The 144,179-nt window shown below is 35.0% G+C and overlaps 12 protein-coding genes, 1 long non-coding RNA gene, 3 other non-coding genes and 5 pseudogenes across 20 annotated transcripts; 11 read left to right on the top strand and 10 right to left on the bottom strand.

Annotated features, from left to right (window-relative positions):
- Positions 1–673: 673 nt before the first annotated feature.
- LOC120123079 lies at positions 674–1,232 on the bottom strand. Its single transcript, XM_039142074.1, has 2 exons — positions 1,167–1,232; positions 674–1,024 (listed from the first exon to the last, which is right to left on the bottom strand). Exons 1-2 carry the CDS (start codon positions 1,230–1,232, stop codon positions 674–676), a joined length of 417 nt encoding a protein of 138 aa, XP_038998005.1.
- Positions 1,233–3,175: 1,943 nt separating this feature from the next.
- LOC120123078 lies at positions 3,176–4,042 on the bottom strand. The gene has a single exon (XM_039142073.1). The coding sequence runs from the start codon at positions 4,040–4,042 to the stop codon at positions 3,176–3,178; it is 867 nt and encodes a 288-aa protein (XP_038998004.1).
- Positions 4,043–5,220: 1,178 nt separating this feature from the next.
- On the top strand, positions 5,221–6,899 carry LOC120122998 (acyl-coenzyme A thioesterase 13-like). The gene is made up of 3 exons (XM_039142020.1): positions 5,221–5,470; positions 5,568–5,711; positions 6,676–6,899. The coding sequence occupies exons 1-3, from the start codon at positions 5,306–5,308 to the stop codon at positions 6,817–6,819; spliced, it is 453 nt and encodes a 150-aa protein (XP_038997951.1). The 5' UTR covers positions 5,221–5,305; the 3' UTR covers positions 6,820–6,899.
- Positions 6,900–19,157: 12,258 nt separating this feature from the next.
- Positions 19,158–21,968, top strand: LOC120122960 (annotated as a pseudogene).
- A 7,015-nt stretch (positions 21,969–28,983) lies between these two features.
- Positions 28,984–29,811, top strand: LOC120123077. The gene is made up of 2 exons (XM_039142071.1): positions 28,984–29,332; positions 29,528–29,811. Exons 1-2 carry the CDS (start codon positions 28,984–28,986, stop codon positions 29,809–29,811), a joined length of 633 nt encoding a protein of 210 aa, XP_038998002.1.
- Positions 29,812–31,599: 1,788 nt separating this feature from the next.
- LOC120123076 lies at positions 31,600–31,959 on the top strand. Its single transcript, XM_039142070.1, has one exon. It carries the CDS (start codon positions 31,600–31,602, stop codon positions 31,957–31,959), a length of 360 nt encoding a protein of 119 aa, XP_038998001.1.
- A 10,155-nt stretch (positions 31,960–42,114) lies between these two features.
- On the bottom strand, positions 42,115–43,276 carry LOC120122938. Its single transcript, XR_005516137.1, has 3 exons — positions 43,042–43,276; positions 42,827–42,952; positions 42,115–42,740 (listed from the first exon to the last, which is right to left on the bottom strand). It is a non-coding gene; the product is annotated as an uncharacterized LOC120122938 (long non-coding RNA).
- Positions 43,277–45,990: 2,714 nt separating this feature from the next.
- LOC120122896 lies at positions 45,991–81,015 on the bottom strand (annotated as a pseudogene).
- LOC120122891 (cysteine protease ATG4-like) lies at positions 60,754–66,842 on the top strand. Its single transcript, XM_039141936.1, has 9 exons — positions 60,754–60,843; positions 61,215–61,828; positions 61,897–61,982; positions 62,119–62,169; positions 62,290–62,669; positions 64,880–65,018; positions 66,164–66,219; positions 66,302–66,372; positions 66,477–66,842. Exons 2-9 carry the CDS (start codon positions 61,354–61,356, stop codon positions 66,680–66,682), a joined length of 1,464 nt encoding a protein of 487 aa, XP_038997867.1. The 5' UTR covers positions 60,754–60,843; positions 61,215–61,353; the 3' UTR covers positions 66,683–66,842.
- On the bottom strand, positions 69,901–71,233 carry LOC120122895 (probable xyloglucan endotransglucosylase/hydrolase protein B). The gene is made up of 5 exons (XM_039141939.1): positions 71,193–71,233; positions 70,914–71,104; positions 70,732–70,832; positions 70,455–70,648; positions 69,901–70,372 (listed from the first exon to the last, which is right to left on the bottom strand). Exons 2-5 carry the CDS (start codon positions 71,098–71,100, stop codon positions 69,973–69,975), a joined length of 882 nt encoding a protein of 293 aa, XP_038997870.1. The 5' UTR covers positions 71,101–71,104; positions 71,193–71,233; the 3' UTR covers positions 69,901–69,972.
- On the top strand, positions 75,092–78,609 carry LOC120122894 (probable xyloglucan endotransglucosylase/hydrolase protein B). The gene is made up of 6 exons (XM_039141938.1): positions 75,092–75,107; positions 75,197–75,387; positions 75,484–75,584; positions 75,669–75,862; positions 75,945–76,347; positions 78,590–78,609. Exons 2-5 carry the CDS (start codon positions 75,201–75,203, stop codon positions 76,342–76,344), a joined length of 882 nt encoding a protein of 293 aa, XP_038997869.1. The 5' UTR covers positions 75,092–75,107; positions 75,197–75,200; the 3' UTR covers positions 76,345–76,347; positions 78,590–78,609.
- A 2,947-nt stretch (positions 81,016–83,962) lies between the features above and the next one.
- On the top strand, positions 83,963–87,841 carry LOC120122890 (phosphoenolpyruvate carboxylase, housekeeping isozyme-like). Its single transcript, XM_039141935.1, has 10 exons — positions 83,963–84,163; positions 84,242–84,633; positions 84,719–84,803; positions 84,908–85,130; positions 85,213–85,316; positions 85,414–85,501; positions 85,608–85,762; positions 85,873–86,871; positions 86,982–87,368; positions 87,437–87,841. The coding sequence occupies exons 1-10, from the start codon at positions 83,996–83,998 to the stop codon at positions 87,725–87,727; spliced, it is 2,892 nt and encodes a 963-aa protein (XP_038997866.1). The 5' UTR covers positions 83,963–83,995; the 3' UTR covers positions 87,728–87,841.
- Positions 87,842–88,727: 886 nt separating this feature from the next.
- Positions 88,728–92,565, bottom strand: LOC120122893 (protein CONSERVED ONLY IN THE GREEN LINEAGE 160, chloroplastic-like). Its single transcript, XM_039141937.1, has 9 exons — positions 92,152–92,565; positions 91,911–91,960; positions 91,720–91,800; positions 91,516–91,609; positions 91,211–91,291; positions 90,996–91,087; positions 90,356–90,448; positions 89,882–89,943; positions 88,728–89,040 (listed from the first exon to the last, which is right to left on the bottom strand). Exons 1-9 carry the CDS (start codon positions 92,473–92,475, stop codon positions 88,880–88,882), a joined length of 1,038 nt encoding a protein of 345 aa, XP_038997868.1. The 5' UTR covers positions 92,476–92,565; the 3' UTR covers positions 88,728–88,879.
- A 6,838-nt stretch (positions 92,566–99,403) lies between these two features.
- LOC120123119 lies at positions 99,404–99,514 on the top strand. The gene has a single exon (XR_005516160.1). It is a non-coding gene; the product is annotated as a small nucleolar RNA snoR100 (small nucleolar RNA).
- An 817-nt stretch (positions 99,515–100,331) lies between these two features.
- On the top strand, positions 100,332–100,442 carry LOC120123118. Its single transcript, XR_005516159.1, has one exon. It is a non-coding gene; the product is annotated as a small nucleolar RNA snoR100 (small nucleolar RNA).
- Positions 100,443–104,997: 4,555 nt separating this feature from the next.
- LOC120122888 (ribosome biogenesis protein BOP1 homolog) lies at positions 104,998–126,525 on the bottom strand. Of its 4 annotated transcripts, none has more exons than XM_039141933.1 (19): positions 126,521–126,525; positions 114,521–114,620; positions 114,362–114,415; positions 114,129–114,245; positions 113,900–114,054; positions 108,593–108,710; positions 108,384–108,485; positions 108,106–108,262; positions 107,911–108,019; positions 107,683–107,785; positions 107,420–107,570; positions 107,181–107,313; positions 106,938–107,041; positions 106,778–106,848; positions 106,589–106,649; positions 106,033–106,260; positions 105,788–105,872; positions 105,357–105,535; positions 104,998–105,264 (listed from the first exon to the last, which is right to left on the bottom strand). In XM_039141933.1, the coding sequence occupies exons 2-19, from the start codon at positions 114,596–114,598 to the stop codon at positions 105,179–105,181; spliced, it is 2,091 nt and encodes a 696-aa protein (XP_038997864.1). In that variant the 5' UTR covers positions 114,599–114,620; positions 126,521–126,525; the 3' UTR covers positions 104,998–105,178. The 4 variants fall into 4 exon arrangements, with proteins under 4 accessions (XP_038997864.1, XP_038997862.1, XP_038997865.1 ...); XM_039141931.1 differs by lacking the exon at positions 126,521–126,525 and adding an exon at positions 115,727–115,909; XM_039141934.1 differs by lacking the exon at positions 114,362–114,415.
- LOC120123075 lies at positions 118,302–119,910 on the bottom strand (annotated as a pseudogene).
- Positions 120,570–122,438, bottom strand: LOC120122889 (annotated as a pseudogene).
- LOC120123073 lies at positions 125,915–132,114 on the top strand (annotated as a pseudogene).
- A 1,115-nt stretch (positions 132,115–133,229) lies between these two features.
- LOC120122932 (protein sym-1-like) lies at positions 133,230–134,913 on the top strand. 2 transcript variants are annotated; one of them, XM_039141970.1, is made up of 5 exons: positions 133,230–133,532; positions 134,000–134,155; positions 134,249–134,379; positions 134,469–134,510; positions 134,798–134,913. In XM_039141970.1, exons 1-5 carry the CDS (start codon positions 133,275–133,277, stop codon positions 134,883–134,885), a joined length of 675 nt encoding a protein of 224 aa, XP_038997901.1. In that variant the 5' UTR covers positions 133,230–133,274; the 3' UTR covers positions 134,886–134,913. The 2 variants fall into 2 exon arrangements, with proteins under 2 accessions (XP_038997901.1, XP_038997900.1); XM_039141969.1 differs by having other exon boundaries at positions 133,232–133,532; positions 134,249–134,382; positions 134,471–134,510.
- Positions 134,914–136,483: 1,570 nt separating this feature from the next.
- Positions 136,484–136,704, bottom strand: LOC120123126. The gene has a single exon (XR_005516166.1). It is a non-coding gene; the product is annotated as a small nucleolar RNA U3 (small nucleolar RNA).
- Positions 136,705–144,179: the final 7,475 nt, after the last annotated feature.

Raw genomic sequence — 144,179 nt, 5'->3', positions numbered from 1 at the left:
GTATATACCGTGTGATAATCAAATAGTTAAAACTTAACAAAGTGTTCCAATATCTTCAATGCGAATCCGGACAGCTCAGGTATTCGTAGAACAAATCTCATAAATCTTGAGTTCTTGTTTGACAAATGATTCAGCTGTTAAATTTGGTAAAACTAACTGTAAACCTCTAGTGTTAGCAATAATGTGAATGTTAAAAGTAAATACTTTTTGGATTAAGATGAATCGATGGTCATTCTTGAAAGCTAAGAAAAGGCAGAATCTGTGGAAAGAAGACTGTATAATTATTATTTTTCAAAACAATTCTATACATGTAAGGTATACTTTATGTACAATTAGATTTCAACAGTTGAGGATGATTGAGAACAGTGACTCTAGCTGACTCTAGCTTTGATCAATCTCCTGAAGAGGCTTTCAAGACCTTCATCAAGATCTTGGATGCACATCTCTGAGTTTTCCAGCTCATTTTGCACATTCTCAACATGCTTCATGCTTCCAGATTTAATCAAGGAACAGAATGTAGCTTCCGCATTTGCAATTTCATTTTTTTTGTTCTTCCTTGCAAGTTACTTTTTTCTGGTGCATATATATATATATATATATATATCTTTGAAAATAGTGACCACGAGCTCGATTTTGATTCAGCCTCTGGCCCTGAAATAAATGACAACAAGGATTATATAACGCTGATGGTTACTGCTGCTACTTGTTTCAAGGTGCTAATCACGGCTTCTGTCTCACCATCTTTGCTAAGTTTATTCTCCATATGCTTCAAGTTCTTCAAGGCCTTGCAGATTGCCTTTCTCACTGCCTTCCTAGAGGCTAAGTATTTACTAACCTCATTAGCAAGCCCCCCAACTCCTCTTCTTCGATGCAAAACCGATTGAAGATAATGTGTGCAGTCCTTTGTTTGGGACAAGGCATCTCTAGCAGTCCCGCATACATCGAGGAGCATGAGAGATCCATCCAAAAGTTGTTCAACCAATTTCCTTTGCTGCTCTTGAGCTAGAGCTTGTTGATCGAGGGGCTATTGAAGCAACATATCAACAGAGTCATACAAATCTTGAAGGCAGTTGAGTTGATTTCCTAACGATAACGATGTAGAGGCCAACTGAGACTCCCTCAATTGGATCAGATTTTCATCTTTTTGAGAAGTGATGGGGTGTTGCCTTGAAGGCAAACTGTTTGAAGCGAGCATGGAAAGAAGGCTGGACATTCAAAGAAGATGTAGCCATTGTCTTTTTTGTCGAGAAGGAAAAGGCCTTTCAATTGTGTTTCAACTAAATCTATTTGCTGTCTTCTCCAATTACCATCTGCTGAATATATATATATCCCAGGCTGAGGGGAGACGAGGAATCTCATCAAGTTTAAATATCAATTATAAGTAACGTGGAGTTGAAATAGACCTACATGGTTATCACGAAAACGTTCATGTTTTGTCTGCTCTCCACAATCAGAACAACTTATCACCCTTATCTTAATTGATAAAGTAATACACACGATGGTGCTGAGACAGAATGCAGGATTATGACGTTATTGTTGAATTTGCTCTGTAAAAGGGACGCAAGATCTGCTTTCTTGACTTGTATGATATAATCTTAGCAGGAAAGCGTGTACTCGTCTGCATTTGTCTTTAATGATCTGAATCAACCATGTTGAATGACAATTGATTTTGGCCATACAAAAGTTAAACTGTTGACATTTTATAATCGAAATAAGGCAAAGGCAAAGGCAACAAATAAATATTTGCATGAGTGCTGCAACACATACTACTCGTTTCTATCTGATACTGGCACGAAACGGTGATCATTTGAAATTGGAATATAATATATTCAATTTTCACTCTAAAAAAGGTGCATATATACATGTATAAATAAAATTCATGTCTTTATACTTGACAATTAATGCTCGAATTTAAGCACATTTAGCTTTATTCTAGGAAATTGCATTAGCATATCTAGTTAGTTTTCGATAGCATTTAAGAGCGTGGAGTTGTGTTTATTTCTTGTAACATTTTGCTTTTAATTACCTGTGGAAAGGAGTTGTGTGTAAATGATGGGCATGCTAGAGTCGAAGAAAAAGAGCAAAGGCGTGCAAGCTGACTGTGTTTCCAACCTTCAAAAGAGGTCTGGTCGAGCCAGCTGAGCCGATCGATATCATTGGTGAAGACGAGCAACAAGAGCTGAAAAACCATGTTTACAATCAGATTTCTTCCTTAGCAATTTGTTTCATTTTCAGTTCTGACACTGATCATCGTGAAAATGTTGATGAAACTCTTGAACTTTATTTTGTTTAGTCTTGGGATTAATGTGGATGATACTTGATTTGGTTTCTTTACTTGTTATATTTGCAATCTTTACTTCTTGAACTCCAATTACCAGCATTTCATATATTATTATTCTCACTTTACTTTAATTTCAATTGTTCAATACTTCATTACTCTAGAACCCAACTGTAATAACCTAAGCCAATTTCTACCCATCCAATTTCTGTGGAGACAAACATAAAGAATCTCACCCTTTCAAGTTGCAGTCATGTGGTAACATGGACTTGATGACACCTATTTCAACTATCTCAGCACGGTTCAAGCAATGTCTCCCTCCTAATCAGCCCGACAACTCATAACAATATTCGTTTAATCGGTGAGCTCATAATGTATCTCAATTCGTGAGATAATACTATAATGAACTATATGCATTTACATGAAAATGTATATACATTTATTATGATTGAGTTTACAAGTTTTTTAATGTGATAATGTCCTGAATCTCTTGTCATGCAGGAGGCAGGCAAGATTCGCTTAACGATTGTAAGATTTATATCTACCATGTGATGCTCAAAGTGTTCCAATATCTTCAACGGGACAACAGGAATCTCGACAGCTCAGGTATTCATACAAAAAATCTCATAAATCTTGAATCTTTTTTAACAAATATAATAATAGTGGTTCTATAATTCATCTCTCAAGTTAAGATGTGTAGCATTTGGTAAAACTAGCAGTAAACCTCTAGTGTTAGTAATAATGTGAATGTCAAAAGTAAACTATTTTTGGCTTAAGATGCATCCATGGCCATTCTTGAAAACTAAGAAAGGGAAGAATTTGTGGAAAGAAGACTGTATAATTATTGTCTTTTAAACAATTCTATACATGTAAGTTATACTTTTGTGCAATTAGATTTCAACAGTTGATGATGTTGAGAACAGTGACTCTAGCTTTGATCAACCTCCTGAAGAAGCTTTCAAGACCTTCATCAAGATCTTGGATGCACATCTCTGAGTTTTCCAGCTCATTTTGTACATTCTCAACATTCTTCATGCTTCCAGATTTAATCAAGGAACGCAATGTCGCTTCAACATCTGCAATTTCATTTGTTTTTTGTTCTTCTTCCTCGCAAGTTACTTTTCTCTGGTGCATTAACTTAGATAATAGTGACCATGAGCTTGATTTTGATTCAGCCGCTGGCCCCGAAATAGAGGACAGCAAGGATTCTAGAACGCTGATGGTCACTGCTTCTACTTGTTTCAAGGTGCTAATCACGGCTCCTGTCTCACCATCTTCGCTAAGTTTATTCTCCATATGCTTCAAGTTCTTCAAGGCCTTGCAGATTGCCTTTCTCGCTGCCTTCCTAGTGGTTAAGTATTTCCTAACCTCATTAGCAAGCCCCTCGACTCCTCTTCTTCGACGCAAAACTGATTGTAGATCTTTTGTGCATTCCTTTGTTTGGGACAAGGCATCTCTAGCGGTCCCGCATACATCGAGGAGCATTAGAGATCCATCCAGAAGTTGTTCAACGAATTTCCTTTGCTGCTCTTGAGCTAGAGCTTGTTGAGCAAGGGGCAATTGAAGCAACATATCAACAAAGTCATACAAATCTTGAAGGCAGTTGAGTTGATTTCCTAATGATGACGATGTAGAGGCCGACTGAGACTCCCTCAATCGGTTCAGATTTTCATCAATTTGAGAAGTGATGGGGTGTTGCCTTGAAGGCAAACTGTTTGAGCGAGCATGGAAAGAAGGCTGGACATTCAAAGGAGAGGTAGCCATTGTCTTTGTTTTAGAGAAGGAAAAGGCCTTTCTATTGTGTTCAACTAACTCAAGCTATTTTCCGTCTTCTTCCATTGCCATCTGCTGAATATATATATATATATATATGTAACAGGCTGAGAGGAGACAAGAGGAATCTCATCCTCTTTAAATATCAATTATAAGTAACGTGGAATTGATCTGAATCCACACGAGTGTAGCAGATGTTCCATTTTTGTCTCCTTTCCATAATCAACAAACAACTCGTATCAATAAATAATCGCTTTCAACTTGTCTGTTATTGTTGAATTTGTTCTGAGAAAGGGAGGCAAGATCCGCATGCTTGACTTGTATAATATAATTCAAAAATGTCAGCATTGTTTATACAATGTCTTCCCTCACATATTATTGTTGAATTGGGATCTGGATCTAAAACACACTGTCAGCATTGTTTATGTAATGTCTTCCCTCAACCAGCTCAGTACTTTTAAATGAAGACATCATCCAAGTTAGCAATTTTATTTATTAATTTATTATCATAACTTTTTAAATATTAATTATGATTAAAAGAATATATGATATATTTACTCTTTTAATCTACCCATTTATTTTTTAAATTTTGTAAAAAAATTATATAAATTTTATGAATTTAAAATTTAATAAAAATATATATAAATTGAAAACAATACAAAAATATATTTTCTATGAATTTTTATATAAATATTTTCATTTGAATATTTGGAATTCAACTTGTTAAAAAAATATCATAATGACAGTAAAATATGCATTACAATAATCTTTTAATCTTTTAACCAAACACTGTAATCATACATTCATATCAAACAAACAAAATAAAATAATGTAACATTCCCAGTAATGTATAAGGTAATGTAATATTCTGATAATCTTATTTCAAAAAATAATATTATATTCTATGAACGAAACGCTCAACATTTTGATATTCATGTATGTTTAAAAAATATTAAAAGAAATAAATAGGAAATAGTACATAATAACATTAACATACTCGATGCTAAAGTAAACTAATATGTTGGATGAACCAGACTTCCCTGAAGCTAACACAAACACACGTGCTAGATGCGGTCCAAAATGTGTCTGTCATCCATGTAAATGACCACGTCTGTCATGTTAGTAGCAGCCCTTTGTCTGTTTTTGGCCGGAAAAGCTCTGTTAGAAACAAAAAGAAAAAAATTGGATGAAGAAGTAGTAGAGTGACAAAGTGAGCGGATTTGGTGAGGTCGTTCGTAGACGGGCTAAAGAGGGATGGAAGTGGAAAAAGTGAAGAGATACTTGGAGAATCCGGCCACCATCGAAGGAGATAAGCTGCCTTTGAGATTCTTCGAACGCCTAATTATGCACGGTCTCCGCGTTGATCTCATCGAAACCAATCGCGTCGTTTGCTCTTTTAAGGTCAACCCTCGTCTCTTGGTAATTGACTCCTTCTATTCATGAATCTTCAATTTGGGTTAAGATTTTAGATTATTGATGATAAACAGAATTCGTGTTTTACATTTATTGTGCAAAGAACGATAAAAATTGCTTGCATAGCGGAGCCACAGCTATATTAGTGGACTTGGTTACCTCGGCAGCAGTATACACTGCTGGAGCTACCTTCACTGGAACTTCAGTTGAGATCAGTATCGCTTTCATGGATGCTGCTTATGCTGATGTAAGTATTTTTCTTCTGATTTTATTTTAAAAGTGTCAATCTGAACCAGGTCTGCAATATTTTTGTAGAAAGTGTCTTATAATTGCTAATTGTTGCTCAACATGTTCTGTTTCTGATAGATTATTGGTTTTGTTAACACCATGCTTGAAACTTTTAAATTTCTGCTCCAAATTTCCCCTTGATTTGTTGAGATTTTTTTTCCAGTTTCCACCAGTTTTTGAGTTTCAGTCAGTTTCTTAGTAGACATTCTTGAATGAACAAACTCAGTACTGGAAATCTAGTATACGTGAATTTGTGGATTTACTATTGTGTTATCATAGATGAGCATTTGATCGAGCCAAATCAAGTCTAGTTAAAAAAAATCCTCATCCTTTTGCCTAGCATAGGGGTTTATATACTGATTTCATGTGTGAACTGGTGCCAACTTAGGATCATGATTGTTATTCATAGACAGGCAAAATAAATGAATGCAGTCATAATCCAATAGATTTAATCTTAACAAATCTCTTAAATTTACCGATAATCTTGTCGAGAGATAATGACCGACTTAAAGATATCAAGTTCTAAAGGCTTTGATTTATGAAATAACGAATCCAGAAGTTCAATTAGAAGGTTATATTAGACGATAGAGTCGTAGTTTGTGGAGGAATAACTCATGATAAATATGAATTAAAATTTATTGTGGTGATAGCCCCTTGAGTTTCAATGTTCTGAACAAGACGGAAATACTAATTCAGGTACCTTTTCTTTATGCATACACTAATCTCTAGGATATAGCCTTCCTTTTCTGCTAATTGTCTAAATTTATTAGTTTTCCTCCCAAGTTACTAAACAGGAGACAAAGAAGATTTATGACCACTGACTATAAACACCAGAAAGTTGTATTTCCTGACTTCTTTTTTGCCTTTAATTGTTACTCTTCTGGCGCTTAAAATATAACCCATTTATCGTTTGCATAATGTAGGAGGAAATTGAGATAGAAGCAAAGGCTTTGCACGTTGGTAAGGCTGTTGCTGTTTTGAGTATTGAGTTTAGGAAGAAGAGTACTGGGAAAATTATGGCTCAAGGTCGTCATACTAAGTATCTCCATCTACCAAGTAAAATATAGACGACATTCTCACGAGTAATCGTCCTCGTAATAAAATGTATTATTTTACTAGTTGAATTCACGTAAAATTACTTCTTGCACTTTCTATATATATATATTCACATATTCAGCGAACATATTATCAGGAATTCAAATAGCATTTGGATAATGAACAGTGGTCGTTATATTATGATAGCAACGACGGTCCAAACTGTTATTATGGAAAATAGCGGTGCAAAACGGAATCACACCAATAACAGTATATCGTGATCATCATTTAGTGAATGGTGACCAATTGTGACAATAGCAGACCTCTATTCTCACTATTGTCCTGCTATTAATTTTTTTTAAAACATCTTCATTTTAGAAAACAATTAACTCCTATAAAAAAAATTTACATTGTAATATCAGTAATGACCGCAATAACGTTAATTATATTCGCAATTACGATAAATACAACACGGACACAACAATAATTTAAAGAGAGAATCGCCTCAGTGACCAAAAAAAAGTTATAATATACGATTTTAACCAACTTTTTTTGGATTTGCCAAAATGACCAACAAAATCGCAACGCGAAATAAAAATCGCAACGCGATCCCCAGAATCGCAAATCAGTTTCCAAAATCGCAACGCGATTCTTGAAAATCGCGATGCGATAGTACAAATTCGCATTGCGATTTTCCATAATCGCAACGCGAATATGAAAATCGCAACGCGAACACATAAATCGCAACGCGTATCCGTAAATCGCAACGTGTATCCGTAAATCGCAACGCGTATGGGTAAATCGCAATGCGTATCCGTATATCGCAACGCGTATCCGTAAATCGCAACGCGTATCCGTAAACTGCAACGTGTATCCGTAAATCGCAACGCGTATCCGTAAATCGCAATGCGTATCCGTAAATCGCAACGCGTATCCGTAAATCGCAACGATAATCCGTAAATCGCAACGCGTATCCGTAAATCGCAACGATAATCCGTAAATCGCAACGAGAATCTGTAAATCGCAACGATAATCCGTAAATCGCAACGAGAATCTGTAAATCACAACACTTAAATTTTGGGTATATAACACTGAAATCATAAACTAAATCCCTAAATCGCAACTCATTCCATCTCCATCTATCACTCTCTCCGGCGACATCCGTTCCTATATCCAACGACATCCTTCCCAATCCGGCAACAGGTTTTAGTTTCGCAGCTCGTCTGTTTAGTAAATTAATTTACAACCATGAAATCATCTAATGTTGATCATGTTTGGATAGATTTGTGTTTTGGAGGGTCATGGGATAATGTTCATGGTGTTTTACAATATATGCCTTTACCCATGAATCTTCAACTAAAATTGTCTTTACAAAAGTTAACTTATGAAACTCTAATGCTACGTGTTTCAAATAAATTGAATTTAGAGCCCCTAAGTGGATTTAGGCTATCTTATCAGAGAAATGGTAAAGTTTATTTGTTAACCGACAATGAAGATGTTGAACGATTCATTGCTTACATTAGTGTTTCACAAGATGATGTTACATTGTATGTTGTTGAACCTAGAAGTAGTATTGTTGGGTCAGTAGCGGGTAGTAATCAACTAAGTTTTTCTCAAAACCCACAACCTTTCTCTAATCCAAATCCCAATCAACTTTCAGCACCAAATTCCGGTTTTCGTATTGACCAGTTAGACGATGATGAGCCAACAGAAAAAATTGTGAGTACTAGTCAGTATTCGAAATTTGGTCTTGGTCAATATCCGGACTTTGATATTGGTCAATACACGGATTTTGATGATGTTTCAGAAGAAGAAACAGACCATGCGTGTAATGATATTGATATTGGTCAATACCCGAATTTTGATGATGAAACAGCCGTTGCCGAAGAATGTAATGTTGATGATAATGAGGAGGAAGTTACGACTGTGAATGAACATGTTGAACATCCATTCTGTAATTCATATAATCCTGAAGAAGAAAAAGAAGAAGAAAAAGTCCCGAAGAAAAGAAAATGCCACGGGCGTATAACTGGAATATGCCAGAATTACTTCAGATACCGGAAGAAGAGTTGATAAAGAAAGCAGTTGATTGTTACACAAAAGTTATTCGTATCAAGAAAGATGATTGTTTTGATACAAAGGAAGACTTGAAGATAGCTTTATATACGAAATGTGTGGAAGATGGCTATCAACTAAAAGTTAACAAATCAAGCAAAGATCGTTTCGAAACAAGGTGTATGATTGACAAAAACTGTACGTGGCGTATGATTGCAAAGAGAATAAAAGATTGCAAAATGTTTCAAGTTAGGACTTTTATTGATAAACATACATGTTCAAGAACCCAAGTTTTTCCTCACCATAGACAGGCAAACAAAAAGGTGTTGGGTGGTTTTCTGGCTGAGTTAATGTTTTTGAATGGCAGGGTATATCGGGGACATGAAATTATGACTGACATGAATGCTCGGTTCAAGATTAGTATATCATATTCTCAAGCTTGGAGAGCCAAATGTTATGCCTTGGAATTGTTGAGGGGGTCGCCAGAAGCATCGTTTGCCCAACTGCCGGCTTATTGTCACAATTTAAAGCTGAAAAATCCTGGGTCGGTAACTCATATCAAACAGATAGAGATGGACGCTTTGAGTTGCTGTTTATCGCCATTGGTGCTACGGTTAGTAAATCAATATAATTTTGTTGACTCATTTTTGTTAGTTACATGCATTTCACATTTAAATGATTATATTTCTTGTGTATATTATTTGTAGATTCGTTCGTTTATTACTTGCATGCGCCCAGTTATTATAGTTGACGGAGCACATTTGAAAGGTCGATACCTTGGAGTAAACTTATTAGCAGTAGCCATGGATGCTAACAATGGGATATTGCCAATAGCTTACGGGGTTGGCAAATCTGAAACCTCTGATTCATGGACATGGTTTATGGGGCATCTTAGGGATTGCATAGGTCCTATTAGCAATCTGACAATCATATCCGATAGGGCAAACTCAATTGACAACGCTGTTAGAAGGTGTTTCCCAGATGCTTTTCATGGACTTGTGGTGTTCATTTGTATAGAAATCTAAAATCAAGGTCTGCTGGTATAAAAAAGCACAAATGGACATACTGGAAGGCTGTAAAAGCTTATCGGGAAGTGGATTTCAATAAGCATATAAATTGTTTAAGACGTGTTTTGCCTCAGTGTGCTCAAACACTAGAAGATGTCGGGTTTGAAAGATGGTCAAGAGTACATCAACTTGGAGCAAGATATGGTTTCATGACGTCTAATAGTGCAGAATCAATCAACGCTCTAAGTCGTCATTCCCGGAAATTACCCATTACTATGTTAATGGAGTTTTTTCGAGCCTCTATTCAACAGTGGTACTACAAGAAAAGAAACCATGCAGGTATTATTTCTTTGAATTCGTAACTTATCATATTTATATATTTTACTAAGTATTGTTTATTTAAATTTACAGGAACATTGGAACATCGTGTTACACCATGGACTGAAAAAAAGATAACGAAACGTGTTGTGAAGTCAACGTCATGGAGAGTTGAACCATGTTCAAACACTTTGTTTCAAGTACTGGATAATAACTTAAATGGGCTAGTCGATCTAAATGCAAAGACGTGTAGTTGTATGAAATGGCAAACATCTGGTTATCCGTGTGGCCATGTTATAAAAGTTGCTCTTCATTTAAACCAAGATGATTCAAGCGCATACGCTATGGATTGCTACACTACAGAAGTTTATCGACAGACTTATGCCGAGATTGTCTACCCTATTCCACATCCTTCTGAGTGGGACATACCAGATGACTTACAAACAGTTTTGCCACCAGCCATGGACAGAAGGCTACCTGGCCGACCAAAAAGTCACGATCGTATACCGTCTAAGGGTGAAGAGAAGAAGAGATCGACATGTAGTCGGTGCAAGGAAAGTGGTCATACAAGGTTGACATGTGGATCACCAGTGCCATCAAAATCATCTTTTCCTCTACCAAAATATGGATCCTCATCAAAATCCAAAGCTCATATGGTGTCAAGCAAAAGGCAATCATCTTTAAAATCCCAATCACGATTGGCTTCACCTTTTGAGACTGTTAACTTAGGTGATTTTAAATGCAAACGTTGTATTATGTGGATTTTATGTGTGAACTTTTAACATTTTCAGTTGAATTAATGACTCAGGCCAACCATTTTGACTTAACCAACTCTTGTTATTCAGTTGTTATCACTATTAGGCATGCATTTGACTATCGCAACACGGAAAATACAATCGCAACGCGAAATGAAAATCCCAACATGAAAATCGCAATGCGGAAATGAAAATCGCAACGAGAGAATCGCAATGCGAAATGAAAATCGCAATGCGAAATGAAAATCGCAACGACAGAATCGCAATGCGAAATTAAAATCGCAATGCGAAATGAAAATCGCAATGCGAAATGAAAATCGCAATGCGAAATGAAAATCGCAATGCGAAATGAAAATCGCAACGAAAGAATCGCAATGCGAAATGAAAATCGCAATGCGAAATGAAAATCGCAACGAGATAATCGCAATGCGAAATTATAAACGCATTGCGATTTTCATTTCCGCATTGCGATTTTCATTTCGCATTGCGATTCTCTCGTTGCGATTTTCATTTCGCATTGCGATTTTCATTTCGCATTGCGATAGTCATTTTTGCCTTCAACATAATGCAGATTGAAATCAACAAAATCAACCATTACATTTCAATCAATTAAACAAGCACAAATAAGAATTATGTTCGCATCAATTACACAAATCAACTTTTACAAATCATCTTTTACAAATCAATTAAACAATCAAAAAATAAGCAATAATTCTTATTTCCGATCATCTACTATTGAATCAACTTTTACAAATCAATTAAACAATCAAAAAACAATCATTAAACTATTGAATCAACTTTTGCAGCTCGACATCATTTTCACGCAGTTCACTTCTGAGATTAACCTGCAGAAACCAAACATTTGTTCAAACAACACTTTCTACGCAAATTATTGAATTCTAGTTAATTAACCAAACATTTTCATTTATAAGTATATAAACTTACCAATTGTTTATGGACATTTTTATAACGCGGATGCAGGTAGGCAGCGTCTCGTATATATCGATTTAGCCATATAATGCCGAAACCACAAGCCTACTGCAGCTTTATCTCTATCGGTGGGAGGTAGATACTTGATGCTTCCCGTCGTCAAACGCTCCAACGCCAAGCATACGAGAGGACCACAATCTCCTCTGGCTCCGCTCGTTTGTTGTGGCGCGGTCTCGTCTCTAATAACTGTAATATTGAGCTTCTTTGGCTTCTTGTTTCCAGAACGAGTCCAATAATTGATCGCATCCAAGAATTTAGCCAAATGAGAGCTCCATCCCTTAATAACATCTCTTAAATCAGCCAATGATATGTAATTTATCATGCTGTCATACACTATTGTCTTAAGGGATGGGAGCTGAAGCTCGACGAGAATCCAATGTTTACGTTCCAAAACAGGGATAAACACCTGCAATCATAAGTAATAATTCATTCATTTGCGCACTTATTTCATAAAACCTTTAAACTCAATCTAAAATAAATACTAACCTTATCGACCTCCCACCATGCAGGATAAAGTTTAGCTTGTCCATTGCCCAAATCAAATGATTCATCTCGTGCATTCTTCAAGTGAACGGCGTGAAAAGACGTCGGCATTATTGTATATCGTATATTTTTATTTTTCTTAAGTTTTCTATTATTAGAAGACGTGTCACCCACGCATCGATATGCTGTTTTACAAAAAAAGACATATATTAGTGACTTACATAAATTTAAAAAAAAAATTAATCAAATTGAAATATAAGAAAAATATAAGACTTACCCCCCATCGAAATAGCCATTGTCTTCGACCCCTAATAATACGCCCCACCAAGGCCGTTCAAGCAACAAAAAGATATCATCGGTGAGCTTGCATATGTCAGTGAAACACCCCTTGCTCCGCTCATGTAGATAAAAATCAACTGCGGTCTTAGCCCAAAGGGTGTTATCCAAAATTGTGTCCGGTAGTTGTTCCCTCTCCTCTTCAGATACCGGTATGGTACTGGCCGGTAACTCATACGAGAGCCAACTTGAATCCATCATGTCCGGCACGACAGAGGGTTTCTCAAGAAGCCTACATATGACGCCATGTGAATCGGGCTCTTGAATGGTGGGAGGGACCTCTTCAATGATGACAGTGGCCTCTTGAACGGTGGGAGGGGACTCTCGAGGAATGATATGGGGGGCCTCTTCAACGATAGGAGTGGACTCTTGAGGGATGACAGGCGAGTCGGGCTTCTTCTTGCGGTGTCTTCGCACTATTGGGGTATACGGAGACTTAATAGCACGTGCACGCTGTCTGATGCGTGAACTCCGTCGTGCAAGCATAACCCGACGTAAAGCATCCACTCTATCGGGCCGCTAAATAATTAAATACAAAAATCAGTAAATAAACAGACATGATATTTAAACAGTGAAAACAAAGACAAATATGTTTCAAACTTGCATTGTATTCACCCAAGTCATTATTCTATCATAGTTCACAAAATGCATCAGATAACAAAGAAAAATATGTTTCAAACTAATACCCTGAAGTTAGTATTTGTCTTTGTTTTGTCTATTGGTTGAAGTAATGCAATCCATTCAAGTTTCAATTTGCAGAAGAAGAAATAGTTTACTTTCGCAACACGAAACTTAAAATCGCAACGCGAAACCAAAATCGCAACGCGAAATGAAAATCGCAACGACAGAATCGCAATGCGAAATGAAAATCGCAACGAAAGAATCGCAACGCGAAATGAAAATCGCAATGCGATTTTGGTTTCGCGTTGCGATCTTGTCGTTGCGATTTTGGTTTCGCGTTGCGATTCTGTCGTTGCGATTTTCATTTCGCGTTGCGATTTTGGTTTCGCGTTGCGATTTTAAGTTTCGTGTTGCGAAAGTAAACTATTTCTTCTTCTGCAAATTGAAACTTGAATAGATAAATTTACTTTCAACCAAAAGACAAAACAAAGACAAATACTATTTCACAGTGTTAAAGAATACACAGTTTAGCAGAATTGGCAGCAACCGAACAAATTTACTTTCAACCAAAAGACAAAACAAAGACAAATACTATTTCACAGTGTTAAAGAATACACAGTTTAGCAGAATTGGCAGCAACCGAACAAATTTACTTTCAACCAAAGACAAAACAAAGACAAATATATTTCACAGTGTTAAAGAATATACAGTTTAGCAGAATTGGCAGCAACCGAACAAATTTACTTTCAACCAAAAGACAAAACAAAGACAAATACTATTTCACAGTGTTAAAGAATACACAGTTTAGCAGAATTGGCAGCAACCGAATAAATTTACTAAGCAATCTAAGTGAAATGGCTAATCTAAGTGAAATTACGAGTAAATTTATCATTAAGTTAAATATGGAAAATCTTAAACTTACCTCGTTGCGTAGAGTATGAACCTCATTCTGCAACGATACTATCATCTCACGTAGAGCGGCAACCTCACCACGTAAAGTTGACACCTCCACACGCCATGCACCATCGTTATCGCGTAGAGTATCGATCTCCTCACGCAAGGCATTGACCTCATCACGTAACTCCCTTGACTCATCCCGTTGAGGTGGAGGTGGAGAACAGGGAGATAGGAGTCGTGGCATCTTTGCCGGTCGCCTATCATGAGGTGATGGTGGAGAAGAGGCTCGATGATGTGACGGGATAGGTGATGGCTCTCGTTCTAGAGATGTATAGTCGGGTCGATCGGGTGATGGCTCTAGGTGAGGTGATGGCTCTCGAATTGGAGGAAGTGGATGCTGCTCATCATCCGTGCCATCAAAAAATTCTGACTAGCTTGCCACCAATCAGTGGCAAGCTCTTCCTCCGTGGGTGTCAGTCTTTGTAATGGAATGTTGGCCTCCTAAAATATAAAAACTCAAACAAAGTTAAACGTCTACTATTAATAACTTGTTTATATATTATATGAAAGTATTTGTGTTAACTTACATTATTTATTGTGGCATATGGTATTAAGTCTTCCCAATCCAACAGAGTTTTCCTCTTCCAGGAAATAGCCCTGGGAATATCATTTGACGTTTTTATTGCATATGTACGCATGCTGGGGAAAGCCTCGAATATCCAAATCTACAAACAATATAATAACAAAATTAGTAATTGTTAAATAATTAATTATAATTTTAGAAACATTATATAGAAATTCTTACCTTAAAGGCCCAAACAAAGCCTGACAAAGTGTATTTGGACCCATCGCCCCGCAAACTTTTGCGGTCATCAAAGGCAGACGACAACTTAGTCCAGGTAGCTTTCCATATATACGAACCCCACGGAAACAGATTCCATGCATTCAGGTCCTCTACCAATATTATTAGCTCCCGATGAATAGGTTGTCTGGCCTCTCTGCCTAAAAAGCCGGCATACACAAGTAGTAGAAGGCATACTCGGACAACATCGACGTCTTCCATCCGAGTGAAACCAGCTTTCTTATTAAATAATTTCTTCAGGTCGTCGACATGTAGGTTCGGCTTCTCCATTGACTCATCCGGAAAAACCCGGGATAACCATGATGGGCGGGCGATATGACGAGTGTACCGGCCTACATCATCGTGTCCGAATCGTAGACCAGTGATTAAGCAGAACTCCTTCCGCCCAAAGCAAGTATACGCTGGTGGAAAATGAAACCATATCTCTTCCTCACCACGTTGTATACTGTCGGGTAGATTTGATGTCATGGTCTGAAGCCACAAATGGGTCAAATTAGCATCTCCACCCGGATGCTGTACTCTCAGCCATGGCCCGAAGCAGGTTTCCTCAAACAATTGTCTTTGAGCAGGTGAAAGCTTCTTTGCAATTGTAGTGGCCAGGCTGACTTTATTTCTCAAGGTCAATTGAGCCGAAAAAAATTTCTACAAAAACAATAAACATACCAAGTTAGATATACCAAAAACTACACTGTGAAGATATACCAAAACAATAAACATAAAAAGTAGTAGTTTATTCTTGAAACTAAAATTTGCAACACTGTTTTGTCTTTTGGTTGAAATGAAAATCGCAACGAGAGAATCGCAACGCGAGATGACAATCGCAACGAGAGAATCGCAACGCGAAATGAAAATCGCAACGAGAGAATCGCAACGCGAAATGAAAATCGCAATGCGATTTTGGTTTCGCGTTGCGATTATCTCGTTGCGATTTTCATTTCGCGTTGCGATTCTCTCGTTGCGACAGTCATTCTCTCGTTGCGATTTTCATTTATCTCGTTGCGACTCTTCTGCAAATTGAAACTTGAATGGATTGCATTACTTCAACCAAAAGACAGAACAAAGACAAAGACAAATACTAACTTGAAAATCGCAACGAGAGAATAGCAACGCGAAATGAAAATCGCAACGACAGAATCGTAACGCGAAATGAAATCTAAGTGAAATGGTTAATCTATTATTGAAATGACCAGTAAACTTATCATCAGTTTCAATATGAAAAACCTACAATAATGCAAACATTTCAAAATAAAAATAATTAAAAAAACTAACCCTCGGAGGTTGATTTTCCATTTCTGAATATTGTGAGGGATTTCTGACCGTGAATGGTTGTGAGGGATTTCGCCGGAGATGGGGACGGAAATCTTCGGAGATGGGGACGGATTTCTTCGCCGTAGAGAGTGAGAGATGGAGATGGGACTGAGTTGTGATTTTAGGTTTTAGGTTATGAGTTGCGATTACGGGATTTTGTCTTAATATTCTTTTTGTAATTTGAAAATAAAATACGCGTAGCGATTATAATGGCGCTTTAAATATCGCGTTGCGATTTACGGATACGCGTTGCGATTTTATGTATTATCGTTGCGATTTACGGATACGCGTTGCGATATACGGATACGCATTGCGATTTACCCATACGCGTTGCGATTTACGGATACACGTTGCGATTTACGGATACGCGTTGCGATTTATGTGTTCGCGTTGCGATTTTCATATTCGCGTTGCGATTATGGAAAATCGCAATGCGAATTTGTACTATCGCATCGCGATTTTCAAGAATCGCGTTGCGATTTTGGAAACTGATTTGCGATTCTGGAAACTGATTTGCGATTCTGGGGATCGCGTTGCGATTTTTATTTCGCGTTGCGATTTTGTTGGTCATTTTGGCAAATCCAAAAAAAGTTGGTTAAAATCGTATATTATAACTTTTTTTTGGTCACTGAGGCGATTTTCTCTAATTTAAATCCCTTACGATACACTAGCCAAAAAAATGAAAATATTAAACTGGAAGATGAAACAAGTCTGGGATGATTTCTGATGCAGCCTCTCTTTCTGTGATTTATTCTTCTATTTCTACTTTTGTCATTAAATTATTTTAAAAAAAATTATATTTAATATTATATTTTATTTATATTTTGATACTCATCATTAATATTATATTAACGACAATGTTAGGAGCTTGCGTGTCAACTTTTTTTTTTGTTAAAAAATGACGTTATCTATTTTTTATATTTATTATTTAACTCTTAGTTAAGTTAGTATTATAGGTTAGTATACATGTTAATTCAATTAAGTAATAAATAAATATGTTTTAATTAATTTATAATATTATTAAAAATTGAATTAAATTTAATATAAATTTTATAAAATGAATAAATAATTATCTAATTAACTTCTTTATTTTCAAATAAAGCGAAAAAATAATTTGATTTACATGAACCAAGTTACCTCAGTGGTTAAATGGATAGTTGTCATCCTTAGATGTCTCAGGTTAAAGCACCAGATATTATAGGGTGTTTGAGTTTAGTGTTTATACATTGTTTAATAAAAAAAATAGTTCATACATCGTGTCGGAAATCTTAGATTTAAATCATCTTTTTTTTTCTAGCCATATAGCTTTACTTTCTGACTATATATTTTATATTAGGAATGAACGAATAAAATTATAAAGAACGATGAAATTATAAAATTATATATAGATTAAAATAGATTTTCAATAAAAATATAAAAAAATATATTTAAAATGTATAAAAATTTAAAATTTTAAAAGAAGCTACTGCCTCTATCCACTCTCCTCAATCATCCAGGCTTAACTTAATTCGATGATTAAAAATAATATCATTTTTAAATAATTAATAATTAAAACAAAAAAGATAAAATATGTATTTAGTACTTAAATTATAAGTTTTGATTCGTTTTAATAAATAAATTTTTAATTTTTTAAATCATACCTGACGTTTATTTTTTGTTTCATTTTAGTACCCGTCGTTAAAAACATAACGGACGAGCTCACCGACCACTGCATCTACAGTCGTCGACCGTTGCATCCCTCAGCCGATGAAACCCAAATTTTCCAACTCGCACCTTTTCGAACCCTTGAATGCGATTTCGACCTCTGTTTCACCGAAAAATGCCTCAATCTCCCTTAAATTGACAATGAACTCTTCGATTTTTTGTCTTCCGATCTCTATGGTCTACCGTTTGATGGGCTTAAAACTGGACTATGTTGATTGACTCATATTCTCTCGTGTTTTACAGTTCGGATTGATCGTCCATCCATCGAAATTATGCCACATCAGCCCCGTTTGTTAAGTAATTAACGAAAAAATATTAAAATAAAACAAAAATTAAACGTTAAATATAATTTTAATAAAAAAATTAAAATTGATATATTAAAACATATCAAAAATAATAATTTAAGTATTAAACACATAATTTATTATTTACTCAAAAAAACACACATAAATAACATAAATGTTAAATAGTTAGCTAAAAGAAATACTTTTTAAAAACCCTTTTCACCATCTTCCTACCGAAATCAATACTAATATAACCCTGGATTCTGAAAGCAGATCTACAGCTACAACCGAATAACTTTTACAATAAGCAAATATATCTGCCTTGTATATGCATGTTTGTTTCAATTTGTACAAATAAACAGAACATATCTTCCTTTTCCCCCTACTGTTCTCTGTGTTTGATCTTTAGGTAAACATTATCTGAGAAACAGGGAGAAAAGAAAACTATGGCACTGCCAGCAGCAGCAGCGGCGGGCGGAGGTGGGAGAGAAACAGAGCAGCCGCGACAGCAGCAGAAACAAAATGGATTTGGACAAATGATAACTGGAATCATTAGGATTGCCGTATTTTGGTACTTTGCATCCAAATTCTTTTCACCAAAAAAGTCTGCCGAACCCTCTGCCCTCATCAACAATCTATTTCAGAAAGGTGAACCCCTGGTATGTCGGTTTCATCAAAATTCACTAAATTAACTAACCCGAACTGATAGTTTACTGTTTCTTCTAATGATATCGTTGGTCTATTTTTAGGATGTGGTTTTATCTTTCTGAGCACGAAAAGTTCAATGACTTTGGAAACGAAGCTTCTCTGTGTGGCATGAAACTAATATTCCTTATGCCACTTGGGGCCCTGAAAGCACCCGTTCTCTTTCTATGAAGTACTATCCTTCTCAGGTAAGGTGTTTGAAAATGCATCCTTTTGCTCGCTTGCTTGCAATTTAGTCGTTGCTCTCTTAGAATTGGATAATAAGTAGTTGATGTTTTAATCTTGCAGGTCTTGAAAAACAATGGCAGTCTCTATGCTCACGTTTTCTTTGCACGCTCGGGTTACCCTCCGGATCCAAATGACCCTGAATACCAGCCTCAAGCTGCCTTTGGAAGGACTCACTGTGAGTTTCTCTGTCTTTCAAAAGATTTTTTTCCCAATTGCGGAGATTAATGGTGATCAAGTAACCTCGTTTTAATTCATTTCAGCTGTTGTGGCGTATTTACGCAAGTCAAGAGCAGATAAAAAGAAAAGTCTTCTTGGGAACACCAAAGATGGTGAAGGAGTTGAATCCGTGGCTATGGTTTGTTCTTTACTAGTAAAACTCATTTCATTGAAAGATGTTCTAACTTTTAAGAAGTTTGGGCTATTGTAGCAGACACCTAATCTTTTTAAAAGTGTGAACTTCTATTTTGTTTGATATTCCTCACAATAGCTTCTAACGCTTTTGTATTCTCATATGTGCTTTGAATTCCCTTAAATTTTGCAGCAATATAATGATCTTTGTGTTGAAGTATGTTGATTCAGGTGGCTGATGATGCTGAAACTGAATCTAAAGATGATGGCCCTGAAGAGTGGACGGCTTACTGGAAACCAAATATCACCATTAACTTGGTTGAAGATTTTACGCGGTATGTTTCTATAATGTTTTGTAAAAACGCAGTTTGATGATGTTTATTTTGATTGTTTGGCAGGATTTTATGCCAGTGTTTTTTGGAAAATAAATAAACTTATTGCCGTATTTCTTTTCCAGATACGGGCACAATGCTGTACCACCAAATATTGCTCCTTGTATCCTCACTTCCCTTACGATTTTGTCATTTCTTTTCCATGTCCTGATCTTTTAAGAAATTCTGTGCTTTTTAGTTTGTGTTAGAGCTGCAGTATGTTTGTTAGAGCTACATATGGACAACTTTGAGTTTCTTGACTTCAGATTTGCAGAGTTAAATATTGACCCTAGTACAGGAAACTACAACCCAACCATCTTCTTCAATGAATTTTGGTTACTTAGAGATAAGTTGATTGCAATTAACGAGTCAGTCTCAGAATTACCACTTAATTTGGAGGTCGGCCCCATAAGCATGATGAAGTGGCAACTTTTCCTGCAAATTGACCAATCATTCCAAATTCATCGTAGTTATGGAAGCATGCTTGAAGGTGAGGCTGATGAATTGAAGGTAATTCTTATCTGTTATTGTTGTGAAAGATTGAGATATATCAGAAATGATTACGATCTACAAAAATTAAAAATAAGTTCATATAATGACTTTTGATTTCGAAGTGGCATTTTAAGGATTTAGAAACTAAAAGGTAATCTCATTTTTCATACGAAAGCAAATAACCCTAAACCTTAAACACTACCTTCAAGTTGTGATTCGTTTTATCCCCTTTTGATTTCTTGAATAATAACTATTTGCTTGTGAATTTCTGTAGAGGGTCTTCTTGGAAGGAAATCCTTACTTGCTAGCAATCACAATGGTTGTTTCGTTGCTTCACTCTGTGTTTGACTTCTTGGCTTTCAAGAATGGTAAAAATAATTCTGTATTTTTGGGGGGGAAATTATCCATACATGGATGGTTTTTGATAATTTTTTTATACTCTAGAAACATAGGTTTAGGATGTTTGTTTTCTTCTCTGCAGATATCCAATTTTGGAACAAAAATAAGTCTATGGAAGGACTGTCTGCAAAGTCTGTTGTTGTGAGCTTTCTGTGTCAGCTCATTGTTTTCCTTTATCTACTTGATAATGAGACCTCATGGATGATACTGGCAAGTTCAGGAATCGGATGTTGCATCGAGTTTTGGAAAATAGGGAAAGCAATGCACATAGAGGTATGAGCTCAAATCTGCAATTGTTTTCCTCCCAAGAAGGGGGGGGGGAAATCGCTTTTAGATGCATTTATACTGAGAATATACCATTATTTTGAGGATTGCAAATATATTTGAGTATACCATTTATTTGAGACTCAATTTTTAGTACTTGATGGTGTCATCTAGGCCAAATTTGGTTATATTATTTGCCAGCTTCTAGTTAACTTATTGCAAGAGTATGAAAATCTGTAAAATTTCTTTTCATCTTCAGATTGATAGAAGTGGAAGGATACCCATGTTGAGGTTCCGAGATCGTGATTCGTATGCAAGCAATAAAACTAAGGAATATGATGATATTGCAATGAAATATCTATCCTATGTGCTCTTCTTCCTTGTTATATGCTTTTCTATCTACTCCCTCATGTATGAGCGTCATAAGAGCTGGTATTCTTGGATTCTCTCCTCTCTCACAAGCTGTGTATACATGTTTGGTAAGCCATATCTCCTTTCATGTTTCTTTCTTCGATGCTACCGTTGACCTTCAACTACAACTTATTAACACGGTGAAAGTCTGATGTTGCTCCCCTGTGCTCTTGGCAGGTTTTATCATGATGTGCCCTCAACTTTTCATAAACTATAAGCTCAAGTCTGTGGCTCATTTACCCTGGAGGCAAATGACCTACAAGTTCCTCAACACCATTATCGACGATCTCTTTGCATTTGTCATAAAAATGCCAACACTCCATCGGCTCAGTCTTCCGTGATGGTAAGCAGGAACTTGTAAACGTGTTGTTTTCCTTTGCATATAATTATGAGTCTGATTGTGTTCTGAATTTTTATTTTTAATCTACCTATACCAGAGGTGGATATATCCTGTGGATAAGAAACGCGTAAATGAATTTGGTTTTGGTGGTGAGGACGATAATGATCAGACGGCTGCCATTGCCAGTGAAGTTGACAAGAAAACAAACTGATGTTAGCCGATCTTTAGTGCAAAAAGAACAAAAGATGTAAAAGATTGTTATAACGTTATTGTAGTATGCCATGTGAATTTTAGAATTTTGGGTGGTCGAAAAATTTTGGTTAATAGCAGGTGCAGTAGCAGGACAATAACCTTTGGATTTTGTTGGATATGTAAAGCTTGAGTTACCCGACTAGAGATGGCCAGGTCGTTTGATTCAAGCCCAACGGTTTTGACTTGATTCAACTTTATAAATTTAGTATTTTTTTAAAAATAAAAATCGAGTTTGGGTAGGTTTCTTTAAGGATAAAGTCTGGTCGAATCAAATTTGAATTTAGGAGGAAGGAAAGTCGATTTGACCAAGAAATAATAGTATATTTGACTTTTTTATATTTAAGAATGAACTTAATATAAAAAAAAATCAAAAATATACTTCTCTTGTCATTTAGTTATTTAAAAAAATTTTGTCAAATGTTTTCGACATTATCATTTTAAGTGTTTAGTACACGAATATTAAAAAATCTATTAATACATGTGCTTTTTTCTTTTTGAAAATTTTATTTTTTAAAAAAAACTTAAAATTATTATTATTTAAAATTTTTAATTTATTTTAAAATTTCAAAATGAAACTGAAAAACTTCAAAATATTAAAATTTCTAATTTTAATCCTCTTTACTTCTGTCGGCCATTTTCAGTTGCCCATCCATAGTAATCCACCTATTGGTGGATCATAACTTTTATTATCATCTCAAATTCCTAAATTCTTAAATCCAACTAAAATCCCAAAATCAATAATCCTTGACTGCCAACAAACATTTGGATGGAAACAGTGGCCACTTGCCTATACATTCATTTGTGGTGTTTGGTTCGTTAGAATGTTTATGAGGGAATTGGAATCTGTGAAGGAATTGGAATCTGTCAGGAATTGAAATTCAATTTCATATTCTGTTTAGTTGGCAGGAAATTAAATTGGAATCCAATTTCATATTCTGTTTGGTTCGCAGACATGTTAGATGAATTTGATTTCAATAATGTAAAATGACAGGATTGCCCTTCTTATTTTTTTTTGCTTAATTTTAGTTTGTTTTATAAATTGCATGTAGTAATATATTATAAAAAATTTAAAAAAAATTAAATTTTAATTTTATTGATTGATTATTCATTTCAATAAATTATAAAAATCATGCTAATAAACATCATAAGTTAAAATCATCCCACTTAGGGATGGTCATGGGTCGGGTTGGGTCAGGTTTTTGGTCCACCAGACCCGACCCGAGAACAAGGGAACCTCCATCCGAGACCCGACCCGACCAAAATAAAGTTTCACCCGACCTGACCCGAATATATGAATTAGAAACCCGGCCCGAAATAATAAAAAATTATTTTTATTCAATAAAACAGTGACTTAATTGGAAAAATATATATATAGGGGTATTATTGTAATTATTCCTAAATATATAAGGTAAAATTATATATATTTTGGGTCGGGCAGGTATTTTTCACCCAAAACCCGACCCCGACCCGAATATCACATTTAAAAAAACCAACCCGACCAAAAATAAAGTTTAACCTGACCCGACCCGAATATATGAATTAGAAATCCGACTCGACCGACCCGAAATAATAAAAAAATATTTTTATTCAATAAAAACAGTGACTTAATTGAAAAAAATTATATATAGAGGGGTATTATTGTAATTATTCCTAAATATATAAGGTAAAATTATATATATTTTCGAGTCGGGTATTTTTCACCCTAAACCCGAACTCGACCCGACCCGAATATCACACTTAAAAAACCGACCCAACCCAAAATAATAAAAAATATTTTTATTCAATATATGAATAAGTTACCAAAAGATTGATGAGGGTAGTATGGTCAAATTTCAATTCCTTCCAACAAGGGAATTGAATTCATCCATTCTTGGATAGAATTCACTTTCCCTCATTTGATGGAAAATTGAAGCCATGAGGGATTCCAATTCCCTTGGAAAACTTGAACCAAACATAAGAAAGTAGTGGAATTGGATTTCAATTCCCCCTAATTCCAAGGGATTCATGCCAACCAAACGACACCTTAGAGATTTGGGATGCTTTCAAGATTTTAGAAGGAAATTAGAAATTTTTAAATAATAATATTTTAATATTTTTTAAAGTAAATTTTTTAACAAACTATAAAAGCGAATTTTGTGAAATAACGACTTTTCATATCGTCTGTTAAGACTGAGACACTTAAAATGATAATGTTGGTAACATTAGACAACTATAGGAAACATTTAGGCACCTAATTAAAAAAAGACAACGTTTAGACATTTTTATATTAAACCTTAAATAATTATTATAATATCTTCGTTATCTATATAGTTTTTCAATTAAACTTCTGTTTTATTTAATAATATGTCGGGTCAAATGTGAGTATTTATTTTAAGGGTAAATTATGCATTTAATACTTAAATTATTAGTTTTGATCTGTTTTAGTATCTAAACTTTTAATTTTATCAAAAACATACCTAACGTTTAGTTTTTGTTTCATTTTAGCATCTTACCGTTAAAATCTTAACGGGTGATTTGCATGTGGCATCTTTCTATGAGTAAATTGCATAATTCATCACTCAACTATCTTCTCACTCCTATTTTGATCACTAAAGTTTAATTTTTCAAACTTAATTACTTAACTTTCTAACTACTCCTAATTTAATCCCTCTAACTTTCAAATTTTTTTTATTTTTAATTATATATTAATAAATAATAATAATAAATGTCATGTCATAAAAATTATTAATAAAATAAATTAGAGTGATTAAAATAGGAGCAATTTGAAAGTCGAGTAGTTAAATTGAATTTTTTTAAACTTTAGTACCAAAATAAGAGTGAGAAGATAGTTGAGTGATGAATGATGTAATTTACCCATTGAAAATGCAATGAGGCACTAAAACGAAACAAAAACTAAATGTTATGTCTGGTTTTGAAAAAATTGAAAGTTTAGGTACTAAAACGGACAAAAACTGACAGTTTAGGTATTAAACGCCTAATTTCTTGTAACATCCTCAATATCGGGTTAGTGACAAAATTGTAAAATTTCAGAATTTGGTTATTTAAAGTGGAATAGTTGAATAATTCAATGATTTATTTAGAAATATTTTCTGAAAGTTATTAGTAATTATCAAAGGAATTAAAGGGCAAAAAGGTCATTTGACAAGAAAGATATTTTTCCCCTTTATATGAATGAATCACGTGGGTGGGGAAGAGAGTTATCTTCTTCCTCTTGCTTTCTTCTTCTCCACAGTGAACCAAGGGAGCAAAGGTGAGTTTTCTGATTTCTTGATTGTTTGTTGATTTTAAGTATGAGTTTCGATCCTTAGGTGATACTTAAACTTAAGGAAAGCTTAAGTTGTCTTAAAATCAAAAGATGAAGAAGTTATGAAATATTAAAGAGAATTAGGTTTTAAGTAAATTTCTGGAAAAGAGTTGATAAGTTGAATTTGAAACTAAATTTGACTTGTCATCAACTTAATTAAGAGATATGAAGTGATAGAATTGGATTTAGAGTATCTTGAAAATTTGGTATGATTTTTGACTTCCATATAAAAGATGGAATTTTGAGGTTAAGGATGTATTGAATGAGTAAAAATTAGCATAAATATATGTACTTATGTTAATAACAAAAAAGGGAATGAAACATGAAGAATTTAAGCTGAAAATGATGAATTTTCGGATGAAAAAGTATGTTTTGGGCAGAGTGTATCGGTACCCTATGTATGTGTACCAATACCCTCTTGAACGGAAAATTTCAGAATGTAATAAGGGTATCGATACCTTAGGGAGGGTATCGATACCCCCTAAAGGAAAAAAATGAATATGAGTCTGTTAAATTCGTTTAAGTTATTAACATCAAGTTGTAAGGTTTAGGCTTCTAATAATCGTCTCGGAAATTATGCTTATGTAGATATTGTGCCTAAACGAGTTTCAGAACAATTGAAGAATTAGAATCAAATCAAAGCAAGCAAGGCTAAGGTGAGTGCATTTTAGTTTATAGGATTATAAGGAATTGGACTTGTGATAAGTCTATTTCCAATAGTTATAGTGTATGAAGTATTGATTATAAGGATGTGAATGACATGAAATGTATGTATACTTGATTATATGAACCGATATGTTCTTGTATCTGCTATGTGATTTATGTGATATGTAATATGTGATAATAAAATATGAACTATAGGAAATGATTTATATGAGTTATGTGAAAAATATGATTCAAAGTATATGTGATATATATATGAACATATGTGGACAAGATATGACATATGTACATGAATAAATGAGATAGATGTTTACACATACATGTGGTATGTGACAGAAGAAAAGAAATATGTGATCATAAGAGCAATGATATGAACTATTATAAATGATAATGCCCATGTTATGTGATATGAGAGCTAGTGGTATAGTTGGCATGCCAAGAGTCGAGGGTTCTACGCAATCCTTCAGGACAAATACATAGGTCCTTCGGGACAAATTTCATATGCCACTCAATGGGACTTATACGAGCTGTGGTGACAGCATAAGTGCACAACCTCAATGTACTCGAATACCTTAAGTTCTCAGTAATGTACATGGGCTTATAAAAGATATCAAAAGTATACATGGGTTAATACATGGTCTTTAAAGAGAATAAATAAATCAATTAATATGATACTATGTGTGCTCTGTGGTGAAATGATACATGTGTTCCATGATATGTATAGAAATGTTCAGTATATGCTTATATGATAAAAAGGAATTAGTGATAGTAATATAAGTATTGATAAGCATGTTAATGGATTATAGGATGCTTTGTGTGTTACATGATGTACAGAAATAAGAATGTGAATTATAAATATATGTGTAGGTGGATAATTGTTGCATGACATAATATATGTTGTTGTGTGTGTATTGTTTAATTAAGAATGACTAAGAGATATAAATGATAATAGAATGAGGTAAGGATGGTATATATGTAGGATGCATTCTGTTATAAGAAATGTTCTATGATTTTATTATATGTTTTATATGACTCACTAAGTCAACGACTTAGCGTATGATTGTTTCACATGTAGGGTTCGAGAAGAGGAAGATTGATAAAAGTTACGCAAGACATGTCAGTTTCTCCTTTCCAAAGATCAGATCAGAAAAGAATTGAATCGATTGTATTTTGTAATATTGATTGAGGTTAGCATGTAAATAAAGATTTGAATCCGATATATATATACTAATCGGTTTTGTAAAATCATATGATTGAGTTTTGTAATGTTTTAAACGTATATATGTAAATGGTAAATGTATAATGATGAACGTTTTAAATTTTATGAGTTTTTAATAAGTGGACGGAATTACTGTAGCAAGGGTATCGGTACACTGTAGCAGGGTATCGATACCCTTGCAACATTCTGGAAAATTTTTAGAACCGGTATTGTTCATGGTACTGTTCATACAGTATAATACTATTCATGTCATATAGTACTGCTAATTGAAAACATATTTTTTTCAAATTTGTTATAATGAAATATAATTCAACAATATATGATCGTATTCTCTTAATATAAGTCCAAATGTTTGGTTATTTTGTAAGGAAATTGTTTTAAAGAGTCAATGTGACATCTCGGACTCGTTTCCGGGTCGGGTACGGGTTGGAGTGTTACATTTCTCTTATTTTAAAAATTGGTTTAGATGTAAAAAAAATTAAACCGGATAAAATAACGGGTGAAAAAAATATTATATTCTAATTAAAAACACTCCATATGAAGCCGTATACACAACGTAAATCACGTTATAAAAACAATGTTTTGCATGACCAAACACTTGATCAAAAGAGTTTACCAAAGGCCGTCCATGGTATGGGAATTGGGGTTATGAATTTGGTGCTGGTAGTTTTGCCCTGACATTTGATGCCTATAAACCAGCTGTCGAAACGCATAATCTCCTTTTACCTGTCTGTATCAAAGGAGCTTGTAAATATGAGGGACCTCTTTTGTGTTTTTTTATGAGGTTGATCCTTGATGCTCACAAATCCAAGGTTGGGGATGCTACCTGCACGAAGCCATGTACTTCTTCTGGAGTTTTATCATGGAGTAGAGCTACAAACATTCAACCATCAGGCTGTCTTCTCAAGAAGAAAAAACTGTGCAGATAGCACAGTACACCCTTTATATCATACAAGTCAGGCATGCGGATCTTGCCTTCCTTTGGCACAACAAAATTCAACAATAACGCCATAACCTGCAGAGTATTTATTAATATAAGGGAAGAACAGAAACGAGAAAATGGCCATTGCCTGTATACTGTCTTAGCACCATCATGTGGATTAGTATATTATTATTGTATTATTTAAGATAAGGGTACCGAGTTGTTTTGATTGTGGAGAGCGCACAAAATATGAACATTTCCGATAATCGTGTGGATCTTAACCGAGTCCACGTTACATGTATAGTCCATTGTATAGTATTCTCTCAGGAATCAATATACATTATGAGTTCACTAATTAAAAGAGTTTTGTTATAAGTTATAGGGACACATTGCTTGAACCATGCTACTTCGGATATGGGTGATGAGTTGTTTTGATTATGGAAAGGAGACAAAAACACGAACATCTACTACACTCCTGTAAATCCACACCGATTCCACGTTACTTATAATTGATATTTAAAGAGGATGAGATTCCTCTTGTCTCCCCTCAGCCTGTTATATATATATTCAGCAGATGGTAATGGGAGAAAACAGCAAATTAGCTTGAGTTAGTTGAAACGCAATTGAAAGGCCTTCTTTCTTCTCTAAACCAAAGCAAATGGCTACCTCTCCTTTGAATGTCCAGCCTTCTTTCCATGCTCGCTCAAACAGTTTACCTTCAAGGCAACACCCCGTCACTTCTCAAATCGATGAAAGTCTGAACCGACTGAGGGCATCTCAGTCGGCCTCTACATCGTCATCAATAGGACATCAACTCAACTGCCTTCAAGATTTGTACGACTCTGTTGACAAGTTGCTTCAATTGCCCCTTGCTCAACAAAGTCTAGCTAAAGAGCAGCAAACGGAATTGATCGAACAACTTTTGGATGGATCTCTCATGCTCCTCGATGTATGTGGGACCGCTAGAGATGCCTTGTTTCAAACAAAGGAATGCAGATCTTCAATCGGTTTTGCGCCGAAGACGAGGAGTGGAGGGGCTTGCTAATGAGGTTAGGAAATACTTAACATCTAGGAAGGCAGTGAGAAAGTCAATCTGCAAGGCCTTGAAGAACTTGAAGCATATGGAGAATAAAAATCGAGCCCATGGTCAGTAGAAGCAGTGACCATCAGCGTTCTAGAATCCTTGATGTCCTTTATTTCAGGGCCAGATGCTGAATCAAAATCGAGTCCATGGTCAGTAGTTTCAAAGTTAATGCACCAGAAAAAAGTGATTTGCAAGGAAGAACAAAAAACAAATGAAATTGCAAATGCTGAAGCTACAATGCGTTCCTTGATTAAATCTGGAAGCATGAAGAATGTTGTGAATGTGCAAAATGCTCTGGAAAACTCAGAGATGTGCATCCAAGATCTTGATGAAGGTCTCGAAAGCTTTTTCAGGAGGTTGATCAAAGATAGAGTCACTATTCTCAACATCCTCAATTGTTGAAATCTAATTGTACATAAAGTATAACTTACATGTATAGAATTGTTTAAAAAATAATAATTATACAGTCTTCTTTCCACAGATTCTGCCTTTTCTTGGCTTTCAAGAATGGCCATCGATGCATATTAAGCCAAAAATTGTTTTTGTTTTGACATTCACATTATTACTAGCACTAGAGGTTTACTGTTAGTTTTACCAAATGCTAACCATCTTAACTTAGGAGATGAATTATAGAGCCACTATTATTATATTTATCAAACAAGGATTCAAGATCTATGAGATTTTTTCTATGAATAACTGAGCTGTGGAGATTCCTGATGTCCCGTTGAAGATATTGGAACACTTTGATCATCACATGGTAGATACAAATCTCACACTCTTTAAGCAAATCTTGCCTGACTCCATCACGACAAGAGATTCAGGACATTATTATATTAGAAAACTTGATAAACCCAACCGTAATAACTGCACATACATTTTCAAAATGATCAAACAATAATGACTGCTTAAATAACGGAGGCCAATGATAATAAAACTAGCCACCGTTTGTGTAAGCAACTTGAAAACCACTCGTAAACATAGTATAGTATTATCTCAGGAATCGAGATGCATTATGAGTTTAGTGAGTAAAAGAATATTGTTATGAGTTGTCGGGGTGGTTAGGGGGGAGATATTGCTTGAACCATGTTGAGATAGTTGTTGAGATAGGATTCAAGTCCATGCTGCTTCATGACTGCAACTTGAAAGGGTGAGATTCTTCATGTCTGTCTCCACCGTCATAGAATATATATATTGGTTACATGAAGGGAGGAAGGAGAATGACCAGATTGAATTGAGATAACAACTTTCGAGTTTTCATTCCGGAAGAGATAACGGCTACCAGTTACCACACTCGTTCTAATAGTTGTTTTCTTCACTTCTTTCCAAGTAAATACATCATTTCTAGAAACCAGCATAGGTGAAACTAGGTTGGTTTTAACCAACTTTAATAATAAAAAATGGGTCCTTGGTTATAAACTTTCACTCATTTATATAAAATCTTTAAACTACAAGACAGAAATTAGATAATACCCTTTATTCATTGTAGAATGAAAGCTACAAATATTTATTGTATTCCAACTTCCAAGGAGTACCGTTCCTTGCCAGTATCGGATAGAAACTAGTAGTATATGTTGCAGCACTCGTGCAAATATTTATTTGTTTCCTTTGCTTTATTTCTATTATAAAATGTCAACAGTTAAGTTGTGCATGGCCAAAATCAATTGTCATTCAACATGGTTGATTCAGATCATACACGAGTTGCATTATACAAAATTGTTTAGCTGGATTTCAGTTGGTGGACAATTGAATCTTCAATAAATGTTCCATCTTCTTCCCATCATTAAAGACAAATGCAGACAAGTACAAAGTCTCCTGTTATGATTATATTATATACAAGTCAAGCAAGCAGATCTTGCCTCTCTTCTGCACAACAAATTCAACAATAACGTGATTATCCTGCATACTGTCTTAGCACGATCATGTGTATTATTATATTATTTAAGATAAGGAAGATGAGTTGTTCTGATTGTGGAGAGCAGACAAAACATGAAGGTGTTTGTGATAATCGTGTTGATCTATTTCAACTCCACGTTACTTGTAATTGATATTTAAAGAGGATGCGATTCCTCTTGTCTCCCCTCAGCCTGTTATATATTTATTCAGTAGATGGTAATGGGAGAAGACAGCAAATTAGCTTGAGTTAGTTGAAACACAATTGAACGGCCTTCTTTCTTCTTTAAAACAAAGGCAATGGCCTCTCCTTTGAATGTCCAGCCTTCTTTCCATGCTCGCTCAAACAGTTTGCCTTCAAGGCAACACCCCATCACTTCTCAAATCGATGAAAATCTGAACCGACTGAGGGAGTCTCAATCGGCCTCTACATCATCATCGTTAGGAAATCAACTCAACTGCCTTCAAGATTTGTATGGCTCTGTTGATATGTTTCTTCAATTGCCCCTCGCTCAACAAGCTCTGGCTCAAGAACAGCAAAGGAAATTGGTTGAACAACTTCTGGATGGATCTCTCATGCTCCTCAATGTATGCGGGACTGCTAAAGATGCCTTATCGCAAACAAAGGAATGCACACTGTTAGATTTGTCTAGAAATTAAGTTGACAAGTTAGAAATTTCATCTTGGTTGGTGGCCAACTTATTGGAAATTTCATCTTGGTTGGTGGCCAAACTTTGAACATGTGAATTTCATATTTGGTGGCTAACTTGTACACATTGGAAAATTCTTTGGTAGGTGGCCAAACTTTGAACATATTGTTCTTGAAACTCAACTATAAATAGGCCTAAGTATTTCCATTAGAAATTATCCCAAAAACAAGTTCTCTCTTCCTCTTGTATTCTTCATTCTCCCACTTTGGGAATTCCAAAGAATTCCATTTGTTGTAATATTGGCGATATAGTGAAGTTATCATCCGGTGTGGTGCCCGAGGAGTAGACGATATTCTCGTCGAACCTCGTAAATTTGGTGTGTTCTCTCCTTTATTGTTTTTTATTCGGTTCTTTTCCATTGTGTTTCAATATTCAATAGTTTGACAGGTTTATCCGCAGTGCAACCTTTGGTGGTTTTAATTTTGATATTTTAGGTCAATTTTAAAACTACATTCGTGTGGGAAATAACTCGTTTTCCCCAACAATTGGTATCAGAGCTTCGGTTGAGGTTATCCTGGTGGTTCCGTTACTGAAAAGATACAGTTCGTGATATTGAATATTGTTCGTTAGAATTAAAATGTCAAAATACGGATCAGTTGAGACATCAAGCTCTTCACCTGGACCGGTGAGGAGGGGTGATGTCAAATACAAATTTCTCGGTGGAGTTGTTCGATGGATCCGGTCATTTTGGCATGTGGCAAGGCGAGGTGTTAGACGTTTTATTCCAACAAGGTTTAGACATCACCATTGAGGAAGAAAATCCCGAATATATGGAGGAGAAAGAATGGGGAACAATTAATCGTTTGGCGTGCAGCACGATTCGATCTTGTCTTTCCAGGGAGCAGAAGTATGGCTACAAGAACGAGACTTCTGCAAGTAAGATGTGGAAAGCTTTGGAGGAAAAATTCCTTAAAAAAATCTCTCAGAATCGTCTCCACATGAAGAAAAGATTGTTCAGATTTGATTATCAACCATGGACTAGTATGAATGAACACATCACTGCGTTCAATGAGCTAGTGGAAGACTTATTGGGCATGGATGAAACCTTTAAAGATGAAGATTTGGCTTTGATGTTGTTGTCATCTCTTCCAGATGAATTTGAGCACCTTGAGACAACGTTAGTTCATGGTAAGGATAATGTTACCCTTAAAGATGTAACTGATGCTTTGTATAGTTATGAACTCAGGAAGAAAATCAAGAATGAGAGCAAGTACGAAGCAGCGGAGGCCATGGTGGCAAGAGGTCGCTCGAAAAGTCAAAAGCCAAAGTGGAGAGGGAGAGGGAGATCAAAGTCGAAGTCCAGACTGGGAAAAGATGAATGTGCCTTTTGTCATGAGAAAGGCCATTGGAAGAAAGATTGTCCGAAGCTGAAGAAGAAAGGAAAAGCTGCTCCAGATGCATGTGTTGCAGAGCATGATGCACATGACTCTGACATATCATTGGTTGCTTCATCAACAACATTCCATTCCGATGAGTGGATATTAGATTCGGGTTGCACCTATCATATGTCCCCTAATCGGGAGTGGTTCTCCGATTTAGTGGAACTAAATGCAGGAGTTATTTATATGGGCAATGACAATGCCTGTAAAACTGTTGGGATAGGTTCAATTCGATTGAAGAATCAAGATGGATCAACCAGAGTTCTGACGGATGTCCGATACATTCCCAGTTTGAAGAAAAATCTCATCTCGTTGGGAGCCTTAGAATCCAAAGGCTCAGTAGTCACTATGAGAGATGGAGTTTTAAAAGTCACATATGGCGCACTTGTGATGATGAAGGGCATCAGGAAAAATAATTTGTATTACTACCAAGGTAGTACAATTATTGGAGCAGTTGCAGCAGCTTCCGGAGGTGATGATTTGGACGTAGCCCAGTTGTGGCATATGCGGTTGGAATATGCTGGAGAGAAATCCTTGCAAATTCTGGAAAAGAAAGGATTGTTGAAAGGTGCAAAGGCTTGCAAATTGAACTTTTGCGAGCATTGTGTTCTGGGAAAGCAGAAGAGAGTGAAGTTTGGCACCACTATACATAATACAAAAGGTATTGTAGATTATATTCACTTAGATGTATGGGGTCCTTCAAAGACATCGTCTTTGGGAGGAAACCATTATTTTGTAACTTTTGTAGATGACTTTTCCAGAAGAGTTTGGGTGTATCCGATGAAGTCTAAAGATGAAGTGCTTCAAATTTTCCTGAAATGGAAAAATATGATCGAGAAACAGACTGGTAGAAAGATCAAACGTCTTAGGACGACAATGGAAGGGAATATAAAAGTGACCCATTCTTTGACGTTTGCCATGAGTATGGTATTGTTCCACACTTCACTGTTAGACATACACCACAACAGAATGGGGTGGCAGAGCGTATGAATCGAACACTATTGGAGAAAGTTCGATGTATGTTGTCTAATGCTGGGTTAGGCAAGGCATTTTAGGCTGAGGCTGTGACATATGCTGACCATCTCATTAATCGTCTGCCGTCATCAGCGATAGGAGGAAAAACACCATTGGAGGTATGGTCTGGAAAACCTGCTACTGATTATGATTCCTTACATGTATTTGGATCCACTGCTTATTATCATGTGAAGGAATCCAAGCTTGATCCGAGAGCAAAGAAGGCTCTCTTTATGGGAATCACCCATGGAGTGAAGGGATTCCGCCTTTGGTGTTTAGACACCAAGAAGGTAATTTGTAGCAGAGATGTTACCTTTGATGAATCTGCCCTAGTAAAAAAGGTAACAAGTGAAGCTGTCCAGACAAGTAGTACTCCACAGCAGGTGGAGCATACTCCAAAACAGGTGGAGTTTCAGCAGACGATGATCCCAGAAGTTGATGCAGCTGATTCTTCAACTCCAATAGAAGAATCAGAAGATGAAGAGGTTCAAACCCAAGAACCATTGGAGACACCAGAAACACTTGCAGTTACAAGGCCAAGGAGAGAAATTTGTAGACCTGCTCGATTTGTTGATATGGTGGCCTATGCTCTTCCAGTTGTTGATGATGATATCCCTATCACTTACCAAGAAGCAATACAAAGCTTGGAAAGTGATAAGTGGAAAAGTGCCATGGATGAAGAAATGCAATCTCTCCAAAAGAACGACACTTGGAAACTGGCACAATTACCGAAAGGTAAAAGAGCCATTGGATGCAAGTAAGTATTTGTAAAGAAATATGGATCTCATAACAAGAAAGATGTTCGCTACAAGGCACGGTTGGTAGCTAAAGGCTACGCTCAAAAGGAGGGAATCGACTACAATGAAGTATTTTCCCCTGTTGTGAAGCATTCCTCCATTAGAATATTATTGGCCTTGGTAGCACAGTTGAATTTGGAGCTAGCTCAACTTGATGTAAAGTCGGCTTTCTTGCACGGTGATTTAGAAGAGGAGATCTATATGACACAGCCAGAAGGATACAAAGATGGTGGTTGTGAGAAATGGGTTTGTAAGCTGAACAAATCGCTATATGGATTGAAGCAATCTCCGAGGCAGTGGTACAAGCGATTTGATAGCTTTATGAGGAGGCAAAAGTATACTAAAAGCAAATATGATCATTGTGTGTATTTCCAAAAGCTCAAATATGGATCTTTCATTTATCTTCTCTTGTACATTGACGATATGTTGATCGCTTCGAAGAGTCAAAATGAGATAGACAAATTAAAGGCTCAGTTGAATCAAGAGTTTGAGATGAAAGATCTAGGTGAGGCCAAGAAGATTTTTGGTATGGAGATAAGCAGAGATAGACAGAGAGGAAAGCTTTGTTTATAAAAGAAGCAGTATCTAAGAAAGGTATTACAATGTTTTGGCATGAATGAAAATACCAAACATGTAAGTATCTCATTGGCTTCTCATTTGAAACTTAGTTCTCGATTATCTCCTAAAAATAATGAAGAACGAGTGTATATGGCAAAAGTTCCATATGCTAATGCAGTTAGGAGCTTGATGTATGCAATGGTGTGTACGCGTCCTGACATTTCACAAGCAGTTGGAGTTGTGAGCAGGTACATGCATGATCCTGGAGAAGGACATTGGCAAGCTGTGAAATGGATTCTACGGTATCTCCAACAAACCGTGGATGTTGGTTTAGTTTTTGAACAGGATGAAGCACTTGGTCAGTGTATGGTTGGATATGTTGATTCCAATTATGCTGGTGATTTGGATAAGCATCGATCAACTACTGGGTATTTGTTTACTCTTGCTAAAGCCCCAGTAAGTTGGAAGTCTACATTGCAATCTACGGTGGCCTTGTCTACTACAGAGGCAGAATACATGGCAGTTTCAGAGGCTGTAAAGGAAGCAATTTGGCTTAACGGGTTGATGGAAGACTTGTGAGTTGTTCAAAGTATCATTAGTCTCTATTGTGACAGTCAGAGCGCTATTCACTTAGCGAAAAATCAAGTCTACCATTCAAGGACTAAGCATATCGACGTGAGGTATCACTTTGTGCGGGAGATCTTTGAAGAATGAAAGATTCTACTTCAGAAAATTGCGACATCAGAAAATCCTGCAGATATGATGACCAAGGTGGTAACAGTAATCAAGTTCAATCATTGTTTGAACTTGATTAACATCCTGAAAGTATGAACACCTTCGGGTGTGTGGCGCTTGTGAGCGCAATTAGAGGCACTACAAATTTGGGGAGTTGAAGAAGTTGAGTAGGCTTGGTAATTTCAAGCCAAGGTGGAGATTTGTTAGATTTGTCTAGAAATTAAGTTGACAAGTTGGAAATTTCATCTTGGTTGGTGGCCAACTTATTGGAAATTTCATCTTGGTTGGTGGCCAAACTTTGAACATGTGAATTTCATATTTGGTGGCTAACTTGTACACATTGGAAAATTCTTTGGTAGGTGGCCAAACTTTGAACATATTGTTCTTGAAACTCAACTATAAATAGACCTAAGTATTTCCATTAGAAATTATCCCAAAAACAAATTCTCTCTTCCTCTTGTATTCTTCATTCTCCCACTTTGGGAATTCCAAAGAATTCCATTTGTTGTAATATTGGCGATATAGTGAAGTTATCATCCGGTGTGGTGCCCGAGGAGTAGACGATATTCTCGTCGAACCTCGTAAATTTGGTATGTTCTCTCCTTTATTGTTTTTTATTCGGTTCTTTTCCATTGTGTTTCAATATTCAATAGTTTGACAGGTTTATCCGCTGTGCAACCTTTGGTGGTTTTAATTTTGACATTTTAGGTCAATTTTAAAACTACGTTCGTGTGGGAAATAACCCGTTTTCCCCAACACACACAAGATCTTCAATCGATTTTGCGCCTAAGACGAAGAGTCGAGGGGCTTGCTAATGAGGTTAGGAAATACTTAACCTCTAGGAAGGCAGTGAGAAAGTCAATCTGCAAGGCCTTGAAGAACTTGAAGCATATGGAGAATAAACTTAGCAAAGATGGTGAGACCGGAGCCGTGATTAGCACCTTGAAACAAGCAGAAGCAGTAACCGTCAGCGTTCTAGAATCCTTGTTGTCCTTTATTTCAGGGCCAGATGCTGAATCAAAATCGAGCTCATGCTCATGTGCAAATAAGCTCGAAAACTCAGAGATGTGCATCCAAGATCTTGATGGTCTTGAAAGCTTCTTCAGGAGGTTGATCAAAGCTAAAGTCGCTGTTCTCAACATCCTCAACTGTTGAAATCTAATTGTACATAAAGTATAACTTATATGTATAGAATTGTTAAAAAAATCATAACTATACAGTCTTCTTTCCACAGATTCTGTCTTTTCTTAGCTTTCAAGAATGCCTATGGATGCATTCAAGTAAAAAAAATTACATTTAACTTTCACATTATTACTAGCACTAGAGGTTTACAGATAGTTTTACCAAATGCGACTATCTTAACTTGGTAGATGAATTATAGAGCCACTATTATTATATTTGTTCAACAAGAATTCAAGATTTATGAGATTTTTTCTATGAACACCTGAGCTGCCGAGATTCCTGTTATTCCGTTGAAGAATTGAAACACTTTGAGCATCACATGGTAGATACAAACCTCACACTCTTTAAGCAAATCTTGTCTGCCTCCTGCATGACAAGAGATTCAGGACATATATTAAACTCAACCATGATAATTGCATATACATTTTCATGTGCATGCTAATGAAATTGATCAAACAATAATGACCGCGTAAATAATTGAGGCTAATGACAAGAGATTCACTGTTGTAAGCAACTTTAAAACCATTCGTGCATATAGTATAATATTATCTCAGGAATGAGACGCATTATGAATTCAGTGATTAAAAGAATATTGTTATGAGTTGCCGGACTTGTTAGGAGGGAGACATAGCTTGAACCGTGCTGAGATAGTTGTTGAGATGGGTGTCAAGTGTGAGATGCCTTATGATCATTCAAAATCAGGTTATGATCCACTTACACAATGTAAAACGTTTTAGTTTATACAGATTTAGGACCGTTAGGTGAGTGAAATAAATGGTTGAGATCGACTTATTATTTTTTTCTAGTGAATATCTTTCATTTCATACTGTTAATCTCAGTCATCTTTTCCCACATCCAACAATCCTAAATTTGTGTAAAACTAAACGAGTTTTACATTATGTAACAAGATCCTATCCTCTGTGTGTGTGTATATATATATATGGTACTATGGAACCAGTGCTTTGTTTATTTTACTTATGCATGTTTCTCATTTTGATCTTCCTCTTTTTTGTATTTAACCATCTCTTTCAATACACTAGAATAAACCTTGTAACTCCATGTGTTAAGAGAAAATGCATTTAGCATTCATGTGTTAAGAGATTTCATTGGTTATCACTCCACATGAAAAGAACAAGATCTAACCTTATCTAGGACTCAAGTTTGTTGTTTTAGTTGTTTTCTTCACATCTTTCCAAGTAAATACATCATCTCTAGAAACCAGCACAAAGAAGTTCTTTTCATTCACTTATATAAACTCTTTTAACTACAAGACAGAAATTAGATTATACCCTTTACTCACAGAAGAAAGAAAGCTACAAATCTATTGTATTCCAACTTCCAAGGAGCACCGTTCCTGCCAGTATCGGATAGAAACTAGTAGTATATGTTGCAGCACTCGTGCAAATATTTATTTGTTGCCTTTGCCTTATTTCGATTATAAAATGTCAACAGTTAACTTTTGCATGGCCAAAATCAACTGTTATTCAACATGATGATTCAGATCATAAAAGAAAAATACAGACAAGTACACGCTTTCCTTCTCAGATTATATTGTACAAATCAAGAAAGCAGATCTTGCCTCCCTTTTACAGAGCAAATTCAACAATAACGTCATAATCCTGCATTCTGTCTTGGCACCATCCTGTGTATTACTATATTATTAAGATATGGGTGATGAGTTGTTCTGATTGTGGAGAGCAGACAAAACATGAAGGTGTTCGTGATATCGTGTAGATCTATTTCAACTCCACGTTACTTATAATTGATATTTAAACCTGATGAGATTCCTCTTGTCTCCCTCAGCCTGTTATATATATATATCAGCAGATGGTAATGGGAGAAGGCAGCAAATTAGCTTGAGTTAGTTGAACACAATTGAAGGCCTTTTCCTTCTCTATAACAAAGACAATGGCTACCTCTCCTTTGAATGTCCAGCTTTCTTTCCATGCTCGCTCAAACAGCTTGCCTTCAAGGCAACACCCTGTCACTTCTCAGATCGATGAAAATCTGAACCGACTGAGGACATCTCAGTCGGCTTCTACATCATCATCGTTAGGAAATCAACTCAACTGCCTTCAAGATTTGTATGACTCTGTTGATATGTTGCTTCAATTGCCACTCGCTCAACAAGCTCTGGCTCAAGAACAGCAAAGGAAATTGGTTGAACAACTTCTGGATGGATCTCTCATGCTTCTCGATGTATGTGGGACGCTAGAGATGCCTTGTCCCAAACAAAGGAATGCACACAAAATCTTCAATCAGTTTTCCGCCGAAGAAGAGGAGTGGAGGGGCTTGCTAATGAGGTTAGGAAATACTTAACCTCTAGGAAGGCAGTGAGAAAGGCAATCTGCAAGGCCTTGAAGAACTTGAAGCATATGGAATAAACTTGGCAAAGATGGTGAGACTGGAGCCGTGATTAGCACCTTAAAACAAGTAGAAGCAATTACCATCAGCGTTCTAGAATCCTTCTTGTCCTTTATTTCAGGGCCAGAGGCTGAATCAAAATGAGCTTGGTCACTATTTCGAAGTTAATGCACCAGAAAATGGTAACTTGCGAGGAAGAAGAACAAAAAACAAATGAAATTGCAGATGTTGAAGCAACATTGCGTTCCTTGATTAAATCTGGAAGCATGAAACATGTTGAGAATGTGCAAAAGGAGCTGGAAAACTCAGAGATGTGCATCCAAAATCTGATGAAGGTATCGAAAACTTCTTCAGGAGGTTGATCAAAGCTAGAGTCACTGTTCTCAACATCCTCAACTGTTGAAATCTAATTGTACATAAAGTATACCTTACATGTATAGAATTGTTTTGAAAATAATAATTATACAGACATCTTTCCACAGATTCTGCCTTTTCTTAGCTTTCAAGAATGACCATCGATCATCTTAAGCCAAAAATTATTACTTTTAACATTCACAATATTGCTAACACTAGAGGTTTACAGTTAGTTTTACCAAATTTAACAGCTGAATCATTTGTCAAACAAGAACTCAAGATTTATAAGATTTGTTCTATGATGCCTGAGCTGTCCGGATTCGCATGAAGATATGGAACACTTTGTTAAGTTTTAACTATTTGACTATCACATGGTATGTACAAATATCATGCGCATTAACCAAATAAAATATGCGGATTAAAGAATGAATATGATCTTTAATTACATAAAAAGAATGAAAAGAAATTGAATACATAATATATACACGCTTATTTATCGCTTAATGACAGTCTAATGGCTGTCTCTGAGTTATGCTTAGTTACAGCTTAATAATCCAGCATGATCATTAAACTACGTCCATTTCCTATAAGTTGGCAAAATGTACAAGTTGAGCTCCCAGATCTTGCCTTCTGCATGACGAGATTATTAAAAAACTTAATAAACTTAACCATGTTAATTCCATACACATGCTAATGAAAATGAATAAATAACTACGTAAACCAGTGTCAGATGAAGACCCCTTTCTCCAAATAATGAAGGCTACACAATATAAAACTAGCCACTCTAGGGAATTAAGCAATTTTAAAACCATGATACATTACAGTGCACTAATTAAAAGAATCATGTTATTAGTTGTAGGGCTGGTTAGGAGGGAGACATTGCTTGAACCATGACGAGATAGTTGTTGAGAGAGGTGTCAAGTCACTTTACCACATGACTGCAACTAAGTGGGTGAAGTTCTTCATGTTTGTCTCCTCCTTCATAGAATGTATATATTGGGTAGATGAAGGGGAGAAGGCAAATTCCTAGATTAAATTCAGATACAAACTTCTAATTTTTTTTCCAGAAGAGATAATGGCTTATTAGCATTTTAGTAGATTGGCATAATCTGAGTCGGCATCTACATCATCGTCGTTAATCCTCAAACTCAATGGACATTAAGATTAATTTTAGTAATATTTTAAACAACATTAATTTTTCATCAATCAAAGTGACATCTTCGGTTTAGTTTACGATTAAATCATATAAGGATGTTACATAAACGGCTCGGTCACATGAGTGAAAAGGTACTTGATTGCCTTTGATAAAGTAATACTTTTATTTCTCTACATTTATAAAGCGTTTAGGGGTTAAAAACTAAACAATTCCATAGCGTAATCTTATCTCTAACAATGAATTAAGGTTGACTTCGTCTGATTTTATAAGGTTGCTATTTAATTAGCATGTAATAATTACTTATAAGTGTTTATTTTTTTTGTCTGTGCGTTAGGATGATCCGAGTATGTGTACTTGCAAGCATTGCATTCGAGTTGGCTTGATAATAGCTTCGATTCGATTGTGTTGGTTTGATATAAAGCCTTTTTGCCATTGAGTGGTCATAAAGAGGTTTTGAGTCTTTGTCTCACTTAATGGACGGGGTTGGCTTGAGCGGTTTGACTGAACGCTTTCCGGAGTTCATTTTACAACACAGATGCAAATTACTTAACACCTATGTTAATCATTTAAAACTTAATAGAACATTCCTGTTGGTAATATACTCACCTCAATACTAATTTCTGCCTGAGAAAATCAGCTGCATGCTACAGCGTTGTGATGACACTGGCACTGCAGCTACACGCTTGGCTTTTCCGGAACCCTAATCTGTGACATAAGCACATCCGGCGTTGTCGATTGAAACAACTAGGAAACTCGTTGCTGCTGCTGCTGCGACTGATTTAAGTCGACATGAGATGAAACTCGAGACTGCTGGAAGGGAAACGGAAGTCCGATAGAGAGTTCGAGATTGATTTGTGGGAAAACTTCTTCACGACTTAATCCACTGCTGCTGCTTCCGTTAGAATCTTCAGCTGAGTCTGCGCCTCCATTATCTATGTTGGCAGGCACTTGCATCAATGGCATCACGACTGTTCGTTTGTATGGAATCGATTAACGTTGCTGCTGCTGATACTGTTACTACAGTTATTGCTGTTGTGTACTTGTTTTGTTCGTGCTGGAAACCGAACCGAGTGGACTGTGGGTTTGAGGATCGATCCCTCGGCTGTACAGCTTTCTTTTGATATGAGTGTTCCAGTAGTTCTTGATCTCATTGTCCGTTTCTTCCCGCAACCTTGCAGCAATCAAAGACCATCTGCAACAAAACAAAGGCTACCCGGTTGAGATTTTAATGTGATTCACTCATATGATCAAGGAGAAAAGATGAGAAAAAGAACATACTTGTTTCCAAGTAAGCTGTGAAGATTGATGAGACTTCATCTTCTTCTTCAGTGAAGTTTCCTCTCTTGATCAGGCCTCAGGTAGTTTATCCATCTAAGCCTACAACTCTTCCACACCGAAGCAAACCTGGAAAAATCAGTCACGTTAACCCTAAAAAAACAAGTTGAAAACGCTTCAGTGCAAATTAACATATGATGATAAGGAAACGAACAGACCAGCAGCTTTGGGGAGAGATCTCCAACAGCCTTCACCATAAGTTTGATGTAGTTTAATGAGGCGTTCGTCTTCTTCCCTTGTCCATGCACCTTTGTTGGTGTGTTCTTTCTCACAACAAGGAGATCTACCATGAGGAATATATGGGAAAATGGTGATGAGTGGAAAAAAAGGAAGTGGGAGGGGAATATAAACTGAGATGATGTGCCTGCAAATGCTGTTGAATCAGGGCCTCTTTGTTTTGATATTTTTTTATATGCCAAGGTTTTCGACCGAGTTTGGTGAGTAGTGGTTGCAAATAAGTTGGTGCTGGATTTGATAGGTAGCTCTACTCTTCATTATACTTTTTCTTAAAAGATTTATATATTCATCTTCTTAATTTAATCATTATAATTGCAATATCTGATAACATGAACAAAGTTAGGTCAATTATTAAAGATATTGTTCTTATTCTTAAAAGTCTTAAATTCAAGCACGATGTCTGTAGGAATGTTTGAGCGTTCATTGTCAAATGATTGAAAGTATTTCGAAGAGATACTACCTTATAATGATTAATAAAAAAATTATAGAATTTGATAAGTAGCTCTACCCTTAAAAAATCCGAAATTTAAAAAAAAACTTAATAAAAATAAATTGAATCAAAATATGATGAATTTAAATCAAATACTTATCCCTAATCATAATTGAATAAAGATTTACTCTAATTACATGTATCATTCTTCAAGAAATTTAGAATTTACTTTACATATTAAAAATAGAAACTCATATCTTCTCTTATCATCGCAAATCTTTCCTCCACCATTCCTTTTGTTCGTCGTTTGATTAATTTTCATCGTGATATGAAGCCATAAAATGGACTAAAGTAATGATTTCACCATAATCTAGGGACTAGGGTTATGAATAGGGATGAATAAAGGGGTCTAGAAGAGATATAGCCCTCCTAAAAGGAAATCATTATCGTCTAAGAAAAATGAAATATTTCAAGTTTGGACGCTCTAACGTTCTCTTTTTTTAATTTCGACAATCTCTTCGTAAAACCATCCATCCATCCACCATTTTTGACGTAAAGGTGAAAAAAGAAATGGATCGTTGTGATAAATTGTAAAAGTTTGAACACTATAATTGTAAAAATACAAAATAATTGTGGTTATTGTACTGAGCAAGGACATCAAACGCAATTAGACTTAGAAGTTATTTGTTTGGCTCTGAGTGTAACCATTCAACGTTGAATGCTGAATCGTTTAGCATTCAGCGTGCTTGTTTCTCACCTCTGAATAATTCAGTGCTGACTGATTCAGCAAAACAGTGTGAATGATTCAACATCAAAATACATTCTGAATGATTCAGAGCCATTATCAAACAGCATGTCACATTCAGAGCTAATTCATACAGAGAGCCTCTGAATCATTCAGCTTCTGAATCATCAAAATTAACATTCTAAATTAAACAAACAACCCCTTATTTTTTTCCATATCCTTTCTACGATATGGTCGTACTTTCCACTCTTTTTCTATTTTTTCTCTAAAATATATTTATAATTATTAAAGGCTTCTAGAAGACCATACCAACTTCTCCACTCACACGTCAATTTCGGTAGACTGGTAACTCTTTCTAATTTTTCTTAATAGTTTTACTATTTTAAACATTAAAATAAACAGATTTCTGTAATTAAAGTTTATATCATATATTTCTAGAAATTATAAATGCATATTTATCATCAAATTCAAAAAGTTATTAATAAAGAAATGAGTGCTCGAGGTATGGTTAAGGTGAAAATGAGCTCTCTTTTTCTTTGTGTATTTAATTTAACCGTAAAATTAAATTAATTTAATTAAAATTGTGAATGAAATAAAAAAAAACTGGCTTGTGTTGCTTTCAAAAGTATTGAATTCTCAAGCATGGGTGGCCCCTGGGTCTGTTATACCCACTACCCAATTAAATGGAATGAATGAAATAAAAAAAGAAACACATAATAATGAAATGGACTGATAAACAAATTCTTATTCTTTTTGACAAAAAAAAAATGAAAGTCATTTTCAGCCATCCAATGTTCTAGAAAGGAAGTATGTCATTACAGACCGCCCATGCCTTCAGTTATTTACATTATTATAGGAATGGTTGGTCATGTATGCTCATCTCCTTTTCCCTGGTCTGTTATACCCACTACCCAATAAATGGAATGAAATGAATAAAAAAAGAAACACATAATAATGAAATGGACTGATAAACAAATTCTTATTCTTTTTGACAAAAAAAAAAATGAAAGTCATTTTCAGCCATCCAATGTTCTAGAAAGGAAGTATGTCATTACAGACCGCCCATGCCTTCAGTTATTTACATTATTATAGAATGGTTGGTCATGTATGCTCATCTCCTTTTCTTTTCATTCTAACCTTCTAGAAACATTTTCAATTTAAAGAAGAAAAAAGCAACGATAATTATTGTGGTCCAAAGAAGAAAAATTAAAGCTCAATTTTGGAGATCCTCTTGGGTTAGGTTATCTACCCGCAAGCTTTTCATACTTTTTTATTTAAAATTATGTGAATTTAATTTTTTTTAAATAATGTAAAGTGATTAACGTGTATATATATATATATTGCTGACATAATTGTTTGAACTTAAGTCTTTTAAGATAAATAATATTTCTTTCATTACTGAAATCAATTTAAATTTTAAAAATTATATATAAGATTAAAAATATTTTGTCATCAATTGACAATTAAATAATCATCCCTATTTGAACTTTTGGAGTGGTCTCAGTGATTAAGGAAATTTTTTTCTCCTTTAATGATTTGAGTTCGAGCTGCATAATTTATCGGTGTGCACGAATTTAAATCTATTCTTTTACCTTTCTCATCAGATTTATGAATTAAGCAATTTGTAAATTATGATTTGAATTATTGGTTCAAATTTTAAAGCATGGTGGGTTATGATTGAATATGAGAGGAGAAGGAAGGTGTATCCTTAAAAAAGTGTGGTTTGTTGTTGTGGAGATAGGACCTTTTCTTAATTATTGAAAGATGCGATGGCGCTGCTCACATATTTTGTTGGTAGGTAGGAGTAGCAACTGAAGTTTCCACTCGTGAGAACGAAATTTTGATTTGAAATATCAATTAACCAAATCCCTATAAAATAGTAAATTCGACGATCAGATTAAATGCGCGAGCAGTTTGACATTCACAGGTTCTCCTCCCCAGCTAAGACAATTAAACTCGGGTCTTGCCATTGCTTATCCATTTTGTTTGAAATTTTACATGATTCGGTTTTTACTTATTTTTAAGGGCGAGAAGAAGAATAATTTATCATAAATTTATAGATTATGAATGGCACGAATACATGAAATCGTGGTCAGCTTCCATTTGCATGAAGCACGACTGTTGTTTTTCTATCACACTCACATATGAGTTTAGAGTATCGACGTACTATTAATGTTGTTGTCCATGCCTTCGTACATTGGACACCACTATATACATTGCTATATTTCGCTTACAATAGTTTTAACTAAATATCTATTAATATTCTTAATGGTATTATTTTCAATTAAACTATATAATTCTTATCTTTAAAAAAATGTTATTGAATCTATTGAGTGACCTCATACCTTAATGATTAAATGGAGTATTGTTTTTCTTTGAGATATTATATCGAACAGCTTGTCTACGGAGTATATTATTAATATTAAGAAGAATTATAATAAACATTATTTTATATAATCATACTATTAAAATAACGATACGTAACCCTTACCATTTCAAACATGACAAAGATAGAAGAAAGGAGCTATGTTATTAATAATGTACTGGGGACTAGAAATGTTCCAGATTGACTGTTAGAGTGGTTGGATTGTTCCTTTGAGTTCAAGGGGCCATGTCCTCACCAACATATTTCCATTGATTCAAGGTTTTGTTTGCACTTGGAATTGCATATTAAAATATTCAGTGCAGGAGTAATTGCAAGTAGGCTGCATGTCCTATTCTTCCAAGGTACATTGTACATATATTTTAAATTTTACTCATAAAATATTATAATAATAATATATTTATATGATATTGTCAATAAATTAAAAAATGATATATAATTTAAAAAAATGAAATTAAACATACTTAACTTTACTTTTAAATATATATTATTTTCTAATTCACTGATAATTGATAATTTATAAAATTATGATATTAATAATTTTAATAAAAGAAATACAATAAGTGTAATAAACTTAAAAGATGTCTCATTAAATCCCATGCGTAGAACAAAGTTTTCTACATCAGCAATACCAATAGAAAGCAATATTTAAAAGCAATAGGAAAAACGTCGCAAGAAGCGCCGGTCATACCAGCGCCGCTAAAGTTAGTGACGTTTGAGAATAAAAAACGCCGCAATAGGTCAAGATCTATAGCGGCGTTTTTTTAAAACAAACGTTACAAAAGGTCAATATCTATAGCGGCGCTTTTAGAACAAATGCCGTAAAAAATCAGATTTATAGCGGCGATTTTGATACAGACGTTGTAAAAGATTAGATCTATAGCGGCGTTTTTGGAATAAACATAATATAGAGCGATCAAAGAATGCATAAATCATTCTTACACTTACAATCATAGACCAATCTTATTATTTATATTAATGACAACTTATTATATCATTAAATGATATAAAATTTTATTACATAAATGATGAAAAGAATATCATCATATTAGTAGTATCATAATATATCATTACCTATTAATATTTATTAATATTAATAGTATGAATGATAATATTACGTTACATCATTTTATACTTATATACTTCTTATGGATGACAATTAGCTATCTCATTAATCATAAAATATTTATATTAATAACTAATTTGTCTAGAATTTTTAAACTTTTTAAAATTCTGTATTAAAAATCATAATTTTTTAACAAAATTATAATAAAGGATCACTTTTTATAAAATACAATAAAAAATAAACTTTTGTAAATTATAATAAAGGCCATTTGTATAGATTAAAATAATGATTTGTACTTTTGATAAATTATAATAAATGTTCATTTTTTAAAAAAAAATTATAATAAAAATCTAAAATTACAATAAATGTCAAAACCCATGATGGAGAAAGTTGAAGATTTAGGTCTGATAATGGGGATTCAAAACATTATCCCAAAACAATCATTCTTACACTTACAATTCACAGACAACAGTGACATTTTTATGAATGCAGAGAAAGAATATGAAAGGAACAATGCATGTACAATTTTGGGTTTTTATTATAATTTTGGAACAAGGGAGATTGAACTCTTCGCAAGACCACTACTAGAAAGAGAAGAGAATATATTGAATGAATGAATTAACCAAGCTGGATAACACAAGAGAACCGACTGAAACCCACGTTGAACGTTGTCTGGTTACAAAAACTCCGCTACTCAGGACACGTAATAGAGCTCTTTGCACAGTATCAACCCACTTGTCAAGCTGCCTTGCTGCCACTTCCCTCCCTCAACTTCAGAACTTGTCTATATGTAATAATCAAATACCTAAAGCAACAATCCAACCGGAAAATATCTCAGGTACGCATCTAAAAGATCGCCATCTAGTTGCCGGCATGGAGACAAGAAGCTCTTCAGGATGTTCTTATTGCTGCTCATCATTTTGGCTTCTCGTATATAAACCCTCTTTCTCATTGATGCCCTCCTCTTTTATTACTGTTATCTTTAACCATTTCTGATCATCTGTGTTTTCCTACTCTTAGAGACATGATGGTGCAATCGGAAGCAAGAGTTTGCGAGTCAAAGAGCCGTACATTTAAGGGAGTATGTGCGAGCAATCACAACTGCGGTCTGGTCTGCAGGGACGAAGGTTTCTCAAATGGGTGGTGCCGAGGGTTCCGCCGCCGCTGCTTCTGTACTAGGCGCTGTTGAATTAGGCTTTGACCCCTCATATCCCTTCAAAGTTCCAGCAATGGCCTTGGATAATACAAACCCACGCAAACAAGAACTCTTTTTGCTTCCTATAATTTTCTTGTTTAGCTTATAAGTATATATCAGCCGGCCAATGAGTCGGCAACTTTATAAGCTCATAACATCTTCCTTTACGATGCATATATCACAGACTCATAATCCTTCTCTCATATTGTTTTATATTAATTGAACAAAGTTCTTATCTAGTTTCATTTAATTAAATTAATAAGAAATTATTGAGAGAAAAATAAATAGACGAGGCAAAATGAAGCCATTTAATTAAATAAAGAAAATGTAATTTTATTTATTTAATTAAAAATAAATTATACTAGATGAGACATTATCTCAAAATTTATTTTATATTGTGTAGCAAGTGTAGCAAAATCCTATTTTGAGTTAAATGTTATTTAAATATAATTTCTAGTTTAAAAAGTAGAAATAAAATTCTTGCAATTGTATACTTTTTTTATTTACATTTCTATAATGGGGAGTTTTTTTAATTCTCATTGATTTTATAAGATATCTTATAAAATTGTAATTTGATTATAAAATAGTTTATATTTTTATGATATATTTGATTAAGTTCACTATATCTACGGATAAGGTTATTTAAACTTAAATCACTTAAAAATAATAGAAATTATTTTTTAAATTTAATTCTTATTAAATTAAAATTAAGTTTGATTATGAAATTGTTATATTTTTATGATATTTGATTAAATTTACTTATTCCTACGGATAAAGTTATTTAAACTTATACCACTTAAGAAAATAATATTTTTATAATTGAAATTATTTTTTAAATTTATTTCTTATTAATTAAAATTAAGTTTAAGAGATAATTTATCTTTTTAATAATTTTAAATTTATTTTTTAATTAATTAATTTAAATTTTATATTCATATTTCTAAAATCTTTTAATAAAAGTCAATTGTTCCATGTTAAGCGACAGTTAATATATTACTCATATTTTTTATGAAAATTGGTTTAGCACTACAATAAAATTTGTAATAATTTAATAACTTTAATAATATTTTATAACTTTAAAAATTATTATATAAAAAAATATTTTAACATGATCTAATAAACACAATCTAGTGATCATTAATGATAGTCTTGACTTGTAAATTAGTTTATAAGACTCATATATACATTTCTCTAATGGGGAGTTTTTTTTTTTTAATTCTCATTGATTTTATAAGATGTCTTATAAAATGTAATTTGATTATAAAATAGTTTATATTTTATGATATATTTGATTAAGTTCACTTGTAACACCCCAACCCGTATCCGACTCGGATACGGGTCGAGGTGTCACATTACCTTTTTAAAACACATTTCTTACAAAATCACAACATTTGAATTATATTAAGAAAATACGATAATATACATATATTAATACACTTTTACCAAAATACTCAGAGCATACACAACTTAACCCTTTAGTTACATGCCAACATCCATTTACATAACAAATGACATACTGATTAAGTTGCTTTTGATCTGATAGTTGAAGGAGTAATGTTGTCTAGCTGCTTAACCTCGATCGTCTACTTTATCGGATCCTACGTGTGAAACACTCACACGCTAAGTCATCGACTTAGTGAGGCAATATAATAATAACAATAAAATATAAAGGAATTGCCAAATGAGATGGGTTGCAATGACAATATGTATGTAAACAATGCAATAACCATAACCATGTTTCTTACACATAGATTTATCAAATTCATATTCATAAGTTCACATTATTAATTTCATTAGCCCATGATACCATATTGAGAACCTAAGGTATGTGAGTATTGTGAGGTTGTGCACTATGTTTCACCACAACTCGTATAATTGCACCGAAGTGCCACGTAGAATTGCACCGGAGTGTCGCGTAGAATTGCACCGTAGTGCCATATAATAATGTCCATAAAGACTACATATCATTCCTTAAGAATCATATACATATACTAGGGATCAAGTATGTGTCTCACAAGACTTCACACATGTTCCAAAGAATATATATATATATCCCGAAGGACCGCGTAGACCCTCTACCCTTGGCATGCCAACTATACCTATAGTTCTCATCTACATAACATGAGCTTTCACAATTCACATAATTTGTATCACGTAGACATATTATTTTTCATACCTTTATCACATAACTCATATAAACTTTTTCCTGCATATTCATGTCACATAATGCATATGGTATAAACTCATATCATGTTTCGTAATATGGAATGTAATCATGTATCAAAATATTGAATCTAGATTTATCATAAGTCTAGAACTGATTATAATACTATATTCATGCTATGCATATGCACTCACCTAGATTCTTTGTCTTTCCCTCGATCAATGCTACTTGTCGATTATTCCAGAACTCGTTTAGGCTCGATATCTACATAGTAATTCATTGATACTTATCAGTATACTAATTAATATATTCTCAACTATAATTCTTAGGCTAAAAGAAAAGCCATTTTCATATTTTAATGGAGGTATGCATCGGTGCACTACACATGCATCAATGCATAATTATATTCGATGTTTGTATTTAATGGGGTGCATCGATGCACTCCTTATGCATCGATGCATCGATGGCATTCGATGTTTGTATTTTAAAAGAGTGCATCGATGCACTTCATGTGCATCGGTACACCTTGAACAATTTCTGGGATTTATCCTTGATGCATCGGTGCACATTGAATGTGCATCTATGCACATAGCCTAGAAATGTCATTTTAAGCACGAAAATCTCTTTATAATCTTCTCTACACTTTATATTTCACCTCTTTTTTATATCCCTAACTGCATACTCTTACTTAAACTAATTATTATCCATTCATACCTCTAAAACTTAGAAATCCAATTCTCCATGTAGAATTTAAGAATCTAACCCAAATTCCAACATGTTCTAATTTGAATTCTAACACCTCATACTTCTTAGTTAGCTTTATGACAAGTCAAATCTCACTTCTAATTCTTATTATGAACTCTAATCCAAGATTTCACTTTTCTACTTCATTTCATTAATTCTTCATATACTTCTCATCTTATGGTTTTAAGATAATCTAAGCTTAGTTATCATCTAAGGATCAATAAGAAATCTTAATTTCATCAAGAATTTGATCAACAAGAAAACTCACCTTTAGCTTGGTATCACGATGGATAAGAAGAAGTGAAGAAGAAGAGAAATCTGGAAACTTTGTTCTCTTCATTTGCCTTCCACGTATATTTAAATATCATCATCTATATTTAATTATTTCCCCTATTAAAAGACTCATTTACCCCTTTAGTTCCTCCTTCTTTGTTAATTGATCCTACACAAAACATTCCCATTAAATCTTTCAACTATTCAATTTATTTACTTTGGTCACTAAATTTTGAAATTTCATAATTTGATCACTAACCCAGTATGGAGGATGTTACAAATCTCACTCCCTTAAGAAAATTCGTCCTCAAATTTTCATTGCACTAACAGATGAGAATATTGAAATCGCATATATTCTTCATGTTCCTACGTGGCTTCTTCTACTTTGTGATTCCTCCAGAGAACTTTGACCAATGGAACATCTTTATTCCTCAACTGTTTTACTTCATAATCCAATATTCTCACTGGCTCTTCTTCATATGTCAGATCCGATTGGACCTATATCTTCGTAACATAGACACATGGAAGACATTATGGATCTTCTCTCTTTCGGTGGCAAGGATAATGATATACCACGAGTTCTATTCTCTTAACAACTTCATATGGCCAATGAATCTAGGACTTAACTTTTATTTCCGACCAAAACGTAATATTTCTTCCAGGGGGATACTTTAAGGAAAACTTTATCTCCAACCTCGAATTCAATCTCTTTTCTTTAAGATCAGAATAGGACTTTTCCGATCAGAGGCTACTTTGAGGTTATGCTGAATTCTCGAACTTTTTTCTATATCTTGAATTAAATCCAGACCAAGAACACTTCGATCTTTGAGTTCATACCAATTAATGGAGTACGACATTTTCCCATATAATGCCTCGTATGGGGCAATCTTTATACTGGACTGATAACTATATTGTAAGTAAACTCTGCCAGCGGTAAATACTTTTCTCATGATCCTTTGAATTCCATTACGCATGCTCTCAATATATTTTCCAGGATCTGAATAGTTCTCTCTGATTTCCCGTCAGTCTGAGGATGAAAAGTCGTACTAAAGTTTAAAAGAGTTCCTAACGCTCCATGCAAAGATTTCCATAATCTAGAAGTGAATCGAGGGTCTCGATCAGAGACTATGGAAACAGACACTCCATGCAATCTAATAATTTCTCTAATATAAAACTCAACATACTTTTCCATAGAGAAATATGTTCTAACCGGAAGGAAATGCGCTGACTTAGTCAATCGATCAATAATTACCCAGATTGATTCTTTTGTTTGGAGTCAAGGGTAACCCCAAAACAAAATCCATCGTAACATTTTCCCATTTCCATTGAGGAATGTAAAGCGGTTGCAATAATCCTGACGAAACTTGATGCTCAGCTTTGACTTGTTGACATATCAAACACTTAGACACAAATTCGGTGATGCTTCGTTTCATCCCTGGCCACCAAAATCGATCCTTCAAATCCATATACATCTTGGTTCCACCCGGGTGCATCGTTAATGGACTGCAATGAGCCTCTGTCAATATTTCTTTCTTCAAATCTTCATTTTCGGGTATCATAATTCTTCCTTTAAAATACAAATTTCCATTTGACTTAACCTCAAAGTCTTTAATCTTTTTCTTTACTTGCTCAATTCTTTTCAAACACGTTTCATCTTTACTTTGCAATTTCCTATTCGTTCAAACCATGCTGGTTTAAGTTTAACTCTGCACAAAGACCACCATCTCCAGTTAAAGATAATCTTGCATCCATAGCTCATAAGACTGTAAACGTTTCTTGCTTAAGGCATCTGCTACCACGTTAGCCTTTCCGGGATGATAGTCAATTATCACATCATAATCTCTCAAAAACTCGACCCATCTCCTTTGTCTCAAATTAAGCACTTTTGAGTCATCATGTATTTCAAGCTCTTATGATCCTTATACAAATAACATTGTTCTCCATACAGATAATGATGCCAAATCTTGAGGGCGAACACCACTGTAGCCATTTCTAAATCATGGATGGGGTAATTCTTTTCATGTGGTTTCAACTGTCTCGATGCATACGCTACCACCTTCCCTTCTTGCATTAATACACACCCCAACCCGTTATGGGACGCGTCACTGTATACGACAAAATTCTTGCCAGATTCTGGTTAATCCAATACATGAGTTTCTGTCAGAATTCTCTTTAAAGCTTCAAAACTTTCTTGACATTCAGAAGTCCAAACAAACGATACATTCTTTCTCATCAGCTTCGTTAAAGGCAGCACTGTCATCGAAAAATTCTTAACAAATCTTCGATAATAACGGCAAGCCCCAGGAAACTCCGAACTTCAGATACATTCTTGGGAACTTCCCAGTCCATTATAGCTTTAACCTTCTGAAGGTCCACTCTAATCCTATCTGCTGAGATCACATGCCCCAAAAAAATTACTTCGTTTAGCCAAAATTCACATTTGGACAATTTCCCATAAAGCTTCTTATCCCTGAGAATTTGCAAAACTAGCCTCAGATGTGCGCTGTGCTCTTCAATTGATTTCGAGTACACCAGTATGTCATCAATAAAGACAACAAAAAACTGGTCCAAATAGGGCAGAAAATCTTGTTCATAAGATCCATGAAAGCAGCAGGTGCATTCGTTACTCCGAAGGGCATTACAATGAATTCATAATGACCATATCTCGTTTTGAAAGCCATCTTCGGAATATCTTTCTCCTGGATCTTCAATTGATGATAACCCGAACGTAGATCGATCTTCGAAAATATTGAAGCTCCTTTTAGCTGATCAAACAAGTCATCAATGCGCGGAAGGGGATACTTATTCTTGATGGTCACCTTATTAAGCTGTCGATAATCAATACAAAGACGCATTGATCCATCATTCTTCTTAACAAATAACACTGGAGCTCCCCAAGGTGACACACTTGGTCGAATAAATCCCTTTTCTAACAACTCTTGCAATTGATTCTTTAACTCTTGCAATTCTTTCGGAGCCATCCGATAAAGTGCCATTGCAATTGGAGCAGTTCCTGTATTACTTCAATTTGAAATTCTACCTCTCTATCTGGAGGTAATCCTGGCAACTCAGCCGGAAAAACATCAGGGAATTCCCGAACTATTAAAATCTCATTCAATCCTTTTTCTTTAGCTCTTGAATCTATCACATTTGCAAGAAATCCTTGATATCTTTATAGCAACAGCTTCTTAGCTGACATTACTGATATTACATTTGCTAAAGGATTAAACTTTTCACTACTCACACTTATCTCTGTTTCTGCTAGACTCTTCAGGGTTACCTTTTTCGATCTGCAATTAACATCTCTATTGTAACGGAACAACCAATCCATTCCCAAAATCACTTCAAACTCGTCAAAGGGTAATTTCATCAGATTAGCAGGGAATTCAATTCCCTGAATCTTTTTAGGACACCCCTTATAGACTTTGTTCACCCAAGCACTATGGCCTAAATGATTAGTTAGTATAATCTCATTACTCGTAGCTTCTAAGGAAATCCTCAATTCCTTTACTAACTTACTCGTAATGTAAGAATAATTAGAACCTGGATCAATCAGTATCAATACTAATTTATCGTACAGCTGAAAAGTGCCTGCTATAATATCAGGGTCATCATGGTCTTCACTTGTCTTTAGAATATACACTCGTGTGGTTGACCGAACTTCAGGTTGAGCAGAGGATTCAGACGGGTTCCTTCCTCTGCCACTTCCTCGTCCTCTTTGTGAGGCAGAACCAACTATTTCAGATGGTGCAGGCTCACCAACCATCAATGGATAATCCCGGATAAAATGTTTGGCATCTCTACATCGGAAACAAGTCCCAGCAGCCATCCGACAAGCCCCAGAATGGTTTTTCCCACAGTGCTAACACTGTCTCGCTTGACTCGAAGTAGATCTCCTAACACCAGATCCCACTGACTACGTCTGTCTAGGTCTTGCCTGACTTGCTCCCCTAGCAGATGATGCAACAGATTTGATCTAGCTTTTGATCGAAATCTTGAGTCGCTTCCTCTTTTTGGTGGTGCTGAGCTAGAAGAAGCACTCGTTCTCTTTGATGTCTGAACTCTAAAATCCCCGAATCTCTCATTCTGAGCTCTTTTAAGAGCCTTGGCACGATTGATCACCTCTTGGAACGAGGAAAAATTCAATACTATCATCATCTCTTTCAATCTAGGGTGTAAGCCCTCCACAAACCATTCACAAGCCTCTTTTTCAGTAGGTACAAGCTCAGATGCAAACCTACTCAGCTTGTTCAACTCACATTCATACTCATATACAGAGTGGTTCATTTGTTTCAAATTCAAAAACTCATGCTTCATCTGCCGAATAAATTGATCTCTAATGTACTTGTTTTTAAATTCATCTAAGAACAAAGACCAAGTCAACTGGTCACTGGACATCCTCATGGTGATGTTCGTCCACCATATCCTCGCCTAACCCCTCAGCAACGAGACAACTCCATCTAACTTATCCTCTTCAGAACAGTGGAGACCATCCAACATGATTTTCAAATCATTTAGCCAAAGATCCGCCGCAACCGGACCTTCCTCGGCTTTTCCCTTAAATTCGGGAGCTCCTAAACCTCTCAACTCTTTTGCTATATTCATTCTTTGAGTTGGTGGAGCAGGAGGTTGAAGACGCGTTAAAATAGCATCCAATATCCTGAAGAAAGTGTCTTGATCTTGTACAGGCACTCCCTGAGATGCCTATCCTTCACCTTGCCTGGCCAGGGCAGGTGAATTACTACTTTCAGCAGGCCTATCTTCTCCCGCTTCACTTCGGGAGCTACTATGTCCGGACATCTAATAAAATAAACACATTATTCTATTAGTAAAACAACATACTCATACTATACTAGATCAGAAGTTCTCACTATTTGTTGGCATGTATTCCATTTAAAGACTCTACAGATTCTGGTTTATGCCTAGAATCGGCTAAACCATAGCTCTGACACCATTAAATGTAACACTCCCAACCCGTATCCGACCCAGATACTAGTCCGAGGTGTCATATTACCTTTTTAAAACATCTTTCTTACAAAATCACAACATTTGAACTTATATTAAGAAAATACGATAATATATATATTAATACACTTTTACCAAAATACTCAGAGCATACACAACTTAACCCTTTAGTTACATGCCAACATCCATTTACATAACAAAATGACCTACTTATTAAGTTGCTTCTGATCTGATAGTTACAGGAGTAATGTTATCCAGCTATTTAACCTCGATCGTCTACTTTATCGGATCCTACGTGTGAAACACTCACACGCTAAGTCATCGACTTAGTGAGGCAATATAATAATAACAATAAAATATAAAAGAATTGCCAAAATGAGATGGGTTGCAATGATAATATGTATGTAAACAATGCAATAACCATAACCATGTTTCTTACACATAGATTTATCAAATTCACATTCATAAGTTCACATTATTAATTTCATTAGCCCATGATACCATATTGAGAACCTAAGGTATGTGAGTATTGTGAGGTTGTGCACTATGCTGTCACCACAACTCGTATAATTGTACCAAAGTGTCATGTAGAATTGCACCGGAGTGCCGCGTAGAATTGCACCGTAGTGCCATATAATAATGTTCATAAGGACCACATATCATTCCTTAAGAATCATATACATATACTAGGGATCAAGTATGTGTCTCACAATACTTCACACATGTTCCAAAGAATATATATATCCCGAAGGACCGCGTAGACCCTCTACCCTTGGCATGCCAACTATACCTATAGTTCTCATCTACATAACATGAGCTTTCACAATTCACATAATTTGTATCACGTAGACATATTATTTTCCATACCTTTATCACATAACTCATATAACTTTTTCCTGCATATTCATGTCACATAATGCATATGGTATAAACTCATATCATGTTTCATAATATGGAATGTAATCATGTATCAAAATATTGAATCTAGATTTATCATAAGTCTAGAACTGATTATAATACTATATTCATGCTATGCATATGCACTCACCTAGATTTCTTTGTATTTCCCTCGATCATTCCTACTTGTCGATTGTTCCAGAACTCGTTTAGGCTCGATATCTACATAGTAATTCATTGATACTTATCAGTATACTAATTAGTATATTCTCAGCTATCATTTCTTAGGCTAAAAGAAAAGCCATTTTCATCTTTTAATTGAGGTATGCATCGATGCACTACACCATGCATCGATGCATAAATCCTATTCGATGTTTGTATTTAATGGGGTGCATCGATGCACTCCTTATGCATGTATCGATGGCATTCGATGTTTGTATTTTAAAAGAGTGCATCGATGCACTTCATGTGCATCGGTGCACCTTGAACAATTTCTGGGATTTATCCTTGATGCATCGGTGCACATTGAATGTGCATCTATGCACATAGCCCAGAAATGTTATTTTAAGCACGAAAATTTCTTTATAATCTTCTCTACACTTTATATTTCACCTCTTTTTTATATCCCTAACTTGCATACTCTTACTTAAACTAATTATTATCCATTTCATACCTCTAAAACTTAGAAATCCAATTCTCCATGTAGAATTTAAGAATCTAACCCAAATTCCAACATGTTCTAATTTGAATTCTAACACCTCATACTTCTTAGTTAGCTTTATGACAAGTCAAATCCCACTTCTAATTCTTATTATGAACTCTAATCCAAGATTTCACTTTTCTACTTCATTTCTTTAATTCTTCATATACTTCTCATCTTATGGTTTTAAGATAATCTAAGCTTTCCTTAAGCTTAGTTATCATCTAAGGATCAATAAGAAATCTTAATTTCATCAAGAATTTGATCAACAAGAAAACTCACCTTTAGCTTGGTCTCACGATGGATAAGAAGAAGTGAAGAAGAAGAGAAATCTGGAAACTTTTGTTCTCTCCATTTGCCTTCCACGTGGATTTAAATATCATCATCTAATATTTAATTATTTCCCCTATTAAAAGACTCATTTACCCCTTTATTTCCTCCTTCTTTGTTAATTGATCCTACACAAAATATTCCCATTAAATCTTTCAACTATTCAATTTATCTACTTTGGTCACTAAATTTTAAAATTTCACAATTTGATCACTAACCCAGTATGGAGGATGTTACATCACTTATATCTACGGATAAGGTTATTTAAACTTAAATCACTTAAAAAATAATAGAAATTATTTTTTTTAAAATTTAATTCTTATTAAATTAAAATTAAGTTTGATTATGAAATTGTTATATTTTTATGATATATTTGATTAAATTTACTTATACCTACGGATAAAGTTATTTAAACTTATATCACTTAAGAAAAATAATATTTTTTATAATTGAAATTAGTTTTTAAATTTATTTCTTATTAAATTAAAATTAAGTTTAAGAGATAATTTTATCTTTTTAATAATTTTAAATTTATTTTTTAATTAATTAATTTAAATTTTATATTCATATTTCTAAAATCTTTTAATAAAAGTCAATTGTTCCATGTTAATGCGACAGTTAATTATATTACTCATATTTTTTTTTATGAAAATTGGTTTAGCACTACAATAAAATTTGTAATGATTTAATAACTTTAATAATTATTTTATAACTTTAAAAATTATTATAATAAAAAATATTTTAACATGATCTAATAAACACAATCTAGTGATCATTAATGATAGTCTTGACTTGTAAATTAGTTTATATGACTCATATATACATGAAACTTGCTCAAGTAACTTATGATACATTTTGGCTTGATTTAGTACAATTTAGTGACTTGAAAGATAGTTTGAAATGTTTAAAAATTATTATAAAAAAAATATTTTAACATGATCTAATATACATACTCGTGCTTCAAGTAGATGGAACCGGAGGATCGAACGATCAGTGGCTGGATTTGCAAGCTGTTGAACAACGTTCAATGAATCACTTTCGACGACAGCAGCCAGAGGTGCCATGATCCACCGCCAAACGGACACCATAGCAAATGGCCTGAGCTTCAATGATACCAGCAGCGCGGGACATGACATAGAGTATCGATCATGTATCGAAGTCTAGGTCTTAAAAGTTGAAAATTAGTTGAATAGCCTTAAGAATTTGTTTAGTTTGGCTTCTTTTGCCATAAATTCTAAATTATTTGTATTATGATCCTTAATACTTTGGTTTGTCTTTGACAGAAAGAATGTGATCAAATTTTACTTGAATCAGTCTTCATTCTCGATTAAACTTTCAAATCAAATAAAAGTGTTACAAGAATAATTAAATAATACATATTAATTATAATATATATTTTTTAAAATCAAATCAAGTTCAATTATTATCTCCCTTAAATAAAATCTAATACATTAAACCGAGATTATATTATCCTAAAAATTCAAGTTTTCAAACACCGATAAACTGATGCCGTGTCACTAATTTTTAAAGAGAAAAAATAAATAATAAAAAAAACCTTAAATTTTAGAATCATCCTAATATAGGTTAATCTTGGTCTAAGATATATATTTGCAAGTTTTTTCACTTTACTGAACTTGCACCATCATGGTCCATGGCAAAATAAGGCGCATCCAAGATAAAAAGGGCCATAAGCCCAAACCAATGACATTTGCTGACACCTCTATCAACCACATGGTAATCGCGTGTCTATTGTTCTTTCGGCTAGCTTCTAAGTCTGAAAGATCATGACATTATGCTTTGGTTGAATCTCTTGCTTCTCCACGTTGGTTCTGTAAGTGTTCCTTTCCTTCCCAGTTCAATTTTATTTCTTATTCTCTTTTACTTCCTCTTCTACCCATATCTTCTCCTTCTCGCTTTCGCTCTCAATCTTCAGTTACCCTCATCACTTTTCAATCAGGCCGGCGTGTAATGTGTTCTCTTCTGTTTGAGATGGATGCTTTCTATGTTTGCTTTCTGTTTCGATTCCGATTTCAGTTTTTTCTTTGCTTGTACAAATGAATCTGTGAATACCTTGAATTTGTGTATTAGATCGCCAACAATCCTTGTTCTGGATCGTGTGCGATTCAATTATGTAATAGAATTCTGGAACCTCTGATTTGCCTAACGATTGTGTGAATTTTTGTTTCGTTTTTGTTGTCTCAGGTATCGTTTAGCTAGGGAGCTGCCGTGCCGTGCAGTATTAAAATCGGGCTTGAAACTATAGTAGATTTCTGGAATCTCTGTTTTGCCAAATGCTTTGCCTATTCCCGCTTGAAACTATAATTTTCTGCATGAGTAGGTAATGAAGGGTTTTCATGAGAGGAATGATTATCTGAAACGCCCTTCTAAAACTTCTATTGACAGCTCACCTACCTCTGGAACTGGATCAGAACCAGGTCCCAGCGACTCTAAGTTCTCAAAGACTTCTCTTTGGTCAAATTTCTTTGCTTCTGCTTTCTCTGTCTTTGACACAATTAGTGAGTCATCCACGTCATCATCATCAACTTTGGCTTGTGAAAAGAAGGCCTCATTTTCTAAAACAAATGGGTGGACAGCAGCTGTGAAGAGGGTTGTCTCCAGTGGCTCGATGAGGAGAATTCATGAACGTGTTATGGGGCCGAGCAAGATTGGAATGTCTAGCTCAACTAGTGACATATGGCTTCTAGGCCTGTCCTATAAAATTTCACAGGAGTCATCTGCAGATGTAGATGCCACTAACGGATTAGTTGCATTCAAACATGACTTTTCGTCACGAATATTGATGACATATCGTAAAGGTATTTATCAAGTTCACTCTTCACAGCATGCGTGGTGATAATGTGTTTTCTAAGTTGTGTGCCAACAGGTTTTGATGCTATCGGCGATACAAAAATCACAAGTGATGCCGGCTGGGGTTGCATGCTTCGAAGTAGCCAGATGCTTATTGCACAGGTTATTTTTATTTTATTTTTCTCTTGAAAATGTTCAAACAAGCACTAGGGTATGACTTTTCATCATGAGAATTGACATTTCCTGTTGTCTTGGGTTTATTTTAGCTAGTTCATGTACTGGTTTTCATCCCTTGCAGGCATTGTTGTTTCATAGATTGGGGAGATCTTGGCGAAAACCTTCACAAAAGGTTGTTCGATTTATTTTCGATGCCTGTTTTTTTCTCTCTCTTCTTATTCAGCTAGATTTAGATTCTAATTGACACAAAAAGTAAAGTGTTTTCTTCTCTGACCCCTTGTTTTCTATGCAGCCATTTGACCAAGCATATATTGAGATCTTGCATCAGTTTGGTGATTCTGAGGCCTCAGCATTCTCCATCCACAATCTTATTAAAGCTGGAAAGACTTATGGACTTGCTGCTGGGTCATGGGTAGGCCCATATGCCGTGTGTCGCTCATGGGAATCTCTTGTTCGCAGTAAGAGGGAGGAAAATGACCTGGAACGCCTGGTACTTCCTATGGCTGTTTATGTTGTTTCTGGTGATGAAGATGGTGAGAGAGGAGGAGCTCCAGTTTTCTGTGTTGAAGATGCTTCTAGACATTGTTTTGAATTTTCACGACACCAAGATGACTGGACACCTATTCTTTTACTTGTACCCTTGGTTCTTGGACTTGACAAAGTAAATCCCAGGTTTGTGATGTTATGACATTTCTTCATTTTATTGTTTTGTGTTTGATAGATCCGTCAAACACAATTCATAGTGTAAATTGATCTGTCATGTTTGTATCAATTAGTTTTTATCACTGAAATTTTCTTCAGTCCGGTGCAATCTCCAGGACACCTATGATTGCTAAAATCATGACCTCCTCTTTAAGTATTATTGAATACTGCACTAATCCACTGAGCAGTGAGAAGATGGGATTTCTTACACCTAGTTGTTGCTAATTAGTCAAATTGGCACATTCATAAGTTTCTTAGGTAACAGCGTTGGATCAATTCTGGGTTAATTCATCATAAAATGGATGTTGTTTCTTACTCCTGAGCCGTGACTATAGTGAAGATGATGAGTGCATTGTGTCTTGCAAATGCCAACTTCTTTAAATGGTAGTACTTGTTTAGTGGAGTTTACTGGAGTTATTGGTAAAATCCCACCACTGTTGATGCGCCTGCTTAGAAATTAGGCGATGTGTAGCCCTAAAGTTATTTCTGGGCATAGAATGGTCTGCTTGATTTCCAAGTGTCACTTTATCTTTATGCTATTTAGTGTCAAACAGTAGAACTGTAATTTTTAATTGCTCTTGGCAGTGTTCAATAATATGTTTCAAGGAATCTCGAGCTATTTTCTGATTTTGAGTCACTTTGACCTTGAGATTTAGCAATCAAAGAATACATTTGTGGAGACGGATAATGGTTATCCTAGGATAGCCTTGTGAAGTTGTATGAGCTCAAAAAGTGGTTAGTGGGGATTTGCTCTGCTTTGGTTGTATGGTACCTAACTGGATAGATGATTTCCCCCCAGATAAACTCTATTTATGAGAATTAGTATCTTTATGCTTCAGAGTGAAGTGGGCATAAATGTCATATTTTTCTTGTAACTCATCGATAAGCAATAATGAGAAATTAATAGTTTACTTTTTTACTACAGTTTAACACAAAATAGAGTTATTTACTGTGACTTTAGTTTATCCTTCTTTAATGAGGAGATGATTGGAATTTGGAATGCTTTTCTCTTCTATTTCAAATTGATTATGCTTGTTTTTCTGTTGAAGTAGCATGATTAAACTTAATTGGTCATTATAACTTTCCAGTTTTGTGGTCAACTGAGAGTAAATACTAAGTAATATGAAGACATCTATTATGTTTAGTTGTGAAAAGTAGTTGATTTAACCATATAACTAGGGAATATACATGATGTTAAATATTGTTGGCGTTGTGGCATAGCACGCACTATATAGTGGTAGTGGCATCCTTCACCATTGCTCTTAACTGCAATTGAGGCACAAATGGTGATTTACTTGCATATCAGCATAACAGAAAATAACGGCTATAATGTAATGCTATAGCCACTATTGATTTCTTCTACGTCTCTATTATTAGTGTGGTATGGAGAGAGAGAGATCTTAAATTCTATAAATTTGAGCTTCAATTAAAATAAAACTGGGAAATGGTTCTGGGTAAGAAACAATATTCTCTTAAACTACCCTTGTTCACAAATTCCTGAACTTGAGTTGTGGGTGGTATGGAGAGAGAGAGAGATCTCTTTTAGCACTTCCATGGTTGTGTGTTTTAGATTATGTTTCATTTTCTCTACTTTTGATTCTTGAGAGAGATCAGATCTGAGAGTTGAAAATCCTAAAGAAAGAGGCCGTGATGATGTGGTTGAGATATGGGACTGGTTGGTTGGGTTGGATCATAGCATAGGCCGTTCTACTATGGAATGAGGAAGAAAAGTGGACAATATCTTAGGAAAATGGACGCAGAAGAGGTTTGTTATGGTTGGAGGATTTTGGAGGCTCGGGTTCTTATGGCATCCGATAAGATATTAAAGAAAGAAAAACCAGTAGTTGTTAAAAGGGAAGGTGGTGTTATCCATGTGAGTGCATTACATTTTTCCTCAACTGTTGTGCTGGTCAAAAAAGTGACTGTTTACTTGGAGTTGGTAAAACATGTATTATACTTCTATTTAAGTAGTAAGAATAAACTCGCACTCATTGTTTTCCCTCACAGAAACAAGTAGCATTATTTCAGTCATTTACGAATTTGAACTCAAACCAACATATTTCTAATCACTTTGAATTTCTTAAAGCTTTTTGTCAGGTATATTCCATCACTGCAAGCAACATTCACCTTTTCAAATTTTCATGTTTCTTATCACTTGGAATTTCGCATTTTTTTTTCAGGTATATTCCATCACTGCAAGCAACGTTCACCTTTCCACAATGCCTTGGCATTTTGGGTGGGAAACCAGGTGCATCGACGTACATTGTTGGCATTCAAGAAGAAACTGCTTTCTACCTTGATCCACATGATGTTCAGCCGGTAAATTCCTTGTTGCTTTACTTTATCACTCATATGTTTCATTCCCTTGTTCTTTTAAATGTGATACAAGTACATAGACTGGTAGACTTATCTGTGAAACTTCTTTTGCTTGTTTGGTTTGTGGCTGACAAATGTTTTCTCTCTTCACTGGGACTCTTTTGGAAGTCATTTATTCTGATCTCTTGTGTGAAATAATGTAAATCTTTGTACAAACTAAACGTATATTTTTAAGTTGGGGAATTGGTTGGTAATTTTTAATCCTGAAACATAGTGAAATCATTCATCATCCTCAGGCATGATAGTGAAATTCTGAAACATACTTTAAAGCTTCTTCTACTATCCCTTTGCTGATGTAGCACTGCAGTAGAAACAAATAAAAGAAAAAGATACCTGAACCAAGGGTAAAAAGTTGGCATGGAATAGAAGTCAGCAGAATAGAATGCTAAAATATTAACATATCTACTATAAATGGTTGTTTAATGTGTATGGAAGACTATTTTAACTAAAGTTACAATGGCTTTTATCGCTAACCCATAAATACTTATTTCTGTATTCTCTTTCCTTTCTACAACTTAGTTTCCGGACAAATAATTGTTATAATTGCATAGACAATGTAGAATGTCACTTACTTATCAAAACAATGTAGAATACTCTTAGCTGACTTTTAATGATGATTCTGGATCTTCTCAAAGATTTTCAGTTAATGTAGAGCAGATCAAGTGTAACAGGTGACTCAAATGGTGTCGAGATAGTCGAACTTAGCTAGACGTAAGAGATAATAACAAAACAAGAAGACAGTCACGTTATCTTTTCTTTCTTTCCTTTTTTCTTTTTGCTATTACTTGTATTTATATATCATTGCTTTGTCCATTGATTTCACTTTATATATCATTGCTATATTGTGTAAATTTTCAAAATTGAACTTCACCATAATTTATGTTTTGATATATCGTAACAATAATTGCTTAAAGAAACGACTCATTCTTTACTTTTCGAAGTCATGTTCTTAGCTGAGCAATAGTTTCCCGCAACTCTGTGCTTTTGACTTCAGATAGTTTGTTTGCTGTATAGTTATCTTAGTTGGGTCAAAATCAAATTTAGGAGTTCATGGTAGTTGTAGTGACATGGAAAATCTTTTTTGCCAGGTAGTTAATCTTAGTCCGGACAATCTGGAGGCAGATACATCATCTTATCACTGCGAGTGAGTTCCTTTCTCTGATTAATTTACTTGTTACATGCATTGGTTCTTTTCCCCTTAATTTTGTGTTTATTATATGATACAGTACCATACGACACATTCCTCTGGATTCAATTGATCCGTCCCTGGCAATTGGATTTCTCTGCCGAGACAAAGGTTTTGTCGTTTATCTTGTTCGTATTCTATAATATTACGGCATATGTTTGGACCAGGCTACTTATGGACTATGAAATGAGCTTGTTCTATCTTTGTTCTGGCAGATGATTTCGACGATTTTTGTTCCCGGGCATCCAAACTAGCAGAGGAATCAAATGGCGCCCCCTTGTTTACTGTTGCTCAATCACGTGGTTCTTTAAAGCGAATTCACCAAGGCAATACAATGGCCGATGCGGGGGAGGTTGAAGCAGATAAATCCATTGATGGGGAGGATGAAAACAGTAACGAGGATGACTGGCAGATCCTGTGATGGAGGTTTCTATATCGTTGACCGGATTATTTATGTATACTGATTACAACATTTGTAGGTTAGTACTTTGGGTTACAATGATTCTTTCACTAAATTTCAAAACTATTTGCCAAGCTGTTATTGATTTGTAAGATACGTGCAATTACTGTTGATTTCATTTCATTCTACACAATGGTTATATTGTAAAAGGAAAGTGTGACCGCAGGAAGCTGCTTTAAGAGGTTTATTAACATGTCTTTTAGGTTTTGACTGAAAGGAACTTCAATTATAATCCGGTATTATTATAACATAATTATAAATATTAAAGTTATCAATATTGTACCCATGAACAAATTATTTCTGTTACAGTACAAGTGCATATTAACAGTAACTAGCGTATTGATTCGGATTTTATTTACATTTTTAATATAATTTAATTATTAACTTTTTAATAAAAATATTTGAATTACATATGTAAAAATATATTTATATATAAATATAAATTTTAAAATTATTAGTTAGATTGAAAATTTTAATTCAACGGTTATAAAAACAAAATATGATAAAAAAATACTAATTTTACTTAAAAAATTTAATAAAGTATTCTTTGATTAATTATACAGTACTTATTTAACTTAATATAATGGCTAAGTGTTGATTTATTCTTAGATCTCAAGTTTAATATCTGTTAAATTTATCTTGTTTTTAATTTTTAATATATATTTTCTTATTGAAAAACTAAATTTATTAAATTATTTTTAAATTAAACTTAAATTAATAGAATATATAAATTTTAAAATTAAATGTATTATTATATTAAATTTCGTCGCTATCTATATTAATGTTTTAATCTTTGATAACTGTTTTTAAAAAAAACATAATATTAATAATTAATCTATTAAAAGATGATAAAAAACAGAAGTCGATAATAATTAGGTGATTGGTAATAAAAAGTGGAGACGGCGAGCGTTAAGTATGAGGTGTGGGAATATGGAATATAGCATAAAGAAAAGTTTGACTGCAACTTTGTCATTTATTGGGTAAAAAATTATTATTAAAATATTAATATTTTTTAACAAATTCAATAAAGCATCAAATAATAACAAAATCAATAGAAAAATAATAAATTCGATAACGCTTTACTAAATATGCTAACAAAATCGATAAAGTGCCCAATAATAACAAAACCAATAGAAATAATAATGTTTTCGATAATTTTTTATTGATTTTATTATTTAAAAATAATAATAAAATCAATAATACATTTTCTTAATCGTATATTAAATGTATCACACGCGATATTTTCCTTTTATTGGGATAAGTCATGTGCTCAAATTCATTCATTAATCAATTGGAAAGATTAGGCCCGTAAACGAACCGAACAGACGCGAACGGAGGTATGTTCATGTTCGTTCATTTAATAAATAAACGAACATAAACGAACACAAACATAAACGAACAATTTTTTTTGTTCATGTTCGTTCACTAAGGAATATATCTTGTTCATGTTCATTCATTTAAATAATAAACGAACATAAACGAACACGAACGAACGAGCATAAACGAATAACACAAACAAACAAAAACTTATTCGAACACAACAAACGAATGTAAAAAAAAAAGTAAACAACAATAATAACAACTTAAAATTCATTAATATAACCTGCAACTTTAGAGTTAATTTATTCGAATACGACAAAAACATACATAAATCATAAATAAGCTATATGAACATAATAAAGTCTTAAAGTTAATTTGTTCAACAAAACAATCTTCTTGAAATCCAAACAACTTCAATAATCTTCGTAACATATTCAACTTACCCTCAGTTCGAACATAAATGAACGAACATATAATCGAACATTCACGAACGTAAATGAACGAACGAACCCTTTGTTCATGTTCGTTCATTTAATAAAACAAACTCAAAATCTTATTCATGTTCGTTTATTTAATAAATAAACGAACACAAACGAACTTCCTACCGTACAGTTCGCTGAACGTTCAGTTCATTTACAGACCTAGAAAAGATGTTGCAATAAACCCTCATGGGCTGCCCATTTCAGATTTCCTCTCCTCTCACTAATAGTAGTACCCAAACTCCGCAATCGTCAATGCCACCTTCCCCGCCCGACCTTATATACACTCGAAAAGTATGTTGGATTTTATGTTAGGCATGTTACATCAAAGAAGTGAATGAGATTTGTCGTTATTTGAAAATTTAAAATTATCATATATTTTAAATTTTTATGTATTTTTATTAGAAATTTGTTTTCATTCACTCTAGAATTTTATAAGTTTGCTCCTTAACATAAAATTATACATCTCCATATATTATGGATAAAAATTTAAGGTAAATTATACAAATAGTCTCTTTACTATAAGGAATTAATTTGTTGAGTTATTGACTATTAAAAGTTATAAAATGATTATCTGATTGTAGAACATTATTTTGTTGAATCTTTCGACTATTAAAAGTTATAAAATGATTATTCGACTATTCATATGTTTCAATATCCTCATTTTCTATTAAAAAATTGACTGTAGTTTGAGTTGAATGTTAACCTGTTAACTAGGTATGATAAAATCATATTTTATTGGTGTCTATTGGCATCATAAATTGCTCTTAAGCATTAGCTCAACAGCATAATATTTCAAACACTAACTCGACGATATAATGAGGGTAAACTGTACTGATGACCACTTAGTTATTAGAGAATTTTATTTTGACTATTAACTTTTTTAGTTTTTTCAATCAAATTAAATTTTAAAAATAAAATATCTGTATTTAAAACTTAAGAGAAAAAATATATACCAAGATATTCATAATGATTTTTACAAATGATGCTTTATAGTTTTTAATAATTTATGTTAATATTATATGTGTACTTTATTTTAATGAATTTATTTTTATTTTATAATATCTTAAACCAATTTGTTAAGTATTCTTAAACACTTATATCTTAAACCAATTTTTCAAAAGAATTTTTATTCAACACCTTTCAAAACCCTTGTTAAACTAGTTTTATTTTATTTAATTAAAATATTTGGTTATTTTAATTTTATAAACAAGTAAAATCCATTTTTATTTAAATAATAACCATAACAATACACAATATATATATATACGTAGGAAGTGGCCCAATGGTTTTTGATTTAAGGTCCAATACATGGCCTTATGTGTAGGTGCCCAAAACACCAAGGCAAAAGCTGGGAATACGGAATAGTATAAGTTTAGTATTATCATAATCATGATAACAAATTCTGGGAATAGATTTTGGGATGATAAATATGAGATTGTGATTTTAGATTCAAATGTCCCTGTCTCTCTTGCACTCTGGAGGCATAGAAGGGTATCTGCTCCTGTCGTTGCAATAGTTGTAGATGGTGTATTTGTTGCGCACCCAGGCCAGCCTCCTCCATTGGTACGAGTCCAGGTCCTGGAACTCCTTTTGATCCCACCACCGCTTCCCCTGTGTGGCACAGAACTTTGCATTCACCGACGACTCACACCCATCGATGTGGAACCCCTTGTACGCCGCTATGAACGGTGCATTCGACCAGTCGGTCTTCTCCAGCCCACCCCTCGTTGCCCAGTCATCCGCGTTCCACAAGCTGGAGTATAACTTCATCGGCTGGTTGAATGGGAACTTCACCCCCAAATCTTTGCAGTTCTTGAACACTCGAATCGGAACGTCGTCAACAAAGAATCTGTCCCGTACGTTTCGAAATCAATGCTTTAGACAAAGATTGAACATAAAAAGAAAGCCAACTACTACATTACGAGACTTACACAATCTGATAGAGGTTCCACAGCACAGAGTAGGAGTGGTAGTCTTTGGTTGGGTCGAACCAAAGATAAATCCTTTGTTCTCTGTCACCCTTTCCTCCGGTGAACACATTGGTCTGCAGAATGTATGGCTGCCCTGTCCTGTTCCCCAGGAACTCAAAGTCCATCTCATCATGCTCCGAGTTTTGAGAAGACAACTGCAACGCAAGAGATGAATTAGCAAATCTTGAGTTTTATATGCAGAGACCGAAGCAGTGGGATTGCAGTTTCGTTTACTCACATAGAAGGCAGTAACAGTTCCAGCAGAATCTCCTGGGACAAGCTCTATTTGCATACTGAAATGCCCGAACAAGTAAGACCCTTTTGACTGGAAACCAGTACCTTTCACAACAGAATAACATGAGATAAGATACACTGTAGGAAGAGATAAAATAAAAGTAGTCAGCATTGATATATTCATACCAGTATACTTGTCAAGGAAAAGCTCAATCTGGGAGCCGCCACTGTAGTACTTGATATGATCAAGAGCCCAAGTAGGCACATAGTTCCTCCCGAATGGGACAGGTGCAGGCCTTCTCGGGGGAGCTCCCATTGTTCCAGACGCCATAAACAACACACACACGAACAGAATCCAGAGTGATGAACCCATACTTCTGCACAAAATCAATCTAACATTTAGATAGAAACCAGTACAAAAAAGAAAACGAAAATGAGAGAAATGAAGTCGTAGATGTTGCATACCCGAAAGAGATAGAGGGAGGGAAGGAGGAAACCGAGCTGAAGGGTGAGGAAAAATGGAGGAGGGGGATGGGGTTTATGTAGCCTTTGATTCCAATTTAGTTTCTATAGCTCTAAACTGTTAAAAATAATAATGATGCAAATGGCATCACATTATGGAACGAGCTACGAGGATTTCGAAGAGCGACGGTTAAATCAAATTACACGATCTAATGCAAAGTTAAACCTTTAATTATGCTCTCAGTCAATTTTATTTTTTTACATTTAAATTTTTAATCTCAGCAAATTTATTTTCTTCTTTACATTTTTTTACATTTAAACTCTCTGAGATTAAAAAAATGATATTCAGCAAAGAGTGAGCCTTTTGAAATCTCATGTTTAAATATTTTATAATTAATTTTGATTTAAAATTACACTTATGTTAAAATATATTCTGATTATAAAAAATTTAGTTGGAGTTTGTAGGATGATAATCAGTAAGGTATTTGGTAAGTTACGAAGTGCAGAGCCCAAAACAGAGCTGACAGATTTGGTGCAAGAGGAGAGATCATGTTTCCTATGCATATGAGTGACAGCGTTGTGATGGCAACAAATTATATTTATTGGCACTTTACCCACATTAATTAATGAACCCAATCATCCATGCACAATTATAAAATTCACATATTTGGACTAATTCATTTCCCAATGAAATGCTGCAAAGTTCAACAGCTATAGCCTATATATGATGTATTACAATAATAAAGAAATCAGCGAGCAAGATCAGGATAAGATGGAAAATAATCACGATATAATATAAAATGAATTAAGATAATTAATTATATGATACAGCTACGAGGAAAGATAATTATAATTAATTATAAAATACACCAACATGCTGCTGCCTGATCAACTACCAGCATCTTCATGTCACTGACGCCCCACCCGATTCCATGCCGCCTATCCCTCACATGCATATGCATGCGTTAGGACCGATGTTGTGTTGGGTCAGTTTGGTTGGTGTGAAGCGGTTGAGTGGCCTGGACATCAGTTTGATTTCGAGTCACAGATTAAGAAATTTTTATAGAACTAATACATATATATTAATAATATAAATTTTTATATGAGATAAATATAAATAAAATCTAAGAACAAATATATTAATGAAATAAATAAATAGAATTTAAATCTTAAGATAAACATTTACTTGTTCTAAATTAGGCCCCTGCCCAACAGCACGTGAACATTTTAATGAATCTCCTTGGCTTTGTTCAAACTCCATTGACTTGTGGAGACTTTTATTTCAGCCTTGTCTTGTTGCCCTTTTTGGGGGTATGAGTTTGATTCACGTTATGTCCAGAATCGAAAGCTTGGTTTTGAGCATTTCACCGGTCACAGGAATTGAGTTTGGGATCACCCAAATACCAACTCTATAATATACCATCAACTCTTGTTTGTCACGATAGACTAATAATTTTTTTCCTCGGATATCTTATACTAAAACTAATTTCTTGTAACATAATGAAATAAACTCTCTACATAAACAAAAATTATTGTGAATGAAAATACATTTATCTTGTCAACAGTTAATGACTTATCTATTATAATTTAGGTGTCGGTCAGGCAAGTAACGGTCGTAGGCCAATTATTTCTCTATGAGAGAAAGAAGAAAAATAACGTAGAAGTGAAGATTACTCTTGGTCCGAGTGAAAAGATAAAAGAGAGAAAGAGTCTCACATGTTAATCATGATTGAGAGGTATTTATGGTTAATTTATTGATAGTGGTATGTATATGATAATTATTTGAGTTTGTCAAAAGTATTGTTTTGTCTATGCATTATATTTGATTGAGAGAGTGTAATACACTTATAATCGAAGGATAAGAGTTCTTTGGAAATTTCGGTAAGTGGAGATATCTATACGAAGATCTCGACTGATGAGAAGCTAAAGACACCTATTTAAAAATATCAATTAACGAAGAATTTAATAGTTTCTGAAAATAACATTCGAAGATATAACAATTATAAAAAATAATAAACATAAAAATAAAGGGTCACATAGTTCAAAATAATAGTTCCAAATTATTAATAAGTTGGAAATAAGAAGAAACAGCAAATCAAGTATTAAATCGTGAGGCGCCAACAACAGAGTAATAGCAGGAATACGCATGTGCGCAGCTGCTAAGGTTGCTTCGCTACCGTTGCACACTGCAAACTATCCCACAATCCACATGCCCATACCTCTCTTCCACCTGGAAATTTTAATCTTGTATTTTCCCTTTTTTTTAAAATAAGTATAAATTCATATTTATATTAAATTATCACGTTAATCTTGTTTAAATTTCGTATGATGTTTACTATAGTTTTCATATTTATTGAAGAATTAATTTTTCTCAAAATCTATATTTTATGCTAAAATATTTCAAAAACTAATAATATATCCTTTTCTTTTCTTTTTAAAATAATTAGGTTGGAAGCGATCGAAAACGTTATAGGAAATTATAACATTTTAGTTTAGATGCAACAGAAAATGTTATATTCTTTATAACATTAATATTTTTTATTGGTAACATACATCATGCATACGTAACTCTTCGAAATCAAAATTTCTAAAAAAAATAATACTATTTTTTTATCAATGAGATCAATCAATGAATTCAAAATAATTTTTTTAAAAGATGGTGTGACGAGTGATATACGAAATATGTGTACGAACAAACAATGTTGAACCTTACATGAGCAATACAATGTGAATAAAAAATAATTAAAATATAACATAAATATGTGATACGTACCATAGAATACAAAGTTATAAGTATACCTTGGATTTGAATGAAAAGATGTTTATTTATCAAGGTTTGTACTTACGTAGTAATATTTTACAAAGAATGTAAAATTGAAAGATAAAATTCATAGATTAAAGTGTTGGAGCTTTGCGAAAGAGATGAAGTGTCGGTGGAAATGAGACCGGCTAGACGGAATTCATGGGAAGTCGTTCTGCATTTTAATACAATTATTACTGTCACTATACAGTATTTTTTTAGATTAGCTGTATCTATTCTAGAATAAGGCTGTATAGTAGCCCCAATGAAAGTTGGTCGGTAATTAGCAGAAGCTTTGCAGGGCGCAAATCTCAATGACCATAATATAATCCAAGAGCATTAGAAGATAGGGGTTTATTTTTCAGTTTTAATCGAATTAATCGATCGAATCGAATTAATTCGGTTAATTTTATCGATCACCGAATTAATTCGGTTGAAAAATAGTTAATAAATTTTTTAGAATTCGATTCGAAATCGGTTAATTAACCGAAATTAAATTTTAAATATTAAATATATTATATATAACATATGGGCTCTACCAAAACCATCTAAAACTCTACTAATAATTTAAGATCTAATAACTTTTAAACATAAATCAATATTAATTAATTAAAAAAATCCATATGAAATTTTTTATTTTATAATTATATATTATTTAAATTAATTGTAAATTGTTTTTTGAATTAAAAAATATTCAATTTTTATATAAATTAGAATTTTTTTAAAAAAATCGGTTAATTCAAAAATTAATTGAAATTTATTTGGTTCAGTTAATATTTTTTTTAAAAATTCAATTCGTTTAAAAAAATTCAATTAATTATGTCAAAGGTAATTCGGTTCGACCAGCCACCATTTTAACCGAATAAACACCCCACTAATCATGTTTTTGCAAATTACAAATAACTTTCACTATTACCGTAGATCAGATCTAGGGAAGACCATATTTAGATTTATACAAATTATATATTATATTAGCTGTATTTGTAATGTCATTTGCATTATTATTGCTATATCATTATAAACGGAACACAACAACATTGAAATCAAAGGCCTACATAAACCCCCTCCCCTTCCTCCATTTTTCCTCACCCTTCAAATCAGTTCCCTCCCTCTCTCGGGTATGCAACATCTCCGAGTTCCTTTCTGTCATTTTCGTTTTCCATTTCTGTGTTGGTTTCTATCTAAATGTTAGATTGATTTTGTACAGAAGTATGGGTTCATCACTCTGGATTCTGTTGGTGGGTGTGTTGTTTATGGCGTCTGAAACAAAGGGAGCTCTCCCGAGAAGGCCTGCACCTGTCCCATTCGGGAGGAACTATGTGCCTACTTGGGCTTTTGATCATATCAAGTACTACAATGGTGGCTCCCAGATTGAGCTTTACCTTGACAAGTATACTGGTATGAATATAACAATGCCAACTACTTTTATTTAATCTCTTTGCCTTTATTCTCTTCCTATAATGTATTTTATTTCATGTTATTCTGTTGTGAAAGGTACTGGATTCCAGTCAAAAGGGTCTTACTTGTTCGGGCATTTCAGTATGCAAATAAAGCTTGTTCCAGGAGATTCTGCTGGAACTGTTACTGCATTCTATGTGAGTAAACGAAACTGCAATCCCGCTGCTTCTATCTCTGCATATAAAAGCTCAAGATTTGCTAATTCATCTCTTGCGTTGCAGTTGTCTTCTCAAAACTCGGAGCATGATGAGATAGACTTTGAGTTCCTGGGGAACAGGACAGGGCAGCCATACATTCTGCAGACCAATGTGTTCACCGGAGGAAAGGGTGACAGAGAACAAAGGATTTATCTCTGGTTCGACCCAACCAAAGACTACCACTCCTACTCTGTGCTGTGGAACCTCTATCAGATTGTGTAAGTCTCGTAATGTAGTAGTTGGCTTTCTTTTTATGTTCAATCTTTGTCTAAAGCATTGATTTCGAAACATACGGGACAGATTCTTTGTTGACGACGTGCCGATTAGAGTGTTCAAGAACTGCAAAGATTTGGGTGTGAAGTTCCCATTCAACCAGCCGATGAAGTTATACTCCAGCCTGTGGAACGCGGATGACTGGGCAACGAGGGGTGGGCTGGAGAAAACCGACTGGTCGAATGCACCGTTTATAGCGGCGTACAAGGGGTTCCACATCGATGGGTGTGAGTCGTCGGTGAATGCAAAGTTCTGTGCCACACAGGGGAAGCGGTGGTGGGATCAAAAGGAGTTCCAGGACCTGGACTCGTACCAATGGAGGAGGCTGGCCTGGGTGCGCAACAAGTACACCATCTACAACTATTGCAACGACAGGAGCAGATACCCTTCTATGCCTCCAGAGTGCAAGGGAGACAGGGACATTTGAATCTAAAATCATAATCTCATATTTATCATCCCAAAATATATTCCCAGAATTTGTTATCATGATCATGGTAACAATAAACTTATACTATTTTTGTGTGTATGATGCATTGATTTTATCAATAATTAGTATAATGACATAAATGGCTCATAACTTATAACCAACAGGTGAATGAACTGAAGTGTAGCGAATCAGCCCCTGTTGTTAATAAAGTCATCTGAAGTACCCACAGAACGAAGTGTCCAAAATCCCTCCGAAATGTCGTATTGCTCTCGGAGTCATCCTAGTCAGATAATCATCCGGAGTCCATACTCATCGGTTTTTAATATGATTTTGACAATCAAATCTAATGGACTATAATTATATCTGTACGAACTCATAACTTACTGATAGACATGATAACCCTAAACCTGACATTAGCCATTCTAAGGTCTTTATATTTATATCACAAGAGAGACTGAAAAAAGAACTTTTATTTTCCCTCTTTTCGCCAAGACCCACTATCCTCTCTAGTCTATCCTCACCATTCTTTAACAAGATTCAAGCGGTGAATGACTGATCCTCCACCGATCATGATTCTCTATTTAAATTAAAAGGGGCAAATTGTCAAAGATCAACGAGACAAACTTGTTCTCATAGTACATCTATGTTGCAGGCTCTATGATGTTCCACCTGCAATGGCAGATGCAGTAAACCGTGGAGGTGAGCTTTTGGCAAATCTGAGCGCAGGAGCACCATGGGAGGCTGTTACCAAAGAAGTCAACAATATATTAGGTGTAGACGCACCTGTTCTACGTGCAGAAATTTCGAAGGACGTAGACAATCTTGTGGACGTGATCACTTCCTGGATGGCTTCAAATTCAGGTGCAAAATACTTAAAGCCCTAATGGTTGAAATGAAATAGGTTGAGCTAAGAATTAAGGTTAAACTGTGAATTAATCCCATGTGCCATGTGAAAACGAATGTTGTATTTGGTACCTCAACCATTGTTTATAGGATTTCTTCCCCTTTTACCACAAGAAAGTAGAGTTTCATTACAAGCAAATCAGTCAACGTAATGTAACTAGAGTTTCATATTATCTTTTGTAACACGTATATTTAATTATTTTTCAAACTATGTAATCAACATGTGCCCAACATTAATGGATTTATTCAGAACACAATCTAATAAATATACATAACAGGCTCAGAGTTGGTGCGAACCATTTTTCTTGTCAAACACTTGCATTGGCATCTTATGTTTAAAAACTGCTACTGTAATTAGTGTAGCATCTATTCTTCACGATAAAGATACATGCCAAGACCGAATCGAGCACATGCCCTGCAGAAAGCAATTTCTTCAGCTGCGGCAACAGGATCTGTAATGTTAACGTCGCTTGATGATACACGGTGCGCCTGTACAAGAGTAAACAAACAGTTCGAATGATGCCGACATGTAGAATACAACCAAAAGCTTAAAAGGGAAAAAAAGGCTTTCTTGATTAGCTTTCCATTCGTCAAGTAGTGACCAAGTACTTCAAGGAAAATGAAAAGTTGCAACATCATAGCTAATGATATCAATGATCAGGAATCAATTTTATTAAGTTCTGGATAGCGACAAAGGGAAACAAGATTTGGGCTGAACAAAGAAGAGCTCCAGAAGGAGAAATGTATTTAATTAGGATTTGGGAATTTTGAGCCAAAGTTGCCACTCAACTTTATAAAAATGCTTTTGATACAAAATATCAAAGGGCTTTTAATTTTGAAAGGCACGAGGTACACTTAAGCATAACGGATCTCTGGAGCCTAGACACAAGGCACAGAAAGTGTTATGCTTTTCATAAGCGAAGTGCATTTTTAATATTAAAAAACTTATAAATTAATTCTGAGATATATCTATACCAATGATCTACTGTTCACTCTGAAATACTTGATCTCTTCTCCGCACACTCTCTTCACCGTTAAGGGACGTTTGGATGGGGAATCTGGGATTCCTCCGGAAATGGAATCTATATTTCTCCGTTTGGTTAGTTGGGAATGTCATTTTCTGTAATATTTTATTACTAATAGTGAATTTTTTTGAGTATATTACCGGGAATGTCATTAACTCACTTCTCTTATGTATTGTAACATTAGCGACGTTTTGGACTAAAATACCCTTATTTTTTTTTCAAAAATATTTTTATTCTGTCATTAAATAATAAAAATTCTACGAATATTAAATTATAAATTTTTCCTTAAACTATTTTAGATGTACAAAAAAAATCTATAATTAAAATTTTATATGAAGTTCAGGGATTAAAATAAAATTTTACCCTTTCATTAAACCTTTTTTATATTTTTAATTTTATAAAAAAATTATATAAATTTTATGAATTAATTTTTTTAAAAGAAAATATATAAATATTTTCCAACTTGTAATATTATACAAATATATAATAAAAACAATTTGGTCAAATATACATTCCAATAATCTTTTATTCCTTTAACCAAACACGATAATCTTACATTCTTACTAAATCAACCAAACACAAAATACAAAATTCCCAGTAATCATTTTCTCTGGTAATCTTTTATTTACAAAACTTTACTTTCCAAAACATTTCATCACAGAATTAGGGTTATATTATGATAAACCAACATCATCTTTTAAATTCATAAAATCATCACATCAATACTTTAAAATCATTAAATATGATTGTTAAATCAAAAACTTAATCTAATATATATTGGATGTGTATACTTATAAAGGCTAAAATTCAGGGGAAAAAGTTTAAATTTTACAATAATTAAAAGGTAAAATTCAAAAAATAAAGGTTTTATTTAATCGGTATTTAAGCGGTGCTAAATTAAAGAAACTGACATAACAGGCTTACACCAACTATATCTCTCCACCTCACTTCCTGTAACCTTCTTCTTTGTAATTCCCCCAACTTTCTAATTTCTAATTCCCTGAAGCGGTGGAAGCGGCACGCCCAACGCATCTTCAAAAAGCGCTCGCTTTTAAGCGCATGAGAGAGCCTTTCGTTAGTCGCTTCGCTTATGGCTTTAGAGGCATTTAGTTCTGCGCCTATAAGCGCCCCGCGCTTTTTAAAACTAAGAAAGGGCTTAATACCTTGGTTCGTTTTCCTAATCATATTAAGTTTGCATTTAATTCAAGTTAGTCCAACTTCATAGAGGAGTTCTAGTCACTTCTTTTAGAAGTAGGGTTTCTATTTTCTTGCCTACAGTCCTCTTTTTCTTTCTCACGGGAAACTACGATACTATATCGCTATTGGGATTGTGTAATGCAATCAACCTTATGTTTGATTCAATTAAGAAATTCTAGGTGTGATGCTTTTTGGTTGTGGTGTACTTGATGAATCTAGGTGCGAAGCTCATAATCTTTTGTTCTTTGTTTCCCTTTTGCTTTATTCAACTCTACATAGTATTTTCTTAACAATTGCAGATCGTTGTTATCGTAGAACCAGTCTGCTACACACCAATACGAAAATGGCAACATGAGAGTTCCCAACAATCCCCAGGGTCTCTATTCAGCCATTCTATGCTTCAAGTGCTAGTTTCCGACAATAGAAAAATTCCCCAACTCCAATTCCACAATGCCACTGAGTTTTGCAACAAACCTCCAAATTGATCAACATCATCATCTAACAGGAAGTCTAAAAATATGGAACACTGATCGAATGAATATCATATTGATAATATCAGACAACTCTTTAGTCCAGCTAGTTCCTTCCTAACAATGGTACTGTTCTGTTTTCACTTCCCAAATGAATTAAAAATTGAGGCCAAATGTTCCTTCCAATTAGAAAAATGAAGGAAAAGCAAAGCATAGGTTAACAGAAGCAAATGGAGAAACTATAGCTTAGAGAGAAAAAGTATAATGTTAAATTGTTAGATGTCCACGCTTCACAGTGAAGATATTTGATGGAAAACAATAATATAGACAGGAAAAAGAAAAAAACAATGAGAAGGAAGCAGACCTCTCTATCGGATCCCCGAATAGTGAGTCGATATACAACAGTGATGGTTCCATCACAGCGAATTTGACGTCACGTACTTTCCGCACCATCCTGCGAGAAATATTGAATCCACCATTTCTAAAAATCGGTTGCAATTCAAAGTGGAAACCTCAAAAACGAAATTGAAACGAAAAACAAGTTAAGAAAGAAGGGAAAAGGGGACAAACCAGGGGCATAGAAACTCAAAATGCGATTGGCATGGTACCTGGGGTGATCCCATAAGAACAGATCAGAACAAAACCGAATAAGATTGAGAAATCCTGAAACAAAAAAAAAAGCTACGGGCAGTATCAGGGGAGAAACGTTGAAGAAGAAGAAGAAGAAGAGCTAGAAGGAGGGGTGATGATGTTGTCAGGGACACGCTTATTGAGGTCGCGCAGGATTTCGACCAGAGGGCGAGTGAGGCAAGAGGAGTTGGAGGGTGAAAAGGTCTTGCTCAAAGGCACTACGTAGTTTGAATAGGGGACACCCTTTTCCACATTGCTGCTGCTACAACGGAGATGGCCAATGAATCGGCGTCTTCCCCTGCACATTCCTCCAACTACCAGCCCCCCATTGCTTTTGCTACCATACTTACAATAGTTGGTATCGGAAGAGAGCTGCGGTGCCGTCGACCATTGAGAGTTGAAGACGAAGCAGGCTCGCAATTGTAATGCCATTAATATTATTTCTTTTCCGATCTCCCAGGTTGGTTATCGTGAAATCAAACCTACCATCTTGTCTTTTCCTTTCTCCTTCGCAATCTACATATCTAAACTTGCATTTCACACCGTGTATATATATACACATCTGCAATGGCCTTGCTTTCCAAGAAAAATGAAAAACCACACTTTAGTCCCTTAAAAATATGAAATTATTCATTATTATAAGGGGCAAATTGCACTTTAACTCTTTCAAAAATTTAAACTTCAGTTTTGACCCTAAAAATGGGTTAGAATTTCACCCTTGAATATCTGTAGAAAAGGATATTCTATAGTAAAGTAGTAAAAGGTGCGATGCGATCACTAAATAAAATAATATATAGATTAATTTACAGTTTCATATGATGTACGGATTAAAGTAGTAAAAGCGTATAATTAAAATTAAAAGTTGATTTCAAATGAATCATTAATTAAAATTGAAACATATTATAATTTTTTTTTTTCAAAAAATAACGACACTCATTTCATCTGATATCTGCATTTCAATAACATATTATTTCCCTTTATTAATTTAAAATGATTTAATATAATATTTACGATTTAATAACATATTGTTAGTTGTTTTTTATTATGATATTTGCGCACGCGTCTTCGGATTTATCTTCAAACGTTTCTTAACCTCAAACTAATTTTATACAAATCAATTTCCCTTAGTGGTTAAAAGAATTGATATTCCTAGAAGTCATAGGTTTGAGTATCAACAAATGTAAAGGTGATTAAATGTTTATTATTAAATAATTAGGAATATTTAAAATAAATATTATTTTATAATTACTCTAACATAATAATAATAATAAAACCTCAAACTGATTTTATTTCAATTATGCATTCGGGATCTTAATTGGGCAGGACTGGTGTGGTTGTGGATGCTCTTTCCGCACTACCAAGAATTTTTATTTTTATCTCCAAACTATTATTATATTATAACATTTAAAATTTAAAATATTTTGATTGTATCTAAATCCATCTAATCTTTACTATATATATCTTAGTATTCATTTCATATAATATATTTATAAATATCAATTAAATAAATATAAATACTTTTTACGAAAAATATAAAATTTATGTCCTTTAGACTCTCACTACATATATAACATTATTCCAACTATCATCATTTAAAAATTAAAAATTAATCATTGTTGTTTGTAGTTGCAAAATAAAAACATTGAAGTTTGTATTAATTCTAGTTGGAGCTTTCGCCGCTTACTTAGCATGAGACTCCAAGCTTTTCATGTGCTAACTTCGGGTGCGTAGAATATTAAGGAAATTTGGCTTCTGATTCGTAACAAAGGGGTAAAAGTTGCTTGGCACAAACTGATCTGGTTCCCTCTCCATATTCCTAAGTTTAGTATTATTGCATGGATGGCCTTATTAGACAGACTCCCAACTAAAGACAGACTGAAATGTTTTGGGTTTGATATCGACGATAAATGTGTGCTTTGTAATGACTCGATGGAAACTAGAGATCATTTATTCATTCAATGTCCTCTAGCTATTTCTCTATGGGATGCGGTTATCATTCTCAATGGCATGCGAAGGACATCACGTTCATGGGGAAATCACTTAGCTTGGGCTTGTGATACTTGGAAAGGTAGATCCTTGCTCACTACCATTTTGAAATTAGTTTGGACAACATTTATTTACACTGTTTAGGAGGAGAGGAACAAGAGGCTATTCCAAGGATGCTCACGTAATTTTGAAGCACTGCTCCATGCTGTTAAACATTCTGTTGTTATCCAGCTAAGGGGTAGAAGTATTAATAGGAATGATGGTGTTAATACTGCACTTTGTAATCAATGGGGTATAGATTAGCTGATATTTTGTTCTGCTTGTAAGTAGATACTTTTTGTATTTTTGAACAGGCTGTTTTTTATGCAGATCCTGCTCCTTGAATAATAAAATTGAATTATCCAAAAATAATAATAATAAATAAATAAAGAAAATGAAACAATAATTATTCTTGGTAAAAGTTATTGTCGTAGATGCATTTTCACCCGAATTGGTATAATTATTACAATGGACGTTATGAAGTTTATATAGCCTTCTAAGCTTTGTACACCCTACGTGAGGAGATGAAACCCCTGTGTTGTTCTCTTAGACAAAATTTTTTTTCGAGAAAAACGAAATGAAACCATCAATTACTTTCTAAATAATATGAGGTGATTACAATGTATTATATGATTAGAATTTCTTATGCTAATGCACGAATAATTTTACAGATGTAGCTGCTCGAACTCAGATCTTATAGGGAGAATAACATTTTTTTTTACTATTGAGAATAGATAATTTTATATCTATAGAAACTAGAAACACACAATTAAATAAAAATATAACTTTATAATAATTAACTAATTTAGAGGGTATCATTTTAGCTCTTTAAATATGTTAGATCAAGGAATGAATCCAAAATTTTATATCTAGGAAGTTATATTAGAAATATATGGATACAAAATTCTAAAATTTTAGGAGTATGAAACTAAATAATTAATAGAAAATATTAAAATACCTAATTATATGAGAATTAAAAAATTTAGAATGGGACCACCCATAACACTCTTGCATAAATAATTTATTTTAAGAAAGTATGTTAATTTTATTTTTTAATATGAGATTGTTAATAAAAAGTGAAAAACAGTTGCTCATTTTGTTGCTAAAAATTTTGAAGCAAACAAAGAGAGCGATGGAAGGGTGTTTCAGTTACAGTGAATGACATTTTAATAAGGGAAACAGAGAAAAACGCTCTCTTTCCTGCATTTGTGTTTTCCGAGTATCTGTCTCCTACTCCATTCTTCCTTTCAGTTTCTTGTGTTTAGCTCATAAGTTTACCCATAGTCTATTTCTTTGTCTCATGGATTGCATTTGATTATTTTTCTGGTTTCAGATTCAAAACAGAAGCAAATTAGGGGGGGGGGAAACAAAGTGTAGTCTGGCAGAAAACAAGAGTGGAAAATGACGAGCAGGAACGTAGAGAAGTTGACATCAATAGATGCGCAGCTGAGGCTGTTGGCGCCTGCTAAAGTCTCGGAAGATGACAAGTTGGTGGAGTACGATGCTTTGCTATTGGATCGTTTCCTCGAAATTCTTCAAGATTTGCATGGAGGGGAGATAAGAGAAACGGTGATTAACCAATCTTTCATTCATGATTCATTCCATTTTTTACATTAATCTTGATGTCAATGTCAATGTTGATGATAGGTTCAAGAATGCTATGAGCTTTCGGCCGAGTACGAAGGAAAGCATGACCCCAAAATATTGGATGATCTTGGGAAAGTCATAACAAGTTTGGACCCAGGGGATTCAATTGTTGTAGCGAAATCGTTCTCCCACATGCTTAACTTGGCGAATCTGGCAGAGGAGGTTCAGATCGCGCATCGGAGGAGGATCAAGTTGAAGAAGGGTGACTTTGCCGATGAAAGTTCGGCAACGACAGAGTCCGACATCGAAGAGACGTTGAAGAGGCTTGTGGGACAATTGAACAAGTCCCCTCAAGAAGTTTTTGATGCTCTCAAGAATCAGACTGTGGATTTGGTCTTCACCGCCCATCCTACTCAGTCAGTTCGAAGATCTTTACTTCAGAAGCACGGAAGGTTTGTCTTCTGTTTCATAGGAATCGTTTTGCTCTCTGTTAGCAGTCAGAGCATTTTAATGATCTTGTTTATTTTGAACTTTCAGGATCCGTAATTGTTTAACACAGTTGTATGCTAAAGACATTACGCCGGACGATAAGCAGGAACTGAATGAGGCGCTACAAAGGGAGGTATGAATATGCCAATGCTGGTTATTTCAACAAAAACTGCAAGTTTAGTAATAGCTTGTCCATGAAGTAACTATGGACCTTATACTGTTTTTATTTTTCATTAGATTCAAGCTGCCTTCCGAACAGATGAGATCCGAAGAAATCCTCCCACCCCACAGGATGAGATGAGAGCAGGAATGAGCTACTTCCATGAAACCATCTGGAAAGGTGTACCACAGTTTTTGCGTCGTATCGACACAGCTTTGAAGAACATAGGGATACACGAACGTGTTCCCTACAATTGTCCCCTTATTCAATTCTCTTCATGGATGGGAGGGGATCGTGACGGTATGTTGCTTTTCCACGTACACCATTTAATCGTAAGACCTGTAAGTGTGAGATGTACATTCGATCTGGTTCCGTTGTGCAGGGAATCCCAGGGTAACTCCTGAAGTTACAAGAGATGTATGCTTGTTGGCTAGAATGATGGCTGCTAACTTGTACTTCTCCCAAATAGAGGATCTTATGTTCGAGGTATTAAAGAGACTTTTTTCTTCTTCCCTATGGTTTGCGTTGTAGTTTATGATTTATCACGATTTTGATTGATTATTCTTGTTTGTTCTATTTTCAGTTGTCAATGTGGCGATGCACGGACGAACTCCGTGCTCGTGCAGATGAACTTTTTAGGACTTCAAAAAAAGATGCAAAGCATTACATAGGTTCTAAGATTGATCTTTAAGATGTGTTTTAATTATGATTCCTGAAAAATGTATTTGCTTGATATGGTCGACTGGAATACTATTATGAAATGTTTTATGCGCGCAGAATTTTGGAAACAGATTCCTCCGAATGAACCCTATCGTGTTATTCTTGGTGACTTGAGGGACAAGCTATATAACACACGTGAACGTGCTCGTAGCCTACTGGCCGATGGGTGGTCAGAAATTCCTGAAGAAGCAACTTTCACCAATGTGGAGCAGGTCTCTTCTTTTTAAAATCCTTCAAAAACAACTTCATTTCCATTTTATTCTGTAGAATGTAGAATTATGTTATTTCTGAATATGGACTGGTTCCTTCTTGCATTCTGTAGTTTCTGGAGCCTCTTGAGCTCTGCTACCGATCACTCTGCGCTTGTGGCGATCGACCAATAGCAGATGGAAGCCTTCTTGATTTCTTAAGGCAACTTTCTACCTTTGGGCTTTCATTTGTAAGACTTGATATCCGGCAAGAATCTGACAGGCATACTGATGTCCTCGACGCCATCACCAAGCACCTAGATATCGGATCATATAAAGAATGGACTGAGGAACGCAGACAGGAGTGGCTCTTATCTGAACTCAGAGGCAAGCGCCCACTATTCGGCCCTGATCTTCCCAAAACAGAAGAAGTCGCTGAAGTGTTGAACACATTCCATGTCATTTCAGAACTGCCACCGGACAACTTTGGTGCCTACATAATCTCAATGGCAACGACCCCATCTGATGTGCTTTCTGTCAAACTTTTACAACGTGAATGCCATGTGAAGCACCCATTACGGGTGGTTCCGCTGTTCGAAAAACTGGATGATCTCGATGCTGCTCCGGCCGCCATGGCTCGTCTCTTCTCTATAGATTGGTACAAAGATCACATCAATGGAAAACAAGAAGTAATGTTAGGTTACTCGGATTCTGGAAAGGATGCCGGCCGTCTCTCTGCAGCTTGGAAGCTATACAAGGCTCAAGAGGAACTCGTAAAGGTGGCAAAGCAGTATGGGGTTAAGCTGACAATGTTCCATGGCCGAGGAGGGACAGTTGGACGAGGAGGAGGACCCACCCATCTTGCTATACTGTCTCAACCGCCCGACACAATTAACGGATCATTTCGTGTAACGGTTCAAGGTGAAGTTATTGAGCAATCATTTGGAGAGGAGCACTTGTGCTTCAGAACACTTCAGCGTTTTACCGCTGCTACACTTGAACACGGAATGCATCCCCCTGTGTCACCAAGACCAGAATGGCGTGCACTCATGGATGAAATGGCAACCGTTGCAACAAAAGAATACCGTTCTGTAATCTTCCAGGAGCATCAGTTCGTTGAATACTTTCGCCTGGTAAGTCTTTCACCGTTATTAAACGCTACAAACTTCGGAGAAAGATTTATCTATATCTATAAACATATGGAGCTGGCTGAGAAAACTGACTGTGAATTAACTGGTTGCAGGTGACACCAGAATTGGAGTATGGTCGGATGAATATTGGCAGTCGCCCATCAAAACGAAAGCCAAGCGGAGGCATCGAATCACTCCGTGCAATCCCATGGATCTTTGCATGGACTCAAACGAGATTCCATTTGCCTGTGTGGCTTGGCTTTGGGGCTGCTTTTAAACATGTCCTTGACAAGGATAAAAAGAATCTCCAAATTCTTCAAGACATGTACAACCAATGGCCTTTCTTTAGAGTCACAATGGACTTAATCGAAATGGTGTTTTCCAAGGGAGACCCTGGGATCGCTGCCTTATACGACAAGCTGCTAGTATCACAGGATCTCTGGTCCTTCGGGCAGAAATTGAGAACAAACTATGAAGAGACTAGAATTCTTATTCTCCAGGTAATAGCAACATGGCTTATTTTCTTGATAGGCTAAACCAAAGCTGACTTTCTTCCATTGGATTGTAGGCTGCTGGACACAGAGATCTTCTTGAAGGAGATCCGTACCTGAAGCAGAGACTCCGTCTTCGCGATGCTTACATCACAACGCTTAATGTGTGCCAAGCATACACATTGAAGAGGATCCGAGACCCGGATTATCACTGCAAGGTGAGGCCTCACTTATCCAAGGAGACACCAAGCAAGCTCGCTGCGGAACTTGTGAATCTTAATCCGAAAAGCGAGTATGCTCCTGGTCTTGAAGACACCCTTATTTTGACCATGAAGGGTATCGCTGCTGGCATGCAGAACACTGGTTGAAAATCCACTGTTGTTTTCTTGTCTTCTCATGCATGCTTTTCCCTATTGATTGTCTGAAATGTATTGCCTTTCAAGGGCTGAATTTTTGCATTCAATAAATCCTTTATTATTATTTCTAGTTTTAATCATGTAGATTTGGAATTTATGAATTTTCTATCAACAAAAAAAAACTACATTATGTAAATCCATTACAACAGCAAAAGCTGCAGTATTCCATCTCATGCATACCAAACCTTTTTACTAATGTTCCATCTGTAGGTAAGGTGCCCTTGACCAGTCTCTTTTCTTGTTTGCCAAGGCACTTCCAATGCACAATAAAGTTGCATTCAGGTTCATCACATTCAAGTGCCTGTGTTGCAAATTTTATGACAAGCATTACATGGAGGGCGGTTTCAGTCTTCTTGAAGAAGGTGGGGGACAGAGGGAGTGATGATGACCTTCATGTCTGAATTTGCTCCCAAGCTCGATAAATGGGAGATCCTGATAATACAATCTATGTGAATGGAACTGTCACATTTGTTCACAATGGTAGAATCAGGAGTATGCTTCTTCACATATATCACAATAATGTTGACTCGGATCAGAATGATTGTGATAAGTAGTCAGATCATGCTTGTTTGAAGTACTTGAGATATATGAACAAGAAGAAATCACAAATGAATGGTAACAGTGTGTTCACAGTGTAAAAAGTGATCAATCTGCCTTCCAGACTCAGCACATTGTTTATGAAGGTTAAAGTTACTACATCGTAAACATCTATAGGTCGAACCAGACAGTCGCTCGTAACATTCAAAGCAAAAGGCAGGAACATCCTCATCATGCTTTTCAATGAACATCAATTTACGCTCATGTGAATAATGGACGAGTTCAGGAAAGTTGACACGAATGGATAGATGACGTGAGGAACAAGTGATATTATCCATTGCCAACAGTAATATTCTCCATTGCCAGATTTGAATTTAGCTCTAAGAAAAGGATAGATGGAAGACTAATTTGGATCTAAGAAAAGAATAGATACCTAAATCAATGATACTTTTCGTATGTGTGGAAAAGAACAGCAATTTACAGAAATTGTACAAGAATAAGCATTATAGTCATCTTCTCCAAAGCATTTTTCAATGAACAGCGATAAAGAATACGAAGACTGATACTTCAATCGTTTTTATTATTAAACCTTTGTTTTTCCCCAACAACAGTAACTGCATCATCTATAGTTTGAAAGAAAGTTGCAATCTTGTATGTGAAGAATCCCACCAACATTGGGATCAATTCTAACTGCATGCATCCATATTCTGGAACAAGGATCCTACACCCAACACAACACAAACACATCCATTGTCAACATGTTTTTTCTTGTACAACACCCTTGCAAATTACAGAAAGTCACAAGCAGTAATGCCAACGAAGTTAACTTCAGAATATTTCATTATTGAATTTTCAACCAATATTGGGGGAGTGGGAAAAGCATAAACTCCAAAGAAATGTGATTCTTAACCCCAGAGTTTCAAGGGGTGACCTTTTACCACCTTCCATCGTGCATCGGAACTCCATAAGCAACAAATTTATACAAAAATGAGTAACGGCTAATAACAGAATACAGAGAAATACTAGAGAGGCAAAGGTATTGTAATGATCGGAAATAGGTGAAGGAATGAAAAACATAGATGTCAAAAGAATTTCAATAGACTGGCTTCAGAAGAGGAGTATGTTCAAGCTAACAGATAAGCAATGCTCAAGAATGCTAAAGAATGTGCTTACCCGTTCCAACGATTATTTTTTTTTTTTGATAAGAAGTTGGGCCTCGTTAAAAACCCCTTCATGATTAATGGAACAAAAAATGTTCCTTAGTCAGCTTAAGAAGGAAAAGAGTGCCTTAATAACCATAAATAATCAAAAGTTACATAAAGATTAACAACAAAACTCTCCCTTACAATAATAAACCCAAAAGCTAATAGAATCTAGAGAAACTGAGAACTAACCGATACCGGCCTTAGCTAAACTGTCAGCCTCAACATTAGCTGATCTAGGAACCCATCTAATAATACCATTTAAATCTCTTAACAAAAGACCAATATCTCTCACTAAAACACTGTAGACAACAGGACATCGATCATAGTTCTTGACCCACTCCACTGCTAGTTTACTATCAGATTCAACGATTATAGATCATGACCAATACAACAGGAACTAATAGCCTTGGCTGTGCCACTGCCCCCCTGCAACCAAAGCTCAAAATGAACTAAATGGTTAAACTACGGTCACTTTAGACTAGGAAGAGTTTGTATGGCACAAAAGTGGAAAACTTCCATTACATCAGTATTCAGTAATGCTAAATTAGTTTTGACATGCGAACATAATGTTTAAATCCTAATTGTAGGAAAAATATGAATGTCATAACAGAGGAAACAAGGATAATGAGGGTAGAATAGAGAAGAAAGCCAAAACGAATTTATTTCCAAACTTTGATAAAAGGACAATCTACCTTAGGTACATTAACAATCAAGATATCTCTAATGATTATTTCTGCACTCAAAACAATTTCTCCAGTTGCATATTGCTACTAAAATTTGTCCTCTCTAAGAGAAAATTTTATTTCCAAGATTGAATTGAAAAAACAATCAACTTTACTTCATAATCCCTTTTGCTCCTTCTGCCAGTGAATCCACACTAGTTCCAAGCATACGCATATACGCCAACGAACCAAGCAACCCAGCACCAAAGCTGCAGTCAGGAAAATTGAAAAAGCTTCAAAGTTGAGTTTTAATCCGGTGATTACGTTTAGTTTCAACATTTTCAAAAGTTTGAAACTCTTTTTAAGAAGTCCGGTCTGATTACTGGTAAGAGGATAACAAAAAGGAGACGGTACATAATCCGAACTCAATATTGTTTTCACCTCCTTTTTGTTACCCTCACCAGTGGAAGGAATATGAAAGAAATACAAATTTGTTATGTACCCTCCCGAATACACCAGTCCTAGAATTCATATACTGAGATTCTCCCTTCTCACATACTAGGTGCCACTGAGGTTCAGGTGCTGAAGAATGGTTAGTATGGACGTCTACTCAGAGAATTTAGTAGTATGACTAGGTCACAATTTTAAAACAAAAGAAGCGGAAAATAGGGCGAAAGACACCGAGAGATGTTACAGAATGTTAGCTATCAGTGGCAACTCCATATTAGTTAAAATTTCTAATCACGGCAGGAACACAATAAGATGGACTGGTAAGAATGCAATGAATAACTAAAACATGTACAAACAGGTACAGACCTAGCAGCAACTTCAGGAGAGTAAGAAACGTAAGTTGAGACTAATCCTACACCGCCAATAACCAAGGTGAGAACTTGCAACTTCTTTCTCAACTGCAGCAGGAATTCCAGAAGTTATAAATAAGAGAATTCTTAACAAATCTCTTATGATTGGTACAAACAGAGTGGAACTGTAACAAATGAGATGAAGAGATCAAAACCAACTACTCAAACCACCTTAAAGTACTGTTCCCTCGATTGAGCAGCCAGTAGTTCAGGGTCTCCTTGAGGCCGTCTCAGTTCTTGGAACATCACATCCTATATGGCAGAACAAAAACAAGAATCAGAAGATACAAAATCGAAGCATCCTTCCATAAGACAACGTCAATAATCAACATAACTAGAGCTCCTATTTCTTAAAGTATACACTAAAGTCAAATTTGGGATTCAAAGTCTAAAATATCTAATATTGTGTGTTTTCTTGAGAAAGTGATCAAAGCTAGACTAACAGTCATCAAGTGGAAAAATGAGATATAACTTACACTGCCACCTGTTGAAGCCTTTGTTGCTTTATCCCACTTTTCTTGTTCACTCCGTGTCGGTACCAATTTCCATCTGCGTGACACACCGCCACTGTTTTGCTAGTCATTTCGTTCCAATAAATTAAATACGAAAAAAAATAGTAATTACAAAGAAAATTCCATTAGAGCAATTAGTTCTGACTGGAAATGAAGAGCACTTATCTTACTTGAGTTGTAGATTCAACAGCCTGTTGTGACACAAGCTTTGAAGGTGCTGTCAGTTCCTTGCTCAAATCGATTTCCAGACTATTTATATTCCCATAGGTTCAATTAGAAACAAAACAATCACACCAGCAACCAAAATGGAAGAAAGAAATATCCACAGGGAATAAACAGCAGAGCTAAAAGAGACAAACCTGGCAAGGCTCATAACTCGGTTCAAGCTTAAGAATCCCGAAGGCTCTTCCTGTTTACACCAAACCATAGTAATACAATTACTATATATCTATCTAATCACCACATACATACATCTTTTCTAAAGTGACTAAAATGAAACATAAAAAAGACCAAAAAACACAAATATTGACAAAAAAAAAAGAGCCCCATAGTGAGAATAAGAGGAATAAATCGAAAGAAAGAAGAGAATTGGAGCTTAACAGGAGAGGATTGAAGTGAAGAATCCTCAGCAGCAGCGGCATCGGGGTCCTGAATTAGCTTCTTCATTCTATCAACGAATTCATTGTTCCAAATGAAGTCATCAGAAATTAAAGGGTCCTCCTTTTCACCACCCCAGTACTTGCGAAGGTTGGAGGTAGTGGGTGATCCGCCATAGTCGCTTGAAGCCACACCTGTAGACCATTTGCGTGTCTTCTTCCTAGGGGATATGACTTTGGTCGGCCTCTGGTTTGGTGCTGGCTGTTCTTGAGAGAATGTAGCTGTTGGTGAAGTTAGTCTCAATGATATAGAGTTTAGTATGGCCATTGTTAACCGAAGGCGAGAGCTTGTTCAATGCTGCTGGGAAAATTGAAGATTAATATTCAGTTTCATTCGTTCATTTAGAAATCAATATGCGAAAGGAAACTACAGGAAAAATATCTAGTTTCGATTTGGTGTCATCATATCCATTGATATTCCACACAACTCATTTGATTTTGTTATGACATTTTTTATAAACAATGTCTACACACCACCTCAGATATTTCTGTGTTTTATACAAGCAGATATTTATTTGTGTATCTTTCTAAAGAATCTATATGTCTATACATCTTATAATTAAAATGATTATTATTATCTTTAAAGATTTAGAGTTCGAATATCAAATTTATAAAAATATTTAAATATTTATTATTGAATAATAAATAATTTTTTAAATAAATATTACCTTATGCTAATCAAACTAATTAAAATAAAGATAGCAACGCATACACATCTTCAACGAATCGATTGAAATATGGATTCTTTAGAAAGATATTAGTACGCGTACCTACACACCCTAAATTCATTTAATAAATTTATTTTTATTTACAAATTAAAACATTAGCTTCCTGTAATTTTCTTGAAAAATATATAAAATGTCAACAAAGTAATATTGAACACAATTATTTTAATAACCTTTATATAGTTAAGTTTGAAATTTAATACATGTATTAAAAATATAATTTATGACACGAGATTAAATAAATTTAATATAAAATAAAATGCAGTATATAATTAAATATATTTTCTAATAAAATATTTTATTTTTTTAAAATTTAAAATATTTAAAATTTTTATGTATATAACAGATCTGTTAAATACTTTTAAAAAGTTAAGTAAAAGGCGAGGTAATTCTATTTTTTAAAAAAAAAAATTAATGTGACCCTCAAATTATTTTTATATTTAATATAGTCTTCAAATTTAGAAAAATAATTTAATTAGGGATGAGTATAGGACCTGAATCCCATGGGTTTCGATCCGACCCGACCCAACTGAGGTCAATTTTTTAAAAATTTAGATTTAAGTTGGGTTTGGGTCTAGAGTGAAAAATATCCTACATGGCCCTAAAAATATAATTTTACTTTATGTATTTACAGATAATTGTAATAATACCCCTTTATACATTATTTTTTTCAATTAAATATTTATTTTTATTAAATAAAAATAATATTTTTTATAAATATATTATTTTGGATCGAGTAGTGTCGAGTTTGGGTTGGGTTAGATTCAGGTCAGGTGGAAGGTGTATAATTTTTGGGTCAGGTCGGGTTGACCAAAAATCAGACTCATGCCCATCCCTAAGCTCAATATGACTCTTTGACCAATGGTTTATGTCATTGATCATTACGATAATGACGTGATATTTAATAATATTGATGTATAGTCTACAATGCTAACATAGCGATCTAAGGTGATTGTTGATGTTGCTAATGATGTGATAGATTGATTAAATTGATTTTTTTTATTGAATTTGAATGTCAAATTGATTTTTTTTAAAAGTTTAGAAAATTATTTAATTTTAAAAAAATACTAAAAATAAAAATTAAATTACTAAAATTTAATATATATATATATATATATATATACACACACACACATTAACCAGAGTGATTGAAAAAGTTGTTGTTAAATAATGCATTAAATTTATAGATGAATTTTAATTTGAGTTTTATTTTATTTAGTAAAAAAATAGCTGACCATATTCTCATATGTAATGGGGTGAGGGGGAGGTAAGGTAGTAGACTGCCCGAACGCCAGGTTGAGAGCAGCTTCCGTGAAAGACCTCTGGCAGTCAGAATTATGAATTATCCACCGTGAGACTCGATCCCACGACCACAAGGTTAAGAACTTTGTAATGTGAGTTTAGTAGTATAATTATATTTTTATATTTGTACATATCAATTCTAATGTGAGTTTTATTTTATTTTTATTTTGTAAAGACAAATTTGTTATTCCTTTTATATATATATATATTGAGGGTGATAAAGAAAACCTCAAACACATAGAGTCCATATTCACCTTGATTTTATAGAGTTGTATCTTACAGAAATTGACGGGTATATCGATTTTCCTATTAATTTATGTTGAGATCAAATTTAGGTAAAATTTATTTTCATCTATCATTTTATATTCATTAAAATGATCTTATTAATTGTATAATTATATATTTAAATTATATAATTTCATAAAAATAAATTTTAATTTCAAATCTTTTAAATTTTATTTTTTATAAAAAGTTATCATATTTATTTTATTTTAGTTTATTTTAGAAAGATTTAGTGAAATAGAATAAGAAAGATATTTGGAATTTAAGATAATTAGAGCTAAATATATAAAATAAAATTTATGCAAGATTAAAGAGTTTAGATTTATATAAATAAAAATCAAGTTAAATTCGAGTAAAAATAATAATATATATTTTTAACTTTTTAACAATTTAATTTTTATTTTTGGTATTTTATTATATTTAATTTACTTAATATTTTTATATAATGAAATTCAAATAAACCCTTAAACTTAAAAATAAACAATTTGGCCCTCAACTCAATAAAAAAATAATTTAGCTCATATGTCACATTATTAATCATGTCACAAGTTAATGTGGACCATCACGTCAACATCGTAGACCATCACGTCAACATCGTAGATTATCACATCAGCATCGTAAAATGCCACATCAACATCATAATGGTCAAGTATGAAAATTGTTGGTCAAAAGTCCACGTTAGATTCTTTTTCTAAGTTTTTTTTATTTCATTTCATTACCCAAGAAAAGCATAAACATGCTACATAAAACACATAAAACATCTATCTAAAGATTAACCAACAACACAATGGCAACCATCTAAGAAATGACCCATTTGCTACAAAGCCAAACATTAACAGGGTCAAACCTGTTTATATCCCAACCCCTGAGGCGTACATGTACCACCTCCTTGATGTCCTGCAGAACAACACCCACTGCACGATCTTGTCCAGCAAAATAATGTGGCAAGCCCAAGCAATCTTAAGTATCATAATGATAAGAGACTTCCCTTTTAAAGTGACAAAGTGCCCAAGCCAGCTCCCTTTCCCAATAATTAACTCTACGAGAAAGGCCACATAAAACCATAACACCCCCAACAACTCCTTAGCAAAGTCCCAACAAAAAAAATGGTCCTTGGTCTCCTTCTCATTGCCACAAATCACACACATATCACTTTCAATGTTTAAGCCCATCCGTACGAGCCTCACTCTCGTAAGAAGCCTATCAAGAATGGCAATCCATACTATAATACCATGTTTTGGAATACGCTCCGTAAATCAAACAAGATTATGCCAAGGAACCTTTGGAAGCTTAATCCTTAAATCATCCCAAATCAGACCAACTTTAAGAGACATCCCATATGTTCCAACAAAAAGGTGAGAATCCTTTTAAAACTCTAGCTTGCATTAATGGGAATCTTTATCTGCCAAAAATTTACATCCTTCATCACATATGCCCTTATCCAAGACACCCACAGGGAGCTCTCTCAAGCCAGAATATTCTTGATCAGTTGAAATATACAAGCTTTATTCTAGCCACCAAAATCTTTCACACCCAGCCCACCTTCAGATCCCAACAGACATATATGCTTCCAACTAACACATGCTCCTCTAGATGTCGTATCTGCTTATTTCCAAAAGAAACGAGTGCATAACTGCTCAATTATTTTAATCATTGCTTGAGGCAAAATTAGTTGCCTACACCAGTACCTAGCAATGCTAAAATGTACAACCCGGATAAGTTGCAGCCGGCCAGCAAAGCTAAGATGACGATTGGCCCAAAGACTTAACTTAGCCCTAACCTCATCAATGAGGCTAAGACAATCCGTCTCAGTAAGTTTCCGAGTAACCAATGGTACACCTAAGTACCTCACAGAGAGTCTGCCTAACTGAAATCCAAAAACCATCCTTATAGTTTCACTCTACTTAATAGAAACACATGCCATAAAGACCTTACTCTTACCAACATTTAACCACAAACCATACATAAAGTAAAACTCATCCAAAACACACTGTATCCCGATAACAGAATCAACAATACCCTTACAAAAAATAAGCAGATCATTTGTAAAACAAAGATGAGTAAGGCCAATATTTTTACACTTAAAATGATAACTGAAAACCCCCTTGGCAGTAGCCACATTAAGCATACAGGATAACACATTCATTGCAAGTACAAAAATGTAGGGCGAGAGTGAATCCCCTTGCCTAATGCATCAAGCACCTTTAAAGTACCCCACTAAGCTACCATTGAACACAACATAGTATTTAGGCGTGGTAAAACATGCCTAATCCATCCAATAAACCGTTGAGGCCCCAAAGCATACAAAATAGAACCCACAAACTTCCAATTCAGTAAATCAAGTGCCTTTTGAAGATCAATCTTCAAGGAATATATAAGGGAAATAGTTTTTCTTGTATACCCCTAACAATCTCTTGAGCAAGCAGTGTATTATCTACAATGATATGCTCCTTAACAAATGTAGTCTGATTTAAAGCAATCATCCCAGGGTAATAAACATATAAACGCCTCGCTAAGATCCTTGAAACGACATTATAAATCACCGAGCAACAAAACAACAACAACAATAACAATAAAACCCTGATTCCCATATACAATGGGGAAAGGGGGAGGTAGGGTAGTAGGCTGACCCCAACGCCAGGTTGAGAGCAGCTTCCGTGGAAGACCTCCGGCAGTCAGAAAATTAAAAATAAAGATAAAATGCAAATGCGTGTATAAATAAATACATAGATGAACAGTCTTCGTATGCAGTCTTGATATGTGCGTCTGTAATGGGGAGTAATCCCTGTAAATAATTCCCTACAAATAATTCCCTACATAGAAATATCTGCATATAGACTGAAAATGTAAGACCCAGCTAAATTTAAAAAGAGGAAACATGAATATAAATGTTACACAGAAGTCAATAATAGCAAGCTACGAGGAGGAATAAATTCAAATGAGTTAATTCTTAAACTAAGGCAACACTACTTCGATACCCTAGTTCTAAGCCTTCATACATTTCAATGACATAAACATATATAAAACATGAGTCATGGAAAGTACTACAAAGACATTAAAATGAAGACAGAGATGTTACACCCTATGGCTGTGAACCGCACTACTCAACTACCCTGGTCTTAAGTCTCCATACTTTCCTATCAGAGGTCATGTCCTCGGTAAGGGCTAATTCCTTCAAATCAGATCTCAAGCAGTCTTCCCACTTCCGTCTTGGTCGTCCTCTCCTTCTGACACCGTCGACTGTAATCGACTCTACCCTCCTGACTGCATCCGACGGTTGTCGCCTAAGGACATACCCAAACCATCGTAGTCTTCCCTCCCTCAATTTTTCGGATACAGGCACCACCCCCAAGTACATCCTAATAGCAGAGTTAGGTGTAATGTCCCACAAAGTCCTACCACATGTCCATCGAAGCATTCTCATTTCTGCGGCCTCCATCCTCCTTACGTGATCCTTCTTGATTGCTCAACATTCTGATCCATACAGCAGCGCTGGTCTTATTGCCATTCTATAAAATTTTCCCTTTAGTTTTAGAGGCACCTTCTTGTCACACAATACTCCAGTAGCAGCCCTCCACTTTAGCCATCCCGCCTTTATACGGTGTGTAACGTCTTCATCTACACCCCCATCTTTATGTATCATAGACCCTAGGTACTTGAAACAATCATTTGAGGGGATAATGTGTCCTTCTATGCATACTTCTACATCTTCATCGTTTTGGTTTCCACTGAAGTTTGAACATACATAATTTGTCTTTTCAATATTGATCCTTAGACCTTTTTCTTCCAAAGCAGTCTTCCAGGTAGCAAGTCTACTATTCAGCTCAGTTTTTGTTTCAGCAATTAGGACAATGTCGTCAGTGAAAAACATACACCATGGAACACCGTCTGGTGTCGCACAATAGATGTCGTCCATAATCAAGGCGGAGATGTAAGGGCTAAGAGCCGACCCCTGGTGGAGTCCGATTTCCACCGGGAATGCCTTGGTGTCGCCAACTGTAGTCCTGAATTCCTTAACTATGATTGGGTTAGGAACCTTAGGGACAAGTACCGCTGTTGTTGCATTAAAAGCAAGGAGGATAGAAGTAGCAAAATAATATTTGATAGCATCCTTAAAACCATCACTCAATTTGACCAAGTCACTTTGAAAAAATAAAAAGAATAATCATTTGGTACAGGAGATTTGTCATTCCCCTGACCCCAAATGACCTCCATAATCTCATCATCAGAAACATCTCTGCACAATGTATCAACAGCCCCAAGAGGTAAAGAATAATGAAGCAGTTCTTGCAACAAATTAAGATCACAATCCTGCACATTCTGATCCACAACACCCAACTGGTTCTTGAAAAAATTAATTACCTCATTAGATATGCTATTAAAAGAGTAATATATTACCATCCTTGTCATGAAAGACCCTGGTGGTACTGTTTTTCTTCTTACTAGAAACCACATTCTTTTTCTAAGTTTGAGTACTACATAAAGTGCAAAAATAATTTGAATGTAATATTAATTTTTTTTGGAAAATTTTCTACACACCACACCAGCTGTTTACTTCGGCCGGAGGCCCAAGCCTCAAAGACGGAGTGTTTAATTAAATGGGGGTAATTGTGTCATTTGGTAGGTTAGACGGTGGATGTTTCAGTACTTTTACGCGTGGAGCAGAAAAACCCTAGAGGCTTCACCATATATATCTATCAAGCCTCTTCTTTACCTGCAGCCTAACTCCAGTAAAAGAAAGTTTGCTTTTTTGAATTCTTCTGATCTTCTGTTTTTTTTCTTAGTAATTGTTTCTGTTAGGGTTCAGATTGTTTTGTAAAAGATGATATATAATTATTCAAACATTGGTTTGTGGCTGTGTACAATTAAGCCGATGCTCTGGAAAAATAATGAAAGTAGCATGGTACTGTGCACAGAGATTGAATCTTCCGATGGGACGACATGTCTGCTCTCTCGGAGCCTCACTTTGATGAGGGGGCCTGGTTTAGTTCTACATTTTTTTCTTCACTTTCTCACTCTCCAGCCATTGTTTCTTTTTTAAAAAATATCTGTATTGATTATTTTATTTTAATGTGTTTTTGTAAGTCAGTCTCCAGTGTAATTTTGTTAGATGATAGTGTTAGATCTAGGACTTGGTGTTCTTTCTATGTTAGCACTATTGCATGATTTTGTGCTGCAGTTTCAACTAGTCATTAGTGCTTCTGATTCCAAAAACATTTGTTTCAAATGAGTTTGCGGGCTTGGTGTAAGCACATGTGCTTGGAATTGTTAGCGTTGCTAGCTAGTCGAGAGCTTTGGCAGACCTAACTCGTACCACATCGTGGTCAATTTGAGCTAATCGACCTAGTTCTTACGCGCTGATTATTTGATTGAAGAATCTGATTCCTACTGATTTGTCTATTGCACATTAGTAGATCTCAAGAATTGTGTAGGTTGCAAGATGCTTATTTGTTATTTTTTCATCGTTCACCGAAATTGATTTCTGATGTTCCTTCCTTGACATTAAAGTTTGTCTATTATACATGTAGTTAAATGTTCATATGTGGATTCTTGATCTTACAGATTCTTGTTTTTAATATGACAGTTCATCTCAGTAAACTAGGATCTTCATTTTTAATTTAGCAAAGCAGTCTCTCCTCTCTCTGCAGGCTAAATCGAGTAAAAGGAAGTTGGCTAGTTTGAATTCTTTTAATCTTCTGCTATTCTTTTTTCCTAACTGTTTCTGTTTGGGTTTAGATTATTTAGAAAAAGATGATATATAATTATTCAAACTTTGGTCTGTGTCTGTGTACAATTAAGCCGATGCTCTGGAAAATAATGAAAGAAGCATGGTACTGTGCACAGAGATTGAATCTTTTGATGGGACGACATGTCTGCTCTCTCGGAGCCTTGCTTTGATGAGGGGGCCTGGTTTAGTTCTACATAGCTAAATTTTCATTATAAATATCATTTTAGTGTCGCTAAATGTCATTTAGTTATCTTCACCCCAAGCGTTAGCAGAAGTCATAACGTTCCGTCGCTGAAAGTCTGTTTTGTGACATTTTAAAACGTAAAAAATGCATTTTTGTTACTTTCACAAATGTCATGTTGACACCTATTGTTGGTTTCGATTCATTTATAATGGCGGATAGATTAACGTAAGTCGGGTTATTGAAGAGAGGAGAAGGTTGTGCAGCATGCTTTATCCCATTATAGACATTGTTGTCTTGCATCCTTTATTGAATTTCACACTCGTTTTTCACTATGGCCCCTCGAGTTTTTAAAAAAAATCAGAATGTCTTTGAATAATCCCCTTATAAATAGTTAGAAATAATAAAAGCCTTTAATATTGAAGAATTATACTTACAAGTTCTGGAGTAGTAGCATGGAATGTTGAAGAGTTATACGTATCAGATTCAGTTGTCATGTAGCGGGGTAGCACTTTAAAACCTTAATGTTTTTGTTTTGTTTTGTTAACATGATTAGAAATATTCTTTGTATCAAAGAATAAGACATGCTTAAAAATAATTAAATCAAGTGAAACAAAATGATTCAATTTAACTACAACATAATATTTAATGTAAAACATATTAAATAATAAATTTAATTATATAATTATAATTAAAAAATAAATTTGGGACTAAAAAATCATAACAAAATGATATTGTTTGGTTTAATTTGTTTTTAAAAACAATCCAAAACATTTCAAAAGTCTAAAGAGTAAAAATATGAGAATAAAATAATTACACATGACTAAGTAACATAAAAAGAGCATCTCAACTAATTTCTATAAATAATAGAGGTAATTTGACATTCAAAATCATGGAGTCTTTTGGTGAGTATTGAGTGAAATATTCTTTCATTTCAATTAAGCTCAAATTTTAGGTTTCGAGCTTTTAATTTTTTTTTTAGTTCAAGCTTTTTCGAGTTCAAATTTTAATATTATATTTCGAGTTCGAGTTGAACCTGATAATTTTTAACTCGTGAGTTTAAATTGAGTTGAGCTTACTTTTAAAGTTTTCAAGTTTGAGTCGATCTCAGCAATACTCGAGTTTGATTTGGCTCGTTTAACAAAAGACGTCATTTGGTTTAATTTTTTTTTTTAAAAATTAACGATTTTTTCGATTTTTTTCAGTTTTCATCCTGTCCGGTTCGAACGGTTCAGCGGTTTCAACCTGTTCACTAATAGCGATTCAACCAGTGTAGATTGAACTGGACTAGACAACGATTTCCGGTCCGATTTTCAAAACACTGTTTGTCATATTTAAGTACCTTACATTTCTGTACAAACTAAATAAAATAATACAACATTCCTAAAGTAATATTATATTTCAGTAATTTTATTTACAAATATAATTTTATATTCTGTGAACTAAACGCCCCCTTAAGAATATCATTAAAGATCCAACCCTATAAAATTTTTCCAATATCATTTAATAAAATTAACAATAACTATAAAATTAAAAGGGAAAACTACATAGTTGGTTACTAATGTTTAAGTAATTTTTTGTTTTCTTCACTAAAGTTTCAAAAGTTATAAATTGGTTACTAATGTTATCGATTGGTTACAAATTGATAACTCGACGTTAATAATCGTTAAAATGCGTGATGGAATACACAACTCACTCATTAACTACTTACATGGACTGGGTTGACTGTCACATTGGAGACCCAAAAGCCTTTAACGGTTACCTCTTCTTAATTTAGGGGTTTTCATTTCTATCTTTATTCTTCAAATATTTTTCCTAAAAATTGTAAGAGGAGAAATTATGTGAAGATGGAAGGCTCATGTTCTGTTTTGCAATTGTTGATGCCCAACTAAAGTGACCACTGTTTGGACGAATGAAAATTGTGGGAGGAGGTTATTTGGTTGCCGAAACTATAGGAAGAAGATGACAAAAAATGCCATTTTTTTGTTTGGAAGGGTACTCCCATAGTGCTTCAGACAAGATTTGTGTGCTTAGGGTTGTTGAGAAAAGTGAAAAGAGGAAAAGAAATGAGAAGATTTTTACCTTGCTTTTGGCTTAACAAATGAAGAATGCTTTGATTGAATGGTTTTTTGTCTATGTTAGTGGAATGATGCTTCGGATGAATATTAATCTAGAAACAATAATCCATAACATAAATCCAAAGAAAATCCAATATTTTTTGTCAAAAACCTATTTTTTATTTTTTTATTAACCTTACCATAAAGCATAGTGTTGTCTCCCCTTTGCCATAGCCTCCATGTAAATACCATAGTTTTTCATTGCTCGTTTTTCTCATTATTTTTTCTCTCAGAAGAATGAAAGAAGAAATAAGTTTATGGAAGAAGAGGAAAGTGATTTATGGAAGAAGAAGAAACGTGTTTATAGAAGAACAAGAGTGGTTCATAATGGTAAATGAAACCCTTGATTTCTGCCCCTTTATTGATTGATTAATTAATTAATTATTAATTACATATTAGTTCAAGCGTCGGTCAAAGGGATTCCAGTAGTCCTCTAACGTGGCGGTCAAAAGTCCATGTAAATAGTTAATGCGCCAGCTGTGTTTTCCGTCACACGTGTTAATGGCTGTTAACGTTGATTGACCAGTTTGTAACCAATTGATAACATTAGTGACCGATTTGTAACTTCAATGGGGAAAACGAAAACTTACTCAAACATTAGTGACCAACTATGAAGTTTACCCAAAATAAAATTAAGAATTTTTTAATTAATTAAAATTTCATTAAATTTAATCATTAAACAAATAAATTATTAAATTAAGTTTATAAATACAAACCCTCTTAATGTTTTTACTTCAAAAGAGGAAATGTTAACCTTGAAGATTCTCCAACCGGCTATACACATTGAAATCTGGATACGAGGTACTTAACTGTGACAAATGCATATGAACACAAAGTGAAAAAGATTATGTAAAAGCGTATACATAGAACAAATACCTTATATTATAACACATAGGACGATCCCTTCAATGCATATTCTCACTTGATTTTTCCACACTATTTTGTCCCACATTTATCTCCAAAATTATATATACAATTCCCCCAAAAAGAACACCAATATTCAATTGCACTAAATCAAGTACTTTTGAGGGATTAATTCGCAGCATTAGCATGGCAGATAATAAGGAAGGAGGCATTGTGAAGAAAGGTCACGACGACGGAATGAAAATGGCTGTCGGTCTTTTGCAAGAGTTGGAGCCAACGTGGTCGAAGTCGGGTTCGTGAGAGAGACTGGGTACATGTGGATTGTGCAGCAGAAGAAAGTGGGCACGAGTTCAAGATGATCAGTAAGCAGGTGACCTATGACACCGAGATCAACGGGTTTGTCGAGAAGAAACGGATCAAAAGCTTAAGGGGGATAAGGCGAAGGAGCTGATGCTATGGCCGCCGGTGAACGAGATCACCATCGATGATAAACAACTCGGGAAGATCCATTTCAAGAGTCTTGCAGGGATGACAAAGACTTTCCCTGTTGAGGGTTTTGCTGCATGCCAGTTTGGTCACATTTTGCTGGGTTCAGACTTGGGATGAATAAAAATGTTTCTCCTTGTATAAAAAATTAAAATCATTTCTAATACAAATCCGGTGGGTTTCTTCTTCTTGGGAAATATTTTAGGCTTTCATATAACACATTAAACAATGTGACGATAAAATCAAAAGATTTGAGCAATCGCATGGATTTATGGAGAAAATAATTGCATTGTGATACGTGCAGTTAAAATTTTGAATCTTCAATTATTTTTATAACGAAATCTTAAGCTTAATGCTTTACATGTTCTCGACATTTCATTGTATGAGAAAAACGATTTAACTCTTAATTGTTAATCGATTATCTATTCCAAGTTCTCATAAAGCCCGGTAGTTTTTTCTCTCTCCTTGTGTTGTTTATATTTTTTTAATCAATGTAATATTATTACAAGATATTATCTCTGTCCGCCTTCAAATTTAAATCTATTTACACACAAACATAGAAAACACAACATTCCCACCACTAAAACCATTCCTTGTATTCATAAAAAGGCTTAAATTAAATTTTATTTCAGAGAGGATAACTGTGATATTTTTACCATTTTTCTTTTGGCCACAGCCTTAGCTTTACCCAATACACAAAATAATCTAAACAAATGGTTAAATGATATGCTAAGTTGGCAAAAATATATATATATAAACATCGAATTCGTAAGGAGACAAATTTCATACTACGTTTTTTATTATAAAAAAAAATTACAAAATTCAGATCTAATTGATCACGTGTTCAAATCATAACTAGCTTAAACCGCTACCATATCAGATGACATCACATTTCGACTTTCCAAGTTCATATTATTTCGGATCCAGTCGATCTCGTGTTTGTATCATAACTAGTTTAACCATTGCCATATCGGATCACAACAAAATTTTGACTTTTCGAGTTCATATTTTCTTCAGATTTGAACTTTTACTGAATTCAATCTCAGAAAACCTTAAATACGTTGATCGTAGGGGGAAAATCCAATAATAAATTACAAAATATTAATAGATAGAAATGACGCTTTCTCATCAATAAAAATTGCATCAAACATAAGACATTAAGCAAAATATAAGAAAATTGGGAGATTACGATATGTTTTATAGGAGTTCATAATCACAATGAGACCGGTCTACCTCTAATTAACTCATTATGTTTACTCACATTGCATTGCAGGTAAATGGTAATCCTAGTGGCAATAGAGCTTGATTGTTGTATCAGCACCAGCAGTGAACAACCATGGCTGCCTTGGATGGAACGTACAGTCCAGTACTCCTGCAATCAACCAACGCCACATTTACTTTACAATTATATGCATGCACCATGTTTCATTTCGAAAATGGTCCAAACCCTGTGGTTAAACTCACCTCTTCCATCTGAACTAGTATGCCCTCTCAGAATTTCCAACGGTACAATCCGGGGATTCTCGTTGAGATCTGCGTAAACCATGCCATGGAAGACATAGGCAGTGCCATCATCCGAGCATGATGCAAATAGTGGGTATGAACGATGGAATGCCACATTAGTAATGTCTTTACGATGACAACTGAAATGTTCAGGAAAACAGTGTGAAGGTTACAACCAATATAAAACAAAGACAAAAAAAATGGCCCCAAAGTTCTAATATCTACACCTGCACACTCGTTAATTTAAATAGTATTGGTATGATGACTTTCCTTGGTATTTAACGATTTCACCGATTAAAGGAACTTGATGAAGGCCTATCTATAGTAGTATCACAAGATGCAAAAACATATGATTAAGTCGTTTTTTTATCAAGAGAACCGCTGTCACATACTCGAGGTTTTGGTAAGGTTTTGATGACAGATCCATATCAAACCAACGCAGTTTTCCCTCTTTGCTCCCCACAATTACATTATCACCTGCAGATGAAACAGCCATCAAATATTAAGACGAAAGCTAGTTTTTTTCCCTTTTTCTTTTTTTTTTTTTTTGGGGGGGGGGGGGCGACGTAGGGGGATGTGGGACAAGGCAAAGAGATTGTAGTAACACATGAAATCAGAGGGGAAAATGAGAAAATACCAGCAGGATGAACAGCAATTGAAGATACTTCACGCAGTTGAGTCTCAAGCTTTTTTATTAGCTTTTGCTTCAACATATCATACACACGAACATTCTTCTTTGTTGCTACAAAGAAGATAGATCGAGTAGGATGAAAAGCCAATGACACTGGGAGGCCATGGAGCTTAAAAGGGAGTCGTTGAGTAAGCCTTTTAGAGAGTTGATGTATGAGAACTGCTCTTGATTCGCGTGATAAAAAGTTAAGAAACAATGAAATGACCAAATGAATTAAATGGGAGCAAATATCTCTTATGTCCAGTTGCAATAAATAAGAAGAGTTGATCAAAACATCAATAAGAACATAAAAGCATAGGCAAAAGAAATGAGCAGACCCAGGGGTAAAACTCCTAAAATTGTAGACCCATGTGTAGACTTCAGGAAACACCATATTGCTCTTTTAACAATTACTGTTGTATATGACATCAGTCTTCTTCTTGTTTTCAAACTATATGACATCAATTGATGCTTAGAACAGAAAAGAAAATGTAATGATAAGATGACACTGGCAAAAGGATATCTGCCGGCATCAAAGTAGAAAGATAGTCTCCTTTGCGATGCCATACTACTGAAGATACAGTCTGCAAAACCACAGCCAAGAAAATGATTATCATATTCCTATAAAGTCTTTCAACCGGTCCTCAGTTTCAACATTAATAGACAATTCTGAGTACAAATAACTAAAGAGGGAAGAACAGAAACCACATACCCTATAATGCCTTAGCCTGATGCAGTCATACTTTTCATCTTGAAGCCAGCTTAAGTAAGATGACATATCATCTGAGCATTAAAGTGATGTTTTCCAGAGTCAGATCATATCCTTTACAGTTTATTCAATACATTGGAAATAATATATGTTTCAAACTGACCAGAATCAGTAGAGGTTGGTGTTCCAATATGCAGAAGTTTCTTAATTTCTTTCTTTTCTTCCTCATCCCCAAATCCAGTGTTCAAAATAAGAACATCAGCTCCCCTGTCAAACATTAGAGTCTTAGAGTAGAACACATCCAAAAACAATAGGTCGGCAAACTATGTCTTTTGAAGAAAACAGGCGGTGAAAAAAAAAGATACGAAAAGCAGAGTGAAATTAATTACTATCAAATCAGCCTTACGCTGAAACTGCCAGAATAGGACGTGCTGGCAAAGGATTCCATGCAACATGCTGAACTGCTTCACCAATCTCCCAAACTCTAAGACATCTGCCAGTCTCCACCTCCCAAACACGCACAGTTCCATCCTTGGAACCTTTGCAAGCATAAGCAAATATCAAACTCTCAAGTACTGATTTTATAGAACGGAATCATCCTATACTTCGACCACAAATTGTAGTTTATAGGAAAAATGTTCATACCAGAAGCAATCCATTGTCCTGAAGGTTCCACTGATATTGACAAAACTGCACCCTCATGACCTTTATACTCCAGATAACATGCAAATGGATAAGGCCTAAGATCCTTTTTATTAGGTAGCTTGGGCTTGAGGGTTTCAGGGTCAATATTAATCTGAAGCATGGAAAAGGGCAATTTAAATTAACTTGTCTGTGAGGAGAAATGGCATAAAGGACATTATGACAGAAACCATTAAGATTTCCTTCAAACAGAATCTCAGACTTACACGTTTCTTCCTCACTCTAGGGCACAAGTATAGATCCAAGCATCGTTCAAAAGAGTCCTTGATAGCATTCTCATATGCTGGGATGCTTCTAAAGGATGTGAACCTAAGCATATCAACAGGATTATTGAATAGTATGTTAGATCTTCAACCCTCAAACATGCAAGCAAGTAAAAGAGCAGATACTTTCAAGTGAAATTGTAATTAACAAATCATGTGCTAGTATATTACCTTTTAGGTATAAACTTAGGGCGATCTTCTTCATACATCATCTGGTAAGAGGTGATCTCTTCTTGTGTTGGTATGTATTCTAAAGAAGGATTATATGATTCCTCGTGACCTGAAAATCAATAAGAACAAAGCTTTTGTAATAGTTCAAATAGCATAGCAGAATGTAAATTTAAATAACATGGCCCAAAGACAAACCTGGCAGTTTAGGTTTTGGGGGAGGAATGTAAGCCAAATGCTTGGTCCTATCTGCTGAGCTTGAATCATCACCCCAGAGGGAATAAAAACGAGGTTCTTCTTTTGGTTGGTCAAACTTTATTAATCCTTTACGAATTGCCCTAACATACTCAACAACCTGTATATTAACGAGTTTAATATTATGAAAAACTTCAAAGAGGGAAAAAAGCAGGTGCAGAGGGAGTTAGAAAGGCAAGGATCTCATCCATCATCTGAAAACTTTACATGTAAAGGTTTACCTTTTTGCTTTCCCATTTTGAAGGAATAAACCTCCTCTTTGGTTCAGGAGCATTAGATAAAGGATGTTTTGCATCATCCCACTTAAACCAATCAACATAAGGCTGCAAGAAATGGCTATGAATTTTAACCTTGAGCATAAAGTCAAGACAATATCTAGGCCAAATATGATAAGTGTGAATGAACATGAGAACTAATGGGAGTTACAAACCGCATAAGGATCAAATTCAGCATGTGGTGCCTTCCCTTTGAGCAATCTGCCAATCTGTTTGATCTCTTTTTTAGTTAGCTCAACTTCCTCATCATTATACTCATCATAAATCTTGCGCCTGAAGATAACAATAAAAGAATTATCCAGTAACATTCATTGTGTGAAACAGAATTGTTCCAATTGTAGCAACTTAGCTTCCATGTACTTATTGGACAAGAAACCAAGAAAAAAAAGATACAAGAAAAGAATGCAGAGGCCCATTATTGAGCTAGATAGTCATGTGAAATACAAAATAAAAGTGTTCGAAATCCTTAAATTAAGGAGATTCTCTACCTTAATTCTAGGAATTTCCTTGTAAATATTAGCCATAATCTAATTACTAATTTTTAGGGATAGCTTAATTATTAGAGATTATTTTCTTTTTATTCTTTTTCTGCTATGTTAAAAAGGGTGTACTCCTATTAGAAGAAATAAGACTTTTTCTTCTTCCTAAATTTGTTCATGGTATCGACAGACATAGGATTCATTAGATCCTACTCATTTGTCTCTCATCTCTCTTCCAAAACAAATTTTTTTCCTTCTCTCATGGGTGATATCCATGAAACTCTCTCTGAGATTGAGATCTCACAAATTACTCAAAATCACAGCCAAGGAATCCCTCAAACTGGCCTTAACTCCTCTCTTACAATCACAAATCATCGATTAGATGGAAAAAATTTCCTGCAATGGTCACAATTTGTCCTTATGGTTCTTCGTGGCCGAGTAAAAATTGGGTACATCAATGGAGACATTCCCCGACCAACATCGACAAAATCTGGTTATGCAACTTGGGAGCTTAACAACTCAATGGTCATGGCTTGGCTTATAAATTCGATGGAAGGTAATATAAGCCGAACTTACATTTTTTTCAAAACTGCCAAAGAAATGTAAGATGCAATTAAGGAGAATTACTCGGATCTTGGAAATGCTTCCCAAGTATTCGAGATCAAATTAAAGTTGAAAGATATTCGGCAAGGAGCGCTTGAAGTCGCTCAATATTACAACAACCTAAAGATCTTATGGCAGGAGTTGGACATGCATTATGAAGCTGATTGGGGCGAGGGCGATGAACACACCAAGTTCATGGATCATATTAACAAAGAGCGTCTCTATGAGTTCCTAGCAGGACTAAATCGTGATCTTGATGAGGTCCGAGGACGAATACTAGTCAAAACCACACTACCAACCATTGGAGAAGCATTTGCTGAATTAAGGAGGGAAGAGAAACGACATCTTATTATGTTGGGAGACACAAGAGAACTAAAACCTTTGACCACTGTTGGTCATCGTCCTTCATAGAACACTGCCCTGATTTTGAAAGACCCACAGTCTCAAAGGTACAAGGTTGGAATTGATTCCGGTTCAAATAGGCCATGGTGTAGCCACTTTAACCGGGTTGGAAGGAGATGCTTTAAACTCCATGGTTATCCTGGAAAAAATCAGAAAGAAAACAAAGCAGCAATGATATCTAATACTGAAGAAGATGCCCAGGATGTTCGGCTAACCAAAACTTAACTTGAGGCTCTTCATAAACTCCTCGGGACTCCTACAACTAGTGGGTCACTAACTATTCAAGGTACTGCCTTAAATACTACACATGAACCCGTCTGGATACTAGATTCGGGTGCATCCAACCACATGAAAGATAGTCTAAGTTTGTTTCACACATATTTACCTAGTCATGATCACTCCCGGATTCGCATAGCTGATGGATCTTACTCGTCGGTGGCTGGAATTGGAATAATCAAACTTACTGAAAATTTTTCCATTGATAAAGTTTTCTATGTTCCAAATCTTTCTTGTAATTTACTCTCAATTAGCAAGCTTACCAAGGATGAGAAAGTACTTGCTAAATTTTCTGCTTTAGATTGTGTGGTTCAGGAACATGAATCGGGGAAGATGATTGGCACTGATAAAGTTGAAGATGGCTTATATATTTGGAATAAAAACAGTTCACAAGAAGGGATGGCCTTATCTACATCGAAAGAATAATCTATCATGATATGGCACTGTAGACTAGGACACCCTAATTTTATATACTTGAAGAACCTGTTTCCTCTACTATTTCTAAATAAGAAAATAAGTTCCTTGAATTGTGAAGTTTGCCAACTGTCTAAACATACCCGTGTCCCTTATCCTTTGAAACCTTATGTTCAATCTCAACCTTTCTCTTTAATCCACAGTGATCTATGCGGAGCCAGTCGAATAAAAAATGTCACAGGGGCTAGGTGGTTCATAACATTCATTGATTACCACACTAGAGTTTGTTGGGTCTATCTCCTCAAAGAAAAAACTGAAGTCTCTAGAGTCTTCCAAAGTTTTCACTCAATGATTCGAACTCAGTTCAATTCCAAAATTCACACCCTTAGAACTGATAATGGGAGAGAGTACTTTAATTCTATCCTAAACCCTTATCTTTCAAAGCAAGGAATCATACATCAGAGTTCTTGTCCCGACACCCCTCAACAAAACGGAGTTTCCGAGAGGAAAAACAGACACCTTGTAGCTGTGGCTCGTGCTCTTATGTTTACTATGGGTGTACCGAAGTATTTATGGGGAGAAGTTGTTCTCACTGCTTGTTATCTTATAAACCGACTCCCATCAAAGGTATTAAACTTTCAAACACCTTTAAATACTCTTCAAAAAAAAATTCCCTTGTTTCGTGTTCCTAATCTCCGAACCAAAACTTTCGGTTGCAAAGCATTTGTCCACAATCACCAACCTAACCGATCTAAACTTGATCCTAGAGCCCACACTTGTGTCTTTCTTGGATACTCACCTACACAAAAGGGGTACAAGTGTTATTCTCCAACCCTACACCAGATGTTTGTGTCCCTTGATGTTACTTTCTTCGAAAACAATCCATATTTTTCAGCCTCTCATCTTTAGGGGAAGATATTTAGTGAAGATGAGACCTTGAACGACCTTCTCATTATACCTCAAGACCCTATCAGTCCTACCACCACTACAAAACCTGCTGAAATTCCTATAGCCATTGTTGAAATTCCTACAACAACTGCTGAAAATCCTACAACCACTGTAATTCCTGATTTGGACCCTGTTTTACTCGACTCCACTGTGCAACAACAAGAAACAAGGGTGATTAACCATACTAATGAAGAAAAACAACCCTCTCCTCCTGAAAAACAAGAAGAAAAAACTCAGCAGCTTCGTGTGTACTCTTGGAAACATCAACTACCAGAAACTGAAACAGCAGTGCCAATGCCATCTTTACCCGAGGACTGTCCTGAGGAAGAAGTCTCTACTCCTTTGCCTTCCATCTATCTTCCAATTGCAGTGAGAAAGGGCACTAGAAGCTACACTCAACATCCCATTTCTCGGTTTGTATCCTATGGGAACTTGTCTTACAATGCCTTTATTTCTAATATTGACTCTGTAGAAACTCCAAAGAACATAGAAGAGGCTCGTCAACCAAACGGTAGCAAGCCGTGTTGGAAGAAATAAAGGCTCTTGAAGACAATGGAACGTGGGAAATATCTAAACTACCTATTGGGAAAAAGACAGTGGGTTGTAAGTGGATTTTCACTACGAAATTTAAACCAGATGGGAGCATCGATCGATACAAGGCTAGAATTGTGGCCAAGGGTTTCACTCAAACATATGGGTTGGACTACGAGGAAACATTTGCACCAGTGGCCAAACTAAATACTATTCGAGTTCTCTTCTTAATTGTTGTCAACTTAGATTGGCCTTTGATCCAATTGGATGTAAAAAATGCTTTTCCCAATGGAGAATTAAACGAAGAAGTCTACATGGATTTTCCGCCCGGATTCGAAGGAAGCAAGGGCCAAGTATGCAAGTTGAAGAAGTCTTTGTATGGACTAAAGCAATCCCATAAGGCTTGGTTTAATAGTTTTGCCAAAGCCATGACAAGTAGACATTATATTCAAGGTCAAGTTGATCACACCTTATTCTACAAACACTCGGCTAATGGGAAGTGTTGTATTCTCATTGTATACGTAGATGACATAATACTGACAGGAGATGATTATATTGAAATTGAAAGACAAAAAGAATTCTTAAGTCTTAAGTTTCAACTTAAATACTTGGGGAATCTCCGATATTTTCTTGGAATGGAGATAGCAAGATCAAAGGCAGGTATTTCAATCTCTCAAAGAAAGTATGTTCTTGATTTACTTTCTAAAGTCGGACTGTTGGGTTGCAAACCAGCCGAGACTCCCATGGAACCCTACCTTAAATTAGGAAATGATAAGGATGGAGAAGAGGTAGACAGGGGGAGATATCAACGGTTAGTGGGAAAACTTATCTATCTTTCTCACACTCGTCCTGACATAGCGTTCGGAGTAAGTGCTATTAGTCAATTTATGCATGCTCCTAGGGAGAAACATTTGGAAGCTGCCTACAGGATATTGAGATACTTAAAAGGGACTCCTGGTAAGGGGTTGCATTTCAAGAAAAATCCACTTCGAAGCATGGAAGTCAACATTGATGCAGATTGGGCAACAGATGTTAATGACAGGCGCTCCACAAGTGGTTACTGCAGCTATGTTTGCGGTAATCTCGTGACATGGAGTAAAAAGCAGTTGGTTGTGGCACGCAACAGTGCTGAAGCTGAGTATCGAGCTCTGTCCCAAGGTATATGTGAAGGAATGTGGCTACACCGACTAATGGGAGAATTAAAATTATCCTATACATCTATAATACTGAACTGTGACAACCAGGCAGCAGTTAGTATAGCTCACAACCCTGTACACCATGACTGCACCAAGCATGTGGAAATCGATCGCCACTTTATTACGGAGAAAATTAACAAAGGGGAAGTTTGTGTTTCATATCTACCTACTCGACAACAAGTAGAAGATGTGTTAACCAAGAGCTTGAGCAGAAAAAAGTTCGAAGAAATTATAGGCAAGCTAGGTTCGATTGATATCTACACTCCAGTTTGAGGGGGAGTGTTGGAAATCCTTAAATTAAGGAGATTCTCTACCTTAGTTCTAGGAATTTCCTTGTAAATATTAGCCTTAATCTTAATAATTTTTAGGGATAGGCTAATTATTAGAGATTATTTCCTTTTTATTCTTTTTCTGCTATGTTAAAAAGGGTGTACTCCTATTAGAAGAAATAAGTCTTTTCTTCTTCCTAAATCTGTTCAAAAAGCCTAAATACCAACACAACTATCATAGTCGAGCTTCCCAAACATAGCAGAAGAAGAAGAGAGAAATGAAATAACTAAACAGAAACTATTATTAACATAAAAACAAAATAATCAGTAGCAGAAAAACTAACCAACTCTTTGAATCATCAGCACTTGCAAGAAAGGAATCCAGTTTATCTTGTCTTTCTTTCTTTGTTATCTTTCTCCCAGCATTGTCATACCCAATATGTTTTTCATCCTTGTACCACTCCAATGGAACATCACCAATTGTATTTCGAGGAGCTACCTTTTAAGCCAAAAAAGATATGTAAGAACTTAAATGGAATATTTATTTCTAAAATACTAGAAGGGATGTCTGACCTCATCTTCAGATGAATCACTCTCATCAACGGCTTGATGGGATTGGGAACTTTCACTATGCTTGTCTTGATCATCATTCTCGTCCAAGACATTATTGTTTCCTCTCTCAACAAAATTCTGATATTGTTAACTCTTAATTAAATATTTGCAATAATACATTAAAATTCATTGTCAGAGCAGAAAAGATGATAATGTTTTTAAGCACGCTGAGAAGCATAGTAATGATGGCATACATTTTTGTATTCTTGAAATGGAGGGAATTCTTCTGTGTTCACTTGTATACTCATCTTTTTTAAAAAAAATCAAAAAAAAAATCGTGTTGTCAATTTATTATAGTTGGATAACTCAAGAACATCACATCCTAAAACGAAAAAGGAAAAATAAACAATTACCTCATTGCTTGTCTTCAAAGTGTTTATGTTATCCAGCTTCTGACCCTCCTGATGATCCATAGTCAGATTTGGAGTCATAAACCTTGGGGATTTCCTGGAACTACAGAAGAAAGTTTAAGCTTGATATAGATAGTGATTTGTCAAGAAAAAACCAAAAAAAAAACAATGTGCATTTGTTACAATGTGAACGATATATGGAAGTAACAACACTCTTGTTTCATGCTTGCACAATAACCCACCGCCTTACTAATCCAAATAAAGCACAAAGTTAGTACGTAAAATAGTTGAATGCCTTTCATAGTAGTTAAACGCTGAAAACATTCTTCTAGAAATCAGCTTCCCTACTTCTGATTCAAAAGCTAGGAAGCGAAACCAGAATTTCACTTCTCTTTTTTGGCTCAGCCAATAAAGAATACTTCATCATCAAAGAAACATAAAAATGAAACTAGGATGTGCCATGACTTAACAGAAGCATAGCAGACCTCAACAAGGAAACCAAAAGCAGACTCGAGAAGACTATGAACCTGATTACATTTACTCCATCAAAACCGGCCTTAAGAAAAAAAAGACCATACAAACTAGCAGCTGAAAACAATTGGAGACTTGGAACTCAATTAAATTAAAGTCTCTGTGTCAGGGTAATATCTTTTAGATGTATAGTTCAGACGGCATTATTGTCAGATTGAAATTATAGGTGAGTTGATTTCATGAAAGCAAACTTCAACATAATGCACAAGTATCTGCCACCAATCAACGTTGTGAAACAAATATAAGCAACCCTTTCCAGTTTCTACAAAGCTAACACGGGAAAAATATCTTCGGAAGCATAATAATAATAATGACAAGTACCTACATCAATCTTAGTTTTTTCATGCTCTAAGGCAACTTTCTCTACAGCAGTGAAAGGAACTGAAATTAACCATCTTTTTTACCATTAAGCTCCAAGATGTTGAAAATGATATAAATCGAAAATGAAATTATTAAAAATTGATAAATGAAGAAAAATTAGAGCTAGTATATCTTAAGGAGCGGTTGGTGCTTGACGGTGAACTAATAAAATTGTTAGCATAAAGAAAGGAAAAATGGAATTAGGCAATAGATTTGAAGCGAAGTCACCAATTGAGTAAAAAAAAAGGGACAATTAAAGCATATTGAACAACTAAATAAGGGAACCACAGATGCATAAGAGAAGAGAAAGAGAGAAACCTGAGAAAATTATGGCGACGACGGCGTCAGGGAAACTAAGTAGAGAAAGAGTCTGCAACGGCAAGGGAGGAAAGCGAAGTTGGCTAGCAGGAAGTTGGCGCGGGGCGAGAGAATACAGTACGTGCTTGGGCGAGAGAATAGGGACTTAAAACCCTACTTCTCTGCTTACTTTTACCGCTGCTTTTACGGGGGACAAGCTGATATATTTGATATAAAAAATTCTCTTATTTCATTTTATTTTATATTTTTTTTAAAATAGCGTAAACTACATTTTTAGTCTTCTAATTATCTTTATGATTCTGTTTTCGTCACTCAACTATATTTTTTTCAAAATCATCACTAAACTTACATTTTTGTTCCGTTTTAGTCACCCATCGTTAAAAAATTAACGGTTATTGATGTAAGGTATTTTAGAGTTTGGAAGCAGAAGACTTGGTGAATGATTTGGGCGTGATGAAGGTTATGAAAGAATTGAATGGATGGTTAAATGTATCTTGAACAAAAAAGGAAGAAACTAGGATATAAAGATCCTAACATCTTTCTTTATAAGTTTGAATAAGGAGTGGTAAACAAGGACCTGGCCCCTCTAGTTATATAACAACTAGGAAACACAAGTTTTTATTGAAGGAATGGGCCACAAGTGTCTGATCAGTCGATAAATTTCTGAAAGAACTAAGGAATAAGAAAACCTCACAATGTATTAATTTATCAAAGGATTAGATGCCTTACAATAGCCAAGGCATTGGCTTTAAATAGAAAATGAAAAGGAAGGCCAAAGAAGTTACATAATTATTCGACTACCAATGGTTTCTTTTTATAAATACATGATGTTTGAAATAATTAATATGAAAATATACGGTGATGTTTCAACTAGGATGAAAGGAATTGATGCTTGGCTGAATGGTTAAGTGTTGGTTCAAGTTTGGCGCCTAGATGGGGAGTTACAAGCATTGGTCGAATAGATGGCACCCTTTGGGAGTTGGCGCCTAGATGATGCACATGGGCTGATTGTGTGGTTGCAACTCCTCCCTTAAAAGCATAGGTCTCCACGCCAAGTGATGTGATGATTCGGTCAAGGTAGTGTGCTTGTCACATGATCGAGTGGAGTAGCTTGCTTAAAAGGTTCCTTGGTAGCTTGGTAGGTCATTTAGCTAGCTACGTAGTGTAGGTAGCTAGCTAGGTACCTAGTGTCACTCTAGCTGCCATAAGTCTTCAGCTCGACTTCCAGCTCCTCAGCTACACTCCAGTTAATGTCAGCTACTCTCCAGCTCCTTTAGCTATCTTTTAAGTCAATTGAATCCTTTAAGTGAGTTATCTTTTGATGTTCTTGAGCTCCCACGAGCTCTCAAAGTGAAAGTGAGTTGCCCATAAGCTGCCATAGTCATCCCTAGCTTGTTATTCACCTATATATGAAAAGAAAACAAGAAAATAAGTTAAGGAACTTATACAAATGAATGATATAGTTGTTGCCATGTATGAATGAGCTAGAAAACAATGCAATGAGCTAACATAAATCTATTATAAGCTTGATGTAGTTAAATAAACATAACATAAGTTAAATAAAGATGTGCAGTATTATAATATGCTATGCTAAGATCATGGATTCATATAATGAAATGCCATAACTAAGCCTAGCATAAGATGAACATATTAAGTTAAGAAAAGAATGAAATAAAGTATGAAATGTATTATAATGTATGCTATGATTATGGCAGAATTAAAGAGATAAAATGATGATAGGATAAATATATGATGAGTAAAAGAAAGAGTAAGAAATTATTCCCTTGACTTTCATTCTTGACAAGAAAGAAGAAAGTAGAAAGTAGATGAGGATGTGTAGAAATAGGATCACATCAATGATGCTGATGTGTCATCATATGGTGATGCCATGTTATCATTAGTAAACAATTTTATTTATTTTTAACGGCGACTGATCAAAAAAGGATAAAAATGCAAGTTTAATGATGATTTTGAAAAAAATTAAGTGGCCAAAACGGATCTAGATGAATAGTTGTGTGACCAAAACATAAATTTTAGTAATTTAAATGACTTCATTCGGGGTAAAAATAAAAGGAAGCAAAAAATGCAAAAAAAAGGGGAAAAAAAGATATAACCTGGGTAGGACATGCATGCCAGAAATTTGAATCCATTTGCCTTGAGGCGGAAGAAGTTATGTACCAGGTATGCCTCCTTTGATAATCTTTTCTTGAAACTTGGCTAAACTTTTTGAGTTCTATATTAGGTTCTGTGGACTCAATTCATGAGAACCCCGGTGCTATATTATTATTAGGCGCAGACTGTCGGTGCTGGTGTTGAAAAGTTATACTCAGACGTGGTGCAGGATTTGCTTCTTCCATCTTCATTGGAGCCCATGAAAAATTCATGGATCAAGTTGAGAAAATTTGAAAAGTTTGAGATTAATGTGGATAAAAGAAACTCAAGGATCAAATTGAAAAAATAAACAAGTTTAGGGACCAGATCGGAAAAAATGCCAAATTTAGAGTGCTCTATCGCAGCATAGAACATGCTTCTCTGAATTTTCAGTATCCCAAGACGAGAAGAAGCTTAAGCATTTTCAATTGGGAAAATGTAAAAGAACAATATCCAGGTTTCGAGTATTGGAAGTGCCCCAAGAGGCATCAAACGCCAAGGTTGCATACAGTAGGTGGTTCCATGTATCAGGCACACCAGGCAAACACCAGTGACTGCAATCAGGGCCAGCCTTGAATTGCTTCTTCTTCCAATAAATCGAAGAATGTGCATCTTTTCTCAACTCTGTCAGCCTCGTGATGTTCACGTACCTCACCGGTTTCCTCCTCATGCCTTGGATCGTTTCTCAACAATGCCTTTGATTAATGATTCACTCTTTTTCAATTTGAAGGCCTCATCATCCTTGACCGGTTGAGTTGCCCTTTAACACCTGTGTCTCCTCAAATGTGCCGGAGACATGCCCCAGAAGAACACAGTTGTTCTGCTCGTGTCCACGTTTTTCTCGATCCAACAACCCCATGTTCGCATCGCCAGCTTAAATGTTCTATCGAGCTTCATATCGGTATACAATTTTTGTTTGAATAGAAACCAGTCCCACCTGCAATGTCATAAATATTCACCCATTAGGCTGCAAAGGGCTGTTATGTTTATCAATTTTATCGAATTATTCATTGCCTTTGGCGGTTCATCCACCAGTGACCGGTGTTGAATACCATAATATCCGCACCTTTCGATTTTGACGCGGCGGGGGAAAGAGCGTCGAGGTTCAATATCTTTTTCCCGCTAGTCTTGTTCACTAGCACCTCCACCAGAAACTCTGCCCACAGGGACTCAACCATCAAGTTATATGACTAACATCGAAATGTGACCCTTTTTGGTAAGTAAAACTATGAATCGTTATCAACAATTAACAACTTCACCGCTACGTACCTTCGCAGTGAAGATCCGATTTCAAACATCGATTTTGTATTCATCAGGTATAGCAGAATATAGAAGACAAGCCAGAGATTCCCATTGGCCAAAGCCAATGGAGTCTCCCACTTTTACAACTCTTTTACCTCTAAGTGTCTCTAAAAAGTCCTTGGCGTCAAACCTTAGCAGCAAATTCAAAGGAATTGTTTAAAATCCAAGTGTGAAATGCAAAGAAAATAAAGCATTGTAGAGAACTTGCTTACTTACGTGGGAATCTTACATTCATTAGCTTCCCATCTCCATCTTTCATATTCCTTATCCGGTCGTCCATTCCCTTGGCAGCTTGCTCTATCACTTAAAAATGGACACATGGCTGAATTATACAGTGGACTCTCCACTGGATCATAAACCCATTTCCCTTCAAACACATTGCATCTTTCTTCTATTTTGATTGGTTTCACATTAACAAAATTCTTCCATGGTTCTGCATTTTTCAAGCCTGCAGACAAAGGATCCTGAGAAGAAGAAGAAGAAGAAGATGTAGCAGGTTTCTCAGTGTAAGTGAGGTTAAATAGCGTACAAGGTTTCAACTCTAAATTAAAAAACAGATGAGAAGATTCCGGTGGTTCCTTTTTATTTGGAGATTGCATGTCCCGCATGTTCTGAAGCACTGATATGTTATAGCCATCACGACTATTACCGAAGACGAAGAGAAGGACGACAACGAAGCCGGAAAAGGCGAGCAGCCACCATCTACGAATGATAGTCGGATAGGATGCCATGACTCACACTGAAGAATTCGACCGGACTTTTGTTACTGAGACAAGGCTAATCCAAGTATATTTCAGATAACATAATCCGGTTCTAGTGAGCTTAAACACTAATATTCTGTTTAAGTTAATAAATTAGATGGATTCGAGGATTAAAGCTAGATTAAGGACTAGAAACGCGAAAATAAAAGGGATAACTAAAGCGTGGTGCACAGAGATGAGCATGCATGCATGTTGCATGTATATATGTACAAGCAGGTGCGGTCCCAAGGGAGAATAGAGAGTTGGACGTATACTGGATATTTATTAAACAAAATGAAATTAATTTTAAGATGTGGATGGAATATGATATTTTAGTTGGTATCAATAATTTCATACTAAACTAGAATCAGTTAGAAAAATTTCTCCATGTTGCCAACTTAATTTTCCTATCAAATTATAAATGAAAACTCAAGAGTTTTCTATAATTTTGATAAATAAAAATTATAAATGGAAAAAAAGTAATATCAGAGTGTTTACTGTTTCTGCAATATACCATAAAACTCAACCCCTAAGAAATAGACAACTCTCAAGGCTGCCTTAATAAATTGGAATTAATACTGTGAAGCTAGAACTGAAAACCAACCCAATTTTAGCATCAGCTACTGGAATTCAAAGGGTTTATCTGCAGCTTCCAATAAATAATGATCGATTCTCTGACCAAAGCAAATCACCCCCTTGTGATGAATTTACCAAAATAATGAAAAGTTTATGTAGTTTAAGTGGCCTTGGAGGAGCTGTCTAAGACTAAAGATGCATAGAGTAAGTGGTTCCATGTGTCTGGAACACCGGGCAAACACCAATGGCTGCAATCTGCCACCATTGCTGGGGGTTTCTGCTTAGTTGCAATCAGTAGTTTCCCTTGCTTCGTCCCGTAAATGGATGAATGAGCATCGGGTCGGTACTCGCTCAGCCTTGTGATGTTCAAGTACTTCACCGGTTTCCTCATGCGTTCGAGCGTTTTCTCCATGATTTCTTTCAGCGATTTACCGAACGTCAGTAGGTACGGCTTGTCCATGGAGGGCCTGGTTGATTTGTAGCACCAGTTTTTCCCGAAATGTGGCGGGGACATGCCCCTGAAGTACACCGTTGTTTTGTTCGTGTCGACGTTTCTCTCTATCCAACGAGCCCATGTCTTCATAGCAACCTTGAATGCCGTTTCGATCCTCATATCTGCAAACACATTCCGTTTGTACCGAAACATGTCCCACCTGCAAAATTTTCACCACTTTTCATTATACATATATACATATATACATACATACGCATATCGTTTCATTCATTTACCTTAGGCGGTTTGCCCACCAGTGACCGGTGTTGAACACCATAATATCTGCATCTTTCCATTTCGTAGCGGTGGGGACGAGTGAGTCAAGTTTCAAAGTCTTTTTGCCATCCGTCTTGTTCACTAGTACTTCCACAAGAAATCAGCCCAGTGAAACTCAATATCCAACTGATAAGACTGCAACATATATTCTTGTTAGCACAGAACAAACTAAAGCAAGTTATTAGAAACAAATATAAGATTAGATGCCGGTGTCGCGCCTTACCTCTGACCTGAAGATCCGTTTCCGAGCATTGACATAAGATCGGTCAGGTATAGCAGAATACAAAAGGCAAGCAAGAGATTCGAATTGGCTATGGTTGATGGAGTCCCCAACAATTACAACTCTCTTCCCTCTAAGCCTCTCCAACATGTCCTTGGCATTAAACCTTTCAAGATGGAAACAATAAACAAAATGCTGCCAAAGGGGCTAAAATCCATAGTTGAAAGCAGAGTCGAATATCGTTTGCTTACCGAGGAATCTTGCACTCATTAGCCTCCCACCTCCATTTCTCATATTCCTTGTCGTGTCGTCCATTTCGTCGACAGCTCACCGTATCGCTAAAGAACGGACACATTGCCGAATCGTAGAGAGGACTCTCGATAGGATCGTAAACCCATTTCCCTTCAAAGATGTTGCATTTTCTTCCTTCTTCCATTGTCTCAGGCTCCTCATTACCATTGTCCTTGGATTGTTGCTCTTGACTTTGTCCCTCCAACACATGAACCGAAGAAGAATCTCCTGTGCTTTCTTCTATTTTATCACTCAAAACTAATGGTGTCGCATCCTGCAAACCCGAGAAAGACGGTCGGGACGTTGCAGTTGGGGTTGCTTGTTTCACACCATCAGAGAAGCCCGTTTCCTTGTCCTGCAAGCCGGACAAAGGAATCAGAGAAGAGGGCGTTTCTGTTTCGGTTAGAGGTATGCAAGGTTGAATACCAGAAGCTTTAACTTGTTTCTCATTCCCAACGACGCCGGGAAGCATCGGAGACTGCATCGGAAAGCCATTGGAAGCGGTAATCGGCATGGTTAGATTCTGAAGCACTGATATATTGTTGGTACCAGAGCTGTGGTTGAGGAACAAAATGAGAACCACTATAAAGCTTGCGAAAGTTACAAGCCACCATGTCTCAATGATGGTGGAATTGCCCATGGATAAATGAGGATGCTTGAAGACAGAGCTATGGCTTCACCCTGGATAACTATAAATATTATAGTTTCATAGCTAAATGTGTGTGTTTAATAATTAAATAGAGGCGTTTCAAGTGGGGAATTATGGTCCCGAAGAACGGGTTAATACTTGAAAAAGATTGCTAAAGAGGGATGAAGAATATTTGTGGTTTGTAGTGGCAAATATAGTTCGGATGCATATGCTGGTTTTTCATATATTTTCTGCAGCGATTCGGGAATATGGCCGCACACATACAAGTCGGCATCTATTAATTAATGAAAATTTAAATTTTTATCGATTTATTTAAATGTTATTTAAATAAAAAAATTAATTAGATAATGATCTATTTATCACTTAATAGAAAATATCTTTAACAACCTTTATTTGATTTATTTTAAAATGATTTGACATTTAAATTTGATATTTATTAAATAATTTAGTATTTTAATTAAATTTTATAATTTAAATTCAATGTTTAACTTTTTAAGATTTATTTTTTGAGTTTAACAATAAAACACCTAAATTAAAACTTATCTACGTATAACTTTTATTAAATCGAAATCGAGAGACACCTTAAAATGTAAGAAAAATTGTATTTAACTTTTATTAGTCTCGAGCAGTTATAAGATGATATATGTTCAAAATCATTCATAGTTATTGATAACGCACACACATTGTGCAACAACTACTTAAACCCAAGGTTTTTAGAAAGAACAACATTTTTTTACTAGTGAGGTAGTTCAATGAGTTTCATCAATTTCGTTTTTAATTTTATCTTATTGTATTAATTTCGTTCTTTGGTTGACGTTAATGGTTATAATGTTAATGTAAGAGTTAATTGTATTAATATGATGATCTATGATATTAACATTACAATTAATGTCTTAGTAGAGATGTGGTAAAGGGGTTAATTTATTTTTGGACCGAATTTAAAGATATAATTAATTTTAATGGAAATGTAATATTCTTTTAAATTAAAATTAAAAATATTATTAAATTTAAAAAAAGTAACTATAAATTAAAAAATATTAGAAATTATACAATAATAAATTATAAATCATAAAAAATAAAAAATAAAATTATAAACATTTATTAAGTATTAAAATTTTTAAACATTTCCCTCAACAATTAGTTGGTTTAGTGGGACAATGCACTAGATATCTTAAGCAAGGACAAGAGTTTGAATCATAGCATTTGCAAATGAAGTAAAATTGGATCTGGAGGGTCGCCCTCATAATAAACCTCTACAAAACATGATCTTTAATAGTTGATCAATATATTAAATATCAATAATTAAAAAAAAAAAACTTCCATCAGAAAAGTCAATTTGAGCTTCTCCAAGATAAAATCTAAAATAATATTAATGAGCACCATTTTATTATAAAAAAATTTAAAAGTAAATTTTATTATTATTCTAATAATAAATAATATTTCACTCAGGTACTTATTTAATTATCACGTGATTCAGTATGATCAATTTGCTATACAAGCTTATTTTCGCAAGTATTTATGCTAAACTTATTGCTTATATATAGAGCACAAGTTCTTAACCTTGAGGTCGTGGGATCGAGTCCCACGGAGGGCATTTCATAATTCGGAGGTCTCTTACGGAAGCTGCTCTCAACCTGGTGTTGGGGGTAGCCTACTATCTTACCTCCCCTTACCCCATATATATGGGAAAAAGGGACAACCATTTATTGCTTATATATATTTCTAATTTTTCTTACCTAAAATAAAATAAGGCGTTGTGTTCAAAAACTGGAATTTTTAGAAAATGGACTTTAAAATAATGCAATATTTGTTTTAAGTTAATATATCTTCTAAGGTTGCGCTTGTTATACCAATCAAATAGTTTCAATTACCTTAGAATTTATTACTTCTTTTGGGTACCAAATTGAATATTTATCCAAATTTGAGTTATTTTATAAGTAAAAGGCTAACAAATTGGAAAAACAAGGATAAAAGGAAGAGATAACACATTAATTTTGAACCTATAAATTCTTGTGAACTAGGCAATTTTATTATGGGCCGTGGAGTGGGAGATCACATTATCTCTTCGTGAAGAAATCATCCATCATTCTTCAATTTCGTCCCTCCAAACAAATTCCTTATCGTACGTATCTTGGTATGCACCATGTCATTGTCATCGCAAACATTCATTTGCATTAAGGTCGGGATAAAACCAACACAACCACTCATTCATTTTAATATTAAGTATCATTAAAATACAAGGATGATCACTTTAAAATTATTTTTAAAATTTATTAAAATTATAATTCAGAATGTAAAACTCTAATCCGTCGATAAAACATCTATTATTAGACTTTATTTAATAATTTAGGTTAGTCTCTAGCCTACCACCCTTAACCTTAGGATCCAAGTTACCATCTTATTATTTTGGTAACTTATTTTTTTTAGATTGTTTTCTAGAAGATGATGACACATATCACCATCTTATTAGAAAATTAAATTTACTGAATTATTTTTAATTAATATTAAGATTTAGTTGATAAAATATATAAGTAGTGATGATCAAATATATTATCATATTTGTTTAACTACCACATCAATAATTTTGTGAACAATTAATGGTCGATGACGATTGAATGATAGTTTAATGACCTAGTTGATAAAAAAATTAATTCAATAGTGAAAATAGACCAAGTTGATAATTTAGTGACTCCAGAAGTAATTTACCAAAAAAAATTATATTGTGTTCCTTTGTTCTAAATTTATGTTCGTATTATATTTTAATAATTTACATGTTTAAATATTCATGTTATTTTTCATTTCATATTATATCCTAAATTCCTAATTATTTCATCATATAGTCATTGCACAATAAACCGATTTCTCCAAGGTCGCAGGCTACTCAAATGAATTTGCCTCAACAAGTCAACATTATCCATTAGAGCTCACTCAAAACTCCCACCATTGTACCCTTTGATTTTGTTCTATGCTTCTCAGCATTCCCCTTAATTTAGTTTATAATAATAATCAAGACGGGCACGATAGTTTATGTTAGATAGGACGATTTATAAAGCTTTAAGAAAAATAAATTTATGAACTTTTAGAAGGGTGAAAACAAATTATCAATAAAAAATACAAAAAGAAAACCTAAAATATATAAGAATTTAAAAATTTCAAAGAATGACTACCCCACCCGACCCTTCCTTCCATCCCTACTCACCGTCTTGAGCATGGGTTTACTATAACATATAATTTCTGTTAACATTAGCTGTAAAACATCTGACCAATTCAATGTCTTGTTTGGTGTTCCAAAAGGCCAAATTAGAACTCCCGCGGTCGTACAACAAAATGCAAGAGCTACAGCGGCAAAGCAGAAACCAGCTTGCACGGAACACCGCATATTAATCCAAAATTCCAAATCATGTTCAAACTGTTCAGTGTTCCGGCAAAGGCAAATATTCAGTCAATCGTTCTATTTCCATGTGATGCCTTTGGTTCTCTATAAAAGGAAAAGCTTAGAATAATTCCTATGCATCTGAAACGAGCGAACAAACAATTGCCAATGGTTTTCCCAAGAGATAGCAGCATGCTATTCTTCCTTGTAATAGCTGTTTGCATCCCGCACATCATGTGCCGTAGCCTACCCGAGGCATCCTTGTCCGAGAGGCACGTGCAATGGATGGTGTATACGGGTGAGTCTATAAGAATGACGAAGAGAAGGAAAAACGATTCAAGATATTCGAAAGCAATGTGCAGTTTATAGAGTCGTTTAATGCCGCTGGTGATCACGCTTACAAGCTAAGCATCAACGAGTTTGCTGATCAGACCAACGATGAGTTTCGGGCTTACAGGAACGGATACATAAGGCCACAGGGACTAAAAACAAGAAAACAGACATCGTTTAGGTACGAGAATGTCACAAGTTTGCCTGCTAGCATAGACTGGAGGAAAAAAGGAGCCGTGACGCCCATCAAGGACCAAGCACAATGCGGTAAGCAATATGTAACTGTTCGAGCATAACCATAAACCTTGGTTTGATAAATTCATTTCAAAACACAGGTAACTGCTGGGCATTTTCGGCTATCGCCTCAACAGAAGGAATTCACAAACTAACAACAGGACAACTAATTTCCTTGTCCGAGCAAGAACTGGTTGATCGTGATAAAGTTGTGGATCAGGGATGTGAAGGTGGTGAAATGGAAGATGCATTTAAGTTCATAATCAGCAATCACGGCATTGCATCCGAAGTCACTTACCCTTACAAGGGCGATGACGGAACTTGCGACAAATCAGAGGAGGCCTCCCATGCAGCCACAATTACCGGCTACGAGGTTGTTCCTGCAAACAATGAACAAGCATTACAGAAGGTTGTTGCAAACCAACCAGTATCGGTGTCCATTGATGCCGGAGTTTACGCCTTTCAATTCTACTCGAGCAGAATTGATCTAGACCATGGTGTTACAGCCGTCGGATATGGTACCTCTGAAGTGTTGCGGAAGACGGCTATCGGATAGAGCAAAATCGCAACTGATAATTTGAGAAAATAAAAATAAAGATAAAAGAGAGACAAAATTTACGTGGAAAACCCCTAAAAATTTAGGGTAAAAACCACGGGAAACGGTAGAAGAATTTCACTATGAGAAAATAGGAATTACAACCTCTCTCGATCTACCAAGGAAAAAACAATGATAATTCTCTCTAGATAAAAAGGATAAAACAACTCTCAAGAAACTCTCTAAAATCTCTCTAGTATTGGAGGAAAGCTAGAATGCTTTGGGATGATTTTGAAGCTAAATGAGCTAGGGTATTTATAGTTGAAGCTTTAAGGACTAACTTGTAAATACCCTAAATTACAATGACTAAATTATGCTTATACCATTTAACAATTTCAACAATTGTGTGCTCCTTTTGACCATTGCACCGAATTGTGCATTAATGCATCGTTTTCGGTGCTGACTTTTAACAATATCCCACTTGAAGATTTGATTGGAACAATCATATCTTCACACCATTCTTTCTACCTTGTACTATCATGTTGCTTACGTTTCTGACAGGCCACAAGAGGATCGACACCAAGTAAATTTATCAGCATTGATCGCCTTCGTCATGAAATCTGCTATGTTGTCTTTGGTATGGATCTTCTGCATATCTACCGTCCTTTCTTCCACCTTTTCACGAATGAAATGGTATTGAACTCATATACCTTTTCACGAATGAAATGGTATTAAACTCATATGTGTTTTGTCCTTGAATGAAATGATGGATTCCTTGCTAGATGCAAGACGCTTTGACTATCACAAAACAGAGAGACAAACTCTTGATTGTGCCCAAGTTCCTCCAATAGCATCTTCAACCAAATTGATTCTTTACTGGCTTGTGTAGCTGCTACATATTCTGCCTCTGTTGTAGATGTAGCCACAACTGACTGCAATTTTGAAACCCAACTTACAGCTCCACCAGCAACTTTGAACACATATCCTGTAGTAGATTTACTTTTATCCAAATCCCCTGCATAGTCAGAATCGACATACCCATTTATAAGTAAGTTTGATCCTCCGTAACATAATGCAACATTTGAGGTCCATTTGATGTATCTTAGGATCCTCTTTACAATATTCCAATGCTCTTTTCCTGGATTCGCCATGTACCGACTAACCACTCCCACTGCTTGTGCAATGTCTGGTCTTGTGCATATCATAGCGAACATTAAACTTCCCACTGCTGATGCATACGGTACTCGAGACATCTCCATCATCTCTTCTTCACTGCTAGGACTCATACTGGAGGATAATTTGAAGTTAATAGGAAGATGGGTAGAAATTGGCTTACAATATTGCATGCTAAATCGTGACAAGATTTTCTTCAAGTAATTCTTTTGTGAAAGCCAAATCTTCCTATTACTTCTGTCTCGGTGAATTTGCATCCCTAGAATCTTGTTTGCTGATCCCAAGTCCTTCATTTCAAATTCCCTAGCCAGTTGTGCCTTCAATTCTTCAATATAATCTTTGTTGGGTCCTGCAACCAACATGTCATCCACATACAACAACAAAATAACAAAATCGTTATCACCAGACCTCTTGAAATAAGCACAAGGGTCTGCATTAAGTCTGTTGTATCCAAGGCACATAATGAAAGAATCAAATCTCTTATACCAACACCTCGGCGCCTGCTTTAGACCGTACAAAGATTTGTTCAACCTGCAAACCAAGTTCTTCTTTTCTTTTTCTTCAAAACCTTCAGGCTGGAGCATATAAATTTCTTCTTCAAGATTTCCATGAAGAAAAGTTGTTTTAACATCTAGCTGCTCTAGATGTAAGTCCAATGTAGCACACATTGCCAAAACTACTCGAACTGTTGTTAGTCGAACCACAAGAGAAAATATTTCATTGAAATCACCATTTCGCTTGATTTTAAAGACCCATTTGTTACCAATTGGCTTCCTTCCTTGTGGTAGTGGCACAAGGTCCCATGTATTATTTTTATGAAGGGCTTCAATTTCTTCTTGCATCGCCATCATCCACAGTGAAGCATCTGAGTTGTTTATTGCCTCCTGGTATTTTGATGGCTCACCATCCTCTGTTAAAAGACAGTATGCAATATTACCTTCTATAACATAATCTGAGTGCCAATTGGGACGTCTTCTCACATGATCTGATTGACGAGTTGTTGGTGCTTCAGAACTCTCTGGTTCTTGTTCATCATGTGCTGGTTCTGCTTCAGAAGAATCTCTTTGTTCAAACTCCTTTTCCACATTTATCTGTGTAGTCTCTGACTTTTCAGTGCTATCATCGTCTTCTTTTCTCTGTAGTTTATCTTCTACAAAGATAACATCCCTGCTGATGATCACTTTGCGGGCAGTGGGATCCCACAAGTGATACCCCTTGACTCCATCAGCATACCCCAAGAATTTGCATTTCCTGGATTTTGGATCCAGCTTTGAGATTTCTTGGGAGTTGTACATCACATACACAATACTTCCAAATATATGAAGGTTTGAATAATCAACTGGTTTACCATTCCACATCTCCATTGGTGTTTTCAGCTCTATTGCAGTTGTTGGAGCTCGATTCACCAAATAACAGGCGGTATTGACTGCTTCTGACCAGAATGATTTTTCTAGGCCTGCATCCCTCAACATTGCTCTTGTTCTTTCTAACAAGGTTCTGTTCATCCGCTCTGCCACTCCATTTTATTGAGGAGTGTTCGCCACTGTGAACTGTCTTTTGATGCATTCTTTCCTGCAAAAGTCATCAAATTCTTCGCTTGTGTATTCTCCTCCATTATCTGTTCTGAAACACTTGATCTTATTTCCATAATCGAGTTCCACCCACGTTTTGAAGTTTTTGAAAGTTGAAAACACGTCTGACTTCTTCTTAATAGGGTGCACCCAACATCTCTTGGAGTAGTCATCAATAAATGAGATAAAGTATTTTGCTCCACCTAGAGACGTTACTGGTGCTTGCCATACGTCAGAGTGAACCAATTCTAGAACACTTTTGCCTCTAGAATTTGATGTGTTGAATTTCAACCGATGATGCTTACTTGTTATGCAATGCTCACACAAAGGAAGTGATACCTTTGTTAAGCCTGGAAGTAGCTTTTGCTCCACAAGGACTTTCATTCCTTGTTCTGACATGTGTCCAAGTTTCTGATGCCATAACATTGCCGAATCTGAACTACATGAGGCAAAAGAGGCTTCTGCTTCTACCAAAGTCTCTCCCTTCAGCATGTACAAGTTTGTTGCTATCTTTTCGCCTTTCAGCACCACAAGCACTCCACGAAACACCTTCATGATTCTTTTTCGTGTCTCAATCTTGCTTGCATTATTATCCAACAATCCGTAGGATAATAAATTATTCTTCAGACCTTTCACGTGCCGCACATCTCGAACAACTTTAATTGTTCCATCATACATCTTCAATTTGATGGTTCCCACACCAACAATCTCTAAGGCATGATCATTGCAACTATACGCAGATCCTCCTGAGACAGGTTCATAATGATGGAACCATTCTCTTCTTGAGGTCATGTGATATGTTTCTCCCGAATCAATGAGCCATATATCTGCAAATCGTTTTCTTCCTTCCACGGTGGTTGACGCTTCACAGCATAGAGTATCTCCATCATCTGAAGTGTTTGCGGTATTGCCTTGTGGATTGGAGTTTTTATTTAGACTCCAACAATCCTTTTTCAAGTGACCCTTCTTTCCACAGTTGTAACACTTTAAATTCTTCTTGCTTTTCGACTTCGATCTACCATGTTTGTGACTGCTGCTTTGGCCACGTTCTGTTGATCTCCCTCTCATCGTTTTCATCGTTGTCAATGCTTCTGCTTGTTGCAGATTTACTTGTCTGTCTTCCTTGTTCTTGCGCCGATTTTCTTCTTGTAGAACAGTAGCTGCAACGTCATCGAAGACTAGACTGGTGACATTACTGTTTGTCAAGTTGATGATGAGTTGATCATATGAATCCGGTAGACTTTGAAGTAGAAGTTCAACACGTTCTTGTTCTCCTATTTTACAGCTTAAGGATGTAAGCTGAGAAAATAAAGTGTTCAGTGTATTTAAGTGCTCCGTCACTGAAGTAGATTCTGGCATACGGAGAGTGTACAATTTTCTCTTAAGGAAAATTTTATTGTGCAACGATGTGGCCTCGTACAGTTTGGTGAGATGATCCCATATCTCTTTAGCTATCTTCTTCTCCTCGATACTTGACAATACTTCATCTGCTAATGCTAGATGAAAGTTTGCCATAGCATTTCCGTCCATTTCGATCCATTTGTTGTCGTCTGTGAAATCTACTGGCCTTTCGCTGATAGCTGCTAGACAACCGTCTTTCCTCAGGATGTCCTTCATCTTCAATTTCCACAATGAGAAATTTCTCCCATTAAACTTTTCAATATCAAATTTCGTTGCCATTGCTTCGTTTACGGATAGCTCCCACTATTTCACTATCGTGAATAGTTCTCTGGAACCTTCAAATAATGTGTAATAACTTCTTACTTTCTTATGTTGGAGGATCCACCTTTTGGTGGCAACCACAAAGACAATAAGCATATATTACACACTATAATCTAGCTCGGATACCAATTGTTGCGCAAGACGGCTATCGGATAGAGCAAAATCGCAACTGATAATTTGAGAAAATAAAAATGAAGATAAAAGAGACACAAAATTTACGTGAAAAACCCCTAAAAATTTAGGGTAAAAACCACGGGCAACGGCAGAAGAATTTCACTATGAGAAAATAGGAATTACAACCTCTCTCGATCTACCAAGGAGAAAACAATGATAATTCTCTCTAGATAAAAAGGAGAAAACAACTCTCAAGAAACTCTTTAAAATCTCTTTAGTATTGGAAGAAAGCTAGAATGCTTTGGGATGATTTTGAAGCTAAATGAGCTAGGGTATTTATAGTTGAAGCTTTAAGGACTAACTTGTAAATACCCTAAATTACAATGACTAAATTATGCTTATATCATTTAGCAATTTCAACAATTGTGTGCTCCTTTTGACCATTGCACCGAATCGTGCATTAATGCATCGTTTTCGGTGCTGACTTTTAACATGAAGATGGTACTGATTATTGGCTCATCAAGAACTCGTGGGGCACAGCATGGGGTGAAGAAGGATATATCATGATGCAGCGAAACATTAAGGCTAAAGAAGGTCTTTGTGGCATAGCCATGGATTCCTCCTATCCAACTGTCTAAAAGCTCAACTTTCAGTATCATAATTACAATCATCTACGACTTGCCATATCCACCCCGTTGATACCCCATTCACATGTAAGGATGAAAATCGATTGTCTTCAAAGTTGCACAAAAAAATATAGCCAGTTCAACATAACCAGCAAAATTACTACTATTAATATACTGCTTTAATGCTGAGCTCCTTATAAATCATAGGTATAAAAAGCTAGTTACCAATAAATGAAGAAGACTACTGTTATTCCTTCGGAGTTTATCTTTTGTATTAATTACTTCAGAACTAATTAAACTATCTGATCTACGTACCACCACCTTTTAATAAAATATCTGGCATACCCAAAAAATTCAATGAGACCCAACTCCACTAATAGACAGTTATATTAAACTACATTGTCAGCCTACGGTCGATATTCATAATCTTAGGACTGACATCATCATCGAATACAAGGGTCAATATATGAAACCCGACACAAGAAGTGAGGGAGCTCTCGGATCTTCATCTTCTTCACGAATTACCTTTCTTTTTTACACTTAATAAAAAAACAGGCGACCTTAACCATCTGACAATCGGTCGATTATCGACCGATCACCAGCTACAATTCTCCATTTAAATTAGAAAGGATGAACTGCCATCGACTGATACAATCATTTTTTTCCATCAACAGATACCAACCTAAATATAAAACCACCAGACACAGAAGTTCCTAGACTAAAAAGGCCACAACTTCGGGAGTGAGCAACAACTAAGGAGTAAAGGTCTATGACTGAACAAGCTAAGCAACTAACCCCTTGGTTTGCAATGTTTGTTAAGCATTAAACCGATTCACAATGCGCGTTAAATTCTAATTTTACAAGAAGGAATCAATAGATCTTCTTAAAGAACTTATTCCAAAAAGAAACTTGTAACAAACAAAGCATTCGGTGGCGTAACTGCGAGTTTTATTCAGAATTACTTCAAATTTAATTACCAAGCTTTATTCAGGGACTGTATTCCAAGTTCTAAAAGTTGTGTGACCAAGATGCAAGTGACTTGAATGTTCAGGGTCTAAAATTTTAGTTTACCCTTGTTATTATTATCGGTGGTATTGGTAGTAGTAGACAATTGGATGGTTTTCATTTTTAAGCCTTTTCCCCAAAAATTCTGGAGCTGGTACTTGGTAAAAATGGAAGCACTGGGCGGCAATGGTGCGTTTTGGGCTTGGAAACTTCCTGATATAAGAAGTCCAAAAAGGCCGTCTCCGTCAAAGTCGAAGTCCTCGGACTCAAAGGTGGAGCCAACAAGTGGTGGGGGACACCGTTTCCCGTTGAAGCAAGCTGTGACGGCTGCTTCACTCGCTCTCACGGGCGACACTGTTGCTCAACTCAATGACCGCTGGAGAAAACGAAAGCAGTCCGTTTCTGATTCCAGTGACACAAGTAAGGTACTATTCTCATTTTTTTTCATTTTTCCTCAATGAATCAGATCAGAAAATTACGATAGACCCTAATCATTAGTTGCCCTGCATCCACCGTCGTGAAGAGAACATAGTGTATAAATACACTGCATGTGGCTTGAGGTATTAGCATGTCCTTTTCGATATGGTCTTTAGGTAGCTTTACTCCAACAACTAGAAATGTAAGTCTGCAGCCTTGGACTGCATATTCATGTATCACCCTACAGCCTTTCTTGTGGGTAGACACTGGTGGATGAAAGGATATGGGGAATATTGGTTTCATTTATCATGGATCATGTTCTCTTCGTCTTTTATGTGTATATAAAATAGTGGGTATATATTCTTTTAGTTTTGACAAGACTTGACTATCTGGTAGGATGATTTTTATTGTATTGACACGAGTATTTCAGCGCATTACTGTTGTAATTTTTATTTTAACCTAATCTCCATCTTAGAATATCATGTCAAGTGTCATTTCACACCATGATTGGCTCCGTTCCTTGAGGATGACTACATATGGATTTCTTTTATATGGTCCTGGTTCATACGCATGGTACAAGTACCTGGATCACTGTTTGCCACACCAGACAACGCAAAATATAATGTTGAAGGTAAAGTGGTTTCCGTAGTGCAATGAGTTTTAAGGTCGGAAAATAACTGAATAACTTCGTTAGAACAACACTTGAAACATTTGATTCTTGCAGGTTTTACTAAACCAGATAGTGCTTGGTCCTTGTGTGATTGCTGTTGTCTTTGCATGGAACAATTTATGGCTAGGAAAGCTCTCAGAGCTCCCTAATAAATATCAGAAGGATGCTCTTCCGTCACTTTTTTTATGGTAAAACCCTCATTTGAAGCAATTTGCAAATTGGTCAATAAAGATATCTAGATTTGGCGTATTTTGATGTTTATATTTAATTATGCAGGATTTAGGTTTTGGATCCCCGTCAGCTTGTTGAATTTTTGGTAAACATTTCTTTGTTTGTGTCATCTATTCATTTTGGTTTGTCATTGAATCATGGCAGTACTTCAACAACTCCAATGTTGAAGCTCTGAAAAAATATCCTGAATCCATCCATTTCTTATGCTATTTCAGTTTACAGTTACGTCTTTGATCATATCGTGACATTACATATCCGAAAATATTTCTTTACTTCAAACCGGATGATGCTCATCGTCGAAGAATAATAACTAGTTATTAAATGATGGGGATTACAATAACATGCTTGTGCAATCTGTTTGGTGGTTGACAGGGTGGTTCCTCTTCAAGCCCGTGTAGCTTTCATGTCCACAAGATCCATTTTCTGGAACTTTTACTTATCATCAACCTTGAGCAAGTAGATTCGATCTCACCATTCATGTCACATTAGCTAATGACATATTTTGAGTTCCTGCTCCAGGTTTAGTTCCCTTGAGCTTATTTGTTACTACTACTTATGGTCTACTTTTTTATATGTTAATTCATTGTTGACCTAAAATCTGTCGGAATTCAAGCCAAAGAAATGAAGGGATTGGGTTTTGGAAGTTGAATTTGTGCGATGATTTCTTCATAGGTTGAGTTGGTTGGCAGAGTGCATTGCTTGTATAGGATATTAAAGTAGTATGAATTTATCTGCATGCTGAATACAAATACAATATTGAATTTACTGTTTTTTTTAAATCACATTTAAAAATCTGAAATTTCTAATAAAATATAATAGAAATAGAAATATTAGAACAAGGCACAAGCTTGCATCGGGTCCAATACCCCATTTTCTTTTTCCATATTCATTATGTTTATATACTTGATTCAATGATGTTTGTATACGATGAGAACCTAGTGCATGGCAGGCAGTAAAAAAATTTGATTTTTGAGCTTTAGGAGTGGTAAAAATATATAAGTGGTGGGTTAAATTAATTATCAATGTTGGAGAGAGCCTCTGGAAGTTTAATATTGGGAGCCTTATTGAATACTACCTCCATCTTCTTGCCCTCTCGTTCACTAAACTTCCTCCTCTGCAAACAACTTTTCACCTTATATTCATTTCTGAGCCCAAGAAATATAGCTAAAAAAACTTAAAAAACATACCTGATTTCTTGTATTCTTTAGGCTTGCCCCAAAGGTTGGTCCAGTATGCATCAGTTTTACCACCATCTTTCTGCTGCATCATCATTACTTAAGCTTGTGAAAGAAAAGTTCAAGTCACTATTTCTTAGATTTACATTTGAAAGCAGCTTCATAAAAATCAAGCGGATGTATTTGAGAATACTATCAGATTTGATAGTTCAGCATAATAATCATCAGCAAGAGAGTCAGTTGAAGCAGTATTCACGAAAGTAGCCTTGACTCTGCCACAACCTCTCCTTGGACCACCGTGACCCAACGAGCTTCAAGAAGCTCCAGTCTTATCCATGAGCTTCTTCTACTCATGTTTAAGGATCGGTTATGGAGTTTCAGAGCATCTGTACTCACAGGAGAAAGTAGCTGAGCCATTGCTGCATGCGAATCTCTTAGTTTTTTCCACCTTTTTTTATGTTAAAAACAGAAACAGAGGAATATGGAAGCGACAGACAGAAGAAAAGAGACTTGTTATTACTATTTTTATTGTCATATTATTTATTGGATTAATAGAAAATTAGAGAAAGATTTTTTTTTTTACAATGAAAGTATGAATGGCAAATACTTTCATGAACAGTCGTTGTAGGCTTTACCGCCTGCAAATCCTTTTCTTTTTTATCATAATTCCCCAGCTATATCTTTCATGTCCATAAAGAGAACAAGAGTACATTTGGAAACCCATATTCCTAAGCTGGAATGCTACGGCCTTTTTTGTCCTCCTGAATCAAAGTGATTTGAGTACTAATTAGACGGGCAGGTAATAGAGAAAGTTCAACTAATTGGATTGTATTTGATTTAGCCCTAAAAATTTTGAGAAACAAAAAACTCTAAAAAGATAGGGAGTCTGTCAGACAGCTGCGTGACAATCCCAGCTAGTCAAAGCCAGCTGAGAACGATCCTCTGCGGTCCTGGTGAGCTCAACATCTAGAACCACAAAGACCAGTAATCACGCTCTGATCACACAGCCACCGTTCATCAACCAGACTTGGAATCCTGTCTCCTTAGAACTCAAGGATACAGAGGTACGAGCCTATAGAACAGATCCTGTTCAAGTAAGGTCGTGTCCTATAAGCTCCCGATTCTAAGTTAAATACCCTTTGCTGTAGTCTTTCCTCTTCGTTGTGGGATTTTGTTCAGCCTCCGACAAATAGTCAGTGTTTTAACCTACGCGTGTCTTCCATTATATACTTCAGCCTTAAAAGGGTCGAGTAGTTAATTTACCAAAAAGTAAATTAAAAGAACGACTGGTATAATATAATACACCATCCCGGCTATAACAGTATTTTTATCGCTCAAAAACTCATGGATTATTATTAGCCTGTTTAATGCTTTCTTTATAGTATTAAGCCAAAATTTTGAATTCTATTTATTATGATAAATTAAATGAATAATTATTAATTTATCTTTTCTTTTCTGTTTTAATGGTTAAATTTTTAATAAAAGCATCGATAATATTAGTTTTTCTAATTTAATAATTATATGTTAAATATTTAACGATAAAATTAAAGTGATTTTTTTTTCATTTAAAATTTTCATATTATTTTCTATTTCATTTAATCAATATACATATATAAATTTTTATATAAATCTATTTAAACTAATTAGACGAAAATACGTATCAACATCTGGTTTAAATGAAGGATCATGCATTTATCTATTAAGTTAAACGTAAAACAAAATTTCATCAAATTTAATACTTTAATAAATTTTATCACTATCTTAAAATCATATTTAAATTGTATTAGAGAGTATTGAATAGGAGATATTAGTAAAATACTTAATCATTGAATCAAGTTGTAGACACATGTTTTTGTCCATGTTCTAACTTGTTATTATTATTATTTTATTAATATTCTAATTACATTTTTGTAGGCCCAATATATTGCAAACCCGAAGCCCAACAAAGCTCATCTAATTGCCAGCCCAACAACAGATATTCAGTATCTAAGTAGGAGGCCCAAACTCGGATCCAGATTACAACAGACCCGGTTCAGGCCCAGAACGAAGCCCAACAGGAAACTCGACCCAATTACATCAAAACCCTAGACCCATTAGGGTTTCTAATGGTTTCCAGCATCGCCTTCAACAACAACACTTGGATATGAAGATATTCAACGGCCTATGTGTGTCCTTAAATTAGGGTTTACCCTAGCTGTATAACACCCCCAACCCGTATCCGACCTGGATCCGAGTCCGAGGTGTCACATTGACTTTCCAAAGCATTTACTTTTATAAAATGACTAAAATTTCTACTAATATTCATTATAAACAAAATAATTCACATCATATAAAACATATGATCTTACAAAACTCATCAGAGCTCACTTGATCCAAATTTTAATTTACATGCCAACTTCTTTCAATAACACAAAATACATAATTCAAAATGTTTATATGATCTGATCTTTGAGAAGGAGAGCCTGACCTGTCTTGCTCCTCTATCTCCTTGAAACCTATGTGTGAAACAATCACACGCTAAGTCTATGACTTAGTGAAGCATAAAAACACTTATACTGAAAATTCTAGATACTTAACAATGGATAACATTTCATGTTCCATGTAATACACACACATCATAAAACGATTAATATAAGCAACTATAAACATGCACACCTATCATCATTATCCTAATATTTCAATTACATTATCACTTTTAATCTTTTTATAATATCAATAATATTTTTATTAATCCCTCTTATCATTTAATCATGTATTTAACATTTATACCAATCATATAACTTATATCATACTCTTATATATATATATATATTCACATAACTGATATATTGTTCTTATCACTCGATATAAATCATATAATATATACCTACTTATCCCATAGTTATGTTACATATTCGTATATATGCACAATCGTGTATTTATTTTCATATATTTCATATATTAATGCCTTCTAGTTTATATCCTAATTTCCCATAATCATTATAGTATATTTCTTATATACTAATTTCCTATATTCCCTTATCTTATTATCACCCCGTTCCTATCACTTTATCATATAATTTCTTAATCTTTGTACTATACCTTATTTATATCAATATCTTCTAACTTATATTTCATTCTCATGTTATCACTTATATCTCTTATATCTAACTTTCATAACCAGAAAGTAAACACCATAACAGATAATAACATATAATATTACATATAAACAAATACATACACACCCATATATCATCATTAACACACTACTAGAAAAAAACCTCTTTAATGACGCGCATTGCGCGCCATCTATAGGTGCAAATGACACACAAATGCGCGTCATTGAAGCCACCGATATAAATCTCATATGACATGCAATTATGCGTCATAAATCTATGATGCGCATTTATGACATGCATTTATGACGCGCATTGTGCGTCATTGAAGCCCCCGTCATAAATGAAGACGACACACATTTGTGTGTCATAAATTTATGACACGCATTTATGACTTACATTTCGTGTCATTGAAGCACACGTCATTAGAAAAGATGACACACATTCGTGTGTCATGATTGTATGTCGTAAATTATATATATATATATATATATTGTAGATTGACAAATAATCAAACTAAATCACATTTAATGCCTCATAATACTAAATATGTATATCATATTATATATAAGCAATCCATTTGCATACAATATATTAACATTAAGTTATCAAAAATATTATAATCATATGTCGATACAAAATATCACGACATAATAAAGTTTTCCACATAATATACCCATTCTTTGCGAATATCAAACATGTTGACGTTGCGGGAGATGCAACTCCTCTAGCTTCTTCTGCAATTTTGAAGTTGCTTCTTTAGAGTCGAGAACTCTTGAAACAGGCTGCGAATGAGCATTGGTTTCAACTGAACTAGTAGGAACATTAAATGCACTAGCTGTTCCCGAACCCTGCCCAAAATTAGAGTTGATCGGCTTTGGTTTTCACTCCTTATTTGAACCAACTGCTGATGACTTAAAGGAATTAATACTTTGCATATATTAATCAAGCATCAACTATCTTCAGGTGAGAACATAAAGTAGTCCAAACATTTGTAAAGAGAAAACATATTCATTTATGGTTATCAAGTCATCACTCATCACTAAGTAATATGAAAAGAACGAAAAATCAAGTAAATTTGTGGTAAATGTATCTTAAGCTTTAAAAGCTTTACTTTTCATTTCTCATAGTTACACTGATATTTAAGGGGATACTTCTATTTTCATATGGGTAATTCACCCATCATTCTCGGTTATAATGATGATTTTCATTCAAACTTTGCAACAAACGTGTTACTGAATTCTATTTCGCTCAGAGGAAAAGGTGACTGATATCCATTTACCAAAATTAGTTATAGATTCCAATGATTATAAGGAGTAACATAGTGGGTCTGAACCCTGAACATCATTAATCAATCAAACAAAGGAGGGCATTCAACTAAACTTTCCTGGTCTAAGTGAATTTAGATAAATCCCATCTCTAACAAATAACACACATATCTTGATATCTAGGTTAGATCGAGACAACTTAAGCATCCATGTACAGTCCATCAAAAAGCCAAAAATCAATTTTTTTTGGGTGTATCAGAAGGATTATAGCACAAAATCCACAATGTTTCTACGAATTTACCCAATTAAGCCATAAACCAATAAAACACCATCTGAGTTTCATCAGTAATTACCAATATATAGAAAAGTTACAAAACAACATTGATCAAGACAATATTCATTCAAAAATACCTTTCTGAGGGCCAATTACTTGTGAGCGGCTACCATAATTGGATGAAGACTGACTCAAAGAGGAACCATAGGTTGCAGCAGATGAAGGTTGGGCAGACTCACTTGGCAGATTTTTCATTACTCCAGAAGACTTGCTTGACGTCTTTTCTTGCATGAAGGTGCTACTAAGTTCAATAGCTGCCATAAGTAATAGAAAGAACTAATCAGATTGACCGATATAAGGAATATAAATCTCTAAAACTATTTTTTTTAAATCCTGGCCATAAGCTAATTTTCTTTCAGTAGGGACAACTGCATATAGTTCTGCAGAAGCCCGACCACCTCCCACTTCATGTTTGATTATGCCCAAAGTGTCAGGGGGCTGAGAATCACTAAATGGAACTAGTACATGGTCTAAGGATGAAAAGCAGATTGTCAAGGAAGATGCTGGGGTAGGTTGTAACATCCCAAATTATAGGTTAGTGACTAAATTGTAAAATTTTAGAATTTGGTGATTAAAGTGGAAAAGTTGGAAAGTTCAATGATTTATGTGGAGATAATCCCTGGAAGTTTTTAGTAATTATCCAAAGTAGTAAAGAGCAAAATGGTCATTTGATAATAAAGATATTTTTTATCCCCTTTAATAGGAGATTGAAACGTGGAAGATGAAAACATTTCATCTCTTCTTCCTTTCTTCTTTCTCCTCCCGTAAGAGCTCAAGGGAAAAGGTAAGTTCTTCATTAGTTGATTATTTGTTCAACTAAAGGTTGGGTGTTGTTCATTGGATAGTAATTAAGCTTAAGGAAAGCTTAATTGGTTATAAAACAACAAGATAAAAGGTATAGGAGAGATTAAAGATTTTGAGTTTTTGAATGAAATCTTGAAATAAAGTTGATAAGTTGAATTTTAAGTTTAATTTGACTTGTCAATAGTTGAATTAAGAGATTTGGAGTGATAGAAAGGAATTTAGAACATGTTGAAAATTGAGTATAATTCTTGAATTTCATTAAGAGGAGAGGATTTTGAGAATTAAGATGGATTAAATGAGTACAAATGGGCTTAAGTATGTGTGTTTGAGTTTAGTATATAGGAGATGTTGAAATATGAAGTGTTTAAGATGAAATGAAGTAAATTTCGTGCTGAAAATATGATTTCTGGGCAAGGGGAATCGGTACCCATTCAAGGGAATCGATACCCATTCAATGGGGAATCGATACCCCTCAAGCGAACCAGAAATTCCAGAATCTCATAGGGGAACCGATTCCCCCACATGAGGGAATCGATTCCCCGTAAAGGAAAAATGTGAATATTGGTTTAATAAGTTCGTTTAAGTTGCTAGTATCCAATTTCAAGGTGTATGTATCTAATGATTGCCTCAAAATGTACATTTATGTAGATTCTACGCGTAAAGCAATTCCGGAACATTTGGCAAGTAAGATCGATCAAGGGAAAGATAAGAGATTGGAATTGCCTAGTGAGGCCAAGGTGAGTGCATACTAGTGATATGTAGTGTTTAATGGAAATAAGACTTGCGATGAGTCTATTTCCTAGAGTAATATGCATGAAGTCATGGACATGATTATGTGTTGTTATAATTATATGTGATTATCTGTATTACATTGATTGTATATATGCATGACTAAAGATAATGATATGCTTTGTATATGCTATATGATTTATGTAAAACTTTATTATGTAATAATGGAAAAACATGGAATAAGTTATATGATAGAGTCATAAGAAATGAAATGAACACGAGAGAATAAGATAATCAAGTATAAGTCATATGATATGGTATAAGTGATTATACGAGAAATGTTAGGAGACTCTAAGAGAATAGTATAAATTCGAGGGCATAAATAAGGATACATAAGTTATATAGGGAAGATTGATAAATTAAAGGAAACTATGGTTTATGTATTATAGTGAAGAGCTACAAAGTTTTATTAAAGAGTATTGTGGAAGTCATGAGAAATTGAACTAAATAAATAGATGGTTTATGTGAGTGGAAAAGGAAAATGATATTAAATAAGTGGAAATTATTTATAAGATAGAATGAGACTAATTGAACCTGTAATATAAAATTTATAAAGGAGTACTTTGGTAAAATCATTATATGATACAATTATAGAGTATTACTATACAAATTATATTAAAATATGATATATGAGAATATGAGTAAGTTTATAGGTTATTGATAGGACATATAAGAATATATAAATGTATGATGATATAAAAAAGGGAACTAAGTTTAATGATGTTGAACTCTATGAGTAGAAGTTATGTGATTATAAGTAACATGATTATATGATCACAAGATATGATACATGATATAAGATATATGAAAGAGAAAATATATGTTATATGAAATATTATATGACTATGCGATTATATGGAAATGTTCTATGCGTAAGTGAACCATGGGTTCATATGTATATGGGATATGTGATTTATATGACGAGGAGCTATGTGAAACAACTAAATGACTATGTGTATATATGAATGTATGTTAACATAAATATTAATGCCCATGTTATGTGTCATGAGAGCTAGGGGTATAGTTGGCATGCCAAGAGTAGAGGGTCTACGCGGTCCTTCGGGACATATATGTATTCTTTGGAACATGTGTGAAGTCTGGTGAGACACATACTTGATCCTTGGCATATGTATATGATTCTTAAGGAATGATATGTGGTCCTTCGAGACATATATGTATTCTTTGGAAAATATGTGAAGTCTGGTGAGACACATACTTGATCCCTAGTATATGTATATGATTCTTAAGGAATGATATGTGGTCCTTATGGACATTATTATATGGCACTACGGTATAATTCTACGCGGCACTCTGGTGCAATTCTACGTGGCACTCCGGTGCAATTCTATGTGGCATTTCGGTGCAATTATACGAGCTGTGGTGACAGGATAGTGCACAACCTCTATAGACTCACATATCTATAGTTCTCACATGTGTACATGGGTTTTGAAAAGAGAACATAATTTGATATAATGATATGTGTATTTCTCATGACATGGTAGAAGTGCATATATGCCATGGTGATATGAGATGCTATGCGTTTATGTATTATATGATTATAGAAATTCGTAATGTATTGTGGCATATTAAAATATATATAATATGTTTATATTCATTATATGCTCATATGACGGAATTGAAGTAATGACAAGGGAATTAGTAAGGATAAATAGGTTGGTGATATGAGAACAATGTATGTGATATATGTATATGATGTGTGATATGAATTGCATGATATGATATATGTGTGATAGGGGTTATGGTATCTGTTACATAATATACATGAATATATGTTGATGTATATGTAAATGAGTTGTATAATTTGATAGCATAAAACAATCATGCATGATTAGTGGGTATGAATTCCATTAGATGTGTTTTTCTTTATGCCTCACTAAGTCATCGACTTAGCGTGTGAATGTTTCACACGCAGGTTACAGAAAGTGAATATAGAAGCTGTGAGGAGCAATACAGGTCAGCATCTCCCTTACAAGATTTCAGATCAGAAAATAGATGAGTTAAATGATTTTTGTTATTTTGAATATAGTTGGCATGTACTAATTGATTTAGTTAAATATGCTCTGATCGATTTTGGTTATTGTGGTCAAATTATGTAACTAAACTGCTTTTACTTTAATGAAAGCTTTAAATTTTCTTTGAATTTTGTCAAGAGTCAAAGTTTAAAAAGTCAATGTGACACCTCGGACTCGTATCCGGGTCGGGTACGGGTTAGGGGTGTTACATAGGTGACATGGAGCAGCCACTAGGGCTTGCTAAATGTGGCCTACT

Source organism: Hibiscus syriacus, unplaced genomic scaffold (genome assembly GCF_006381635.1).
Source record: "Hibiscus syriacus cultivar Baekdansim isolate YM2019G1 unplaced genomic scaffold, ASM638163v2 tig00110388_pilon, whole genome shotgun sequence".
In the NCBI taxonomy this organism is placed as follows: Eukaryota; Viridiplantae; Streptophyta; class Magnoliopsida; order Malvales; family Malvaceae; genus Hibiscus; species Hibiscus syriacus.
Note: the sequence above shows the minus strand (reverse complement) of the source record. Positions and strands in the feature narration are given on the sequence as shown.

What these genes read in the sequence shown, in the direction of transcription:
- LOC120123079 (XM_039142074.1), bottom strand. Translation starts at nt 1,232, where the DNA reads ATGGCTACATCTTCTTTGAATGTCCAGCCTTCTTTCCATGCTCGCTTC. An exon ending in TCAAACAGTTTGCCTTCAAG is followed by an intron (nt 1,025 to 1,166) that starts GCAACACCCCAT and finishes TTGCTTCAATAG; the next exon opens with CCCCTCGATCAACAAGCTCT.
- LOC120123078 (XM_039142073.1), bottom strand. Translation starts at nt 4,042, where the DNA reads ATGGCTACCTCTCCTTTGAATGTCCAGCCTTCTTTCCATGCTCGCTCA.
- LOC120122998 (XM_039142020.1), top strand. Translation starts at nt 5,306, where the DNA reads ATGGAAGTGGAAAAAGTGAAGAGATACTTGGAGAATCCGGCCACCATC. An exon ending in AGGTCAACCCTCGTCTCTTG is followed by an intron (nt 5,471 to 5,567) that starts GTAATTGACTCC and finishes TATTGTGCAAAG; the next exon opens with AACGATAAAAATTGCTTGCA. An exon ending in TGGATGCTGCTTATGCTGAT is followed by an intron (nt 5,712 to 6,675) that starts GTAAGTATTTTT and finishes TGCATAATGTAG; the next exon opens with GAGGAAATTGAGATAGAAGC.
- LOC120123077 (XM_039142071.1), top strand. Translation starts at nt 28,984, where the DNA reads ATGGCTACCTCTCCTTTGAATGTCCAGCCTTCTTTCCATGCTCGCTCA. An exon ending in GGAATGCAGATCTTCAATCG is followed by an intron (nt 29,333 to 29,527) that starts GTTTTGCGCCGA and finishes CCTTTATTTCAG; the next exon opens with GGCCAGATGCTGAATCAAAA.
- LOC120123076 (XM_039142070.1), top strand. Translation starts at nt 31,600, where the DNA reads ATGGCCTCTCCTTTGAATGTCCAGCCTTCTTTCCATGCTCGCTCAAAC.
- LOC120122891 (XM_039141936.1), top strand. Translation starts at nt 61,354, where the DNA reads ATGAAGGGTTTTCATGAGAGGAATGATTATCTGAAACGCCCTTCTAAA. An exon ending in ATCCACATGATGTTCAGCCG is followed by an intron (nt 65,019 to 66,163) that starts GTAAATTCCTTG and finishes CTTTTTTGCCAG; the next exon opens with GTAGTTAATCTTAGTCCGGA. An exon ending in ACATCATCTTATCACTGCGA is followed by an intron (nt 66,220 to 66,301) that starts GTGAGTTCCTTT and finishes TATATGATACAG; the next exon opens with TACCATACGACACATTCCTC.
- LOC120122895 (XM_039141939.1), bottom strand. Translation starts at nt 71,100, where the DNA reads ATGGGTTCATCACTCTGGATTCTGTTCGTGTGTGTGTTGTTTATGGCG. An exon ending in GAACTGTTACTGCCTTCTAT is followed by an intron (nt 70,649 to 70,731) that starts GTGAGTAAACGA and finishes CTTGCGTTGCAG; the next exon opens with TTGTCTTCTCAAAACTCGGA. An exon ending in TGGAACCTCTATCAGATTGT is followed by an intron (nt 70,373 to 70,454) that starts GTAAGTCTCGTA and finishes CGTACGGGACAG; the next exon opens with ATTCTTTGTTGACGACGTTC.
- LOC120122894 (XM_039141938.1), top strand. Translation starts at nt 75,201, where the DNA reads ATGGGTTCATCACTCTGGATTCTGTTGGTGGGTGTGTTGTTTATGGCG. An exon ending in TTACCTTGACAAGTATACTG is followed by an intron (nt 75,388 to 75,483) that starts GTATGAATATAA and finishes CTGTTGTGAAAG; the next exon opens with GTACTGGATTCCAGTCAAAA. An exon ending in TGGAACCTCTATCAGATTGT is followed by an intron (nt 75,863 to 75,944) that starts GTAAGTCTCGTA and finishes CATACGGGACAG; the next exon opens with ATTCTTTGTTGACGACGTGC.
- LOC120122890 (XM_039141935.1), top strand. Translation starts at nt 83,996, where the DNA reads ATGACGAGCAGGAACGTAGAGAAGTTGACATCAATAGATGCGCAGCTG. An exon ending in TCGTTGAATACTTTCGCCTG is followed by an intron (nt 86,872 to 86,981) that starts GTAAGTCTTTCA and finishes AACTGGTTGCAG; the next exon opens with GTGACACCAGAATTGGAGTA. An exon ending in CTAGAATTCTTATTCTCCAG is followed by an intron (nt 87,369 to 87,436) that starts GTAATAGCAACA and finishes ATTGGATTGTAG; the next exon opens with GCTGCTGGACACAGAGATCT.
- LOC120122893 (XM_039141937.1), bottom strand. Translation starts at nt 92,475, where the DNA reads ATGGCCATACTAAACTCTATATCATTGAGACTAACTTCACCAACAGCT. An exon ending in GTTGAATCTACAACTCAAGT is followed by an intron (nt 91,610 to 91,719) that starts AAGATAAGTGCT and finishes TGACTAGCAAAA; the next exon opens with CAGTGGCGGTGTGTCACGCA. An exon ending in AGGCTTCAACAGGTGGCAGT is followed by an intron (nt 91,292 to 91,515) that starts GTAAGTTATATC and finishes TCTGCCATATAG; the next exon opens with GATGTGATGTTCCAAGAACT.
- LOC120122888 (XM_039141933.1), bottom strand. Translation starts at nt 114,598, where the DNA reads ATGACTCCAAATCTGACTATGGATCATCAGGAGGGTCAGAAGCTGGAT. An exon ending in CCCAAAACCTAAACTGCCAG is followed by an intron (nt 108,020 to 108,105) that starts GTTTGTCTTTGG and finishes ATTGATTTTCAG; the next exon opens with GTCACGAGGAATCATATAAT. An exon ending in TTCTACTTTGATGCCGGCAG is followed by an intron (nt 106,261 to 106,588) that starts ATATCCTTTTGC and finishes ACTTTTTATCAC; the next exon opens with GCGAATCAAGAGCAGTTCTC.
- LOC120122932 (XM_039141970.1), top strand. Translation starts at nt 133,275, where the DNA reads ATGGAAGCACTGGGCGGCAATGGTGCGTTTTGGGCTTGGAAACTTCCT. An exon ending in CGCAAAATATAATGTTGAAG is followed by an intron (nt 134,156 to 134,248) that starts GTAAAGTGGTTT and finishes TGATTCTTGCAG; the next exon opens with GTTTTACTAAACCAGATAGT. An exon ending in GTCAGCTTGTTGAATTTTTG is followed by an intron (nt 134,511 to 134,797) that starts GTAAACATTTCT and finishes GGTGGTTGACAG; the next exon opens with GGTGGTTCCTCTTCAAGCCC.